This window comes from Lethenteron reissneri, chromosome 19 (genome assembly GCF_015708825.2).
Source record: "Lethenteron reissneri isolate LAM-NWPU_2019-01 chromosome 19, ASM1570882v1, whole genome shotgun sequence".
Taxonomy (NCBI): Eukaryota; Metazoa; Chordata; class Hyperoartia; order Petromyzontiformes; family Petromyzontidae; genus Lethenteron; species Lethenteron reissneri.
The window spans coordinates 1,870,668-2,014,846 of NC_083797.1; the positions used below are offsets into that span (position 1 = coordinate 1,870,668).

General features: G+C 50.5%; 3 protein-coding genes and 1 long non-coding RNA gene across 5 annotated transcripts; 3 read left to right on the forward strand and 1 right to left on the reverse strand.

Moving 5' to 3' along the window:
* Nucleotides 1-1,157: 1,157 nt before the first annotated feature.
* TYMS (thymidylate synthetase) lies at nucleotides 1,158-8,828 on the forward strand. Its single transcript, XM_061554106.1, has 7 exons — nucleotides 1,158-1,811; nucleotides 2,915-2,988; nucleotides 3,881-4,055; nucleotides 4,152-4,253; nucleotides 4,572-4,747; nucleotides 5,490-5,561; nucleotides 7,067-8,828. Exons 1-7 carry the CDS (start codon nucleotides 1,406-1,408, stop codon nucleotides 7,202-7,204), a joined length of 1,143 nt encoding a protein of 380 aa, XP_061410090.1. The 5' UTR covers nucleotides 1,158-1,405; the 3' UTR covers nucleotides 7,205-8,828.
* Nucleotides 8,829-9,910: 1,082 nt separating this feature from the next.
* MIB1 (MIB E3 ubiquitin protein ligase 1) lies at nucleotides 9,911-85,282 on the forward strand. 2 transcript variants are annotated; one of them, XM_061554048.1, is made up of 21 exons: nucleotides 9,911-10,522; nucleotides 15,683-15,854; nucleotides 17,579-17,708; nucleotides 19,400-19,522; nucleotides 23,400-23,466; nucleotides 24,078-24,282; nucleotides 25,896-26,088; nucleotides 27,821-27,965; nucleotides 30,956-31,089; nucleotides 37,675-37,785; nucleotides 42,444-42,641; nucleotides 47,376-47,527; nucleotides 69,110-69,242; nucleotides 69,735-69,821; nucleotides 70,437-70,565; nucleotides 73,772-73,953; nucleotides 74,545-74,740; nucleotides 75,809-75,887; nucleotides 76,807-76,935; nucleotides 77,850-77,953; nucleotides 80,493-85,282. In XM_061554048.1, exons 1-21 carry the CDS (start codon nucleotides 10,297-10,299, stop codon nucleotides 80,631-80,633), a joined length of 3,036 nt encoding a protein of 1,011 aa, XP_061410032.1. In that variant the 5' UTR covers nucleotides 9,911-10,296; the 3' UTR covers nucleotides 80,634-85,282. The 2 variants fall into 2 exon arrangements, with proteins under 2 accessions (XP_061410032.1, XP_061410033.1); XM_061554049.1 differs by having other exon boundaries at nucleotides 19,418-19,522.
* On the reverse strand, nucleotides 50,998-60,084 carry LOC133344144 (uncharacterized). Its single transcript, XR_009755316.1, has 4 exons — nucleotides 59,948-60,084; nucleotides 59,496-59,606; nucleotides 56,484-56,969; nucleotides 50,998-52,786 (listed from the first exon to the last, which is right to left on the reverse strand). It is a non-coding gene; the product is annotated as an uncharacterized LOC133344144 (long non-coding RNA).
* Nucleotides 85,283-87,667: 2,385 nt separating the features above from the next.
* Nucleotides 87,668-115,023, forward strand: LOC133344104 (scavenger receptor class A member 3-like). The gene is given in 11 exon segments (XM_061554077.1): nucleotides 87,668-87,870; nucleotides 99,127-99,177; nucleotides 99,787-99,918; nucleotides 105,098-105,156; nucleotides 105,158-105,203; nucleotides 107,216-107,464; nucleotides 108,352-108,629; nucleotides 109,555-109,677; nucleotides 111,375-111,464; nucleotides 112,218-112,521; nucleotides 113,001-115,023. Coding segments are annotated over 11 exon segments (2,058 nt in total). The 5' UTR covers nucleotides 87,668-87,863; the 3' UTR covers nucleotides 113,720-115,023.
* Nucleotides 115,024-144,179: the final 29,156 nt, after the last annotated feature.

Genomic DNA, 144,179 nt, shown 5'->3' on the forward strand with positions numbered 1-144,179 from the left:
TTGTATCGAATGACAGTATACCAGTGCAGGAACATCACATGAATGTTATAAATTCGCCGTTTGTATTAATTATTAGTTACGAGACTCACGCTTACGTAAACTTTAATACAAATAACAAAGACAGAGATCCCCCGAGTAGCCTTCAGACTGTTGGGGCAAGTGTTGTCAGCTAGCAGCACATATGAATGCTACCGGCTCTGTGGCACATACACAGAGGGGGGTGGGTGGCCAGCACCACGCCCGGCCGCCTTTGTCTCCCCAGTGCTAGAGATGTTGACTACACACCGCATCCGGTGCTCATTTGAGGCCGAGTCGATCTAGGGGAGGCCCAGGACCGGTTCAGATAGTGGTCACTGGTGGTGTTGGTGGCCGTGAGCGGGAATCGAACTCGGGTCGTCGGGTTCGTAGCGCTAACCGCTGCGCCACCGCTCCCCACAGTCAAAGATATACACAATCATCATCATCACTCGGGCGGGCGATACAACGAGTACCACTTTGTGACTAGGTAGTTCGTGTGTCCTTTGGAGAGAGAGAGGGGGGGGGGGTATTTTGGGAATTCAACAGAACGCTTAAATAAAAAAAAACGTTACAATAAAGTTAAGTATAACTTTTAAAATAAGGTTACAATAAGTTAAGTATAACTTTGAAAATAAAAAAGTTACAATAAGTATAACTTTGAAAATAAAAAGTTACAATAAGTATAACTTTGAAAATAAAAAGTTACAATAAGTATAACTTTGAAAATAAAAAGTTACAATAAGTATAACTTTGAAAATAAAAAGTTACAATAAATATAACTTTTAAAATAAAAAGTTACAATAAATATAACTTTTAAAATAAAAAGTTACAATAAGTATAACTTTTAAAATAAAAAGTTACAATAAGTATAACTTTTAAAATAAAAACGTTACAATAAGTATAACTTTTAAAATAAAAACGTTACAATAAGTATAACTTTTAAAATAAAAAGTTACAATAAGTATAACTTAAAAAAAGTTACAATAAGTATAACTTTTAAAATAAAAGTTACAATAAGTATAACTTTAAAAAAAAAGTTACAATAAGTTAAGTAAATAAAAACGTTACAATAAGTATAACTTTTAAAATAAAAACGGGACAATTACCCCACACACGAGACGTTAGAGGAAACACGTGCTCACTGACGTCACGTCCGGCATTAATTTGCGCGGGAATCGCGAGAAACCTTTTTTTGGGGGGTCGCAACTTTCCTTCCGTCCAACTCCGGACGAATTTACTTTTGTCAAATATAAAATACATATATACCCTTGTAAAAGTAAATCCACGCCGTTGTTAGTAATACACATCACGTACGCAACACGTTTGTGTGTGCGTGTTAAATCTTATTTTGTGTGTGTTGAGTCTTACGGAGCGCGAGAGGACGGCGATGGTGGTGGTGGAGGCGACGGATGGCGGCGGCGGCGGTGGTGAGAAGGTGGCAGAGAAGACGATGAATCTGGTGGAGCAGAACGGAGATCAGCAGCAGCAGAAGATGATGGAGGAGGTCCAGCAAGAGTTGACGGCGGACAAGAGGCCAAAGGTTGCCCAGAAGGTCCAAGCAGAGGACGAGGAGCAGCAGAAGACCGCGACGAAGGCGGTCGGCCACCGGCAGAAGCAGACCGACGACGTGGAGATGGATGATGAGGATGATGATGATGAGAAGCGTGGTCACGATGAACACGAGTACCTGGACCTCGTCCGCCAGGTGCTTAAGCGGGGCCGTCTCAAGGGAGACCGGACGGGAACTGGGACCAGGTCCATGTTCGGGATGCAGGCTCGCTACAGCCTCCGAGGTACAGAGGGCATCAGAATCTGTGTATTTATATCTCGGGAGGAATCCGATGAGCTGTAAAGCTCTTTGGAACAGGTGTCCGGTCGGGGCACGGGGTCAAAACTGTCACATCGACAAGCGAACACAAAACCGCGATAGGAGTGCAGAGTATAGGGAAGGTAAACAACTCGAAAAAATACAAATGAAACGAAATCTTACCATCTTCTTGGTTCTTTCGGTAAAGTCACGTAGAGGGGAAATAATAAAAATAGAACATAAAAAATTTCAATTTTTAGAATTTTAATAATAAAAATGCATTTTAATATTTTAATAATAAAATAATTATATTACATAATAAAATGTTATTTTTATTATTTCCCTTCTACGTGACTTTACCGAAAGAATCAAGAAGATGAATCCCTGCAGTCACGAAAGCTTTAAATCGAAAATTAAATCTTAACAGCTAAAGCGCATTGAGGCCCACTGGTGCCTTGCTATGTTCTGGAGATGTATGGCCCTTACTTAAGCCAGGTCATAATCCCAGCCCTTTGAGAATTGAGAGTACTGTATAGTTTTCAAGGGTGACCAGAGTCACTGAGAAATGTGGCATACAAATAATCTCATACAAATTTCCTAAATAAAATATATAACTATATAACATGGATGCCCTGTTTCAAATTCAAGTGAAGTACGTGTTGAAATGCGAATGTACTATATACATTCCCTAGCATTCATATTTTCTTACTATTGAATCAAATTTTTTTCGTAAAATAGTACCAAAGTAACATTGCAGTTAAAATGTAAGAATGTAGTTAATGCATAACCCATGAGTTAACCTTCACGATTGTACATTATTTTGGGAACTAGTCATGACTTTAAGGTAACGTTGCAGTTTACCACCTGAAAATAAATTTTACTCTCTGTCAAAATTGGAGGGTCAAGTACTCAAAAGATCCAAACTTTTATCTGGAGCGTTAATTGTGGAGCTTGAGATTTTCTGTTATACGATACATTGTTACATTTCGAGTGATAGAGCATTTTTTCTCTTTCATTGTCAGGTGGCCGGGTTGATGCATGGTGGTCTCCGCTTTACCTGTGCGTGGATGCATTTGTGGTTTTCTGCAGGGCAGTTTCCGCTGCTGACGACCAAACGCGTGTTCTGGAAGGGGGTGCTGGAGGAACTGCTGTGGTTTATAAAGGTATGCCCATCACAATTGTGTTGTGTTTGTTGTGTACTTGCCACATTAATGAGCAGATTTGGCACAATATAAATTATTAAACAGTGGAGGTATTAACGTCATTTACCAGTGATATCTAAACCGGTATCTGAATCCGTGCTGGGCTCCCTCCATCGCCGGTCCGTGCTGGCCAGTTTAGTGAAACTTTGATCAAACGATTGCCATAACTGACATGGTTTGATTAGGCCTTCATCCAGTCTCGTCGTATGTATGTATGTATGTTGACCTTCTTTCGCACCGTACGTAGCCAACCGTGCTAATCGGAGGTGCGGGAGAAGGACAACAAACTAAATGCAAAAAGTAGTTCATCATTCTTATAACATGACCTTTAACAATATTTACAACATTTATTTTTACAGGAAAGCCTCACTGAGCATCGAAGCATTTTTTGCAGGATGGTCTCGAATTGGGATGTTAAGACGAGTTACTTTTGAACTGGCATGTGGGTGGAGACCAAATAATCCAGAGAAAACGATTAAGTATGAGTAGATAATATGCAAAGGTTCATACAGGTGAATTCACAAACTCACTAGCTCTACTGTCATCTTCTTGCCAATTTGAGAGGTTTATAAATCTACATAAGCCACAAACCCTTGCTAAAAAAAGTACACAAAATCTTAGAAGTGTTCCCTCAATGGCTGTAACATTGCCAAAATAACCTTCACTTAATCTCCATTGGCAGTGAAAATTTACATGCACATATAAATACATATGCTTCATTTCATATTGTAATTCATATGCGTTCCGAGCTATGTTGAGCATTCCCTCGGGGTGATCATTCGCATACGGGGGAGCACTGCGGGATGATAACGAAGGTGCAGGAAATTTTAGCGGTCTTGGTGACATCCTCCAGGGGTCCACCAATGCCAAGGAGCTCTCCGCCAAGGGCGTCAAGATCTGGGACGCCAACGGCTCGCGGGCCTTCCTGGACCGGCAGGGCTTCCCCGAGCGCGAGGAGGGAGACCTGGGTCCTGTCTACGGCTTCCAGTGGCGCCACTTCGGCGCCGACTACACCGACATGCACGCTGGTGCGTGAGCGAGCACATGCAATGCAGGAACCAGATCGCCCACTCATTGAGACCTACTGCGGTTTTAATCCCTTCGGCAAATAATCATTTTTGCAGACTACACGAACCAAGGCCTGGACCAGCTTCAGCATGTCATCGACACTATCCGGACAAACCCTGATGACCGACGCATCATTATGTGTGCCTGGAACCCAAAAGGTGAACCTTCTTGAAACATTTTATTCATGGGATTATTTGTTAAAGCTTTTCTTAATATTACAGGTGGTTTGTTTTACCAGAAGTATTTTATTGAAGAGAAAACACCAGGGGAAGATACAGTGTACGGTCAGACGGGGTTGGGTAGTGGAACGCCTGGTGTTATTTTAATCGTGGGCAACTGTAAACTAGAGTCAAACCCAGGATCTTGGCACATCGTTCATTGGTCTCACCCCTGACCTGGCCACCTCTGTAACGTGTTGTTTCAGGTTATTTTTGTTGAATCGAATCTTGCAAATGCTTTCTTCTGCTTCCGTGTAGATGTGCCACTCATGGCGCTGCCTCCATGCCACGCACTGTGCCAATTCTACGTCGCGGATGGAGAGCTGTCATGCCAGCTGTACCAGCGATCGGCTGACCTGGGACTTGGGGTGCCCTTCAACATCGCCAGCTACGCACTGCTCACCTACATGATTGCACACATCACTGGTCTCAAGGTAATTCTCATTCTATATGGAAAAATCAGATGAATACATTAACAAACAATAACCTAATCAATACGTACTACCTGCAATGCCATATAGATCGGACACATGGACGTTAATTAATAAAATGGAAGGGTACGCAAATGAACTTGGAGAGGCACATGCCTGGAATTACACTGAAATTTAGAAAGAGGAACACATGGATGAGAGAACATGCACAGGCTAAAGACGTAATTACAAGTTGTTTTCTGTCCTGTAATACATCGAATCTTATGGGAATTTTGAAATATAATTTGGTATAAAGTTAAAATAATTTAGCTGCTCCTCACTCGTTGATGTTCTCAAAACGGTGTGCGACCAGAGGAGGCCAAAAGGCGTACAAATATATTATCAGAGTACGTTTTTTGTTGGAATTTTGACCACAAGTATTGTGGTTAATGCAGACATGATTCCTTGTAAAAGGTTTCAGTTTGCTGTTTTAACATCTTAACACCTGTTTTGTTGCCAGAAAAAAGGGGAAAACCTATTCTCACATTATGCATTCTACGTATTTCCCGCCCCCCCCCCATTCTATGTAGATAAACAATACGGATTACATATCCTGACTTGCATGTTTCAGATAAAATTTGTATAGTTATTTTTTATCTCTCCCAATCATCCCGCATAATTGAGCGTTGACTTGACATTTGAGTGGATTGTTTTGGCTTGCCTTGACCACACCACGTGTGTGTGCTTGCTGTGTACGTGCCTGCAGCCTGGAGACTTCGTCCACACCCTTGGAGATGCTCATGTCTACGTCAACCATGTAGAGCCGCTGAAAACACAGGTGAGGTGCTTGTGGATCGAGTCTACTGCACCTACGTGACTGATTCACATCGGTCATTCGATTGGGCGGCAGGGTGGCGCAGTGGTAACACCTCACAAAAAGAAGGACCTGCGTTTGTTTCCTGATAGGGTGCCTTTCTGTGTGTGGTTTGAATGTTCCCCTCTTCTGCATAGCTTTCCTCCCGGTTCTCCGTTTTCCTCCCATAGCTAAAAAAGAAACCCGTAACTGGTTATTGGCCGAACATCTCATTGCTGAAAAAATATCTGCAAATTACTGCAATGGGATACAGCATGTGAACATTTGGCAGGACCCCCCCCCCACCCCGTAAAAGAGTCAAATGAATAGAAATCAATACTCCCTTGCCACTCTGCCTCATATATACATTCCTAATTTGCATATGCATATTTAATTAGGAGTCTGGGATGCAGTAGTTCCTTGGGTCAAATTGTAAATTGAGCTGTATACGTCTCTTCTACACTCCCCTCAATAAGTGCTGGCAATACTTAAACCTTTTAATTGGTTGCCATTTGAGGTTGAAAGAGTTTATGCACGAGCTCTGACCATCCTTCTGTCCATCTGGCAGAAATTAAGATGATCCAATATGAATTAAACTGCATAAAGTTGCGTTGCTATTTGGGACTTTCCTGATAAAAAAAAATGCACTTGCAAATTAGCAAATATTCCTCTTTGCTCTGGTATGTTTTCCATTTTGAGTCACCTTTTAATCAATTTGGCCAATGTTCAATAGGTAAGTCCATAATAGCAACACAACTTGATGCTGCAGGCTTGTTCGTGTTAGATAATCTTCACAAGTTATAGTGGCCCTCTGTTACGGATGGATGGACGGACAGAGCTAATGCATAAAGGCTTTCAATCTTCATTGGAGAGGCTGGTGTGCCCCAGCTTGTGAGGTGAACATGCCTTTCCAGCCAGACGTGGGTCTCGCCACCTTTCACCCTACCCATCAGATACTTCCACCTGGTGTTGGTCTCACTGAATAGCAGTCTACTAATGTAATATAAACTTTTTACAATGTCAGCATTAAGTAGTCACCTTACAGGCTACTGCTGTATCCAGTAAACCCATTTTGACTGGAAGCGTCTGCTTTGATGAAAACAAATGTGGGGAGCGGTCATGTAGTAGTTAGCGTGCTGCGCTACAAACCCAGCAACTCGAGTTCGGTTTCCGCTCATGACCAACACCAGTGACGATTATCTGAACTGGTCTTGGGCCTCCCCTAAATCCACTCATTCTCAAATAAGTACTTGGTGCGGTGTTAAAAAATTGCCACTGGGGAGACAGTCTTTGTTGATAAATACACCATGGCCCAATCTTCAATTTCACCTCATTGACCAATGTGGTGAGGTATGGTCAAATAATCCCAACTGTATGTATTGTATGGGCAGCCCCTCATGTGTGTTAAGAATGTTGCTATAGTTGCTATAGTTTAATTGAATACCGTAGGAATGAAAATAACACATTGTGCCTCGCGATTGTCTTTGCAGCTGCAACGGGAGCCGCGCCCATTCCCGACGCTGCACATTCGCCGCACGGTGACGTCAATCGACGACTTCCGTTCCGACGACTTTGAGCTGCGAGACTACAACCCCCACGCAGCCATAAAAATGGACATGGCCGTTTAGAACGAGTGCTTAGCCATGACCGCCCCTTTTTGTGTCGTCTCCCTATTCCGTTGGTCTCTGCTTCACACCTGGTGATTCGACCAGACTCAAGTTCACTCTGCCCAGATCCTGCATGGCCATGCACCATTGCACATTAGCAATCCTTGAATGATAAGGCGGGGGCGGGGAAGCATTTTGTATTGTTCTGCCCTCCCAGTCCATTGAATAACATACAAATCAACATATTTGTCAGTGTCAAAGTACCGTGAAGGCGATTGCAAAATGGGTATCCTGGACACCGTTTTCAGGGATCATTTAGCAAATTATGTTTATATATATATAGAGTACATCCACCAAGGAGATGGAGCGATGAGATTGGTTCATGTGCAGGTGCTGGATGGATTGGATGTTGCATTGCAGGATCGTGAAAGGTGGCTGTGACTTGGGGAAGCCATTGTCCAGCAGGAGATTGATCATGCTTGATGGTGGTATAATATATTTATCCTCCTCAGGTTGTTATTCCAATCTTGGAAAGTGTTTATATTTGTGAGATTGTTTTGAACAATTGTTAAAATGGACATGATACCCATAATCGGGATCCAGGTGATAGCTATATTAACTACCTCCACTCTTTTGTGGAAACTTTACAGAAGGCTCTTGACAAAACAAACGATATTTCTTGTTGTAGCGTGGAGTCAACGGAACATTAGTTTGAGAACACAAGCTGACACTGCCACTTTTACATGCCATAAATCACATTTCTAAGCATTCCCCTCGGTCGAGTTTGATGATATGGAACAATGAGCTGTTTGGATCAACATTAGTTTTGGCCTGTCAACTTCTCCAGGATAGTGTTAATTATTTCTCATTGTTGCATGATGTACAGTTAATGTTGGGTGCGGTGATTATGCTTTGCCACATTTAAGTTAATCGAAATATTTAGAGTACAAGTGAGCTGCATACATTTTTTATTTTGTCATTCACACACGAAAACAAACGTGTAAACATCACTTTTATTTTTAGTTCATATTGCAATTGAACGATGAATATGTAGAGTACTGTCTTTATTTTCCATTTTATAAGGAAATAACAAAGGATGTTAGGTTTCTGTGGAGGTGTTTGCAGTTGTGATGTATAGCCCTCTGATGTATATTTCTCACACTCCGGGTGTGTGCAGAGAAACGTAGGACATCATGCCAGACAACACACGGGGCAACCCGAAAATACATTGGAGAGCCATGTGAAGCTTCTAATTATATTTCTTAGATATGAATGCGAATTGTATGCTTAAAGTATATAAAGCTATTTGGAGATTTTTACGTGTGAATTTAAAGGGTAACATTAAGTTTATACATTTCAGATGGGAATTCCACCCACATTTCATATGGACATTAGGGATTATTACATTTTTTGCATTTCATAGCTTTGGTGGATATTGCAAGTAAACGTAAAATTACATGTAGTTAAGATGATAATAACTTTTTAAAATAAGCCTACAGTAGCTTATGTTCAGATAAAAATTCAAACCATGTGAAGTGTGTTGTACAGTATTTCAGAGTTTAGATGGACATTAAAGTGGTTATTGTATATCACATTTCAAATGGAAAATGAATTCAAGGTGAATTAAACTTCTTTTGAAAACTCGCTTCAGGCACATTGGTGTGGTGAATTTTACTAACTTCCATTTTAAAAAAATCACTCTTATCCTGCTCTGGCATTCCTCTATTTCATAATTATGATCCTTTTAACCCTCAATGTCCTATCTGTACACACTGACTTGTGTTTTCCAGTTGTATCCCTTCAACTGCTTCAGCAACCGTACATAATAGATGCCGTTTCGGGCAATGGGCCTCAGCGTGAGTTGTTTTGCTCATTTGTGTTCAGCACCACTTGTTAGTCAATAATAATCTGTACTTATCAGTAAATATGATTTTGGTTGTCGAATCCAATTTTCCAAAAAATGTATTCTGTTACTGAACACCCTTGGTGAGAGTATCTCCTTACCCGACATTGTGATTTATAGTAAATTTAGGAAATGTCAGTGTTGCTGTTTCATCTGGAAATTGTTTTGACAATTTACATATATATTTTGAATGAGGCGTTGGTTTGGCAGAGCTTGGGTGACTGTTTCCACACAAAAACATTTTAATAGCTCACAAAAGCCAGTTGCAATAGTATTTAATGTCTTAGAAAATATGATGGTATGTGCCCAATAAACATTCAACTTTGGCCCATCGTAAGCACGTGGTTGGATCCATTGTCCCAACCTTGGCCCAAAGTTCCATGTTTACGTTGTAGTCAGTGGTAGATTGGCATCGCATGGTTGTGAGAGATGGAGAAAAGATGGGGCGAGCTTAACACAGTAGTGGCTAAACCATGGCCAACGATGAACACACTTATTTTGAAAAATCTCAGATATAACGGAAACAAGTATGGTTAAAAAAAATATCGCAGTGTATACATTGGAACTGTATTTCAGAATACAGGTAACTGAATTCAAATAATAAAGCCCCGATTTTATTCCTAATTCAAACGGCGCTTCGCACATTCAAAAAATGAAGCTTTAAATCAGTTTGAATTTCAAAGAGTTGGCATTGTCAGGGCCGTTTACATTTCCCAACACGGATAGGCGCCGCATTTGTCAGGATCCTTTACATTTCCCAGCGCGGATAGGCGCGACGCGCGAGCGGCCGTGAGGAGACCACGTGACCCCGCGTCAAACAAAGGCGCCGTGAGGAGGCGCGGGTCCAGCCGAGCTCGCTCGGCGCCCCCCTCCCTCCCTCCCTTTTAAAACAACAACAGCAGCAGCGCCGTCATCACCGTCATTATCAACGAGATCCTCCTGTCAATGCGCCACGAGTAAAGCCGTCGCCTCGTTGCTGCTTCGCTCCTCGTGGGGGTCGAGAAGAGGTCGCTAGTCCGGGACATCCCATCCACACCCCCCCCCCCGTCACTCGCAGCCCTACCGACTCGGACGCGCCTTCCTCGGTAGGGTCGCTAGCCGGGTCGGCGTCTCCCGCCGGGCCTGCGGCCTAGTGAGTGAGTGAGAGAGAGAGACGTCCCCTCTTCAGTCGAACTTGCTCGGCCACTCGCCGTAGCTCGCAAGTCCCCGCATGGCTTCCCGCAACAACCGCGTGGTGACCGAGGGTGTTGGGGCTCGCATCGTCCGCGGACCCGACTGGAAGTGGGGCAAGCAGGACGGAGGCGAAGGCCACGCCGGCACCGTGAGGAGCTTCGAGAGCCCCGAGGAGGTGGTGGTCGTGTGGGATAATGGCACCGCCGCCAACTACCGCTGCTCGGGCGCCTACGACCTCCGTATCCTGGACAGCGCGCCCACAGGTAAGCCTCGGCTACTCGCCCGCCTGGGCCGTGGGGGAAGGAGGGGGAGAGTGGAGGGGGGTGGTGTGAAGTGGCAAGGAGAGTTGTTGAGTGACTGGGTGAACGAGTGGGGGGGTAGAGTGGATGGCGGGTGAGTGGTAGGATGGGTGAGTGGTAGGATGGGTGAGTGGTGGGATGGGTGACCGGTGGGATGGGTGACCGGTGGGATGGATGAGTGGTGGGATGGGTGAGTGGTAGGATGGATGAGTGGTGGGATGGGTGAGTGGTAGGATGGGTGAGTGGTAGGATGGGTGAGTGGTAGGAGGGGTGAGTGGTAGGAGGGGTGAGTGGTGGGATGGGTGAGTGGTGGGATGGGTGAGTGGTGGGATGGGTGAGTGGTGGGATGGGTGAGTGGTGGGATGGGTGAGTGGTGGGATGGGTGAGTGGTGGGATGGGTGAGTGGTGGGATGGGTGAGTGGTAGGATGGGTGAGTGGTAGGGTGGGTGAGTGGTAGGGATGGGTGAGTGGTAGGGTGGGTGAGTGGTAGGGTGGGTGAGTGGCAGGGTGGGTGAGTGGCAGGGTGGGTGAGTGGTAGGGTGGGTGAGTGGTAGGATGGGTGAGTGGTAGGGTGGGTGAGTGGTAGGATGGGTGAGTGGCAGGGTGGGTGAGTGGTAGGGTGGGTGAGTGGTAGGATGGGTGAGTGGCAGGGTGGGTGAGTGGTAGGATGGGTGAGTGAGTGGTAGGATGGGTGAGTGAGTGGTAGGATGGGTGAGTGAGTGGTAGGATGGGTGAGTGAGTGGTAGGATGGTTGAGTGAGTGGTAGGATGGGTGAGTGAGTGGTAGGATGGGTGAGTGAGTGGTAGGATGGGTGAGTGAGTGGTAGGATGGGTGAGTGAGTGGTAGGATGGGTGAGTGAGTGGTAGGATGGGTGAGTGAGTGGTAGGATGGGTGAGTGAGTGGTAGGATGGGTGAGTGAGTGGTAGGATGGGTGAGTGAGTGGTAGGATGGGTGAGTGAGTGGTAGGATGGGTGAGTGAGTGGTAGGATGGGTGACCGGTAATCCTGGTAGGATGGGTGACCGGCTGGATTACAAATAGCCTTGAGTCACATGGGTAATGGGTCAGAGTTGGTAGTAGCAGCTACTTGTGTCACCCACGGGTACAGCGGGGGCATGGGGTATTATTATATTGGGTGACTGGTCCACTGGAGGCTCGGCTAGTTGACAACGAGGCTGTCTGTGTGACAGACAGCGTGATAGAGTTTGTGAATGGTTCAAGAGCTCTGTGGCAGCATGTCTGTGCGACGGGTTAACTGGTCGGCGTCTTCGCCGAGAGGCAGACTGTGTGATGATGATTGGTCGAGCAAGAGACAGACTTGGTGAAGAGTGAAGCGAATATGACCTCGGTGAGGCTGGGTTACAGGTGGACTGTGTAACTTCGTGTACATTGGGTGATGGGTAGAGTGAATGGATGATGAGTTCGGTGAGAGGCTGGGTCTCAAGTACACGGGGCGGCAAATAATGTGACTGGGAGCCGAGGGGGCAGGCACACTGGCGGGACTGGGTGACACTTGGAGTGGTTTTGGGTGAATTATGAACTCCTTGGGGGTGACATTCCAGCCAAAACTTTTATTTATTTATTATCTGAAGGAGTCTTTAGATTGCCCGTGTGGGTGTACAGTTTATATTGATCAGCATTGCTTTTGTTGTTGTCACAGTCGTGCCTCGGTTCTACGGGGCTTTGTGAATTTCCACGTTTTCCCGTGACCCACCTGAATGAGATTATCAGCAGGTCACCCACACGCAGACTCGCTTCATGAGTGGTTGCTCTGATGACATAACTCAAAGGTGGTCGGTTCCTCGTTTGAGACAACTTCAGGAGGCCTCTGTTGAGGTTTAAATGTTTATGCCCATTACATTATACAGTACGTGCATGTCCAGCCCTTTGTCAACCCACTGCTGGATGAGTGCCTTTTTATTCCGTGTGGGTAGTGGGAGTTGTTTGACCTCCAACACGCTGGTGAAGAGATGTGTGGCATAGAAGTAAAGTACAAACACGGAATGGGCTACAGCCTATACCAACCTGAAAAGCATTTCGATTATTCATAATACAGGTTTTTGGGTTGGATCGCCGTAAGTATAAATGTGTCGTAACCCTCCACCACCCGACACAGACAGGTTTGTCACGTAAACAACGCGACAATTAGTTTACCAATTCAGCCCACCGGTGTGCTGGAGAGTAAATCCACAACATTTACAATTTGAATTCCAGCACAGCGGTGTGCTTAGCTTCCTCAATCTGACATGCTGCGTAATTTGTTCATCGGTAATTCATTATACCAAAGTTTTTTTTCTGTATTTGTAAATGTTTGCCCAAAGTGAGCGGCGACTCTACTCGTGTGAAGGAAGTGTTGGGTCTTGAAGTGGTGTCTAATGTTTAGGAATATTTTTTTTTATAATTGATTTAATTTCTTAATTTGTCGATATTTTTAAGTTGCATGGAGTCACTGACCCTGGACGAGTAGGGGACGTCTGATAATTACAAATCAGTGGAATAATTGGGAATCAATTGTAAAAAACATGCTTCGTTTCTAGTATTCGTAAGCAGGCAGTGTGAACTTTAGAGATGCAACAAGATTTTGGAATGTAAACCCGTACACAACATGCGAAGAAGTGCTTGTCTCTCCACTGCACATGAGGCTAATATTAGGCCCATTTCCCCCGCTCTGTATCTTGTTGCAGTGTGTGTTGCAAGCGGTGTAAACCTCACGTGTTTCTTGCGATACGTTGGCACTGCTTAAGGTATCATCAGTAATTTCAATTCAAAATATGAGTTTAAATATAGGGAGACGTCAACAAATAATTTGCTCACGGAGGAACCAACCCCAAAAGCGTATGACCATATCGCCCAGAATTAACCCGATATCATGCAGATATCAGAAACTAAGCCAGGTTTGAGCCTGGATGGTGCTAGGATTGGCGAGCAACAAGAGCTTGATTATACGCTGCGGCGATATAAGGTGGGCAACAGAGGGTAGTGTTGCCACATCGGTTGTTGTACTGCACAGTACTTGCATACTCCCACATTCCCCCCCTCCAATCTTCAACGAATCTCCACTGATCAGCGTGGCGAAGTATGGTCATAACAACCCCCATGACCAGCAGCGGATTGACAAAATGGTTGAGAATGGCAACAGTTATATGCTGTTTTATGATTTTATTTAATTCTATCTCATTTGCACATTGTGAGCTGAAGCCTTTTAGCACGGCTACTCTACTTTGTTATCAGTGTAAATATGTATTCAAGCTCTCTTACAGAGCATCTCTTTTCATGGTGTGCTTGGGAGTCCAAGCGGCCCCATCTGGTGTCCACGCGGCACCATCTGGTGTCTACACAGCCCCATCTGGTATTGTCCGAGTGGAAAGGCTTGAGCCGAGCAGGTGCTAGAATTGGACATGGCGATGTCACGTAACATCCGATTTCCGAGCAGCCATTTGTTTACCCGCAAATGACTCGAGAAGACGCTATTTTAGGAGGTTTCTGCCACAGCGCATGGATTTATAGCGGTTATCTGTTTGCTGGTGAGTGTGTATTTCATATCGGAATCGCCTCCAGTGCTGTTGCTGCTGGCGGCAATAAAAGTTGTTTAAAAAGTAAAAAAAAGTATGCTGGGCATTGGGACATTATTCTCACCAATTCCATGAACGAGTGTTTGCCTTCATGTGGGAGGGAACCAGAGAAGTGGAGAAATCCCACTCCTCCTGCAAGGGGGTAACACTCAAAAGTCTCTGTTTGGGTTCGCAAACCCACTTGCTCTTCAGTTGACTTGGCAGACTATGACTGCTATTGACGTTGTTTGTATCGTGACGTGATCTTGTTTTCAACTACTTAATTACGTTGTAATTCTATTTATAATGTAGAATAAATGTATCCAGGAAAGGCGCGATTAGCTTCAAGACTCTTTTTCGGAGGGTCCTGCTATGGGGATGTTTTTTTTCCTCTCTGCTGCCAGTAAGAAGTGTTTTATAAATATGAATAAGAATTAGAATATGAATAAGAAGTGTTTTGTTTGTGGGAGGAAAGTAGAGTACCAAGAGAAAGGCCACCACACTCAAAACATCCACACAGACTGGCTCATGTATCCAACTACTCTCCTCTCTCTTTGGTTCTTTCGGTAAAGTCACGTAGGTGAAAATAAAAAATAAGAATAAAAATAAGTACATTTATCTTTATTTAATTTTTTTTAGTTTTTTATTTTCACCTACATGACTTTACCGAAAGAACCAAAGAGTATGGATCCTTGCAGTCACGAAAACTTAATCTAGAATTACTCTCCTGTCATCTAGCCTCCTCGCAGCCCAGCGGTGTTTGGAGTTTCACAAATCTCTGCATGACCCACCAACTCTTTCTATTATTACGACTACTACTTAGGCTTGTTTACACAGGAAAGCCTCACTGGAGTCTCGTGGCTCTTTTTCAGGAGGGTCCTGCCAGGCTTTCACGGTAGAGGTAATGATTGATGTGTAGATTCAAATTGAGTAAATTGCAGGTAATTTTTTGAAGTTTTGGCAAATTCTTACCGTGACGCTGGTACTTGGGAATGCCATCACACCGTACCTTACCTCCAAAGCGACAGATCACAGACATGCACCACCTCGCCTGACTCGTGTTGTACTCTGTCTTGTTTAGTTTCACTGATTGCGAGTTCTGTATCATGCTGTGAAATGCTTTGAAGTGTTTTAAAATCACAGGACATGAACATTCTTTTTATTATAATTATTGTTGCTGTTGCAGCATTTGCTGTGAGGTTTTTGACAGGGGGTTTGCCTGTCACGGAATAAATATCTTAATCGGTGAATATCATGGGCTACAATGTGTATCAGAAACATGGTAAGTGACAAATACATTTAAGGCTGAAAGTGCGCAAAGCAGAGTGGAGAGTTGCATGCTTGAAATGACACTCGGAGACAGGAAGAGAAACGCATTGATTGCAGCCCCAGCGGGTTCGGCAGGTTCACGAATCTTCCTGCGATCCACCAACCCTCACCTTCAAAGCACCACGGGTCATACAAACACCTGTGCCACCACCACCACCATGCCCGGCCCTGACGGCCAGCTCTGGTAGCTTTCCTCCTGTGATGGCTCTCGTGTCTCTCCCCTCTCCGCCCCATTTTCCCCGGCAGGAATTAAGCACGATGGCACCATGTGTGATACCTGCCGCCTGCAGCCCATCATCGGCATCCGCTGGAAGTGTGCCGAGTGCACCAACTACGACCTGTGCACGGCATGCTACCACGGGGACAAACACCACCTGCGTCACCGCTTCTACCGTATCACCACGCCCGGCAGCGAAAGGTTTGATTCAAGACACAGAATCAGAATCGGAAGTATTTATTTACAACGGAGGAATCTGATGAGTTATAAAGCTCTTTTTCAATAGGGGCGCGACGGGGGTAAACGATACCTCTTCTCCACTGTACAAGTGAGCTTCACCCGAGCCGTGCTGAGCGAGCCTGGTGCGGCTCGGGATGTGCCAAGTTGGTTTTTTCCACTGCAGAAGCCGAGCCGTGCCGCGTTGATGTCATACGCAATGAAGGAGTCGAGTGGCATGTAGATGATGGCGGTGTCACTTTGTCCCTCATAGTATACGGACTGTCATTAGATGCATGAAACAGGTAATTGGCTCCGCCCTTGGCCCTGCTTGGCCCTAAGTAAAATGTGTCCGTGAGGTTTGGTAAGCACGGCAAATGGCCAGTGGGAATCCACCCATGCCTTGATTGCCCTGTGTTGGCTCGATTCGGATGTGTTATATTGAAAAGGGGTATTGGGGAGCCTTCATTTTGTTAGGCCTATGCTATTCTAGGATCAATTTCTCACCGAATATGTTTCAGGTCCCTGCTAGACTGGAATAGACATGTGACTGGTAACCACTGCCATAACGAGAGGGTATATTGGTTGTGGTGTCCCGTGGATGGATATAGGTTCTGGGTTACGGACCCGGATATACCTGGCTGCAATTAACCACTGGACTTATGGGGAGGAATGCGCGCTCCCTGTCTCGTCAGCTCTTGAAATCTAAGCTGGGTTGAGCTCTTGGATGGGTGACCAAATCAGAATCATATATATTTATACTGGAGGAATCCGATGACCTATAAAGCTCTTTTTCACAGATTTCCAGTCGTGGCGGGTAATAACGTTACAACACCAAACAGTATAAAAACATGATAGTCGTACAAAAACATGACTGGCATGCACAGCAGGTGCTATAGGCTGTTGCAGGGCTTTCACCAACACGCACTGATAAGTGTGGTGAAGTATGGCCATATAGCCCCCTTGAACCTCGCTGTGTCGGGAAATCCCGCCTTTAGTAGTGTATTGACAAGTGGACAAGGTACATTTTTATTAGAGGGTTGTGACTGTACAAATAACCTGTCTTGGGCTTCTCTTAGGTTGACTTTGCCTTAATTGAGTACCTGGTGTTGTGGTATGTAAATATTCTCCCTGGGGACATACTGGGAGCCTCTTAGGCACCACAAAGTTGCTCTTCATAGGGGCTTGCTAGCAGAAGCCTTTTTGACTGCAGTAGCCAATGAAGCTGAAATAGGGGTATGTGTCTTTGTGTGCAATTATGTGTGCATGTAACATGGCAAAATGTATGACGTGGTATGCTCTGGAAATGCTTTATCTTGTTCTGGTATGGTGTGTGGTATGCGGTGTGCTCAGGTTTGGTGTATGGTGCCCAAATGCTTCGTGTCTGATGTACTGCGGCGTGTTGTGGCATTTCGTGTGCTGTGGGACATGTTGTGATGCAGTATCCTGTGGTGTGTAATGCGAGCTTGGGTGGTGTATGGGGGTAAGCGGTGACGTGCCTCTCCGTGCTGCGGCCCGTTGTGGTGCAACACGGCTCATCGTGACACGGCGTGGCGTGTTGTGACGTTCTGTGTTGTGACGCTGTGTGTTGTGACGCGTCGTGTTGTGACGTGCTGTGTCGTGACGCTCTCTGTTGTGACGCTGTGTGTTGTGACGCACTGCTCGTTTGTGACGCGCCAAACATTGTGACGCGCTGCGGTGCCCCGCAGGGTGCTGCTGGAGTCTCGACGCAAGTCCAAGAAGATCACGAGCCGCGGCATCTTCCCCGGTGCGCGCGTCGTGCGTGGGGTCGACTGGCAGTGGGAGGACCAGGATGGGGGGAACGGGCGCAGAGGAAAGGTGTGTACCGTGGTGTCATCCACGAAGCGGAGGAACTGCGCCAGCGTACCTCGGCATGTGACCAAAGCAGATTGTTGTTTTTTGACACTGATGTTTTTAATTTTACTTTACCGGAGCAATCACACTTTGTTTGAGTTCTGTAAGGATGGGTTTTTGGTTCAAGTTCCCTCCATCCTGTCCGATATTGTGCTTTACTATTTACCTTGTCAACTGGCCACCCCCATTCTTCCAATTATTAGCAGCACATCTTTCCTTTCTTGGTCTTTTCCCAAAATCCCTCAAGAGCTTACTTCAGCAAGCCTTCCCCTTTGACAATATTCTCGATGTAGAGATATGTTTCCGGCTTTCAGTTGGTTTATCTATAAAGAGTAGCCAGCACTTTCTGGCTGCTCTTTCTGTCTGTCCAACTAATTTTATCCATTCGACATTGAACACAGACACACCGAATTCTAGAACGTCCGGTGTTACCTATTTGTTTCTCGCCGTAAACATCCCTGCAAAATATAACACTCCACACCCGGGCCTTGACGAATCTCTTACACAGTTCCCCGCCCAGTCGTCTTATCCGCAGCAACTTTTGCTTTCTTACTCCACTGTTTCCATAGAAATCCTAGACGATATATTTTTTTTATCAGGTTGGGGGTTTCTTTGTAAATGCCTTTTTTGTCATCATTTGCTTATAGTTAAAAATGTGTTTATCCAGGAAAGCAAAACTGATTATCTTGACCTTTTCAGGAGGGTCCTGCAATGTGATGTTTTTTTGCCATTTCCATTAACAAAATGGACAATTACTTCTCAAGGACTATGTTGCACATAGAAGGAACGGATTTAAAAAAAACTCTCTCACTCGCCCATCTACACAGACGGGTTCCCGAAGCCGCTTACTGTGCTGCAATCTTGCTCCTTGCTGACCAGTGGGTTTGGAAGTTTCACAAATTTGTGTGATCCTCCAACCTTTACCGCCAAAGTGTCGCATCGCAGGCATGTGCTATCTCGTCGGGCCCTTTCTTTATTCTGTGTCTTGTTTTGTTTCATTCATTGCGGGTTGTGTGTCAAGTTGTGAAATACTTTCAGGTGGTTCTCTTTAAAAAAACCTAATGTCCATTCTACAAACATTATTGTTGTTGGAAGTCGTGTTGGCTGTTGGTGTGCGTTTAGGAGGTATGTAGTAGTCTTTGACAATCATAAACACGGACATCGACAAAGAAAATGGAACAAAAGTTGAAGATGCATGGGGAGGTGTGTGCTTTGGAATTACACTGAGAGACAGAAAGAGCAAAACACGGATTAATGACTATGCCCACATTAGAGACGTATATCCTGTTAAAAATGTAAGTTGGCGTGAATAGGACATGGTCGCGAGAATGAATGATGACCGGTGATTAACACTTAACGACTGCGTGACAGCCAAAGGAGGGAAGATGTCTAAGAGAGGGCATCTACCGTGGAGATAAAGTGACAAAATTGGCTTGTGTAGAAGAGTTATATTTATTAGATTGAAAATAATTTCTTTATAATTTTTTTTTAGTTTGTTGTCCTTCCCCCGCACCTCCGTTTAGCGCGTTTGGCTACGTACGGTGCGAAAGAAGTTCAACAAACATTGTCACATTGCAGAGTCATTGTGAGATACGGCGTCAGATTGGGGAACCCTCCTTCCACTGCTAGATAGGTTCTGGCTAAATATTACGAAGTTCGCCTCTTCCGCTCAGGTGACGGAGATACAGGACTGGAGCGCCGCGAGTCCACGCAGTGCCGCCTACGTGCTGTGGGACAATGGCGCCAAGAACCTGTACCGCGTGGGCTTCGAGGGCATGGTAAGGGGCATCTCCTCCTCTTCCTCCTCCTCCTCCTCGCTTTCTTCCTCTTCATTGTGAGCCAACGTATTCGCTCCCTCACTTGCTGTTTCTCGGAACAGATAGATAGGCAAGTGTAAGTGACTTACAAGTTCGGAATAGAGCGTGGCAGCATCGTATTGTAGATGTAATCAGCAATAGGGGGCTGTGATGGATTGGGACACCTGTGTAGTATGGGGGGTGAGGTCAGCGACTCGGAGAAGACCTCGAGCCCCTAGCAGATTGCGAAGTGTCACGACATCAGTAGTTTTGGCTGTGATTTAATATTAATTTTCTGTTACTGTATAAAATGATTCGATCGGTATTTTCCTGGAAAGTTTTGCTGCCGCCCTGCCACGAGTTGCTGCCGTTGCGTTTTGTGGTAAGAGTCGCGTCGAGTAAGTTCGCTCAACCAAAATTATTGTCGACGGGGACGCAACGGATCATTGCAGGTGGTTCTGGATCAGAGCCATGAAATAAGCGGCAAAAGAGAGCAGGTTTGGAGGCGTTTCGGAAAAACTGAATTTTGTGATGAAAAGTACCGTTTCAGCATGCCTAAAGGAGACAGTTTTTGAATCGGTTCATATTTCCTGCTCTGACACATGAATCAAAAACATGGGCAACGACAAAGAAAATGGAAAAAAAAGCTCTGAAGTGCACGAAGAAGCATGGAGAGGCACAGGCATGGAATTAGATTGAGAGCTGGGAAGAAGAAGAACACATTGATCAGAGAACAAGCGCACATTGGAGACATCACTTTGATGACTCTTAAGAAAATCAAATGCGCATGGGTAGGACACCTCACGAGAAGGTTTTTAATATCTAGTGGATGAGACCGCTGATGGAATGACGGCCGAAGGAGGGAACCCGTCCGGTACGATGACCGTAGCGCAGACTGAGAGATGGAAATTGGCTTGTGCTCCGGAGCGGGATGAGTTGTGTCAATCCACGACTGAGTGATGGCGACCAATGTGGCGAGGCCTTCATTCGGCTAGCAGTGGATATACAATGACAAATCGTCGCCTTGTTTCAATGGGCTCCTTTCTGGTAGTAAAACAAGTCGTTTAGATAAAGGCCAGCTGTGTTTCAAGGGAGGCGGCCTATTACATAAATGCAGCAAACTTGCAAAGCGCACCGCTTGGACAGAACAACGGGGAAAATACCGAATGAGGAGCTGCAATCCTCTCTCTGTGTCTGCTTCACTTTGCCCCGTTGTTCTTGCGAACTCCCCCAATGTTTCACACCGTGGGGTGCGCGCACTGTAAGTCTGACGCCCGTGGCTTCTCTCTACCCCCTTTTGTTTGCCAACGCCATGATGTTTGGCTGGAGGTCCAGGGCACGGGGCCGCTGCAAGCATTCGCGTGCCGCCTGCCGCCTCATTGTGCGCCGGCTTTGCAGTCGAAGTCCAACCCCGAGACTTTTTGAAGGGAGCCGTCGGGCTACCTTTTGTCTACCCACGAATTGATTATGTCCATCAGTCTGTCCGTTCGTCCATCTGTTCGCACGAGGGCGCTTAACGCTCTTGCACGAAAGCTACAAGGGCCCTAACCAATTGCCATGAAACTTACCGCGCAGCTCACCAGTGTTCACATCTGGGAATATTGGCAACTAAATATTTTTAGTTAAAGTTTATTTTAGTTTGGTGTATTCCTTTGGGAGACGAGATAGTAGCCACTAGACGAGAACAATGGCACAGTGGCAGCTGGCCGGGAACGCGCGCCTGAGAAGACGTCCACCACGGATTTGAAGCAAAGGAATTGTCTTGTGGTGCCAGAGCTGCATGGATTGGATTCCACACAGGACTACGAAAGATAGTGATGGCTTGGTGGGGGAGGGGGGGTGGTCTTCATCCAGCAGTGGATAAATCATTGCTGATGATTCTTACATCTAAAGTCTTCGGATTATAAAGCTATACAGCCTAGGGAATACCCTTACACAATGGAGACTCCATATATGGACTGGTTTGCCAGCTTGTTTTTTTTTATTGTGGTTGCAGTCACGGCAGGGCCCCATGAGACAAGCCTCTCTCGCGTTGACGATGAAAAGCCCTCGCCTCGGCTTTTGTTAAGTGGGCGGTCGTGAGTGGGGAGGGCACCGAGGGCCAGGCTGAGGTTTGGAACAGTTGGCCTGGCTGGGGGTGAGGGACGTAATTTATCATCTGCTGGCCGGCATCTGTGTGCATTTTCACGCGCCTGTGCATGCATGCATGTGAATGGAGAGGGGGTGCAGGGGTGCTATGGTGCAGTGATTCGCTCACCGTGCTACGAAACCCTGTGACCTAGTCTAATTCCTGCTCGTGGCTAACGTCAGTGACGAATATCGGAACCTGACTTGGGTCTCCCCGAGGTTGAATCTGCCTTTAATCATTATCTGATGCGGTGTGTAAAAAAAAATATCACTGGGGAGACTAAAGACGGCCGGGGGTATGCTGCTGGTCACAACCACCCCCTTGTGTGTCGTATTGGCCCTCATAGGTGTTCGCTAACGGCACTTTCCCCAACAGACTGTGTAGGCTACACGGGGAATCTTTGTCTTTGCCATGGAGAGGGTGTGGATGGGGGTAGGCGGAGGGCTCTTCGAGATCCGGCAAACAAAGGAAGAGCACAAAAGCCGGGCGCTGCTATTCCCTTTCCCAGATGGCTCTCACAATCGCTACCCAAATGTGAAGCCTGAACTGTGAAGTCATGGAAAGAATCATTCCACATGCAGTATCGCACTCCACATGTAGGTTTTCGCAGCCAATATGATTCATCATTGATTTTTGGGTAAGGTCACATAATGATCTGGCCAAAGTTATGACGTTAAATCCATACAAGAAGTCTGATCTTGACTTCTGGAATTTTTTCTCACTTCCCGGATATTGTCCTACTTGACGTAGTTTGAAACGAAACGTCGTATCCAATAGCGAAATTTGGTTGTCTGAGAATTGTTCTTCAACTTCCATGTGAACCTAAAGAGTAATAACCGCGTTAAACGCTTGTACACGTGACAATTACATTTGTTTGGCTGTCGGATGGAGACGGGTCTTAATGACACGAATTTGGCGTGATCGTTACGTGGCATAATAACGCAACGATCAATTGTGAATCGGTATAACACTCGTTGTGTGCTGTAGTGAAGGATCATGGGCAGCAAATGTGTAACCAACAGACAAGAAGTCCATATCAAATATATAATGAGCAGGCAGGAAGTCCGTTAGAATATGTAATAAACAGACAGGAAGTTTGTTTCTCGAACGTAAAATCAAACCTCATTTATTTTTCCACCGACCCTTGAACTTTCTGGACCGATGATTTCAGTGGAATTTGTTTATGCAGGCAAACGCAGGACCTGTTTTGACCTTCCAAGTTCCATCAGCAGTAAGCGATCGAACTTCCCGTCTGTTCCTTATTTTCAGCTTCTTCCGTTTGTTTAAAAAACACAATTGGAATTCATGCAGTGGCCAAACGTCTCGTGGCGCTGTACAGAAACGGTGGGCGCGTTTATTTCATCGACAGAGGCATTCTGTCAGAGGAAGACATTGAATTCTTGGACTTGAACAGGGGCAGTGTGTCGACAGTATATATGACTGTGGGAAGGGAGTTCCAGACTCTGTGGGCTATAGAAGAGAATGAGCAATCTCTCACCAAGCATAGGTTGACGAGACGTTTAGACCGAAAGCTTAGTTCGCTGGAGTAGAGAGTGTATGGAGAGGCGAAGAGTTAAGGTGATTAAGGGGGAGAGCTTAGTTCTTGGCAAGTCCATGGGCGATATCTGTGTCGGCACATAACGTTGCCCGCATGAAGAATGCGTGATGTGGTCATAGTGCAATCTGCTTGTGATTAAAGTGACACGTTCTGGCTTGTTGTTTGTTTTACAGTCGGATTTGAAATGCATCCAAGACGCAAAGGGTGGATCCTTTTACAGAGATCACTGCCCAGTGTTGGGTAAGTGCCGGTGGTAGGCCCATCACACACCACAGTCCTGAGCCGGCATTTATAATATTAACCAAAATAATCGTGCTCCATCGCAATTTCTCTACTACGGGATGAAGGCCTCCCCAAGTCGTTGCCGTCCCTCACGGTCACAGTGATTAAACTCTCCGTCTGGCTCCTGCACACGAGCTGGTGTCTTCGCTCCAGCTCCTTAACAGACGTCCTGCCGGGCATGTACTCTCCTTCGGCTGTCACGCTGTCGTTAATCTCGACCACCGGCCGTAGTCCCTTCTATGGACTTGGCCTATTCAGGCCCTCTTGCTATAATATTAATATCGACCTTAATAATTGCCCAGTGAAGTTTCATTGAGTTCAAGACTCTTTTTCAGGAGGGTCTTACTACATCGGAATATTTCTCCAATTCCATGAATCCGTGTTTGGTTTCATGTGCGAAGAAAGCGAAGGACCTGGAGAAATCCCACCATGCCTACTTAAGGATCGCATTCAGCTCTGCACAGATAGTTTTAGTATGCATATTGATTAGGTATACTGAATCCATCTGTCAACTGATCTCTGCATTTAGACGACGACGACGACGATGACGGCTGTACATTGATCCGCAGGCGAGTTGAACGGGAGCCGGAATCCCGGCGGGCTGCAGATCAGCGACTTGGTGAACATCGACCTGGAGCTGGAGATTGTGCAGTCGCTGCAGCACGGCCACGGCGGCTGGACGGACGGCATGTTCGAGACGCTCTCCACCACCGGCACCGTGTGCGGCATCGACGAGGACCACGACATCGTCGTGCAGTACCCCAGCGGCAACAGGTGCTCGCCGCGCAGAGAGATTCTTCCAGGCCACTGATTTGTTGAATAGCATGGAAAGTTATCAAGCAGCTTAGCAATGCCAGGGGCCTGATCTCTTTAGCTTTGCACAAAGGGTCCTACATTGGAAATGTTTGGCCAAATCCTTTTTGCGATGAGAGTTTTGCATCTGAGAATAAACCTGGAGAAATACCGATATGCGTAACAGGGGATGACACTCTACGGATTCAAACACTTAAGTTTCTGTTCCGTCTGCTTCGCAAACCCAGCTACTTTGGGAGTTTCCCATTAGTGTGTAACCCACCAGCTCTTGGTTCCAAATTGTTGATACACAGATAATGCCACTATGCCCAGCTCAAAGTAACCTCAGGGACTCTGCTGGTAGTGGCTAGTAAGCACCGGCATTTCGACAATGTGGCGATACTATGATATGTAGTACGTTGCAAGAGCTGCGATAATCATTTAGTTCATTTTGCTAAGTTTTATCATGTCACAATTGTCATTTGCTCGTGTTATTTTCTTTCATATTTTACTTCTTTACAAAATATTTTTGGAAATCTGAAAGCTCAATGTATAAAGTTGTCAAATAAGTAGCTATTACCTATTGCGATAGTGCTTTTAAAAATGTTTTCTTGGAGTAATTGATTGCACAATAGTCATATCGCCTCATCATTTTCGTAGCGCATCCAAATATATGTCTTTTTCATGTAACTAACGGGAAGTTTATTCTGTGTGTTATTGATTGTAAAGTTATGATGATGAGAAGGTTCATGGCAGGCTCATGTGTATGTAGAGTGTACTGCACCTGAAGAAATGTTAAGTAATTATTGTGAGTATTGGACGTACAGCGAAACGCAACAACGATGCGATAATCGTGGAAGATACGATCGCAAATTGACGGGCAACTGATATTGCGATATTTTGTCACATTGCTAAAATGTATTTCGTACATATGGTATCTCAAAAAATTATATCGGGGGATCATAGTAAGCACGTCGTGTTCCTGTCGCGCAAACGTGATTATGGTATTGATGTTTATTCACGTGAAAGTGACAGATATCTTCATTTACATCAAAATTACAAAAAACAATTTGCATTGCTCAATATGTCAAGGCAAGTGTTTCTGAGGTGGATGAGAAATAGGCTAAATCATTTATCAAATTGTGTTCATCTTCACTGTGTACACAGACTTCACAGCAATCAGTCAGAGAAAGACAGATTGCTGTGCGTAACTCTTGATAAGTGAATCAAACGCTTGGTCAATTGAGGTCTTCGTTTGATTAAATCACACCAAGCAGGAGAAATGGGTTCACCGCAGTTTGTCGATTGGCTGGTCGCGTGTGGCGGTGTAAAATGTGGGCATTCCCACATCTTCCCAAGTCCAAGACATCTGGTCGAAATGCCCTTTAGTAGAGGCTTTTCTGCCAGGAGTGGCGCAAGCATGCCATTGCAGGGCTGTACCTTTACCTTTCCCAGGAGTGGGACGATTCCTTACAACTGTTAGTTTTGAGGCCTCATCTTCCCAGCGCTAACCAACCTCTCTCTTGTGCAACCCCCTCCCACCCCTCTCTCTTATCATCCCCACGTGACCCCCCCCCCTCTTCCTGCTTGTGCAGGTGGACCTTCAACCCAGCGGTGCTGACCAAGGCCAACTATGTGCGCGGGCCGGAGGGCGCGAGCCACGGAGCCGAGGGCGGCTCCTCGGCCTCGCAGTTCACGGTGGGCGACGTGGTGCAGATCTGCGGGGACCTGGAGCGCGTGAAGCTGCTGCAGCGCGGACACGGGGAGTGGGCGGAGGCCATGCTGCCGGTAAAGGGCCGCGCGAGGGAGGATGCCGTGAGGGACGAGTTTGGAGTTTGGGCGCGTGTGGGTGGCGCGGTGGCGCCTCGTTCGCATTGCGTCCGACGTGCAGTCGTGTTGGCAGGGGGGTTCTCCTCGCACTGCGCTAATGAGCCCGCAAAACCCGGTTTGATTCCCGGCCGTGGCTATCGTGGCTGGCCAGTCACGATTCTGAACCGTCCTTTTGGTTCTTTCGGTAAAGTCACGTAGAAGGGAAATAAGAAAATATTTTTTATTATTATTGTATTTTTTATTATTTTATTTCCCTTCTACGTGACTTTACCGAAAGAACCAAGAAGATGAATCCCTGCATGCACGAAAGCTTTCAATCGAGATTTTGAACCGGTTTTGTCGTCTTGGGAGTACCCGGAGGAAACCAGTGCATATGCGGCGATGACACTCGTAGATCTGCGCAGACGTGTTCACGAACCCGTTTGTTGTACTGCCACCTCTTCCGGATACTTGGAGCCCAGCGTATATGGATAGCTGATGGACGAGGCTGCTCAGTGTTGCTTACTCGGCGATTTCGTCGCTGGACCTCAATTACTTTTTGGGTTTCCTTATTGGCAGAGTTTTGTCAAAGTGACGAATCTAGTGACTTTCTTGGAAGGAGGATATTATGCGGATTTGGAGTTATTCCAGGAATGTATAATACTAATAATTATAACAATTAAATTTGTATCGCGCACAAATTTCACGACAAACCCTTCGATCGTGAACAGGATCCTGTTTTTCACTTTACCGCGTGTGCAACTCGGTATATTGTCCGGTGACGTTTTTGACCTCTTAAGAAGGTCTCTCTTTTGACACCGAGCAAATTTTTTTGAGGTTCGTTTAGGGACATTCTGCTCGCGCTGCCCATCATCGCAAGCGGGCGGGCGGGAAGCCCGCGTGTCGAGTAGGCAGAGGTCGCCGTGGTATCTCGCTCGCCTCCGGCTGCGGCGTGAACTGCTCCGCTGAGCGGGGTCCCAGGGGTGGCGCGGTTTAGAGGGGAACGGTTTCCCGCGGGTAAAGATGAGCCTGCGGTAATGCTGACGCTATGTAATTACTTAATTCGAAGTGTTCTACAGATCGTGTTTCTGCACGCAATCTCACACGCGCACGAGCGCACACACAAAGACAAAGATTCACCATGTAGCCTTTAACGGACTGTTGGGACAAGTGCTCTTAGCGAACACCTTTGAAGGCCGGCACGGTACACTAGTGGGTGTGTGGTCAAAATTGCATGCTGCTGCCTGTGTCTCCCCAGTGCTGGTGGTTACCTACGACCCGGTACTCTTTTAAAACTTTGCCGTCCTGGGGAGGCCCAGAACCGGTTTAATCTCTCCCCGAACGTGTCCAGGCACACACACGCTCACACACACACATGCGCGTGTGTGTGTGAGCGCGTGCGGGGATGGGTAGTTTAGTGGGTAATGCGCTGAGCTATGAACTCTATCGATCATGGTTTGATTCCTGGCCTCGACGAACATTGGTGGGTGAGTGATATCTGAATCGGTGCAGCACCTCCTCTAGGTTGACTCGGCCTTAAAATAGTACTTAATGCATCGTGTCAAATCAACACTGGGGAGATTAAGTTGGCCGTGCGTGGTGATGGCCACGCCGTGCCGGTCTTCAAAGGTGCCCACTAGCAGCACTTATCCCAACAACGTGTGTCGGCTACATGGGTGATCTTTATCTTTGTGGTTTTGTTTGTGTGTAGACCCTCGGCAAGGTTGGGCGCGTGCAGCAGATTTACCATGACAACGACCTGAAGGTGGAGGTTTGCGGCACGTCCTGGACCTACAACCCGGCTGCGGTCACCAAAGTGTCGTCCGAGCTGCCTGGCACCAGCAACCCATCTGGAGGTACGGGCCCGGCATGACCACTTACATCAGATCACATCGCCCCAATGCCCCAATAGTGGCACTGGCTCCCATTCCCATCCTGGATTAATTTACAGATTGCACTCGCCTTCTTCAAGATCCTGAATGGACTTACAGCGGCCTACCTCTCCCTTCTCATCTCACTGTACTCCCCTCCACGCACTTTACTACTTCTCCCCTCTCATCTCACTCTACTCCCCTCCACGCACTCTCCTACCTCTCCCCTCTTATCTCACTCTACTCCCCTCCACGCACTCTCCTACCTCTCCCCTCTCATCTCACTCTACTCCCCTCCACGCACTCTCCTATCTCTCCCCTCTCATCTCACTCTACTCCCCTCCAAGCACTCTCCTGCCTCTCCCCTCTCATCCCACTCTACTCCCCTCCACGCACTCTCCTACCTCTCCCCTCTCATCTCACTCTACTCCCTCCACGCACTCTCCTACCTCTCCCCTCTCATCCCACTCTACTCCCCTCCACGCACTCTCCTACCTCTCCCCTCTCATCTCACTCTACTCCCCTCCACGCACTCCCCTACTTCTCCACTCTTATCTCACTCTACTCCCCTCCACGCACTCTCCCACCTCTCATTTCACTCTACTCCCCTCCACACACTCTCCTACCTCCATGCACTCTCTTATCTCTCCCCTCTCATCTCACTGTACTCCCCTCCACGCACTCTCCTACCTCTCCCCTCTCATCCCACTCTACTCCCCTCTAAGCAGTATCTTCCCTCTCTCCTCATTTCACTCTACTCCCCTCCACATACTCTGCTCCAGTACACCAGGCTTCAGGCAAACACAATTAAGGGCTTTAATGTCACTTTAATGTGTTTTTTTGTCATTATTTAAGCCTGAAACTTGTGAACTCCCTGTGAGAATTTATTATTTACAATAAATGCAGATTGTATGCAAATAGAAGTTACATCTCCACGTTGGACGTTAGTCACGAGCACCGGCCGTCATCCCTTCTGGCGATGGCTCCTGCCCAAGGCCGCTTTTCTTGATGGTCCCCGTGGTGTTCTCAACTCGTGCGCGTTTTCCCGATCCACGTGTTCCTCTTTCTCTCTCCCGCTGCACATGCCAGCCACCCGCCTGTTCACACTTCTTTGCGTGCTCTTTCAGCTTTTTGTCAATAATTGTGTTTTTCGAGTCGCACGTCGTCACAGCATGAAATATGCACTAATTGAAAACTTAATTCTTTGGGCACATTGCCAGGGACACTTTAATAACCCACTCTGTCTCATGATAATACATAATCAACGAACTGGCTAGCCAGTCCATTAAAGGGGCCTTCTGAGGTTGCCTGGTGGCTGAGGGCTGAGCTGTCACCGTTGGGTCCCATGCATGAATTACATACAACGTAAACGAACAGAAAACAATCAGTCCTTACGCAAACAATTCAGTAAAGTAATCGGAATCAGAATATTTATTTATACTGGAGGAATCCGATGAGCTGTGAAGTTATTTTTCACACATGTCTGGTGGGGGCAGGTCAAAACATTACAACAAACAATACACAAAGTATAGGAGAGGTAAACGAATCGCTTAAAAACATACAAATGAAACTCCGCTAATAAAAGTATCGAGGGCATCAGATTGGATTATCATCGACGAATCGATGCTGCATTAGATGCCTGGAATGGCAACCTCGAATCGTGGAACTTCATCTCACTCTCACTGGTTTGGGGGTGAATCGCCGTTGTGTCTGCTGCTCGTGGTTGTACCCACGCGACAGGAGCCCCACAAGCGCCTTTCCTTTACTTTGGGCCGGTGAAATATGCCTCGTGCGCGTCGACGGTTGTCACCGGACGCGACAGCCGGCTTAACCTCCACGCAAAGGCCGGCGCGTGTCGCACGCTGCAATGCAATGCGCGCCGCGCTCTCATCGCTGGCGTTGGCCGACACGTTGCGGGCACGGAGAATTAAACGCCACTTTTAATTAGCAAAGAAGGAACGGCGTGGCCGGGCCGGTGGATTTCACGACGATTGAAAGGTGGACCATCAATCATCGAATTGGGCCGCTCAGGCGTGGTTCGTTGCTCCAGAAAACGCTGGCCGATTCCTCTAGGTAATCAAAGTGGAGTTTAATTCATCTTGCAGACACGGGGGGGGGGGGGGGGGGGGGCATTTTTGACTCGCAAGGGCACGCGTGCCATTAGACGGGCCACCTGGCACCGGTGAGCACTCTAATGCAGTGCTTTTGCTTTTAGTAAAAATGTTTGGACGTTGCCGACAAAAACCTCCCTCGCCCCTCCTGTGTTCCCGGTGACAGGTAATTTAGTTCCTGTGTTGCGATGGTGATGCGAGCAGTTGCGCTGTAACGTTTGGTATAATTTTTCTTCGAGCGGGGGGTCATTTGTCAACAAGCAAATAGGCTTTAGTGGATCTTGTTTTCACTTAATACATTTTGCACAACTGCTTACTACACACGCAGTGTGCTCATAAATTAGCCTGTTAATGAATCGGGCTGTAAATTGGTAATTAAATAATTAAACGTGTTGTGAATGATTGTTGAAGCCATTTGCAGGGACGCATTTTTCTTTGAAGGTGAGACGTGTGCAACCGGCCAAGAGACCCTTGCGGCATGTGTGCGTGTGCATGTATGTGTGCACGCATGAATGTGTACGCATGTGCGTATGTGTGGGTGGGGTGGGAAGCGGTGGTGTCGCGGCTAGCACATGCTGCACTAGGAATCCGGTGACTCGAGTTGGATTCCCGCTCACGACCAACACCAGATTATCTGAATCGGTCCTGAGCCTCCCCTAGGTCGACTCAGCCTCAAATGAGTACTTGGTGTGGTATATAAACAACAGTATTCAGGAGACAAAGGTGGTCAAGTGGCTGGGCGTCGTACTTGCCACCCTCGTGTGCCGTGCTGGCCTTCATTGGCAATCGCCAACAACCCTTGCCCCAGCTGTCCGTTAAAAGCTACATGGGGGATCTTTGTCTGTGTGTACACGTACAATGCAGAGCGGCTGTCGCAGTTGCTCAAGAAGCTGTTTGAGACGCACGTGTCTGGAGACGTCAACGAGGAGCTGGTCAAGGCTTCGGCCAACGGCGACGTGACCAAGGTGGAGGAGATCCTGTCTCGACCCGACGCTGATGTAAGGCGCATATTCGCACGCGGGACTTTCTCACTCTCTCTCTCTCTCTGTGGATCAGTGTGGGCAAGGGGAGTCCCCCCCCTCCCCCCCCCCCCCCAGGGTAGGCTCCTGTAAGTGAGATTGCCGACGCATGGTTCAAAAAGAGTGGAGACCTGAGTTCGGCAGGCTTGATGGGACACGTGTGATACGAGGTGACGGATAGCAGCATACGCGGTCAGAATCCTAATGCAAACATGTAAACGGCAATGAGTGGTGTTCACGTGCAAGCCCTTTGTCAGTCCACTGCTAGATGAGGGCCTCCGTGGGTTGTGTGGGTTATTTGACCAAACCTCACCACGTAAGTCGGCGCGTGATGGGTGAAGGCGGACAGCATTGACGTGGTTGCACAGTACGGGAGGCTGAGTGGGAAGGCTCATTCCACAAGCCGCCCGCCCTTTGATGTGCCATCGCAAACACGTCGAGCGAGCAAGGTGTGCACTCGTCAGCTTTCTGCGTTCACATTTTAGTATTCACGTAATTAACACACCGGGCATTGAGGGTAAGCGCAAAGGCAAGGATGTTCAAAGCTGCTGAATTTTTCTTCCCGCCTCCGCCCCACCACCTCTGCGTCTCCTTAACTTCGTCCCCGGAAAACACCTCATTTTTGCTTGGATGTGCAATAGCTGTAAAATGGCATTCGCATTCATTATGAAGGGGGCGCGCGCGCTTACCCATGTAGGGACGCGACCGCACGTGTACGCGCTGTCGCGGCGCGCGCCCGCCGCTGTTCGATAATCGCGCTGATCGGGAGGATACGTGCGTAGCGCTGAGAGCGCGATTTTCTGAGCGGCTGTCCTCTGCTGGCATTTTAGAACTGACGACGGCTCCCGTAGGAATTTTTCTTATTTATATCGAAGTGCCGACTTTGTCCGAAGCGATCGGCGAGACCGGCGTGTTGACTCTTCTGAGAGAAATACGTTCGCTCTCCTTCAGCTGCCGCTGGATTTTTTGTTTTGATACGGCTGAGCGCAGCCCAAAAAGGCCAAAAATGTCTTGCGGGCAGCACTAAACAGCAATATTGAATGTGTAATAAACAATAGTTACTACGTTTCATGAATTGAGCGAGGTTATTATATTAGCTTGGGGGAAAGAGACGTTGGGAGGGAATTCCAAAGCTCAGCAGCGCTAGGGAAGAAGCAGAATGAGAAGTGAGGTGACCTGCAGTGTGGTGAGTGGGTTGGTGGGGTGAGCATGTGAATGGGTGGGTGCGTCACTGAGTGTGCTGTTGCGATCTGCAGTGCGGTGGCTGAACAGTGTGGTGGATGAAACGAAACGGTCAGTGTCTGATAGACTCGAGTCCTCAACGTGGCAGGAGGAATCACTGAGAAGTTCACGAGAACAGTCACCATGGTAGTAGCGATAAAAGAGTGCTAAGGAGGGGTGGTGAGAGTCGCTTGGCTTGGAGAAAGCTTGAGAGAAGTGCTCAATACCTGGGCTCATTTAGAAACACCCCGACGAAATTGTAATTGATCGCAAATCCGACGTGTGGAATACGAACAATGCGCCGGCTTTCAAACACATTTCACCTTCCGACAACGAGGATGGGAATTTAGAATGCGTCGTCTATTTTTTACTGTCATTTAAAGTTATTGGTTTACTTGCTAACGTGTTCGTGGTCACTCAAGCACTCGGTTACAGTTCCTTGACTAGTGAGGAGCGGATAATGACTAAACCGGCACACTTGAGACTGCTTTATTTTTTTCCTAGCACGATTAATCCACAACTGGGTAATCTCCTACGGATTACCGAGCATTGACTTCATTTCGATAGCAGCTTAGAGCTCCACATTTTCCCTTTGCCATCGGGTCCTTCGTGGGCACATAGCAGGAGTCGGTAAAGTGCAATTCATTTTTAGTCGTTTGTTCATCCACTGCTGGATGGAGGTCTCCTGATGCCGTGTCAGCCTTTGGGGGGGGGGGGGGTGTGGAGCGATTCGACCGTACTTCACGACGCTGGTCAGCGCAGATTGATGAAAAGGGGCACCCCAGGACCTCAGAGACCCCATGCTCATTTTTCCATGGAGACACAGTTTTATTTAATTTTTCCTATTTTAATGATCGTATATATCATTTACTGAAAATGATTTATTCACGGTTCAGCGATTTGTTTATCCGGCAAGTCCTGTGGCCGAAATCGCCACCGTTGCTGAAATAACCAGCAGAGGGCACACGGACCCCTCTCATTCCTTGAGGGTTTCTGCACTCAACAGCAAAAACTGCTTCTACAAAAAAATTAAGTGTGATTATGATCATCCGTATTGCGTTTTGGGTCGGGCCACGTGGTAGTTTTACGCCAACATTCTTTCAGCCTCGCTCCATTCCCGCGTCAATTTCCTGATGAATCTCAACTGCAGTTTTCACTGAAACGTAATCGTATGTTGACGCTAAATACACAGTCGTGAAAAGTCTTAAAATACCGGTGAGGAGTAACTCTCATCGGTCAGAACTTGATTGATACATTGACACGTATAAATAATATCTTTGTAAACGTGACAGTCTTGTCGGGTCGTGGACAGTGACCTGCGCAATAGACTTCCAGTTGGGGTTGACGAATGTTGTGCATATTCTTGAGTGAGTAATTTGCGGTGTAAATTTAGAATTTAACAAATTTGGACTTTGACACCACGGCACATTGGCCTACTCTCTTCAATGACATTATGGGATCTATAACGTTTACCGTGAAGCAGACAGAGCGTGTATTGTTACAGTTATTGCACCGTGCAATATTATTCGGTGCGTCTTTTGGATTTCGAACCGTGAACCTCTGCAACGAGCAGCTATGAACCCGGTGACCAGCGATTGATTCCTGGCCACGGCTACAATCAGTTCTTTCTGATATTCGAACCTGTTCTAGGTCAATTCAGCCTTAAAAGAGTAGCTGGTAGAATGTGTCAACATCAGCGTTGTGGAGACAAAGGTGGCTGGACGTGGTGCTGTATACACTTTTATGCCTCGTGGGGCGTGCTGTCCTTAGTAGGTGCTTACTAACAACTCCTTGCCCAAGAGTCTGTAAGAGGCTGCAGGGGGAATCTGTGGGTTGTGAAGGTGGAAGGGTTCTCATTAGGCATGAAACTATGCATTCGCTCATCCGTTTGTGCTTAGTTTGTTGTCCTTCCCCGCACCTCAGATTATCACGGTTGGCAACGTACAGTGCGAAAGAAGTTCAATGTACGTACATACATTTGTTGGTGATGCGCGCATGGGTCCATGCATTTAAGAATCTGTGGTCCGCAATTTGTGAAAATTATTCTCCAACGATCCGTTTACGTTGCACAATGGAGCAAGCAAAATTTACAAACGAGACGGCAAACGACACCAACATTTTTAACCGATTCTCACATCTGATCGCAACCTTGAATTGTGGTAACGAATCGAATCGCTTGTGGGGTTGGTGGGGGGTGTGAATGATGGCATGCCTGGCTCTCACACTTGCTTGCGGAGGTTAGGGGCGGGGCAATGGCTGGCAGGGATGCGTGGCGACGGGGGTGGTGCGGGCGGGGGTGGGTGGGTGGGTGGGCGGTGGATGGGTGGTGGCAGCGGCGCCGCACGGGGGCCGCGTGTCCTCATGGCCATGCCGATGATTTCCCAGGGGCCCGCGGGGGACTCTGTATTTAACACACTGTCACGGCGCTACGGGGACGGAGGAATGGAGGAGGAGGAGGGGCGGCGAGAGACTAGGAGGGAATATATCCACTTATATATTGCACACAAAAACCACACGGAAAGCAAAAGGAAAGTGAAAAAACTTTACAAGCTTTAGGTTTCCCTAAACCTTTCAGAAAAGCCATTTGTTTTGACGGTTAAATGAATAAGGACAGCAAATCCTCAACGCCCAACTCGCGGGCCACAGCCGGCAGATTAGGTCATTGCAAGGTGGCCTTGCGCCTGTGTTTTTTTTCTATCATTTTTATTTTTCCCCCTCTACTCCGCCCCCCCCTCGTGGGCCGCGTCTCGTGGGCCATGGGCAAAGATTGACGTCCGCGCCCCTCGGCAGCTCCCTGCTGAAAAGAAAACGCTCTTCGATGCTGACCCAGCGCACCCCACCCCCCTCCCCCCCACTGGTCGATCGTCTGCAAATTCGCAAATTCTCATCTTTACTTAAACTTATCAAGGGGTGGGAAAGCTCCCACCCCGTCGCAACCCGTCCCCTCCCCCGACTTCATTGAATATGACCCGCAGCTACACGTGACCGAGTGCTTCGAAAACAGCCGGCAAACGATATTAATCCGTCAATGCGAGCGTCTTAGCCGCGCTAATCGGATGCAGGAAGGGGATAGTTTTTACCTGGTAGCCACTCGGCGTTTCAAATTTCAGCGCGCCCATTCACGTCTGTCTCTGCAGGGAGGGGCTATTGCAGTGATAGCAATGACCGAGATGTCCTAAATACATGGATATATTTGGCCCTGGGTGAGAAAAAAGGTTTTCCTACCAATCGCAGTCGCATACGGAGCAGAGCTCCTGTCTGCTCAAGAAAGAGTGGGGGCAGCCCTCTGTTGAAGGCCAGGTGCTGGTGCTGGCAGCCCAGCGAGAGAACCAACAACCACTGTTGACCTCCAATTAAGTGGTGCTCGATTTATCTGATGGATGATGATGATGTTCAGCCGAGTCAACGCCTTACCGGCATTATCACTGGCAACTCGGGTTGTATAGTTCTAACGATGCATCGATTCATTACCATCCGTTCTTGAGCTCGCGATACATGCTTCGCGTGTATAGGAATGAACGGTTCATATTCGTTGTTTATTAACGGGTGCCCTTGACCCCCTCCAGCCACTTGAGGTGGCTGCTTTTATAGCAGCGCAAAAGAATAGAATCGACTCTTGCATACACACATCGCGTGCCTAGGTCTGTGACAAGTCATCAAATCACAAGCGGTTGGGTTGGGGGGGGGGGGAATTGTTGCAACCCAACTGGCGTCTGCTCCGATTGAGAGTCAAGCGCTCCGAGCTTGTCCCCCGTGTCTAACGCCGCATTTCATCGAACCACGGAAAAACTCGACGTGCGTGGTACTACGCGCTCATCCCCCCCGACGCCCCGGGTTTCTTGTGTTGAGACAATTTGAGCCGGCTGCCAATTTGGGCACGAGCCCGAATCTTCCCGGACGATGATGCTTCTCGGGCTGGCCAGATTTCCAGCGTCAGAATTGAGGCTGAGTAGAAAATATGTCAGCGTGCATGTCAGTCAAAACATTTTCATCGGTAGGCGTTGGGAATGTTTAATTTTCACAGTCAGGGTCGTGACCCGGGCCGACTGACGGCGATACTTTGAGTAACTCGGGAAAATTAAGATGCCACTTTTTTTTTTTTATAACAAAACCCGACTTATCCATCATGATGCCAAGTTGTGGGAGAAGTCCGGCCGTCTCGGCGCAGATCCAGGGGCCCGGCTATCCGTCGAGAGGGTTCGGAGTGTGAGCGACGTGGGAGACGGATCCGCAGCCGTAGCGGGGAACGCGCGCGCGGTGAGCGCGGGTGCCCGCAATCGATTGCGTTGAAACAACGCGAGCAGAGGGGGCCCCCACAGTGTTCCGCGGGGGTTAAAGGAAATAAATAAACAGATCACAGGAGGTGGGGGGGGGGGCAAGGCTTATGTTGCCAGCGCAGGTGCCAATACGCTGATCTCGTTTGATGAATGAGCGCCGCCGGTACGTAACGTGTCATTGGAAAGGTTACTTGCTTGGGGCACGGGTGGGGGGGGGTTCCGAGGTTGGTCGGACCGTGTTGCTAAATCGCTGCATGGCACGCAGCGGAGCGAAGCTACGGAGGAGAAAGGGAGTTTGCGCGCTGCTCTGTTGAGTCCCCGTACCAGAAGGGATGGAACTTGGCCTCCCAGCTGAAACTGCCGAGTGGCAGGGGCGAGCGCACGTGTGTTACCGCCCCCAAGAAAAGGGGTGATCTGAAAGGGAATTTTTTAAAATTATTATTTTGGGCCAAGCAGCCTTCATTTATCGATATTGTAAACCACCCCCCTCCCCCTCAAAAGAAACACTCCTCCCAAATATTTTTGAACGTGTATCACTGCCGCCTGGGTTTTTTGCAAAGTATATTTAATTGCTATTTTTGTTCCGGGTGTTCACACGTACACACTGATGAAGCGATTAGAAACGGCGCAATATAAAATATGTCTGTGGCGACAGACTCTTGAAAGCGTTCCAGCGGGGCTGAGGTCAGAGCTGAAAATTCCATACGCGGACGTGAAATACTGCGCGACTCGGCACGCGACAGATTTGCCTCTTGGCCACCGTAAACATCTGATAGTGGCGACAGTAACTTGCGAGCCTCTCAAACTTGTGCAGATTTTGCAGAATTTTTTTTTTGCATTTTTTCTTTTTACTACTTCCCTCCGCCTCCCCCAAGTCACCCGTGTTTATTTACTTATTTATAGCACGTTTCACCTGGAGGGTTTATATATATATAAAAAAATCAATAGATGCATCGTCCATCTTTTTTCAGGTGACTGACCAGGCGGGAGGTTTTGGGGCTCCGCGGGTTGTGTTCTGACCGCCGGCGCGTCGTTGTGTTGCGTGTCCCCCTTTTGCGTCTAACAGCAGGCCAACGGGCAGTTTGCGGGCCACACGGCGCTGCAGGCAGCCAGCCAGAACGGGCACGTGGACATCATCAAGGCTCTGCTCAAGTACAAGGTGGACCTGGAGGCCGAGGTGAGATCCGTGGGAACGTCGTGCCGCCCCTGCCTCACCGCACCGCGTCCTGCGTCACCGCACCTCACCCTGCCTCACTTCACCCTACCGCACCGCACACCCTTCCTCACCGCACCTTACCTGACCCTGCTTCACCGCACCTCGCTGAGAACTAAAGGAGATCGGTGTTGGACAGAAGGAGACCCGGGGCGCGTTCCCTCCGTTGCCCGGCACTCCGTCGTTAGTCTCGATCGCCGGCCATGCTGATGATGCTCGTAGGCTACCGGGAAGACAAAACTCCCCAAACGACAGGCAAAGTGTAATCGGTTATCCGAATCGAATCTCAACTTCGACTATAAATCCTGGCAATGAATCGAATCGTTACGGGGGGGTGGGGGGGTGGGAGGGTATACCGTAACACGCCCACCACGACGCCCCCACGGGGCCGCGTAACGGACACCGACGTCAAATCGCGGTCCCCTCCATCGCCGACCGAGACTCGCGCCGGCGGCTGGGGCGTGCGATAATCCCGTCGAGCGAAGCAATATACCGTTCCCGGATTCCTCCTTTCCCCCCCCCCCCCCCCCCGATTTTGTGTTCATTAATCAGTCCGTTTATCGGAGGCTGCGTGAGAGTCCATTTGATATTGCTGCAATATCTCTATTGCAAGGGAGCCCTGTTTGCGAGGAAATGCACGGACGGAACAATATGAAAGGACACGGGGCAGGCATGCAGCACTGCTGCCTTTGGGGCTCTACACGGTCTTGCGGCAATTATTTTTTTCTGGCAGATCTGATGCCCTGATGGGAAAGCCACTGGCTCTGCGACATTGCGTCAATTCCTGGATCAAAACTCGGTTCCGCATTGCCCCGTTTTCCCGTTTGCTTCATTGATGTTTCTTAGTAACCTAATTTATTTTGCCGTGTTGGTGACCCGGGTCATTTTCTTGGCAATGAGATATTCGTCGTTCCTTGACTTCTCACCTCGGTAAACAGAATTAACTTGATATTATTCACACGTGGCATCGCGAGCGTGAGAATCTTATTATTTACGATTTATTCCAAAATATAAGCGCGCAACGGACGCTATTTTGGTGTAATGGTGAGCAGTATAAATGGGTACATGACAGTTAGTTGAACAGCAGGTCGTGTTTAGTGGGGTAAAGTATGGGTAATCTTACCTTATTTTGATAACGTTTGGCTAGCGTGGAAGAGTAGACCAAAATACCCCCCGGAGGGGAGCCAGGAGTGACAAGAGCAAGCGATTGCTGAGCTGCACCTTTATATGTAGGGTAACTGAGCGAGGAGAAAACGTACAAACAAAACACAGACCGAAAATCCAAAACCTTACAAACAAACCAGATGAGATGTTAAATTACATATTTGACCGCAAATTCTTGACACGTCATCGAAATCGCCTGGTCGACTGATCGCCGCTTACCCAGCGGGCCGCACGTTCTGCACTTAGTCCTTGGTCGTCCGCTCCACTCCTCGCTTCGTTCCCTCTGCAATCGCCAGTTCGGTCGGCTGCACGCGCGCATCCGTCCAACAAAAGCGCTCGCCAAATCCGGAGCATGCGGCTGCATTGCAGCTGCCTGGTGTCCACGCACTTATACACACACGATTAGCCAGCGCGAATTAATCGCACTTCCCGTCGCCTCCGATTAGCTCGGCGGCCGTCATTCATTTGCCGAGGTCGCACCGAGGAGGAGCCTGAAATGAGTTGAAGGTAGCGGGAACCTTCAGCCGCTGAAACCCGCTTGCTTACGATGGTGCCCGGCCCCGCCGGTTTTCACCGCCGGCCCTCACCACAGGCCCTCACCGCCGTCGCTGTGGGGCTGTGTGAACGCCGCACGCCTTGCGCCGCTAAGGAGCGGTGTCAAATGATTTCGCCTACACGCCAGCGATTCTTACGTGAAGTGCCATGGGCCGTTAAACGCCTTCCCCGTGGACATCGCACGGCCGTGAGTGGAATGCTCGTGCAGTTTAGATTCCTTTTTTTTTTTCATAAAATATTTTTTAGTTTGATTTTGCTCATGCCTGCTCCGTCTCCTGCTTAACGTCGTTGGGTGACAGCTGATGCCACGTTGGCGGTGGGGTTCTCCAGGCTCCCGGAGAGGATCTGAGGCCAGAGGCGGTCATCGCTGGACAGGGAGTAATGATAAAACACACGCACGAGCAGAGCATTAGAGACGGATGGATGGAAAGTCGGACAGACAAACAGGCAAACAGTCAGGCTGACAGTTTGGTCGGTTGACTGATGCACAGACTGGAAAGACAGACAAACAGACTGAAAGAGAGGTAGACAGGTTGACAGAAAGGCAGATGCAATGATTGAATGACAGGAAATAGTCAGACAGAATTTCAAACGAGAGCCCTGGAAGGATCTTCCTCAGTGCTTGTGAAAATACACGCTCCTCGTGTATCTAACATTGTGTCTGATGAGCTCAAGACGTATAACATTTGAGAGTTGACGTTTCGTTGCAATTTCTCCTGTCACTTACACGATGAGTCACTGTGTTGCATTGTGCCTCATGCGTGTGATATTTAAGGAATGTTCTTTTTTTTAGAATAACAACGTTTGTCAATCCACTGCCCGATGAAGGTCTACCTTTTTCGTGTCAGCCATGGGGGTTGTTTTGACCATACTTCACCACGCTGGTCAGCACGGGTTGACAAAGTGGACCGGTTGAGATGTCATCCAACACCAAAGTTAGCTGTGGTCGGGGATCAACTCGCGTCACGGGCTTCCGAGCGCCGTACGCCAACCACTGCACCACAGCTCCCACTTAGCAGCTTAGTAGTCTGTGTAATTAAAGTCATTAAAGGGTTGTAATTGGGATTTTGTGTAATGTAGCAGCGTGGTTCGTTTTTGCAGATCTCCGTGGTTCACGAGCACACGACAGACACTGCCGTCTGCTGACTTGATAACAGCGCGTATCATTCATATGGAACTCTATTAAAGCGCTGTCGGTTCGATGTTAGCATTACACCACAAGTTCTCATAATAATGACTCTAGGCAGCTGGACTCTACATTACCCTGATGTGTGTTTTCGTCATTATTAAGCGCGAGGGAGCCATCGCCCGCCTCGGAGCGCGTTAAATTCTGAATGGCGCTGTCGTAGCAGCGTGTCTCCCCTCCCCTACCCTGCCACCGTTCCCCGCCCCCCCATCTCCTTCACGGGAGAAAATCGCTGATGGAGAAGAAGGAGAAGAAGGAGAGAGGGGGACGAGGCGCTAAATTTGCCCTTGCGAAGGCGTCAGAAGCCCGGGACGCCGGTCGCCCGCTAACACCGCTGTGCGACGCGGCTCGGGGAGGACGGCTCCCCGTGACACCGCTGTGGCCATTATGCTAATGATCTGCTATTACAGCCGTATTAAGGCACGCGGCCTCTCAACGTCAGCAAATTATGCCGGGAATTACGGGGAAGGCCCGGCCGCCCGATCCGGCCGCCCGCCCCGGCGCCCTGATTAACGTGAGTGATGGGATTACCCGCACGGACGGGAGCGGAGTTTGGCTAATGAACAATGAAGGTTCCGCATTTCGGGGGGAAGCTGATTTCTCATGGGGCGCACCGTGATGTACGACTCGGAGCCGGCCCCACCGCCGCACGTGCGTGAGCGCGCGCTTGCTTGCCTGTGGGCCGTATTTAATTAATGTTGGCGGCCGTTAAAAATGAAATCCAACCTCCTCCTCGTTCACAGTCGTTGGGATTCTGTGAATGACCGCGCCGGGGCGAGTTTTTTTTTAAGGCGGCTACTTATTGCCGTGCCTGGGAATCGTCGTGTGCGTTCGTCCGTCCGTCTGTCCCATCAGTAAGTCCATCTGAGGAAACTTTCTATGTCTTCATTGAATTGCCACACGACTTGGCACACGCGGCTTAGCAATTCAAGTGCCCCCAGATCGATTTCGTTTTTGGGTGAGAATGCTAACATGATAATTGCTCAAGTGTGTTTATAATTATTATTACAGTAAACTAAAATGAAGCATGGCGCACGGAGAGCAAGAAGAACCAACAGAGTCAACCGCGAGAGATTAAAAAGTTCCGATGGCTATTTTGACACCCAGCTTCGCGTTATGGCGAAAAACCTCCGAAAAAGCACGGTTGATGAAAAAGAAGTTCAACATACGTACGTGTTCACAACCAAAGGTCAAAAGATCATCACCGCTTATGTCGTTGATGGCATCAGTGACTCAAGTCCACCTAATGGAGTTGTTATTATTATGATCACTCGCCAGGCAGCGTAAACCCGTCATCGTGTTTCAGAATGACCCATGGGAAGTGGATATCACAGAGCTACATCTTAAGATCCCGAATTCCTTGTCACACTTAGTAATATTTGTCACGTGAACAGTCAAACCAATATGTTACATTTTCACAGCAGAAATTTTTGGAAAATTAAGTCCTGAACCAAATTTTATTTGGTGGCTTTTTCACGTGAGATCAAGGTGACCCGCCACACTTCAGAACTCTGTTCAATCGCGGGCTTATAAAACCCTGGACTTGAACCCAAGTTCCCAGCAGTGCCGGCGGCTTCAGACCTCTTTGAGATGGCGGAGTTATTATTTATTTTTGGTTAACGCCACCGGCGCTTCACGTGCGCGCCGCCGGTTTACGTCACCTGACCGCGGATTGGCGCCTCTCTCGTCCGCGGCTCCCTTATCCTGGCGCGGGCAGGATAAAGACGGGGACCGCGCCGTCCACCACGCGGCCTTCGGGGACGAGGGCGCCGTCATGGAGGCGCTGCAGCGCGGCGGCGCCGACCTCAACGCTCGCAACAAGCGGCGTCAGACACCGCTGCACATCGCCGTCAACAAGGGCCATCTGCAGGTGGTGAAGACACTGCTCGACCTCGACAGCCACCCCAGCCTGCAGGTGAGGCCCCGCTGTTGACTGCCTCGCCTGGTGTGCAGGAGTTCATGGGTTCGATCCAGACCCTGTGACGCCTGCTGTACATTTGGAGTTTGCGCATCTCTCCCTCTCTCCCCGTTTTCCCGTGGCTTTTTCTCCAGGTCCTCGGGTTTTACCCTCCGCTTTTAGAAACGCGCGGTTTAGAGTATTCAGATGCTCTACATTTCCACGTGGTATGGCCACTTCGTTGAGCTGTGATTTGTGGCCAGGTCACTTCTGCAAAAGAGCTATATAGCTCAGTGGGCCTTACATGGTAAATTAAAGATAGTTTATCGTTAAAAATAGTTTATGGTTCTCATCCCCGCTGACTTGCCCGCTCACCAATTTATCTGTTCTCCGCCTCGTTCGCCCGCTCACCCACTTCTCTGCCACTTCACCGAATCTCCCGTTTGTTCATCCTCTGCTTGTTTACCTGCTTTATTTACATGCTGTGTCATCCGCTTACCCCCTTATTTGCCCACTTGCTGGTTCATTCATTGTGCTCTCTTTTACCCGATCACTCAGTTTATTCGCCTCCTCGCTGATTTGTCTCCCTGCTCATCGTTGGGCTTGTTCTCCTGCTGCCTCACGTGCTGCTCACTTGCCCACTCGCTCATCCAATCACCCAGCGTGGCCATGCTTGTTTTGTACATGGCAGATTTCTTATTTGCTACGACGCTCACCAGCGATCCAGCGCTTTGGAGGCGAGGGATCCTGGATCTCGCAGATTTGGGAAACTCCCCAACCGTTTGGGCTGCTAGGTGGCAGTAACAGTGATTGCGGTTTGTGATCCTGTCTGTGCGGACGTTTGTGTAATTATCTCTTAGTATTCTTGCGCTTTCGTTGGATACCTAGTTTCCATTCCACATCACAGAGGAAATCGCCAAACATCCATTCCACAGTAAGGTTTTCTCTGGATAAATAAATGCTTCTATACAGGTCCCACCAGCCACAGTAAAAACTCTAATAATAATGCTCACAATGCCCTTTAATTAACCAGGTAAGCCTCGCAGAGTCTCAACAATCGAAGCTCAACACTGACAACATCTGGCATTCCCAGTAAATCTCTGTAAGCACGAGCCAAGCAAAACCCTGCCTAGCTTCTGACGTGCCGAATCGCGTGGCCGTAAGCAAACTGTGACCTCTTCTGCGGGGTGGCCGATCGCGGTGGCGGCGGTGGCTCTGATGGAGTGTACGGCCGCTCGCTCTCACTTCCACTGTGGTGAGAAGCTAGCCACCTCGAGCCCATGCGGTTGTCCTGCGTTATTTGTGGTGCATGAGAGCGCTCGGGAGAAGAGTGGCGGTGCTCGTTTCGCGGGGGGCGATCCGTTAAATTGGCTGTGAGTGGCGTGAACAACAGCCGTTGGCTGGTGTCGTGGCCGTGAAGTCCCGATAGGTCGGAGCGTTTGCTTTGACGTTCCCCAACGCAGAACGACGGATTTGCGGTGTCCATTTCTTCGCGGTTGGTGCAAGCAGATCTTGCATGCTGAAGATTCTGCAGTTGCGATAATTATCATTGCCCGACGCAGATCGTCGTCGTCCATCCGCCCGTTCGGGATTGATACCAGAGGTGCAACGATTCACGGCCCTCGCACTACGATTCAGAAATTGACTATTTTCTAATTGGTATGCTTCATGTAGCAACCTCTTAATCAGCTGCAGGGATCACGTAAACCCATTGCATACAACTAGGGATCGTAATAAATAATCTGATTCTTACAGGCCTGATTTTACACGTGAGTTTAATAATCCATAATAATGCATGATTTGATGCGTCATTATTACACTCTGTAGTCGATGAAACAATGACCGCTTTGCAGGAAGTTGATGGACGTTTCATCCTCGCCATGGGAATGTGGAATTCCACCACTGTTTCAGAGCCAGCGCTTGAGACAAAGTGCCCTTACTGCTGCTCGTCTGAGCGGGATTGGTTCAAACTCTGACGTGAACACTTTTTTTCCGCTAAATCTCACTGCGGGAGAATAAACGCCACCGTCATCCCCCGTGGCTCCCACTGCTGGCGATGTCGTGCCGCGTCTTGTCTCGACGCAGCCAACGGGGCAGGGACGAGGGGAGGGGGATGTAGGGAATGGGGCCTTCTGGAGCGACCGGCTCAACACACCGGCTTTATTTTTCACGTCGAGCTCAACGGTCTGAACTGCGCCTTGATCAGGGGCAAATTGGAGCCAGGGGCCTGCGAATTTGGGCCATTCACAAACCCTCCAGGGCTGCTTGAGTGGCATTGCCCGCCCCCCCTTCCGCCAGCCACGAGGTTGAACCCCCCTCGCCCGCTCCCATCGCCCCGACAACCCTCGTTTGCAGCTGGCTGGAGCGCTGCACGGGGCTAGCCTGGCGTGCCGCCCTGCTGCTAAAGCAGGATTATGGATCGCACGCAATATGCTAAATATAACGCTTTCGCAATATGTGTTCATTTTGACGAATGGCGGCATCAGACGGGGGAAGAGGGATCTGTTTTTGCGGCAGATGAAAAAGCAGTAATCCATATCCCCGGCCTGATATTGTTTACGGACACGGCACTTCATCTCACGCTGCATCTGATGAATACCGAAGGCACGAATATGCTGCCGTGGGGAATGCAGATTGCGGCTAGTGCCTTTCAGCACAAACTAGGACATCATTTTCACGAGCGAGGCATCATTTTTAGTTGTCTGTTTATGATTTTTTTCCTCCCCCCTTCCCTTCGCGTTGGATTATCGCCGCTCTTATTTCACCATCGGCGTTTTAATAATAATAATTATTTACAACCTCATGTCAGTCCACTGCTGGGCGAAGGGGCCACCCTGCTCGCCATGCGTGTCGGTCGTGGGGGTTGTTTGATCATACTTCACCGTGCTGAGCAGTGCCAGTTGCCAGAGGCTGGGTTAGGCAAGCAATGCGCCACTATCGCTTTGGAGGAATTTAGATGAAATGAATATGCAATTCGATGAACACGAGCTCTTACCTTGTAGATATTGCCGTGGGCCATGTGATCTTTCGTTTTTCGCTTCATTAAAGGGAAAAAAAAATTACCTTAATCTCTAATCGTGCACTCACAGGGACTGCAGTTGGTAAAGGGGTTAACTCAGGCCCGGTTCACGTATCAATTGTCACCGATGTTAGCAGCGGCCAGGAGTCAAACTCGGGTCATCAGGTTCGTAGCTCGGCAGGCAAACCACTGTGGCACAGCTGTTGTTGCTTCGGGGCCTGTTTAATTCTGCATTCAAGTGAACGAAGTGCAATGGGCTGCATCGTTTTATTGTTTTTCTCTTCGTGTTGTTTCCAGTTGTAACATTTTCCCCGTTTACCGTAGTGGCCAATTTGTGACGACGTTAACGTCACTTGCACGAGATGTGACCATATTTCGGTTTAAAAAAAACAAACTATTTTAGTTGTTTAGTTTGGCATTCACAGCGAGGAAATGGTACAGGTGAAAACGACGACACACAGGACGACACGAAGCGCTCAAAGAGACACAACCAAGTGCTTCACATGCGCGCCGTGGTCTTATTGGATCGGCCAACATCCGAAAATCGAGATAAACAACATTATCCAGCAGTCAGAGCTTCGAAGCCATTATCTCACAACGACAATCTTGCGCCTTGCTAAAAAACGAAAGGGGATCTTTCGACCCGTGTCAGAAAAGCCACCCTAATTGAATCCCTGTAAAACCAAAAGATCGGACGAATCTACCTACTCTCCTTTCAAAACGGAGACACGGCAGGGGAATCGGGGAGAGGAAGTAACCTGCCGATTTTACACCGGCACGTGATAGTCGCCCGCGTGCCATCACATTTGTAGATTACGCGCTCACGTAACGTGGTATTTCCGACTTGCGGTGCACCCGTTGTCCAGACAATGATTCCACTTCCCACAGCAATCTGTCATGCGAGGAATATTTAGAGGTTTACCTCTTGGGCAGCCGATATCATCCGGTTGTGAATGTGTCTCCAGTACGGAATTTGCGGTCATGGTGGTATAAATAAGCCTTGGTGGTGTTATGCATGTTGGTGGTAGCGATCGGATTCAGGTTTTATTTCAGCTGATAAGGCCCATTGAACTAACCATCAATTTTCCAAAGACGATTCGATTGCCATGGCCATGGTGATGATGTTGGTGATCGTGTTGGTGGTGGCCATGGTAGTGACTGTTCTGCTGATCTGGTGGCATCGGTTACATTGGTGGTGTGGTATGGTGATTGTGGGGTCCATCTTGCCGATGATAATTGTGGTGATATCATTTTCAGTAGTACCCATGTTGACGTTGCTGTGACTGCTTTGATAGTGAGCTTGTTGCTGATGGTAGCAATGGTGCTGCCAATGGTGGTGGATTCCATTTCGATAATGGCTTTGGTAGCAATAATGGTGGTGGTAGTAGTGGTGTTGACAATGCCTGTGTTGGCATTGGCAGCGTTAGTGAGAGTTGGTGGTGGTAGCGGTAGCAATGGTGGTGTGGTGCTCATTAGTGGTGCTAATTGTTTAATTTGTGGTAGTTCAGGTGGTGGTGCTGGTGGCAGAGGTGTTCTTTTTGTCATCGTGGTGGTGGCAACGAGGCCGTTTTGTGGTGTTGGCAGCGGTGCCATTTGTGGTTGTCGTGGTAGTGCCGTTTCTGTTGATGGTGTCCATCGTGGTGGTGGCAGTCATCGTGGTGGCGGTGGTTGCGTCTGTTGTGGTTGTGGTGGCGGTGCTGATGGGAGCTCGCGCCGTCCGTCCGTCCGTGCAGGACTCTGAGGGCGACACTCCGCTGCACGACGCCATCAGCAAGAAGCGGGATGACATGCTGTCCGTCCTCATCGACGCCGGTGCGGACGTGTCGCTCACCAACAACAACGGCTTCAACGCGCTGCACCACGCCTCGCTGCGCGGGAACCCCAGGTCGGTTGCACACACGAACGCCGCTACCACCGTCAAGTGGGCCGTTGCGATTTGTTTTTAAATGTCTTTTTCTCAACTTTATTCCAGTCTTCTTCTTCACGATCAATGGGCAGATAGCTCGTCGGTGTCCACTGCACATTTTATCATTTGTTTCCACTTTGCTCTTCCGGCCACCAAGCACAGCATCGTTGACGGTCGCAGGTATTTCTAAGAGTTGTCGGTAACCTTGGGAGTTCCAATGTCTTCTGAGGGACCACAGCCACGTAAACGAGGAAGCAGTCCTTCCAGTCCAGCGTGGGTTCTCTAGGTGTTCTGCTGCCTTGTCACAATCGTGAAGCTCATCTGAGATTCATGACCGAGTTGCTGAATCGTGCTCCGTCGGTAACCCCCGCCGCTTTCAGTCTCTCTCGTTTGTTCGTTTATTTGTAAAGAAAAATTCGTCGACCCCCAACTTCCCCCCCACCAACGAAATTCTCCTTACCCGCACGCTCCAAGCCATAAAGTCGACAGTTAATGAATGATTATTGGTATTAGAAAATTCCTTTAAATGACCTCTGCTCCACGCATTAAGGGGGAAGCACTCCCCCCCCCCCCCCCCGCCCACTTGCCCTGCCACACAGAGAGAGCAATCTTTGTCGCATGACAGTCGAGCCGATATTTCTTTCAACAACGATGGGCACTGCACCGTCTCCTGCTCGAGCGGGGACACACACTTTGGCTTGACTTTCCGCATTATTGAACTAAGCACAGCTCGTAAAAATACATACGCATCAAGGTCCCACATCCGGCCCTTTGGCACTATATCACACGCCTCGGAGACAGAGTGCCTCTGTAGTAGAATCGCTTATTAGACACTAGTTCTTTATTATGCGCCGCGTGAGACGCAAGGGCGATTGGCCGCCCGCTTGGATCCACACTGGAATTTTCCCCCTTTTCACGTTGCAAAGTTTACTTCTCCACGTGTGACATCCGTAGACCTTCCTCCACCTTCACGTGACAGTCGGTCTGATTCCCAAGAATTCTAGTGGTTTGTTTTGCTCAAGTGTGCCGCAAATAAAAACAAAAATCTCCACCAATTAAATATTCTGCCGCTATCGTGAGTTACGGTTCCATCATTCTCCCGAAGGGCTACCATTAGTTGAGAAGCGGCGTGTGTGCGAGATGGCAAGTCCAGGGTGTGTGCCTTGCTTAACGTGGCAATGCACATCCTGTGGACGTCTCTCTCAGAGAGACGAGCACGGAGCATATCCATAAAGCGAAACGATTGGAAGCCGTGCAGCCGTTTCAATAATGCGTCGCCGCTTCTTGGATCGTCACGCGCGCGGGCACTTGCGCCGCTCAAGTGACGGTGCTTCAAAAGCGGCCGACTGCAGTGGCCTTGCTCGGCGGGTCCCGCGACTTTTGCCCGTGGTTTTTGGTCGGTCGTTTTGGTCTGTCGTTAACTAATAACCGTGCATGTGTATGGCACACGTAGTTGTCGTCGTCATCATCGTTATTATTATTCGCCATTTTACATGAACTGCTGGGTGAAAGCCCTCTCAAACTCTCGCCTTTGTTCACGGTCTTGCAATTCAATGATCTGTCTAACACCCGCACGTCGTGAGCTAAGTCCATCGCTCCACCCCCCGTGGTGAACTGCCTGACGGCAGTGTCCTCTTGGGCGCATCTTCTTTTTCGGCTGCCACTCTGTTGTTAGTCTCGACCGCCGGCCATCGTTCCTCCGAGCGACGAGGTGCCCAAACCCATTTACTTTTCTAAAGAGCCGTCGTGACGTCTCTTATCTCATGCTACGCAATCGTATAAGTGTATTGATTCAACCGCCCCACCAGCGATTTGATTAATTATCGTTTTTCAGGGTCACGGTCCGATTCAAGAATCGGTTCTCTTTGTAACCTTGATGGTGAATGTAGCGACCACTCGTGGGCTGCATTGGTGCTGTGAGCCCATTACATTCAACATGTGTGAATCCTTCTTAACCGCGTGATTCATGTGCGAATCTCAGGATTAAGAGCCGTATTAATTGATTAATGACTCCATTCGTTCATTCCCACTGTCATATGTTTGACTTTATTCTCAATTACTCTTCGTACATCGTCAAACACGAACACGCTTCTGTACGTGCAGTACGTGCATTACATATATGTCCGTTTTATTTGTAACTTAACATTTCCCGGATGCTTTTCGACTGGAGTCGGCACATGACCAATATCCACAGCCATAGCCAGATGTATACTCGATGTGGTGTGCCGGGTTGCGGACAGATTTAACCGGGCAGCCCTACTTCTGCCACATGCTTTAAAGCCGGCACATTTCTCTCAAAGAAACACACTAAAAAGTGCATTCTAATTTTTCGACTTAACAAAGCAAATATTTTGACATTCCCCGATTCAAATTCTCAGTGGGGAGGCGCCCTTGTTTTACGAGATGCTGGGTGAATTACCGATATCACCGTGCCTGCGCTGCCGCCACCCTTAGTATGCAACTTGCGATCGCCGCCGGAGTACCCGGCCTGCAGCCTCATTATCATTACGCGCAATGCTCTCCGCGCCACCAACGAGTGATCTGCATAGTTTATTATGGGTCGCCCGGTGCACGCGGTGGCGGCGATGGTGGCGTCTCCAAGCTTGGTTCCTCCGCTTTAATCAGCCTCGTTAAAAAGCGCTTATGCTGCTGCGGTGTCCGTTCCACTACCCCCCTCCCCACCCACTCCGCACCCCGCGCGCCACTCCCCCCGCCGTCCTGGCACGGGGTGGATGGTGGGGAGTTGGGTGTGGGTGGTGGAGCGAGGCTCGCAACAACGAGCTTGGCTAAGAGGCAGCAAGTTTGCAGCGTGGCGGGGAGTGCGAAGTGGTGTATCTGCCAGTCATCTCAGTTCAGTCGATTCCAAACACCTGGGTCTATAACCGTGGACCTCCTTTGCCCGGGAGCCTTCTACACTTATTCACACGGTCTCAAAGTGAACCGAGCTCGTGACAAATGCTGCGGTGATGTCACCGCCACTGAATTGCCGTGGTGGGTCGTCGTCCGTCACTTTTACGCGAGTCCACCACAGTAAAGACATTGGGTCGGCGATATAAATGGCGGCACAGTGCTTGCAGTTTATTTGCGGCAGGTTTAATGTTGAGCCGTCTTGCTCCAGCCTCCTCCCTCTCTCCCTTCCCATCTCGCTCTACTTCCTGAGTCGGACTCTCCGCTCAAACAGCCAAGGCCTCTTGGCAAAACTTCAGTCAACCTACAAAGCTATGGAAGGTCACTCCTTCACCTCTGCTACCTCCTAATTCCGAGAATTTCCTCCCACTAGTCTGCCGACTCCACACTGCTGACTCGTCCCTCCTTTGGATTGAAGATCTTCCATTTCTCCCCTGTCTTTGGCGAGCGACTTCTCCAATGACACCCCCCCCCACCCTTCGTTCCCCCACGTTTCCACTGCCACATCCTCCCCACTCACCCCCCCACGGACCGTCCTTCCGATCACCTGCTCCTTTCCCCAAACGCGTATCTCCCGCTGTGTGCGTCGTTTAGAAATTACGTCCCATTTAGCAGCAGCGGCGGCGGCGGCAGTCTGGTAATCCAAAGTGTGTTGAATAACAGAGCCCGGGCTGAGCGGTGCGCAATCACTTTTCAGAGGCAGCCTGAGGCTAGGTTTAGAATCAATCAGCTCCCACGGTGGACCACACTTGCGGGAATCGCCTTCAATGCATTGTCAAGGTCCCCGCATTCCGTCCGTACGTTAAACTGCTAAATTCTGTCCGGGAGTTATTATTTCCAGTGGTTAGTTTTGTGTTGGTTCTATTTTTTTTATCCTATCCACCCCCCAACCCCCAGCCCAGAAAAGTGTGCACGATCCTTTCCTGTATTGCGCTACCGTTTGCGGATTGTGCACTGTGTGAATATTGATCAGCGGACCCGGCAGTGATGGATCGTCCCATGCTGAGATTCAGCAGATTTCTTTTTCGAGACGCAAGTTTGTTAATCTCACGCAAACACGAGCACGCAGCGTGTGCAGTCGGCCGCCGCTGCCGCCACGCGCACCGTGTGGACGCACGGCGCAGGGACATCGTGCGCAAGGCACGGAGCGGACACCGGCGGCGGACCAGTCAGTCCGCCAAGGTCACAAACAGTTTTTCCCACGAGCGCTTCCCTAAGTTGCCTGCATCGTTGTCAGTTTCGCCCGAAAACACCGCGACTTTCAGAGGACACAAATGCCATTGTGGAATGCTCTGTTTATTGTAATTTCTCGTATTTATTTACATTATTGCTTTTAGTTCATTTTCTACTTGCACGGGAAAAAAAGGGGGACTTTTGTTAGATGCAAGTGTCGGTCGCCAATTATTGTTTTTGCACGGGTAACCTCGCGGTTTTTGGCTTCTTAACTTCCGTCAAACTCCTGTCGCTGCTGTCGCGGCACCGTGAACGAGGCGGGTAGCAGCTGTAAGGCAGAGGGGGGAGAGAGCCTTGTCTTAACAGCCTTTCTCGCTCCACGCTGGAGGAGAGGCACGATGATGGGGGCACGTTGGATGCCGTCGCTTGGCGCTCGAAATCGCAGGTGTCCTTTGGGACTCCGCTCCGTGGATTCTCCTGTCGCTGGAATATTCTCTGCCTTGCTCGGGGCCACGGGAAGAAGCGGGGCAGGGGGGAGGGGAGCACATGGTTGTCCTCATTGGGCACAACAGCAGCCATGCCAACTGTGCCTTCTGTCGGAACGTGGGTCAAAAAGGAAGCAAGTTACGTGAAGCGCACACCTGATTTTAAATGGAGGCGTATTTAAAGAAATTGCACAAAGGGACTTGTCGGTCCTGTACGTGACAACGCTGCAACGGGTGCCGATGGTGTCATCTGCTGATGGAGGCAAGGAGAAGCCACCCGAAAGTTCCTTCCAGTATGTGGCATTGTAGGGAGCTTGAGCTATGGGCTGCCCTTGGGCAAAGCACTGAATCGATGAAGGAACAGAATAAGAAGAAGACATTAATATTATTAGTTTTTGCCGAAACACATTCCAGTTGTGCTATTAGTGTTACGTCATGAAATGGAGACATGTTGATTTGTATCTCTTGCTGCGAGCGGCGTCGCGTCACCTTGTGTCGGCATGGTCGCGGACGTCGACGCCGTAAATCTCCCGAAGTCCCTTCCATCACTTCCATCGTCATTGGTCATGATCTAGCCACTGCTGGATGGAGGCCTCTCCAAGTCCTTGCCGTTGAACTCGGCTCGATGTAGGCCTCCTTTAGCCACACCGTATTTCACATGTGTAATATAGCCCTGCAAACATGTAGAGAAAATATCGTAAATATTATCAGAGCTGTAATAAGGTATTTAATAGGATAATTTTTTTCATGCACTCTTTGATTACCGGTTGAGAAACCATCCACTCGCTACATCTTAGAAATGCGGTTTATTTACAGGCGTCTGATCCCCACATTCAAATACACAATTCTACCAACCCACTTGCTGTACTGCCATCGCCGCTTAGCCACTCCACCGCAGAGTTTGGGCATTTCATAAGCGTTCACAATCCACCCACTCTTGCCTCCAAAGCAATGGATCACATCCGTGCGTCGCCGCCACGGCCCGTCAAGGGAACGTGCACTTGCTGCCACTGGCTCAGGGTCGCCAGTGGAGAGAAATGGGCGCCGTGTGTACGTGTGGCCCCTCTCCTCTGAATATTCGCCGGCACCGCGACCGTCCGTAACGATTTCCGTGGCGATCCCTTCCGCCGTGGCGCGTAGCTGGCTGGCGAGGTGGCCGCGTCATCAAGGTGTCTCTCCGCCGCCGATACAGTTCGGTTTTCTCTTACTGTCGACGCCGATACCACCCACCATACCCACCCCGGTTGCGATCACGGTGTAGGGTGTGGCCTCTGCAGCTGGTTGAAGGGGACCAAATCCCATCTGCAAACGATTTGGTTCCGTTTTACCAGCTGCAGCGGCACCGGCTGCTTTAGATGAAGACGGCCGCCGCCCCTCGCGGGAGACGCTCCCCTCTCCGGGACCATCCGTCCGTACATCTGCCGGCCGTCCTTCTGTCGCGTCCATTTGTCCCTCAGTCTGTCCATCCCTCCGCCCGCCCTTCCCGGGCCAATTAAAACGCCGCTGTAGGTGTGCCGAGTTCCGCACCGAGCCCGCGGGGCGGCTTGTTACGTAACCCCTGCATGTATTGGGATTTGCGTTTTAGGTTTTTTTTCTCAGCACCAGCTGTTGTGTTTTGAAAACATTGGTTGTAGAGGCAGCATTGACGGCGGCGGCGAGAGCGATCACCCGATGAATCACGGGGCCCTGTCACTGAACCCTCAAGGACACCTGAGTGAGTCTGATGGAAGCTTTTCCAATTCCTGGATACGGTTGATTTGTTTTCCTCCTCCTAACACACTTTAGGACATGGGGAGAAAAGCACTTTAGAAAATAAGGCCTCCTGGTCCATCCATATGTAACCCAGCTGGAAATCCCTTAAATATGCGTACGGGGTTTTCCAATACCGTGAAAGGACCTATGGAGTGGATGCTGCGGTGTGTGTAAGGTGCGAGAGGTTGACCCTCGGAGTCCCAATTCACACACACACACTCTCCTGCGAGCTCTCGAAGAGCCGGCCCCGCTATCGTATCGCTCGAGACATGTTCCCACGCACGAATCGTCTCGTGCTCCCCCATCCCCAACGGATGGAGTATAATGTGGCAACCTCCACTCAACAATGAAGAGGGACACGGGCCGTTTCCGCCCCGGAGGCATGGGCTGTTGCGAGTGGATCGGAATCAGAATATTTACCTATCATGGCTGGAATCCCATGAGCCTATGAAGCTGTTTTTCACAGATGTCCAGTTGGGGTTGGTCAGAACGTTACGGCAACAAACAATACAAAGGAGTGCAAAGTATAGGAAAATAGTAACAATTCACTTTAAAAGATGCAAAGAAAACTAAACAATTTGTTATCTTACCAGCTAAAGCCCACTGAGGTATTAGCTTATTTTTCTGAAGCGACCTGGCTATCACAAATAATCGCTCAACAAAGTGGCTTATCAGGTGTTATCGTAGTTCAATCGACTCGTCGTCGGCACGCACGCACGCCTGCCGTCTTGCTTTGAGGAGACGACAGGAGTCGGGACGCGGGAACGGAGCGACCGCCAGTGCCCATGCCTGGCTCCCTGGCAGAGCGAGCGGGCGAGCGGGCGGGCACACGAGCGGAGGACACGTTCCCCTGGTCCCCGTTGCCCGGCTGTGTGCGCTTGACGGGCATCGCAGCAACACGGCGAATGGCGGTGGCCTCCAGGGCCAGCCGCCCCGAGCTCCACTGTACCCGAGACATTTAGCCCAAAAGTTTACTGCGGGAAAATGAGGCTTAATTCTTGTTTATTATCCAACGATCGCGTCTAACAGTTGACAAATGTAAAAGTATAACAAGCGACTGTAACTTAATAGGGTTTGTGAACGTAACTCTGGTTGCAATGCTGTACTATATTGCTTGAAGTGTATCGGACGGGAGTCCGATAAAAAAAAAAAATATCTGGCCTCGATTTCAAACGCTGCGCTCTGTCTTCTTTGCCGAGTGCCAACGCAGCGTAATTGACCGTTGTTAATTCGGACGACGAATCATCGGAATCTGTTCCGGCCGCCCTGTCCTACGAGAGGGCGAGATCGGAACTAAACCGCAGTCTCAGCCGGAGAATTGCCGGTGCGTGCCGCGATAATTAAAACCGTTAAATAAACAAGATATCGCCGTTATGGCGAGACGCTTTGGAAATTGCCTTAATTAATTGTGCGACGTGGCTTTTGAGTGGCCGCGTGTGCGCAGCTTTGGAGAACGGCAAGCGCAGCACAAAATTATGACGGAACGCTTTCGCGGGGGGGCACACACGCACGGGCGCGCGTTTTATTTTTGTGCGTCCCTCAGGATTTGCCGGAATGCACCACCGAAACGAGTAACGCCGAACGCTGTCGCGCCGTTTTCCAACAAGCGAGAGCCGGCCTGTAAATTGACGGCGATAAATGGCCCACGGAAAATGGCTCGGCGGCGAAATTGAGCAACGGCGTTTGGCCGCGTTAACTAAACGACAAAAGCAAAGCATGGAACGCGCGGCCCTCACCGTTTTCAATCGTGGGGTTGGCGTGCGCCGGTTTTTTTCCTCGACGTGTAAAGAGTATGTCAGCGTTGTTTAAAGGGGCCGCCACTCTGCGCGCAAGCGCGGCCCGCCGAGTTTTATACCAGAGGCGTGCGGTGACGAAACGCGCTGCAGAGGGGGAGACGGTGCTGCGCGGGAACGGCAATTACCGTAATTGGCTCCTGAGGGCTGGGGGCTGCTCTCTCGTGATTAGACGGCGGAGATCCTGGCACTTTTCCTCACGCTACTTTGTTAATCCCTTTCGTTTTTTTTTCTCTCGCTCCACCAAGCGAGAGCCGGCAGCGCTTGCTCATGTGCCAAAGCAATAAACGGTTTTGTGCCGCAATTTTCGAATGACCGTAATGTTTCAAACCGCGGAGTGATATTTGTGCGTGCCTTCGCGAAAATTTTTGAAAATGTATTTAAAGTGTGCACCCATAACGTCACGAGAAAGAGATTAAGAGTTAATTCAATTACCCGTGGTGAGCGGCGAGCGCGCTATTTTGTCCTGATTCACTGGAAGTTGTCGCTGCGTGTATTGGACAGCGTCGCCACGGTCTTCCCCGTCCCTGCAGTGGGCCACGAGTTGTACGTGGACATAGAGTCAGCACCACGGGTCTTCTCTCCCAAACATCTTTTAGATGAGAATGTGCTGCTGATTCCCACCCAGAACCCATACTTCTTTACATTCCACGATCCCAGCTTGCGCACGTGGCTCTATAAAGAAGTACGTGCTCTGGCTGGGATTTATTCTCCGTAACTTTGACACTTTCTAAATTCCGACGGTTCATAAATCTCCCCGCCCCCAGCCAAAGTCGGACAGGATGCCATGAATACAATTTGTGAATAGAGAGCAACCGTACCTACCTGCACGTTGAGTCACAGGCCGCTCCCCCTTCTCCTTTCGCGACGACGGCGACGGCAGGAAGTGAATCTTTTCTTTCATTCCCATTCGGTGCTCCTTAATCACTTCGGGAAAAGCACAGTCTGTTCGGCGGGCAAAATTATAATCCCTTATACAGTCTTCGTTCGTGCCTTCGGGTTCGCCGGCCTTCTGCGCGCAGGAGAGGCCGGGTTTGGTGCATCGGTTGCTCCTCGGGGTGGCTGTGCCCGCGAGCGTGCGGCGGAAGCATTTGAGAATTCTCACTCCGTCCCGGCCATCGCTCGCTCGCTCGCTCGCTCGCTGTGTCGCACCGCTCCGTCCGCGTAATCGATGACCCGCCCCTCGTGACGCGCCTCGTCGTTTGCGCACATGCATGCGACCTTGCGCCGCCGGTCCTCCGTCCATCCGTGCGTCCCCCTTCCCCCCCCACCGCCTCCCTCCTTCCCTCGAGGCTGCAAAATGCGCGTGCGCTAGTGGTACACGAGCGCGCGCACACACGTGGACACACACGTGACACATATATTCTTGGGTGCACTTACCACACACAGGATCACGTGAACATTAACACGTGCACGCAGGCGCACACACCATATCAATGTATTTATGGGTACATGGCACACGTGAACACGAACATATGTGCACACGCCACATATGCACATGCATTATACACACATTCATTGGTTTACACACCATACAGGCTCGCATCAGCATTAACACATGGGCATACAAAGACAAAGATCCCCCCTAAAGGCACAACATCCTGTTGGGGCAAGTGCTGTTAGCGAGTACCTATGAAGGCCGGCACGGCACACGAGGGGGTGGGTGGCCAGCACCACGTCCGGCCGCCTTTGTCTCCTTAGTGGCGAAGTTTACACACCGCACCATGTACTCATTCGAGGCTGAGTCGACCTAGGGGAAGTCCAGAACCGTTTCAGATAATCGTCACCGGTGTTGGCCATGGGTGGTAATTGGGTCGTCGGGTTCGTACTGCAGCTCGCTAACTGCTACACTCCTGTTCTCTACAAAGACACGGACACGTGCACACGGACACGCGCACACACATTGATGGACACGCACACAGGCACACACGTACCACAGAGCTTCAGTTGAAGCCACAAGGGTGCCTTGCCGACGTGCACACGAATCACATTTGCAATAGCGCTCTTCTCTGCGTTTTTTTGTTTCTTACGCAGCACGTCTTTTACAAAGCGGCCACGGCGTGGAAACTGCGTTAGCGAGTCGTCCCGCCGCTGGGGCGACCGCTTCACTCCCCGGGGGCCTCCCCTCGGGCGCCATGCAAACATGCCCTCGGGGCACCTGCCCACCTCGGCCTTGCACACGGCGGATCGGTGCGACAGCTCGCGTGCGTGGCCAGGGGTGTGCGGTGTGTCGAGCCACGTGTGTGTGTGTGTGTGAACGAGTGGAAGGAGTTTGTGGTGGGGGAGGAGGGAGAGGGGGGTTGGTGGTGGGGGAGGGCGGTTTTTGGGAAAGAAACGCCATTGAGCGAGTCCGTCACGTCCGTTGGTGATTTTCTGCTGCGCGCCCTCCGTTTTAAATGCGCGCGTGTACCTGCGAGACTACGATCCCCGCCGCATGCATTATGAGCGCTTCTTGGAAGATGTAATGGGGGGGGAGATCCCTCTGGAAAAATAAAGGCATGCTGTCGTGCAGCAATTACTGCTCCCCGCCGTTCCTCCGGCGGTGATGTCGAAGGCTCCGTGCACCTGTCCTGAACTTGCACGGCACTCTTGATTCACACGTGCATAGCGGCTGTGTCTGTGTGCGTGCGTGCAAGCGTACTCGGTCACACGTACGCGATCCCAGGTCGAGGAGCCATGTGTTCCAAAGGGTTTTGGCGCATTGGAGATAAACGGCGAGCTCCTTGTTCAGTTACACACAAGGCAGCTGACATAGGGGGAGTTGCGCTACGAACCCGGGGGACTTGAGTTTGATTCCCAGCTGATGTCCCGCGGGAGAGTGCTATCTGAACTAAGCCTCGGCTTCCCCTAGGTCAACTCAACCTTAAACGAGCACCAGGTGCGGTGTGTTAAATGTCAATACTGGGGGGGGGGGGGGGGATAAAGGCGGCCGAGTGTTTTGCTGGCCACTCACCACCCCTTCGTGCGCCGCGCCGGCATTAATAGGTGAGCTTGCATACAAATGTGCCTCAGTTATTGACTTGAAACGGTATAGTCTTGAGTAGTGCTGCTCTTGTTTGGCACAGGAATGACTCGCCGTGGCAAAGCGAGCAAGGGAGGTGAATGTGAAAGTTGCCGCACACCCTCGTACGTCTTTAATGTGGGCACGTGGCACAGCGGCCGGCCTGCTCGTTAGGGTTATGCTGCAGTGTCTTCACTATTCTCGCAGCAGGGCAAGCACTTCAAAAATGTCATTGCACATTTCTGGGTGGAGTTGAGCTCTGAGCTGCCAAATGCTTGCCATGTGGCGCTTGGGTGGCAAGTGAGCTGGTCACTCGGCTTTTCAGGCACCCCTATGTACGAATGCTCGGACAGTCTTGTGTGAATTAATGCACGTGGTTAGGCATCCCATGTATAAACATCTAGATGGATACTGTTTGAGAGCCTGTATGTACATGTAACCACCCTGTCTGTGGCTGGAATTAGAAGCAGTGGAGAAGAAGTAATGTTTTTCCTTTCCTTAAGAAGGCCAGTTGGGTTGGGACGTCCTTCAGAAAAGAAAAAAAAACCCACCGTTCTGTTTCATTTATTTTTAAATTTATAAATTGGCGCGTGCGAGCGTGAGCGCGGATATTGTAAACGTGCGCATATACTGCAGCGTGTAATTTCCGAAAGTGCATTTAAATTACCGGTACAGTTCATCGGTTTTAATTACGAGTCTGAGTACGTTTTACGTCGCCACTGCCGCCACCGCGGCCGCTTTGCAGCTTTAATGTGCTGAGACAGCAACTAGGCAAAGCTAAGCCAGTCAATCACGGAGCCGCTCAATCATAAAACAGCCGAATTTTGCTCCCTTACGTTTCGCCGCGATGCGAGGAGGCCGCCGCCTCCGCTCCTCGCTTGCTCGCGACCGTTGCCGTGGCTGTTGCTTCTGTCGTTCTCTGGTGCCGCGTCGGCGACCGATCCGCTCTGGGGCCGGCCGGTAGCGGAGGAGGGGGGGGGGGCAGTGCAACAAAAAATATAAAATTGCGGGGTTTTACATTTCTTTCATTCGACGAAAAACAAACGAATGCTGCACGACGTCGCGTCGATTGTACTCCGTGTTGTTAAAACATAAAAACGGCAGTGCCGCAGAGGGTTCAAGGATTGTCAAGATTGTTTTTAAACAAATCCATTATTGTGAAACGTACAAACGCGCACACGCAGAGACGGACACGCGCGGCACACCACACCGAGAACCGGAACACTCTGCCCTACTTGCCAAGTGCACCGTATCATCTCGCGGCGTTAGCAGCAGCAGCAGCACCCACCTGAATTGCGGCACTGCCACGGCCCCCAAGGAGCGCCGCTCACGAGTTGGCGGCGGCGGCGGCGTTTAAATGAAGGCCGAGCGCCGTTGCTCCCCGGTAAATCCCCATCAGGTAAAATCCCACCGCTTCTGTTGCCCTTGAACGATGAAATCTGCCGGAGAGGCAACGGGCTGGGCCATTTTAACCCTAAACCCCCCCCCCCCGCCCGCCCCCGTCTCTTCCCCTCGCCCGTCCCCCGTCGTCCCCCTCCCCACTTCGCCCCGCACAAGTAGCGGACGCACGCAAACGCACGGTCCCACCAACCTGACCGGCATGATTAAACCAGGCCTGCCTCTTTCACAGGTGGCGTTTTATGGCCGGCGTTAAATTGAGTGATGAGTGAGATGTCGATAAAAAGAGAGCCACTGGGTTTGGCACCCCGTCCTGCCGCTTTGTTTAGCGAGCGGTTCTTATTTTATTCGCGGGTTTTGTTTGTTTTCGCTCTGAATACAGTAGTCCAATTGTGATCAACTGTTTAAAAAAATGCAATTTCGAACAAAGTCGTCTAAAGATTCGACCACCCAGCCCCCCAAATTTCTCCAAGTCGATGACTTGTCATGATTTGTGGTCACCATTTGGTTCCAGATTCTATTTTTTTTTTCGTCACGTTTCTTCCGTCTCGTTCGTATTGTTTCTCCCTGAATACTTCTTTACGTCCGCGCCGTTAACACAAGTGTAACATTAACATCTCAATTTGCATGACATGTGCAGAATAGATTCTCGCACGCGCGATTCTATACCTCTGTCGTTTGCGTATCAATCTATTTCAATCTCCGAATCATCCCGTCGTTACCTCGCCCGCTAAAAAAATTGTCGCAAAGTAGAACGGCATGAAAATGGGACTGCGGTTTGATCGGAGCTGGCTTATTTCATCCTCCCCAAGACCCTGTACGCGCACGCACGTGGTCCTTGATGCCACCTTGTCCTGCCACGGAGGTGCAGGGGTGGAGGGGGGGGTGGCGGGGGATGTGGGGGGGGTGGCAGCGTAACGCCCCGGGGCCCCCCACGATCGGCGGCACCGCCGCCGCTGCGACACCACGGGGGGGACGTGGTCAGCGCGGCGGCATCCGCATTGCGCCGCGGAGAGAGGGAGAGACCGACAGTCACGGCTGCTGAGCCCACTCGAGGGTTAATGCATCGGAGAAAGGGGAGTGGGAGAGATTGATGGATTGATGGCTGCTTTGGCTTAACCTAGCCGTCTCCCCGGCCCCCAGCCTCCGGTGATGCGCCGCTCGTTAGATGCCCGTATGGTTCCGCTGGGTTCCGGTGACCGGGCGTGAGCGAGGGGTCAGCACCCAGGGCAGCAGTAAAAAGAGCCAGAGCCGTGGGACCTGATGAGGCGTTGGGAGATTCAGAGAGCCTTTGGCCCATTAGCAGGATTACAGGAGGAGAGAGAGAGAGAATGCGTAGGACCTTAATCCTTCAGTGGCATAGTCGTAGTGAAAACAAGCTAAATATAAAACAAATAAATCTGTTTTTAAGTAAGTTATTGTTTGCCCAGGAATAAATTACTAACGCTGTACACTTTTGGGAGCATTATGTTATTTTGCTAAAGTGCATTTCTCTTGAGCCTCACTGCCCTGGCCTGTGCTTGTGCATGTGACTTTCACTTTCATTTTGTTTTTTAATATGTCTTTTCACGGACCAATGTAACTAAATTGAAAAGCAACTCCCGGCCCTCGCGATGTCCAGAAATGTAATTAGGAGAGACCATCCATCCTGGAAGAACCGCACACACGTGTGCTTGTTGTGTATAATAGAATACGCCAGCGCGCCATGCGCGGTGTGTCCGTGTATGTCTATGTACATGCGTACGTACGTGCGGTCGCGCGTGCACCTCTGTGTGTGTGTGTGTATATATATACGTGCGTTGCACAGATTATTAATATATATAAAACAACAAAAAAATTTGGGTGTAAGCACTTGCTTACTCGGCCGCTGCGTGCATAATTCATGAGCGGAAATGTGACGGGCGACGCGAGGCTGTGGCAGCGGCGGCGGGCGGGCGGCCGGTGTCCGCGAGCACGTGATGATGTGGCAGTAACTTCAGGAAAATGTGTCGCTCGCTCACTCCGTGATTTATGGTCTGTCTCCCGTAGTGTCGGCCAGGGGGGGATGAGGGTAAGTGAGGCGCACCCCAGGGACCACTTTACGCTGCTCCCAGCTGCGGCCGGGTTGGGTGGTGGGTGGGTGCGGTGGAAGGTTTCGTTTTAATGTAGACATTTCTTTTGGGGGGTGAATTTTCTTTTTATGTTTACATCTTTGTTGGGGGGCGGGGGGGGGGGGGGTGAGCACGGACGCGCTCTGTATGCGCGCGAGTGTTTTTTTTTACGCCGTAGTTTATCGTTTTTTGTTGGTGGGACGTAGCCGATACGGGCAAATATTAAAATGCCCTCTGGCCTGCATCTGCCGAGCCTCTCGGTGACGTGTGGCGGCACGGCGGAGTAAGAGGCGGGCGTGCCGCCGCCGCCGGGATGTTCAACTCCCCCGTTGACGGATCGTCTCCGCGCCACAGCAACACCCCCCCGTGCAGCAAATTACATTACGTTATAAATTTACATGAAGTGTGCGTGTAATAAGCTCCCGGACGCGGTTATTGGAATGATATCAGTGTCTCTGCCAGCGCCATATTTTGTTTGTTTCTTTGGGTTTTTTTAAAATATATTTTTTGACGCTCGCACGCACGCACGCACGCACGCACGCACGAGCCACTCGGGTGCCGGTGGATTTTTGGCCGATAACCGGTGACTGTTATCTTTCACCCTCTACACTGAGTGATGGTGCGGTGACCTTGACTCGACTGGGTTATAAAATTTCGCACATTCTGTGTAAAGCTCGCGTTGGTATATTTATTATCTCACGGCGGTGCAGGTTTTTTTCTTGCAACTTTCAGCCGCCTATCTTGTTAAGCGTCTGCTTTTGTGACTGCAATGAGATGCCGTAAACCCCATCGTGGAGCCGGCAATTCTAAACGCGGATTTTTTTTCGTGCTTTTTCCTGTGGATCTCGTCTTTTACGTACGTTTTCTTTTTTGTTTACCGGTAATTGTGTGTATAAAACACTTTTTCTTTTTTACACGGCGATTGCATTAAATAGGGGTGTAGATTGCAGCTATCAGAAAGAATAAAATAGGTTTTAAACCCAAGCACTGTGCACTCAAGCATGGGGGATTAATTAGACCCTCCATCGTATTTATTGGACTTAACCCCGTTCTAACTCACCCCCCGTTGCAGATCTAGCCCATAAACGTCGCGTGGCGGCCGCCGCTGTTGAGTTCCCCTCCCGCCGCGATGACGGCGGTGGTTTCTCTTGTGCGTTTTTTTTCCCTTCCGTTTTTTCCCCCGATTGATTCCTGCCTTCCGTTGCAATCCCTCCATCATCTTTCCCGTCCTCACCATCTCCCCCCCCCCCCCCCCCCAGGTCTTTTTTAAAACTTACGAGGTTAATTGCCGCGACTCTTCCGTTTCGACGCCAGATCGATCGGTTCGCCTGGCTCGGGAGTGATTGAGCGTTGCGTGCAGCTTTCCGTGAGTTTTTAAAGAAAGCGCCCCCCTCTCTCCCCCTCCGCCGTTCCACTATTGTCCCGCTCTCTGTGCCCTCCTCCCGCTCGCGCCTCCTGCGCACCTACCCCCACCCCTCCACCTCGACGCTCCCCCCACACTCCGCTCCCAGCGTCCTTTGGGGCCGGTGGCGAGGGGTCGCCAGGGTTGCGGTGAAATTTTGGTCGCTGAAAACGAATTTAACGCTGACAGGAATCGAGGGAAACTTGCATGGGGCATCATCGATTATAACCATACGATCGTCGTCGGTGCAGTTGGGTGTCGTCGTTACAGCCAAAGGGGGGGTGAGACATTTGGTAATTGAATTGGTTATGCAAACAAAGGTTCTCGGGTTTATTAATTACTCTATTGATTGGCGAAATGCACAAAGGATAAACACGTGGCAGGGGACTAGGTGGTTAATGTGGCTTCTGGGCATCGGGTTTAGATTCTTCCACCGGCTCTTATTTTGTTGTGATTGCGTGCGTGCCACATTCGCATTGCGCGGAGTCCACGCACGTGCGCAGAATGGATGTAGCCATTCGGCCCCCTCTCCCGACGACTCGGTGAGTTGTCACGGTGTGAATCCAGGAATCTGTTAACCTCTTCGCATTGTCGTAATGGATGTAGCGGCCTCTCGTGGCTGCAGGGATCATCCTGGCCCTTTACATTCAACAGATACGAATAGAAAACGTCGATTCCCTACGCACACTAATTGACGATTGTATTGTTTCGGCCGAGTTGCACCACTAAGTAGCATGGAACTGCGTAAGTTGTAGGAGCATTACCCAACTTTATTCTGTCGTATATGCTGATCAGTCCAATTCCCTTTAAATATTATATATAATTTCTAATATAATGAAGCCGTTAATCCTGCACAGGTTTAGCTGCTATCAGTCCACTGCTGGAGGTGGGCCTCCAGACACCGTGTCCAGTCATGGCGGGTTTTGTGACCATACGTAACCATGATGGCCATTGCTAGTTGGTTAAAGATCTGATTATTGCTCGCCGCTGATGTTAGCCACGATGGAAAATCAAACTCCGGTCGCCAGGTTAACGGAGCAGTGCCCATACCTCTGGCCCACCGCACTGCTGAACCTCCTGTCGAGCTTTGGTGTTTGTAAAAAAAAAACGCCGCTGCATTGTGCATTAATTTAATAAGTAATTTAATGAATGAATCAATCCACAAAAATGACTTCTTGTGATAGACATCTCTTCTGGGAAGCCTTTGTGTTTGGCCTCAAAACAAACAAAGCCATTGCAGCATTAAATGCAGCAAAGGTTTCTTGTCCTGCGCGGAATTTTCTCGTGACATTAACTGAAGGGTGATACAGATATATTGAGGGGACCCAGGCAGATTGCATTTGTATTAACTGCAAAGGTAATGACTGTGGTGACCCGAAATGGCCCTGCGTCTGCAACTAAGTCATCCGCCCGAACATTTGTTGTTTACCGTGGCATGTCATCTTTCTGAAATGTGCCGTGAATATGTAACCGGGCGCTCCAAAAGTAATGCCATCGTAAAAAACATGCACGCCACCCCCGAGTTACAACCACCAACAACACCAAGGCCACCGCCACCACCACCATCGTCACTGCCACCGCCGCCACCACCATCACTGTAACCGCCGCCACCATCCCGATTGTGACCGCTACAGCCACCACCGCCAGCCACTACCATTACCATCACTGCCGCCCACCATCGCCGCTGCCACCGCGATATTTCGGCCACGTGCCGGCAGTCGCCCCTGGCGCAATTGGAAAGCAAGCAGAGGTGACACGCGCTGAGCTGAGCTGAGCTGCACGCACTGAGGGCCGTTGGTACGGGTGTTACCGAGGTGTAACGATAAATCGATCATCATTGATCAATATAAATTCTTATGCTCGTTATACAGTGCCACCGAATAGCGGGTGGAGTTAGTGATCAATGTTTAAATTTGTTTTTATGTATGTGGGGTGGGGTGGTGGCATGCGTGGTTGGCGAACTGTGCTCTGAATCCAGACGGCTAGCATCAGTGGCAAGAGATGTTTGAACCGGTCCTGTGCTCCACCCTTGAGCAGTTCGCACTGATCAGCATGGAGAAATATAGTACAGGTAGTCCTCGTCTTATGACGGAGATGCGTTACGACGACCCCATCGTAAGTCGAAAATATCGTAAATCAAAGATGGCCTAGCCTACCCAGGAGTCTTAAAGAATGGTGATAATTTAGCAAAACAGAGCAATTTATCGTGGTAACCTTAAAATGAAATCGCTAAAGCTACGTATCATACACGCATTGAACGTATCGTAACGTATCATATTGTACTGTACTCGCCAAGATTCTGTCCTGTCGTCTGCATACTTGAACGATGTTAGGTTGTTGATGGCAATTTTGTCGAATCGCTATCGCCATCGTAAGATCGAAATATTGTAAGTTAGACCATCGTAACTCGGGGACTACCTGTGTATATATATGGTATATACACAATAACTATCAGAATCTTTATTTAGACTGGAGGAATCCGATGAGTTATGAAGCTCTTTGTCACAGATGTCCAGTAGGGGCGGGTCAGCAAGTTACAACAACAAGCGGTACAAAAGAAACGATAGGAGTGCAAAATGGAGAGTTAAGCGAGTCACGAAAAAACAAGTTTACATAAATTCCTGCCGATTTTTCAACACCAAAATGCAAGCAAGGGGAATGCAGTAAAACGGCAACAAAAAGAGTCCCTAGACCAGGCCAAAACAACAACAACACACAGTCCCTCAATACAATTGCACATTAAAATAGACCTATCGGTACACGGGCGGCAGGGATCAAATTCGCAAATCACATTTGCGAATGTGACTGTACCCGTCGCCAATCTTCAACAGCATCCTGTGACGGACATGGCCTGTGAAGGGCTTCATCCAGCAATGGGTTGACAAAGGGCTGTCGGTTTTTGTTACGTTATATTATTTAATACGCTTAATGTGGCTCCATGCCTCGAGTGGAATCAATGATTTGTATTGTTTATTATTTTATATTTCTCTTTCATGAAGTTTTGTCACCCGCATTAGCATACATGTAACATTAGCATTTAATTTGCACATCATTTACACGAACCATAATCAGAAGGGCAATTCGATGGATTTGCCATGAGCATAAGAATCAGTTTCAATATAAACCAAGGCATTATTACGCGCGGAATCACTAGACCCTGAGATTTGAGCTCAACGACACTGAAAATTGCACTTACCCGCTCATGTCAGTGTATAGAGGGTAGCAACTGCTGATGCTGATCCTGCTAGTGATGATGATGCTGCTGCTGCTGGTGATGCTGCTGCTGCTGGTGATTATGATAATGATGCTGGTGGTGATGCTGCTGCTGATGAAGCTGGTGATGCTGCCGTTGTTGCTGTTGATGGCGATGCTGCTGACGATAATGATTATAAAATAACCATGCTCCCCTTCATCTCCCCCCCACCCCCCTTTCCACCGGACGCGGCTCGACACCGCTCCTCCATTCCGGCAGCAGCAGCAGCAGCGTAATCCAATAAACCAGGGATCGAATTACAGGTCGTGGCTCGCTGTGCTGCCGCGCCGGGCACGAGGGAGCACGCCGTTTTACTTTTCTTTGCGGGATTTTTCCTGTTCCGCCGCCTCTGCCCTCGAATTTTGCCAGAATTGACATCTTCCGAACGAGGGCTCAGCAGTGCCCGCTTGGCTGTTTCGCTGGGGGACGATGGGGTGGGGTGGCTTCTGACTCATTGGAAAGTGGAAACAAAGCGGTTCGCTTGCGTAAGATCCGTTCTAATGCGCATCTTCAATGTTTTGTTGATCGTCGTCATCGATATTATCATCCTGTTATGATCTCGCCAATGTTGGTGAAGGATTCCTTGTACCGCGTCGGTCACGGGGAGGTGGGAGGTCGTGTGAACCATACTTCACCACCCTGGTCGGTTTGGATTGGTATAGCTCGGGGACAGTAACCATGACGGTTCATGTATCGCTCGTCACGGATTTTAGTCAAGGGACGGGACTCGAATCCAGGTTTTCCGTTTCGTAGCCCGGTGCTGTAGCTCGCTCTGCCAAATTTGATTGTTACCGATGCTTAATGCTCTCATACTGTTGGAGGTTTGTACGCGGTTGTCATTGACCTTTTATACTCTTGTGTGTAATGCAAAAGTTTTATTTTTTCTCCTCTGGTCTCTCTCGTTATGTGCGTCTCGATGGGCCCTTGCCTGTTTACAAACGGCGAATACGAATTGCAGTAATGCTTGCGTATACATTACACCCGGAACATCTTGGAGCGCAGTTTTTTTTTATCTTTGGGGGGGAACCCCGTAATGATAGCTTGTCTCAGCGAAAGTAGGGGAAAAAAAACCAGAAACGGTCTTAGTGGACTCTCGCCCGCTTATAAATAAAGGAGGGACAGTTGGTCTCGGTGGGGTAGTTAGGATGTGAAAGCTAGGGGATGGCTAGCCTCCATGGGCTCCCTTACCCCTTTCTGAATACGGTGGCACATGGATGAATGAGTGAAGAGTGGAGTCTCCCCCAGGGTTGGAGGGGATCCGTGTCGTCTGCGACGCGTTGACAGTGACGCCGGAAACGCATCCATCAGGGTGGAGGGGCGAGCTGCCGTCGGTGAGAAACGCGGAGCCACCGCTTCTGCCGACGGCGTCGCTCCCCATCGCTGCTTTATTGTCGCATCGCAAATGCCGCCGTGCATTGAAAGCTGGGTGGGGGTAGCCCATTGCGATGCGCAACGGGCTATAAATTACCTTGATCTGGTCTGCCAAAACATCGAGTCTTTCCCGTGAAAAATGACGCCGCGATACATTTTTCTCAAACTTTATATATATTTTTTAAACCAATGACGAGGTGTGTGGACACGTCCCGCCAGGAATTCGTGTGCACACCTATCCATTGTAGGATTTTAAAACACGTCACGTTTCACTGTTGTAAATGCTAGAGTGAACAAGCAGTGGAACTGAGTCCATCCTGTGTGCCTTCCCCCTTCTCCACCGACCTGCACTGGCCGGCGTGACGACGTGGGGCCAAACAACCCCGACAGTGATAATTGTTTTTTTACCCTTCTATCTGGCAACAAAACTGACACCTTTTTTTACAAGGAGTCATGTTTGCATAGACCACAATACCTGCAGTCATAATGCAAACAAAAAACATAACTCTGATAATGTATGCACTGTTCTTGAAGTTGATTGGTCCACACCCGAGACAGCTTTCCTTAGAGCCTAGTCTCACATGGGTTGGACCAGATGGGTTGGACCAGATGTAAATGCTTACCCTGAGCTCTCATACTCTGATGGTGCATTGTCTTTGAGTTGTGCGCCTTTTGGCGTCATCTGGTCCAACCCATGTGAGACTAGGCTCTAAGGAAAGCTGTCTCAGGTGTGGACCAATCAACTTCAAGGACAGTGCATACATTATCAGAGTTATGTTTTTTGTTTGCATTATGACTGCAGGTATTGTGGTCTATGCAAACATGACTCCTTGTAAAAAAGGTGTCAGTTTTGTTGCCAAATAGAAGGGTAAAAAAACAACCCCGACAATGTAATAGAAATAACGTGTGTGTGTGCGTGCGTGTGTGTCCATGCAGCGCAGTGCGGGTGCTGCTCTCGAAGCTGCCGCGTCCGTGGATCGTGGACGAGAAGAAGGACGACGGCTACACGGCGTTGCACCTCGCCTCGCTCAACAACCACGTGGAGGTGGCCGAGCTGCTCATCCACCAGGTGAGAGAGGGCCGCCCCCCCCCACACACCCCACCTTCCACCTCCCCCCACCTCCCCTCCCCCGACTTCACCGAATATGACCCGCAGCTACACCTGACCTAGCGCTTCGAAAACAGCTGCCAGACGATACTCGTCTTAGCCGCACTAATCGGATACTAGAGGGTGATAGTTTTTACCTGGTAGCGACTCCGCGTTTCTAATTGTAGCGCGCCCATTCACTTCTGTCGACGCAGGGGGGGCTATTGCAGTGATAGAAATGACCGAGATGTGTTCAATACATGGACCCCCCCCCCCCCCCGCCGAGAGGATGGGCCACACGGAAATGGATTGGGGAGGTTGCCGCATAAACCAGATTTTACTTGATGACGGTCGTCTCTCTGGCCGGCTGAGCCCAGCTGACGGCCGCGCGCTTAACCTCTGCAGGATTGCGCCACGCAGCACGCGACCCCTGTTGTTTTTTGCGCTTGACGCCGAGTGCTGTTGTGCTTTCAGGGCAGCGCCAACCTGGACATCCAGAACCAGAACCAGCAGACGGCGCTGCACCTGGCGGTGGAGCGAGAGCACACGCAGGTGGTGCGGGTGAGTCGAACAACAACGACGACGACGAACGGCCGCCGGCCGCCACCAAGTGACCGTGGCATCACCACGGCGCTTGTGCGGTGACTGAGGTGTCACCAGCTGTGCTAGTTGCTGGGCTATGGGGAGCGGAGAAATTCTGTTGGTCAGGGGCGCCCCCCACTTCAGAATCGGGCCATCCATGCTACGCCGCTGGAACAGGAGTCCGCGTGTCGTCAGTTGCTCGGTGTTCTCGTGTGAATTCTTGTGAATTTGTGCACGCGTGTGCATGTGTTCCTAGTTTTTCCATGTGATCACGTGCGTTTGTGTGTGTGCGTGTGTTCAGCTGTGGTAGTGGGGAGCGGCGGTGTAGTGCACTACGTATGAACCCGGTGACCAGAGTTCGATTCCCCGATAACGATCCATAACAGTAGCAAATACTTGAACTGGTCCTGTGCCTCGCTTCGGTTAACTCACCCATAAAAGAGCACCACTAGGGAGACAAAGGTGGCCGGGCGTGGTGTTGGCCACCCACCCTCCTCGTGTGACGTTTCAGCCTCAATAGGTGCTCGCAAACGACACTCGCCCAACCCGAACGGTGTGTTGAAGGCTACGCGCGGCATCTGTGTCTTTGCTCAGCTGCTGGTGCGTGCTGGGGCCAAGCTGAATGCGCAGGACAAGGATGGGGACACACCGCTGCACGAGGCCCTACGCCACCACACCCTGTCGCAGCTGCGTCAGCTGCAGGACATGCAAGAAGTGGGCAAGGTCAGTGTCACCCCGCCGTCATCACTGCTGCCGACGACGATGTCGCCACACTGCTCTAGCACCGTTTTACTCCCTGCTTTTCTCAATTTGAATCTCGTCCGGGCCTAAGGTGCGAGGTGGCCAGAAGATGGCGAGTGACATTTGTGGCTTCTTAAATGCATCTGTGCGGAGGGTTTGAGTGCCAGCTACTCGCACATGACAGTGTTATCCAGATATTGCAGTCTGCCCCCACATTATTATTATTATGATCTCACGAACTCCGCTCATTTTTTATTTGCACGTAGCTTACGCCACTGTTAACGTCGCTGACGCTGCCTATTTACCTCTTTCACGCCAATTGTCATCCTCGCCAGTCCTTGCAGTTCCTTTAGGCTCCTCATTACAATTCTCGTGTATGTTGCTGCGCCACAATCACTGGCAGTGCCTTGGTCTTTACAACTCGGCCTTAATCTGTCGTGCGCGCGTGAGCGTGTGTGTGTGTGAGCGTGTGTGTGTGAGCGTGTGAGCGTGTGTGCGTGTGAGCGTGTGAGCGTGTGTGCGTGTGTGCGTGTGAGCGTGTGAGCGTGTGAGCGTGTGAGCGTGTGAGCGTGTGAGCGCGTGAGCATGTGTGTGTGTCGGCATGTGTTGCTTTTCGTCCGCTCAGCGGCTTTGCTCCCAGTTGGAACTATTATTCACTCGCCTCTCATCTGTGCCATCCTGAGGATTCCCTTCCCCGCAGATGTGTGACTCGTTAACCTTCACGCTGGCAGTGAGAGTGCTCTCTGAGAGTGCATAGGCACTCAAAATTCTTATTCTTTTTACATTTCACCAGGTTTTAGATTCCCCCCCCCCCCACCGCCGGCCCCACCCCGCCACCACGACGAGTGAACGTGTACTGCCAGAAACGTTCATGCGTGCATTTCTCACAGTTGTTTCCCTCTTCCAAAGGCCTCGCTCTCGCCAGCAAGATTACAATTGAAGAAGCATCTGTCCCATAATCTGATGCGGCACCCCCCCCCCCCCCCCCCAAAAAAAAATATTGAACGTTTTAAGCAGCAGTAGTTTCTGACGAAGTTAGATTTGGTTAATAAATAACAATAGTAATGCTACATGACCGTGTGGTGGTGAGGTGTTGCTTGAGGCTGCATGTAGCTTAATCTCGAAGGCTCGCGTTTCATCGCGGGCACGGAGAACAGATCGTGGCGGCACCTGCCGTGTACACCTCGGGTTTAACGCGAGCGAGCGAGGGAGGGAGGGAGAGAGAGGGGTGGAGGCAATGGGTAAAGCTGTACTGACAGAGTTGTCGCGCACTGTTGACAGCTCCCGCTGCGCCAACGTGCACACACAAACACCTCCCTTACGCGCGGCGACAAAAATCCGATGGAGAGTTAAAAACCACCCAGGGAGTTAACGCGAGTATCAGGCAACAAGTGAGGCTTCGCCGGGAGGGATGAGGAGCGAGAGAGAGAGCGAGCGAGCTGCGCTGAATCCGTTCAAGGACGAGAACCATCGCCCTGCGCGTGCTGCGGTCGGCGGCGGTGACTCGGCGTGCACGCGGCGCGGTATCGGTGACTCACGCGCCGTGACACGGTCTGGCCCCGTGCTCCCGGAACCGTTTATGGGCTCGGCTGTGCGCGGTGGCGACTGGAGGTCGAGGGGGTCCGTCGCGGTGGTGTCGGCTTGGCGGGTGACTTCCCCCGCTTGTCACATCCAGTTTACGTCCGGTGGGCGATCGATGAAGCCGAACGTGCTTTTGGCCCCTGACCCTGCACCCTCTCCCCGTCCCCTCCCCGTCCGCGGCTCCCTCCCTCCCCTTTACCCCTCCCTCCCTCCCCTCCGTCGCCTCCCTTCCCCCCACCTATCCTCCTGTGCATTTTCTAGTTGCTGGCAGCACATATCTGCAGAGTGCCTGCCTTGCAATCATGGCTGTTGTTTTCTACACGCTAAGCAGTGTCTCACTGCACAAGTGTATCTCCTCTGCCAGCCTTGGGCCAGTGATTGAATTTCCACATTGCTATGGTGGGTGGTCCAGTGTCATCAACTACTGTTGATTTCATAGAAGGGATGCAAGTTGTCATATTTATTTTGGCAAATATTTAGATTTGTATTAAAATATGTCTCCCACAAAAAAGGAGTGGCCCTTGGGTCTAGGAATTGCAGCAAATCTACAGATTTCTAGTGGCCGCTGCAGCTTCCAGCGCGGAATCGATCTTTGGGCGCTTGCATGATGCGATGTGGCCAAACACGGCACTCCCGTGCAAAATATGAACTTGACCCTTTGCGTGGAGTCTTCAAGACAAGATTCCTGCGGGTCCACGACAGCTGCTGCCCTCTCCCCGTGGCCTCTCTACATGTCACCGAATTAGTTTATTTTATATCAAATGCTTTGCCGTCTGCGGGGTGCCCTAAATTAACGATTTCCTGTAGAGTCCTGGTAAGCAAAATAGAGTTCACACCACAGGCTCTGGTGACACCTCCGCATGTTGGTCTCTATTGCGTCACGATGCTGCCCTCTACGGACCGTGGCCGAGCTCGCACGGAGCAAACGGCAAGGCTCGTTGATCGAAATGGACCGCGACGTTGCCAGGAGAGTGTGGGTTTCGCGTGAGGAAGCTGCTGAGAAGTTACGTAATGGGTTTTCCAGGGTATCCATTTGAGGCACGATTGGCTGGAATAAAGCCGTGCATAGCGCACCGTCCTTTGTTCAAGCCTGCTTTACAGTCTCGTGGAGTGTTGTGGTGGTGGCGGCGCAGCGAGGTCGCGCACTGCGCTGTGAACCCCCGTGGCACGAGATCCAGTCCCGACCGTGGCGATCGTCAGTGGAGAGTGATCACTGAGCGAGTCCTGGCCTCGTCTTCGCCAAACTGCAGTGTCGCGTAAACCCCCATTCGCTGGCATGCTGTGGAAAGGCCTTCATCCTAGATGGACAAGCTAATTTCTTTAGAACTGCTTTTTGTGTTTAGTTTGTCGTCCTTCCCGCGCACCAATTACATTTATAAATAAAGTAATTTATGCTTTTAAATTGAGCCCTTTATATATATCCACCATTGGATGTATGTTGAACTTCTTTCGCGCCGTACGTAGCCAACCACGCTAATCTACTGGAGGCCCATCCGAAAGCGGTGGCATGAGCAAGCAATTGCAGGGCTGCACGCCTTACCTATGTTGAGGACGCACTGTAAGTCCACCGCCACGTGTGTGTCCCCCCCCCCTCCCCACCACTACAGCTGCTGATGGGACTCGGGAACCAGGGCGCGGAGAAGAAGAACTCGGCCTCCATCGCTTGCTTCCTGTCCGCAAACGGCGCTGACCTGTCCCTGCGAAACAAGAAGGGGCAGTCGCCCCTCGACCTTTGCCCCGACCCCAACCTCTGCAAGGCGCTGTCCAAGTGTCACCGTGAGAAGAACAGGTGAGCAGTTGGCCGGTCCACGTTACCCACGGCTCGCGACTACAGGGCAGGTTTGAGTCACGGTCATATCGTGTGATAAGATCAGATGTGTGAACTTCTTTGGTTTAAACGGGCACTCATACTCCACTGGGCTGGCGAGATTAGTTGGGCCGGGGCGGATACGTGACGGTTGGATATACGACGTTCTGCTGTGTTTGTATCGGCATGTTGCCGTGCTGTGATGATTATCGCACTGGATTCGATCTTCCGGCGCGGCAGTTGAAACACATGGGGGGGGGGGGCTTGTGTCTTAAATTCCTCCCCTGCTTCTCAGCGGACTGCTTGGTGGACAGCCAGTCAATCCATCGGCAGGTCTCACGTGTGTTTGAGAAAATCGTGGGTACTCTCTCCACCTCCTCCAAAACGTCCAGCCGGCGTGCAAGATGAGGCAAAATTCCTGCATCGGTGCTCTTGAGAGCCACCTCTAGCGGAAGGCCCTTCCGCTGAACCGGCGGGCGCAAGCAAGCGATTTCAGGGCCTGCGCCTTTTACCTTTTCTGTACATTTTCCGCGTCGTCGCTGTGACTCGTAACCGACAACTCCGCCGGTGCAGCCCGCAGGCGTCGTGCCGCAGCCCCTCGGGCGGGGGGGAGAGCGGCGGGGAGTCGCACGAGGAGTGCATGGTGTGCTCCGACCTCAAGCGCGACACGCTCTTCGGGCCGTGCGGCCACATCGCCACGTGCTCGCTTTGCTCGCCGCGCGTCAAGAAGTGCCTCGTGTGCAAGGAGCCCGTGCAGTCGCGCACCAAGGTGGGGTGGGTCGGTGGGTCGGCGGGTTGGCGGGTCGGCGGGTCGGCGGGTCGGAGGGTCGGCGGGTCGGCGGGTCGTTGGGTCGTTGGGTCGGTGGGTCGGCGGGTCGGCGGGTCGTTGGGTCATTGGGTTGGCGGGTCGGTCCGGTCCAAGGGAGCAGTGCACCGCCACCACCAGAGGATCGGTCACCCAGGTCACTCGTGCAAAATTAGATTTGTCCCCGAGTCTGTTCAAGGAGTTCTCTCTTTGCTTGGTTCAACAAAAAACCACCTTGAAACTTGACACGGCACCAGCAGGCGGTGAGGGGGGGGTCCCAATGACTTGGCTGAAAAGGAAACACCGTGGCCCAAAACAGAGGGAACCACATTAATTTCCCGACTCAGTCTTATCCTACATCGCATGCTAATCAGTTAATTAAGCAATTCATGAATTAGTACATTCGTACATAGTTTAGTTTTCTAATTCATTCATGAACGGCTTAATTAATTTGTGATTATAGGATGAGATGGAGTCGAGGCATCCCTGTGGTGCCCTCTCCAGTGTGCCACGATTGCTTTCTTATTTTCAGTTCCGTCATTGGTTCAGTTTTGTTCATTGCGTTCAAGTTGCAAAAGTCACAAGTCAAGTTTCAGTGTCGTTTCGCTTAGCCAGGTGAGAACACACACGAGACCAGGATGAGTCTCATTCTGCAAGAGTCACCCGATACCATCCGAATGATAATGCGAAGATCCATGTGGAAAATGTTTGTCTGTCAGCCACGGCACTTGTGTTGGACAGAGCCGAGTGAGGCCTCATGTTTTCACCACGAGGTGCCAGGGATGTGTATGGTATTGACGATGATGATGTACGGTACACCTAGGGATTTTGATCTTCAGTGGAAACAACAAATGTGTGGATTGTTTCGCCGCCTGCCGCATAAAACGTCGTGTCGCACCCAATAGAAAAGGGTGGACCGGCCAGTGCGAGGTTGGTGACTCGCGAGGCTTCGGGTCCTGCATCCGCTGCAATTTGATTCACGATCGTGGCTTATAATAGAATCATCCCGTCCGTGTGCGTGCGTGCGTTTAGATCGAGGAGTGCGTCGTGTGCTCGGACAAGCGGGCCGCCGTTCTCTTCCAGCCATGCGGTCACATGTGCGCCTGCGACAGTGAGTATCTCCTCTCGGCCGCTCCCGTGAACGCAGCCAGCGGAGGGGGGGGGGGTAACGCCCGTCGCTCACGATGGTCGCGACGTGGATCCGGCCGCACCGCCCGCTCGTGTGCCCGCTGCACTTTCGATAGTTGCTCCCTAGCACAACGTAACGTTACCTCCAAGAGCCGACGAGACTGTGTGGGTGATCTTTGTCTGCGTGCATACTCAGCGGTTCGCACTCTATTGACTTGGATCAAGGAGGCCTGACTAGGGTGGCCATGATCCGGCGATACGACGATGAATCGTCCGATTTAATAAACTCCGAGTGTTTGTCAATAACACTATGTGTGTGTAGCCTTGAAAGGTTTACCCTGGTTTTCCAAACTCAGTGTGACCACGCAGGCTGGGATACCTTTTAGAGCGGAGAGGCAGTGTTCGGACCGTGATATCCCCTCCACTATTCCAAATTCCTTTGTTTTGTATTGTAAACCGCATTCACTCTCCGCTGACCCACGTTTGGAACCACATTTTCACCCACACCCTATCCCTAATCCAAACTTTTTGCCTTTCTTCCCGATCCGTATCGTGACCTGCACCTTAACCACCCTCTTGACTCGCATGAACCCACACCATCTCCCTGCCTTTCTCTACGACCCACACCATGCCCTCACCCACATGTCAACCCACACCCGGACTCGCACCGTATTGCTCATATTTTCAGTGACCCCACACCTTTACCCACACCGCGCCCATACTGGGCGTCTGTGAAAAAGAGCTTTGTAGTTCATCGGATTCCTCCTGCCTCAACAAAGATTCTGACATTGTGGAACCCACACCTTCTCACTCTGACGTTCTCTGTGACCCTACACGCCGACTCGCACCCTAACCCCGGACACCCGCCGCCTGTGCCTTGCCGCGTCCGTGCCTGCGCGCAGACTGCGCAAGCCTCATGAAGAAGTGCGTGCAGTGCCGCTCCACGGTCGACGTCCGCGTGCCGTTCAGCGTGTGCTGCGGCAGCAAGGCGAGCGACGAGGAGGAGGAAGAGGATGAGGACGACCCCTACAGTAAAATCCTCCCGCCACCTCACCCGGGCACACACGCACGCGCTCGCCCAGATTCCCTCGCCCGCGTACGCCTCTGTTGACTGGTTGGCACGAGTGTCGTTCGAGGGCACCTGTTGAGGCCAGCACGGCGGCGCAAGGCGGGGTGGGGGGCCGCGGTAAACGTTCTTGGAACGTTGAGCCAAAGTTGGTCCAACCGTTCCAACCACGTGCCAATGTTTGCCCAGCGTTGCCTGTTTGTACTGCGGTGCAGCCAATAACGTGCCTGGCTGCCCTCCTCGTCTGGCCTGCGCTGATGTTTACGCACCGCAGAAGGCGCTCATTTGAGTTGAGTTCACCGCGGGGAGACCCTGAACTAGTTCAGATGTCACTGGCCACTGTGACTGAGAATGGAACCCAGACAAAGTTTTCAGAGTGCAGTGCAATAACCACTGCTCTACTCACGTACGCACACATGCTTCACGTACACACACATATAGGTACGAGCACACACACACATGTACGCAACCCATTCGGGCACATACATTTAAAGAATGAGTTGAACTCATTCTTTGAGATTCCAGTGGGGATAGACAGGACATGGGATGTCAAATGGGTTGCATCCTGAAACAAAGAGGGCAACAGTGCCACCTTGTGGCAGAGAATGGCCCAGAAAGAAGCACTCAAAGAATGACCTCTCAAGTTCCTTCATCCATAGGAGAACACCTCTCTATTAAACTGAAATTGTTAATTCTCAGAACGGGGAAAAAGCAAGAACCAACTTTACTGGGGCAGCTTTTTTGGTGCCTTCATTGGCGACCACGTGGAACTATCGGCACGCTGCACTTGAGGGAACCGCTGCAAAACAAACGAGCTTGGTAATGGCTTTGCTTTGTGGGTAATCGTGCGGTTGTACTCGCGTGTGTGCGGCAACGCAGGTGGCATGGGAAACATGCAGCCGCTGCAGAAGGACAAGGACAACACGAACATGAACGCTGACATCCACAAGCTGCAGCAGCAGCTGCAGGACATCAAGGAGCAGGTAGGTTTACTCACCGGCACCGCTCCTGCGATAATCCTGCACCTCTCCTGCACCGGTCCTGCACCGCTCCTGCGCAATTCCTGCATCTGTCCTGCAGCCGTGCGGAGCACACGCCAGTCTGTTACGGCTGCGGCAAACACTGTAATCTCAACACAAAGCGACTGTGCGGATTGGACGAGTGGCCAGAAAGAGAAAAAGAGACGGCAAGAGACGTAGACAGACATGCGGAGAAGAAAAAATAAGATGGAAGAATATATATAAAGACGTATATAGGAATACAGTTGGACAGATGGACGCAGTGTGAGAGAGACACACACAGAGACACACACACAGAGACACACACACAGAGATTCTAGATTTGAAGCTTTCGTGACTGCAATGATTCATATTCTTAGGTTTTTTTCCGGTAAAGTCACGTAGGTAAAACATCAAAATTAATAAAAATAAAATAAAATAAAGATCACGACGTTTGCCTCCGAAACGTCGTGATCTTTATTTTATTTTATTTTTATTAATTTTGATGTTTTACCTACGTGACTTTACCGAAAAAAATCTAAGAACACACACAGAGACACACACACAGAGACACACACACAGAGACACACACACAGAGACACACAGAGACACACAGAGACACACAGAGACACACACAGAGACACACACAGAGACACACACAGAGACACACACAGAGACACACACAGAGACACACAGAGAGACACACAGAGAGACACACACAGAGACACACACAGAGACACACACAGAGACACACACAGAGACACACACAGAGACACACACAGAGACAGGCACATAGAGAAACGGGCACACACAGACATGGAGAGAGACAAAGAGTGGGAGGCTAACAACTGAAGGTCCCCAAAGAAGCAAGTGCCTTGTGCACACGCACATGTTGGTACGCACATATTGGCTCCACTGGGCCAGAGGAGAGAAACAGTGTCATGTGACTGTGAACAATCTCAGACTTTGTCACCACTGATGTTCGCCGTGGGTGGGAATCGAACCCGGATTTCTGGGTGGAGTGCAGTGCGCTAACCACTGTCACTGTGACCTCCCCCGATAAGATTAGTGTTGAAGTGAAGATGTGCACATTCAGGTTATCGATTTTTTTTTGTCATCGACTTGAATTACTTTCAGCTCGGTTTTGTCAAGTCTTCTTTTTTTTGTGATCTCCATAGCCAAGGTTATTGTGCAATCTGTCTTTGTTACATTTGCACACTTCATGCTCCTCTCTGTGTCAGCTCTCCCCACTCACCGTCTCACACCCACCATTCCAGCTCACATCTTCCATCACGCACATCAGTCTGTGCGTGATGGCGGAGGGTCGCTCTCACTGCTTTTGTGCACTCGCCGCCGCAAAGGCCAAACTTTTCTACCAGGCCTGTACTTTAACCTCCCGGCCATGAATTACATCCATATCAGAAACCGTCACTGTAGATTCACCTGGTAGAGAGAGATGTAGTATTTTATCTTGGAGATGCATACGTACGTACTCGCGTAAGCAGGCTACGCTCCGTTCTGTCTAACATGAGTATTGAGCTGCTGTTAATGTGAAAAGTTGGGAAGTCACGCGTTCACGTGGATTCATTTAGCAGCTTTCCAAAATGCGTTTGTCTTCGAAAATGTTTTAATTACCAGTACGAAAGAGGAAGGGTGGCCGTCAGGGCAGATCTGCGTTGGATGTTGACAGTCACGTTAGCTCCGCTTTGCTTTTAGAAGATTTGAGCGGCTCGTTCATCAGTTTGGCCCACGTTCAACAGAGGAAGCCCCTAATGGCAACGCAACTTGACGCCGTTGGGTCCGACAGTGAAGTGTGATGCGCATCATTACGGCACACTGAAAGGGCAAGCATCGTCATGGCACTATTGACAGCACTGAACTCTCACTCGCTTGTGTTTGTTGTGTTGTCGATGCAGTGATGTCACTATAAATGAACGCTAATGACCGTTAGCTTCACTTGAATTTTTTTTTTACGGACCTTCAAACTCATATTGGATGGCGCTAAGCACAGATTCAGTACAAATCCACAATATTAGGGCTGCTTATCTTTTTTGGTTTGCGTCATAATTTAAAAGTTACAAAGCCTACACTGTACATCATCTGGATGCATGTTTGTATTTTGATGTTTTATACACAAACACACACAGTGCCTAAGCTGGGTTGAGCCTGGTTAGTTCTTGGATGGGTGACCACCAGGTTGTCATAGATGGTCGTGGGACTACGTTGCGGGCAGCAGAGGGCAGTGTGTAAAACTCCAGTGTTGTATTGTACTTTGCTCCAACGTCTATGCTCTCCGCTTTCACCAATGGGAACTGACCAACGTGATGGCGAACGGTCAAATAACTCACAGAGTGTGGGTAGGCCCTCGTTCAATTGTAGTTTGACAAAAGGGCTGTACGTGCGTGCGGGCATACATACACAATATATACAGAAATCAAAATGCGTTGTGTTCTTCCCTTTTCCTCTTTGCAATCTACCCCCCCCCCACCCTCCGTTCCATCCCCACCCGCCCTCGGACACGCAGACCATGTGTCCCGTGTGCCTGGACCGCCTGAAGAACATGATCTTCCTGTGCGGGCACGGCACGTGCCAGCTCTGTGGGGACCGCATGAGCGAGTGTCCCATCTGCCGCAAGAGCATCGAGCGCCGGGTGCTGCTCTACTGAGGACGCTCGCCCGCTTGCCCGTACGCTTGCCCGCTCGTCCGTACGTACGCTCGCCCGTTCGCTCGCTAGCCCGTCTGTCGATACAAACCCGTACGTCTACACCAAGCGCACGCAACACCTCGCTCTTTGAAAACCCCCCCCCCCTCCACCACCCCGCACCCACTCCCCCTCCTTCAGAAGCACGTGCGCGATTGCTGACCTTGTGGCCGGACAGGCCCGAGTGGGCGCTCTGTGCTTGGGCGGTGGTGCCAGCCGTGCGGTGATGCCACGTGTGAGCTGTGCCTTACGCGCTCACTCGCTGCCTAGGGCGCGCGGTTCACGTCAAACGAGGACCTCGTTGATCGTGAACGTAGATTCCTCCCGAAGAGAGAATAGAGCGTCGTGAAAATTCCCAGTAGGGGGTGGCTGGTGGCTCCCGCCCGCTCGTTGGCACACAGGCGCGTAGCGAGCCGCGTAGCGAGCGTCCCCATCGAGGCTGTGGGAGTGGCAATGGGGGGGTGTTAATCCCATGGTATTCAGCCTTGCTGGGATCACCTGTTACAAATGTACACCAAGTGCCGCATCCCCCCCCCCCCTGCCTGCAATCAATCTTAGCGTTGGGTGGCGTACAGGCACGGTGTCCACTTCTGAGGGTCCCTCAGAGTCCAGAGTAGGTGAGGATGTCAGATGCAATAGAAATGGCGGGGTGGGGTGGGGCGGAACGGAGTAGATAGTGTTTCCGGGTGAAGCGGAGTTTGTGTCACAAACCTGAGAGCCTCGTCCCAAGCACTGATCACCGCACAAATAAATCTCTCCGTAACAGGAGTCTGTATGTGCTTCTGTTTCAAGTTATGTTCGCGTTGGGTTCACGACCAGAATCAGAAGCCCTATCTCGACTGGATGAATTCGAAAAGCTATGAAGCTCTTTTTCGTAGTTGTCCAGTCCAGGCAGGTCAACAAGTGACACCAACACACAATACAAACAAGATGGAGTAAAGGTAAGCAAGTTGCTATAAATAAAGTATGCAAGTACAAATTGCCGATTTGTCAACACCAAATGCAAGCTTGGGCAAGGCAGCAAAACAACAACAACAAAACATTGTCCCAGACCCCACCAAGACAACAACACAACCCATGTAACCCTAAACGGGATTCCTACATTTCTTATTTTCATACCTTGGCCTTGAATGATAGGAGTTGCCCTGTAATTTACTGGAGCCACAATAAACGTTGTGCATTGTCGCCTTTCGCAATGTCCTGAGTAGGTGGTGCGGATTCTTGTAGAGTTGTTTGGGGAGCTCAAGTGAAAGCCACCGCCTGGGTTAGACGCAAGAGCAGTAAAGATGCCCGTTAGGTAATGGAGACAACAGGATACTTGCTTCTTATACATCGCAGCCTCGTTCCGATGTCTGGCCAGAAGATACCTTCGCAATTGTCAGTAGCACAACTTGTAGCGTGATGCAAACTTCGCTTGCGGCAAAACAATGGGAGCCGTCGGTGGACGAACACGTTGGGTGAAATGTGGCAGGTTGGGCTCTGTCCTGGGGGTGAGTGTCTTCTCTGTGTGTCTCGATGACAGTGTTGGTCCACCAAAGTCCATGCCGGCGCTCAAGTTACTGCAGACTTTGATGGCCGTGTTTGTTCTGCGTGGAAATAAATATTCCAACTCGGATCAACGGGCCTGAGAAAGTAAACATGTATTTTAACAATAGAACCAGCAAGTTAATCCACGTGCATACATACTGAGCGGCAACCTTCTGGCTAAAAGCCACTGCCTGGTTTTGTACCTATGCATTTGACCAACTCGTGATGGTGCACAGCTAAAGACGCCATACCATTGCCGCATCTCACAGCACAGTGCATCTTCTACCATCCCCTGTTTCGCAACACCCAGAAGGACCTCCACTTTTCATCCCTCCGCACCCACGTTGCTCTGTGGTGCGACTCGTTTTGTAGCTTCCCACAATTTCACACGTTTGCTCAAGAGCCAAAAACACGATTATCAGGACAAAGACGGGTTCTTGAAGCTTGTTGGCATTTTCAATCTGCACCCCGGCAATAGGCTTTGGGGACGTTCGACATCGCACGCAGAGCTGCTGTCCAGTTGAAGCTTCACTTCTTCGAAGCCTCGTCCCCTTTCGCATCCACCGTCATGGTCACCAAGCCACCGCTTTCCAGATAACCCCGCCGGACCAATAGGTTCAGTGTTGAACGTTGCGTTCTCAAAGTTCTTAGCTTCGATAAAGTAAACATGTCTGCTTCCTCTGCCAGCCTTGATTGCACACGGAGGCAAAACTATAGTTTTTTACTTATTTCCCAAGCGATTAACACTTTTTACCAAGTCTATCTCTTCCCACGATATCTGCTGAGAATAATTGCGGACTTGCGTTTTCATTGCTGCTGCACGACTTGTTACTATACTCTTTAACAATCATGCTTCTTGTTCAACATTGTCCAACATTTGCAAACTGTTAATTTGAAACATCAGTTCTAAACATACCAACAGTTTCCGTTTTCTACAAAATGTCTTGCCCTTGAACGTGTATTCCCAAAATCAAGCGGTCGCAAATGGGGTTCATCTGCACGTACTCCGTAATCGCAACAGACGGCCGCTCGTAGCGGCATTATTGAATACCAATCTACTCTTTCTGCGGGAGCTTCATTGCTTGCCTCGAAAGTATCTCTCCTGGCAAGATATTTTGCCAGCATGCGTTATTACTCGGTCATGCGGCAATACCTTACGCATGTTCTCGGTTCATCTTCGGATAAGCTTCGAACTGTCACAGACTTTACTTTCATACAGTTTCTGGTTACTATCAACCGAGCCCATCTTTGCTACGAGAGGGTTTGTTGCCTGATGAAGACAGATTGGGACGGGAGGTCAAAGGGCAAGAGGGCAACAAAAAAAAACACGTGAACAGTGATGCAACGCGCCCCGTAAGAAAAGTCTCCGACATTGTGTGCACAGAGACATGCACACCATTTATTTTTTAAGCCTCATGTAGCACGTTGTATAGCTAAACGTTATGTTTAAAGCGTTCGTGCATTCGCGTAGTTAAGCTTGTGTGACGCGTTAATTTAAGTGTTATCTCTCCCCCTTAAGACCTGTGTTACATTTAAACAGTTCAGTTATTGATTGTGTAAAGGTTGTTTCGACTGCTGTAATGCATTTGTAACCATACTGATGATGCTAATGATGATGAAATGTGAAAACGGTTCCCCTAAGGTCTGTTTGTGTGAGGCCTTTTGCATCGTGCGCGGAATAAGTGCCCATCACAAAGATTCCGCTTCAAAAACACAAACTGGGCTACTGGGCATCTGTCTGATCAGCTGGTGCTGCAGTTAGACTGGCCACATACTTGGTGCATCCTAAATCTCAACTTCATTGCTAGCTATTGAAGTATTTACGTTGCGCTAAGGATGTGATGGCCCAAATACTGGACCAACCGAATGCGGCAAATGGTTGGTTGCCCGATGGCCAGATTCAACTGAATGCTAAGGTGGGGTGGGTTGGCTCCTTGCCCGAGCCCAGTATTTCCAATGCTCCAGTCCATGTGACCACCCCATGAAAGTTCTCTTTCTAGTCTGTTCCATGTGCTGTCGCGTGCTCTGTATCGTGGTGGGACGCAGGCATACACGCACACGCAAATCCTAACAAAAATGATTATACTTTGGTATATATTGAGAGATTGTGTGTACGTCTCTATTTTGATTGGAATCGTTGCTGTCAATTTCCCGTGAGACGTGTTTATCAACCATCAGTCACGTGCAGCGTGAAATGTACCCAATTTGTATTTGAACAGCATTGGCTTTACACGCAAAGTGGTGGGTCGCGAGAGCTTAAAACTCTGGAAACATTATCCTAGCCCCTTTACACTGCTATTGGGTGTTTGCATGGATGAGTACAACTGTTTTGAGGCTATGAACACCCGCAGCCCGGACTCGTATATTCACAGCTTTATACACAACGCCACAATCTATGGAACGTTGTAGTTTGCAGCTTTGTCCATATCGGCCTCTTAAACCCAGTGTCAGTACGGCTTTCATTTATATAATGGGATGGACATCATAGCCTACCCTTCTGCTGAAACTCAAGACGAGCAAAAGAGATGGAGGAGCATTGCTACCCCAACAACAACAACAGAGTACAACTGCTGCCACCAGGGGCTCGTGGCAATGCAGGGTGAGCGCTGTAGCCTTAGAGTGGGTCCGCACTTGATCACTAAACGCAAGTAACTTAATGTAATGGGCAATTATGGGCCACTGATAAGTTACGTACCGCTCTTATTCACTTGGGTGAACATTGGAACGTTAAGTGAACCAGTGGCTAATCGGGATCAGGGTAATCGGAGGGTGAAGCCAAGGGTTTTTGAAGCAATTGTACAAACCACGTGGCATACCATGTGACCATAGCATGTACGTGCCACTGTTACCATGCGAACACGTTTCGCATGAAGGCAACGTGAAGTTCATTTAACGTTTGTCAAAGATCCAGTGTGAACCCACTCTGAGTAAACATCCTAGGCATACGTTATCAGATGGCTTTTAGGAACCGGTGTGATGATGCGAGACGTTTGATTATGTTCAGACTCGGTCGCGTCTTCAATGCTTGTGCGAACCCCTAACGGAACACGTATTCTCTATAATGTAATAAAATACGTTATCATTGAGATGCCGCCCCCGTGTCTTCGCTTGGGATGAAGAGGAATGCCCACTGCACCTGTGTCGTCACCTTCATCTCCCCGTGTGTTGGCGTTCGAAAGTGCTTTAAAAGTAAAATTTCCATGAGCTTATATACATCGTAGGACCACGAATTTCAGTGCGAATGCAAAGTCTGGTGCTACTTGTTTGTTCCACTGTTACATTTAGTTCCACGGATTAGCTGCACCCACACGTTATTTATTTGTCTACATTAAATAGTAACTGGCAAGCTTTTAACGTGAACTCTAACCAACAGACACAATGAACTGTAATGGTTCTAAAAGTGGAATTAATTTAATGGACTGCTGCCTGTTTATTAACGATATTCTCGATTCTTAAGAACCGAAGAGTGTATTGTGGTGTTGTCATTGCCTATAACATGATTGTTGTTCAAGCTGTCCTGCAGTAACAATTAGTCCCCTCACAAAACGATTCCAATACCGTCATCATCATCAATGTCACGAACAACCACTTCCACTATTACACATGACCAGCGGTTTATTGTGGTGACGTCCACAACAAGCAATCACGTGGCATCCCATGTGACCTGGGTGTGGTGCTCAAGGCCCGGGCCGGCCCTAAACTGCCACGGCGAGGTGGTGCCACGGACGGTACCGATGTGGGGGGGGGGGGGGGGATTCTTGCAGGTTCGTCCCGGTCTCATCCCATGGGCCATGCGAATAGCGAGCCGGAGGACTTGGTGTGGCCAAATCAGTCATCTGGAGGGAGGGGGGTGAATAATCTAAAGAGCGAATTGTCTTCTCATCGTCAAAATTCAAATGTCGGGAAGTCTCAAGACTCGGACTTTTCAGAATATGAATATTTATCCTGGAGGAATCCGATGAGCTAGAAAGCGCCTTTTCACAGATGTCCAGTAGGGGCAGGTAAGAACGTTACAATAAATATACAAAGAACACGATGGTCGTGAAAAGTAGAGGAAGTGCAAACAAATCGGCCAAACATAATGAGCTGGTGAGGCCGAATGAGCTCAGCTGTTTTACGAGGACGACCACAGACCAAGACCGCTGGCAAGTGGCGGCAGTGAGAGGAACATTGCTGAGATGTCAATGTGCCAACTTACGAGCGAAAACGAAACGTGTTGACACGAAAGCCATGCCAAATACGCAGACTCCGCGGTGCTGTTCCGATTGCCCCGGATGCCCCTGGGGCTCTGTGTGGTTTCTTTTCCCCGTTTCCCTGCCCTGGTCACCCTCACCACCTGCAAACCCACCGTGGGTCCTGTCGAGGTCCGAGAGGACCTCTTTTCAACACCTCTTAAAGCAGTCCAGCCCAGCCGAGCTCTTGAGCGCACAGCCACTCCTTAGCGCAGCACGACAGCAAACGAAGACTCACCAACTTTTGCGAAATACACTTTAAGTATAACACCTAAAAAAAACACAACAACCACATTGACCAACTCACACGCGTCTCACATGAGACGTCGCCCAACTCCGCCGATCGTTTATTTTTTTCCACGTGGCGTCAGGTCGCAAGCAGTGCCGGATTCAACACATTCCTGCGGAGGGAGATGGTAGGAACGTTGGGTTGCTCCGTCAATGGCCAGGGTCAACGGCGGCGTGGTGTATTCCGCAAATATGCCCGACTGTGAGGGCGGGCATAAGCCGGCGTGAGTAGGTTAAACGTTGAGTTTTATAAGGGCACCACGGGGTTACCAGCCCCTCTCCACCCAGCTCCTCCCCACCCTCCCCACCCAGCCCCTCCCCACCCTCCCCTCTCTCTGGGTGGAGAGGGGCTGGGTGGGGAGGGTGGGGAGGGGATGGGTGGGGAGGGTGGGGCTGGGTGGGGGTGGGAGGGGTGGGGCTGGGTGGAGAGGGGCTGGTCACCCCGTGGTGCCCTTATAAAACTCAATGTTTAACCTACTCACGCCGGCATGTGCCCGCCCTCACAGTCGGGCATATTTGCGGAATACACCACGCCGCCGTTGACCCTGCAGGCCATTGACCGAGCAACCCAACGTTCCTACCATCTCCCTCCGCAGGAATGTGTTTTTATTGTCTTTGCATTTTATGTCAGTGTACAATATTTTAATAGCCTCCCCCCACCCCCACTTGAGTGGAGGTGCTATCACATTTAAAATAAAGACGGTTAATAAATGAACGTGATTCTGATGTTCGCTGTCACTGGTTGGGATGCGACGTGAGGGTGGCGGGGCGAGGTGGCAACGCGTGGGAACTTGCCACCAGAGGGCGTCCTCGAGCAGCGGGCCCGGACCGCACCGCGTGTCTCGACAGCCCCGCGGGGCTCCGGACAAACACCCGGGGAAGTTGGGGAGTGGGGGGGGCTAAATAAATAATTAACGAGAGGGTGGTGGGTGGGGGGAGTTGTTACGGAGAGAAAGGAAAGAAGGTGGAGACACTCTCTGCCGATCTGCTTCGGCCGGCGTGGGGTGCTTAGAGGGTGCTTAGGGTGGTCGTGGTGCTGGTGGTCGTGGTGCTTAGAGGGTGCTTAGGGTGGTCGTGGTTTGCGTTCGGCTTGGGATGCTGTCTGGATCACAGGGCGAGCTCTGAGTCGCCGAGGGCAAGCACAGCCATGCAAGGTGAAGTACCACTCGGGCCAATCAGCACGTCCACGCGAGTTTTTATATCGCCACCCTTTACGCACGCACGCACACGCACACACACGCGCGTCCACACCGCGTATAGACACAGATCACTCGAGGGTGTTGGTCTTCACGACCTGTTGGCGCAAATTGCTGTTAGCGAGCAGCACCTTGCAGATGGGGTGGTGTGTGGACGAACGCCACGCACGGCCGCCTTTGTCTCTCCCCCCCAGCTATACATTTTTTTAAGGCTGAGTCGACCTAGTGAAAGCGCAGGAACGGTTCGCATGTTCGCCACCGAACGCTGCCCGCGACCGGGATTCGAACGGCGTCCGCTGGGTTCAGTGGCGCAGTGGTCAGCGCTAACCACTGCGCCACCGCTCCCCACGATCACACACGCGAGCCGTATGTATGCAGGTCTTGCACACACACACACAGTGGTGTGTGTGTGTGGGTGCACACACACGTAGGGTGCAATATGCACATGGTCAGAGTTTCACGCGCACAAACTCAGGAACGTGTGCATGAACACGACTACGTACACATGGATGCACACACACGCGCAGGTCACTACACACGTGTACACAACACGCACACGTGTACACAACATACATGTGTTGTATTGCTCGGACAATCTGTACGTGCGGCAAACCGATAACCGGTTCCCCCCCCCCCCCCTTGTTCTCCAAACCGGTTACCGGTAATGCAAGAAAAGCTGATTTTAACACGGCTCATGGCTCACGCACAACACACACACCAACACACACAACAACACACAACAACAACACACACAATACACACAACAACACACACAACAATAACACAACAACGATACACACAACACAACAACAACACACAAACTCGACGTCAGCTTGTATGAAAGTGTAGCAATGCACTTTATTAAAAGCCTTTACTACTCAACAGGCTCTGTACGTGTGCACGTGTGTAGCCGCCCCACCACCCCCTGGTCAACAGCACTCGGCTGAAGGCTACCCCCACCCCTCCCCTAGGTCGACTCAGCCTCAAATGAGTACCTGGCGCGGTGTGTAAAGCGTCGCCACTTTGGGGAGACAAAGGCGGCTGGGCCGTGGTGCTGGCCACCTCACCCCAATGCCGCGTGTCGTGCCGGCCTTCCACAGGCTACTGCACTCGCGAACAGCACTTGCCCCCAAAAGTCCGCTAAGGCTACACGGGGGATCTTTGTCTTGTTGGGTAATCGTTGGCACTCATAGGGACAACGTTGTTGTTCTTGCATGATTTAAGTTACTCGTAAGAAACAACAACAACAACTGAACAAAAAACAAGTTACCCCGTTTCACGTGTCGTGTGATTCATGCTTTAGTTATTTTGGGGTTAGATCGTTCCGGTAAACAAAATGTGTTCGTTTTGTTGCACTAGAAAGCGTTCACCAGCCGACAGAGCCGATCAAAGCAAGTCGCCACTTGTGGGCACACACTCCGGTCGATTTGGGGGGTTGAAACAAATCCGGAGGACGAACGTCGACATTTCAAAGCGAAGTTTGAGACTGAGTGGACAAATAAGAGCAGTTTTTACCCTTTCTGGCATTAAAACGGGTGAGATGTTAAGAGGTTCAAACAGCAAATAATTTATTTTGCAAGGAATAAAGTTCTGCATTAACCACACGCAGTACCTGTGGTGAACACGCAAACAAACATGCTCTGATAATTTGATATGGATCGATTACGTGTGATCAATGCAGACTTTGTCTTATTTTTTTTTATAACACTTTGATAAGTTTGTACGACAGACCCAACTTGTTTTGTTTGGCTGTGTCGGGTGGTGAACGGTTTATAGTTTTTTTTTTTTAAAGAAGACATTATAGACTCCATGATCTTCCCCAGAATAAACGAATGATGGATCGTAATATTTGGTCGTGAAAACTTACGCGTGAAAGCTTTAAGCTCGCGCGTATGATGTTCGCGATAGGCTCAGGAGGGATTTTTTCACCATCGGAATCTTTGCTTCGTCTGCCGGAGGAATCCGACGAGCTACGGAGCCCAGTGTGGGCGAGTCGTGGTGCGCAAAGCCACGGGAGAGAGAGATAGACAGGGCTTCAGGGGAGAGACACGGAGAGAGGATTTCGTGGTGTCCACCACACACACGCACTGTGGGGAGAGGTGGTGTAGCGGTTAACGCGCTCACGGCCAGCACCGGCGACGATTATCTGAACCGGTCCTGGGCCTCCCCTAGGTCGACTCAGCCTCAAATCCGTATCTGGTGCGGTGTGTAAACTTCGCCACTGGGGAGACAAAGGCGGTCGGGCGTGGTGCCGGCCACCCACCCCCCTCGTGTACCGTTCCGGCTTTCATAGGTGCTCGCTCACAGCACTTGCCCCTACAGTCTGTTAAGGCTATACGGGGGATCTTTGTCTTTTGTGGTGAACACATGTGGAACACACGTGCGCGTTACGCGCATCGCGTAGAATGCTTGGCGATGATGTCAGCGCTTGCACGTTGTGTGTGTGTGTCCACGTGCATGTTTGTATGTATGTACTTTGAACTTCTTTCGCACCGTACGTAGCCAACCGTGTTTATTTAGGCCCATCGTGTACGCCCAACGGCCCGTTTTTGTCTGTCCAATCCACTGCTGGATGAGGGCCATTGAGGGATATTTTAGTTGACCATATACTTCACCACGCTTAGATGGTCAGTGTGGTGGTGGTGTGGGGCGAATGCAGTACTGTACAACAATGTTTTTGCTGCACCATCCTTTGCTACCCACAAAGCCTTTTGCACAAGGCGGTCACCCACCCAGGCTTTTTTACCTGCTTAGCTTGCGAGATCTGATGAGATGAGGCGCATCCTGGATGGTCTGCTCATAGTCACTGTAATACTATTACTGTCATGTATGTTGTATGTACGTTGAACTTCTTTCACGCCGTACGTAGCCAGCCGTGCAAATCGGAGGTGTGGAAGGACAGCAAATCTTCTTGGTTCTTTCGGTAAAGTCACGTAGAAGGGAAATAATAAAATAATAAAAATAAAACATAATAAAGTAATATAATAAAATAATAAAATAAAATAAAAATGTATTTCCCTGTATTTCCCTTCTACGTGACTTTACCGAAAGAACCAAGAAGATGAATCCCTGCAGTCACGAAAGCTTTAAATCGAAAAGGACAGCAAACTTTAACACACAAAAAAAACTGTTCTAAAGAAATTAGTTTGACTCGGCAGTGCATTTAAGACACAGTGGTCGTGGATTGCTGGCTGTGTATTTATGCAGGATAAACACAACCCTCCCCGAGTCTCAATGCTCTGTGAGCAGGAGGGTCCTGCAACATTGGAATTGTTTGGCCACATCCCAGTGAATGGGTGGTTCGTTCGGCCTTGAATGTGGGAGGACACGGGAGAGCGCAGAAGGGATGAACAGTCGAGGACAGCTCGGATGGATTCAGGAATGCACGGCCCTACTGCTGTCCGCCGGCCATCTCGTTCGTCCGCACACGCTATTGCATATCGACCGTGATGTCCCAGCTCTCTGCTGCACTGTGTATATTCAAGTGTCTAAATTGTGTTATGCGATGGCACGTGTACGCATAACATATGCTATCTGTGTGCGAATCGTACATATGGCGTGCGTGTGCACTGCGCGTGCAATGTTTGAGAACAATAACCAAAAATATTCCACCATAAAGCCTTTAACCGGCTGTTGGGGCATGTGCTGTTAGCGAGCACCTATTGAGGCCGGCACGGCCACGCCTGGCTACCTTTGTCTCCCCCAGCGCAGATGTTTACACACCGCACCACGGTATTCATTTAAGGCTGAGTCGACCTAGGGAGACCCAAGACCAGTTCGGATATTCGTCACCGGTGTTGGCCGTGAGAGGGAATCGAATTTGGGTGGCCGGGTTCGTAGCGCAGCGTAGCGCTAACCGCTCCACAACCGATAATGCACACTCCGACATACATTGACAGTGTAAGTTTACACAAAGCAAATTATGTTTACACATTACGAGAGGAATTAAAAACTCTGACTTTGTGAGTGAATGCGGACCCCTAACATCAGCACTATTTATTATACAACGCGGTATCCTGTTTGTGTAATTAGGACAAGCAGCTGTTTCAATATCACAAATGCAACTTATAAACACTTGGCAACATTATTTCCGCACATTTTTTTTGTTACAAACCTACATTTTTTTTGCACGATAGCAACATTGTAGCAAGCTCGAATTGATGACCAGGGTTCCATTTTCGTCGAATGAGAAACTTAAACCGCAAGCGACTCAATCGGGGACGCCTGTATACACCCAGGTTCAAGCATCGATTCCCTCCACACTAGCAGCAGAGTCATTGCACCCCCACAGGTCACTCTTGCCAATGAGGTTCATCCTGGTCTCTTGAGGTCTCACCTGGTTAAGCAAAATACTACTTCTAATGAATGGAGATGGAGCGATGACATCGGCTCATGCTGCGGGGTTCTTGACGCACCGCTGCATTCGCAGAACTGTTCGAGATGGCGACGGCTCGGGTAGATCATGGCCGATGACGATCACGACAATGATTGGCGCAAGGAAGCGCTGCAAATGCAGAGAGCGCCTTCGGGGAAGCGGGCGCTGTGCATCAGCGCGCGGGCGTCATTGTCAACACAGCCTCGTGCGGCGTCACGTGGCCGGAGTGAGTCGGGCACTGGACACATTCTCAAACGTCGGCACGTGGCGACGCACAGCGCTTGGACGCTCCCAGCAAATGAGTCCTCACCCACCCCCCCTCTTCCTCCGCGGGACCGGGTGGCGCAAACGCGTTCCGGTTCGTGGCACGGGGAGAAGCTGGGTAGCCGCGGTGGCGAGGAGATGTTAACTCCCTCGCCTGGTATGCAGGAGAGGTGGTGGGGTTCGATGCCGACAACTGACGTTTGTGTATTTGGAGTCTGCGTGTCTCTCTTCTCGCGGTCGCCAGGATTTTTCTCATCGGGGTTTTCCCCTCCACGTTTAGCCTCAACATCACGCGTTTAGAGTATTTGGATGCTTACTCTTTGGTTCTTTCGATACCAAAGCGTATGGATCCCTGCAGTCACGAAAACTTCAAATCTAGAATATTTGGATGTTGTAAATTTCGACGTGATGAAAAAAGCCAATTCGTTGAGCTATCATTTGTGATAACCGCGTCGCTTCTGAACAAGAGCTGTATAGCCCAGAGGGCCTTCTTACCGGGCAAAATAAAAAAAAACATTGTTTACAGAGTTTTGTTTTGAAATCTGCACCGCACAAGCAGGGCGACAGAAATGGAGAGCGGGAGGAATGGAGCGCTGCCTTGTTGACAGCGTGACCCCTGGGCAACGGCTCAGTGGGGGGTGGGGGGGGGGTGCTGGCTGGACATGCCATGTGGTGTGCATTCTTTTTTTTCCTCTTTAAATTTTAAGGCAAGGACGGCGGGCGGGAGTTTCCGGATCACTGAGATTTTGTTAAAACTCCCAAAACCCCGTGGGGGATTGGTCCCAGTTTGGCCGGGAAGATGGCAGTGCTTGATGTGTGTAAATTAACCCCAGGCCACGAGGTAGGCAGCACTGACAAGTGGGCACACGAACCCATCCGTTTTCTCCGGATACGGAGAGTTTCCTCCCGCGTTCAAATCGTTCTTAAGAGAGGAATTGGCCAAACAACGTCGTGGTGGCAGGGCCCTGCTGAGCACGAGCGTTTTACACTCGGCGACCCCTTCACGGGCAGCTGCGCCGTGGGGATTGTGGGGACTCCCCGTGGCACCCAGAGGCGGATATTGAAGCCTCCCAAGGTGGGGTAGGGGGGAGGTGGGCGGGGGAGGTGGGCAGAGGAGGAGGGGGTCATCACCCCCCCCCCCCACCAACTCCTTAGATCTTCTTGGTTCTTTCGGTAAAGTCACGTATAATGGAAATAATAAATAAGAAAAATAAAATAATTTTATTATGTTTTATTATTATTATTTTATTATTTCCATTCTACGTGACTTTACCGAAAGAACCAATAAGATGAATCCCTGCAGTCACGAAAGCTTTAAATCGAAACTCCTTAGATCCCACAGCTGACGGGGAGCAGCAGCAGCAGACGTCGTGTGTGGCCAGAGAGAGATGACTTCTCCATCGGCGGCCACAAACAAACTCGCCACGGCTGGAGTAGCCAGCCCTGGAGCGCTCGGCCCGCGCTGGAGGTGGTGCCACCCGGTGCACCCGGATTTCTCGCCCCGGTCCCTGCGAGCCTTGCTCTGCGAACGCACGTGCACATCCTGGAATGAGGAATGAATTTTTCTTGGCGCCACGGAGACAGTGACATGAACCATGTGCACAGCGCGAGCGTTGGATGGGGAGGACGGAAAGAACCCTGTAGCGATACGAATGCCCGCTGTTTACCGAAGGAAGCCTTACATTTGAGTCTCAAGACTCGTTTGCTTTCGAAGGGAGGTCCTGCTACATTGAGGTATTTGACCAATTCCATTAATGAGCGTCTGGCTTTACGTGGGAGGAAACCGGAGTAGCTGGGGGAGAGTCACGCGCGCGAGCCGGGAACATTGTTCCAAGTTCCGCACAGATTGAAACATTCCACTCGCTGTGTGAGCATCTCCCCGGCCACCGCGCAGTGGAAGCCTCAGCGCTATCCCTCTGGTTCTAGATTGGAAGCTTTCGTGACTGCAAGGATTCATACTCTTAGGTTTTTTCGGTAAAGTCACGTAGGTAAAAAATAAAATTTAAATTAATTAAAGTAAAATAAAAAAATAAAAAATCACGACGTTTCGGAGGCAACACAAGCTTCCGTCTTCAGGTGGAACCGTCACAGCACGATTGCTGCATGAAGTCGTGATTTTTAATTTTTGTTATTTTACTTTTATTAATTTTAATTTTATTTTTTACCTACGTGACTTTACCGACAAAACCTAAGAGTTTGTATCCGTCTGGCTCCCAAGGAGTCGCGTGCTACCCAGGCGCCACCTTTGCTTACTTAGCTTTGGGTGCAGCTGGGATGGTTTGATCGTAAGGGTCGTGCAAAAACGTAATAATAGGTCGGGAACATTATGATTCATTGAGTCATAGATTAATAAGCTCGTTACGCGTGCATTTTAAGAATCGATTATTTCTGATTCGCGTTTATTGCATGTGGTTTATGGATACTGGCCGTGTGACGGTGCAGTCAGTTAGTAAAATATAATGAATCCCTTCGCTCACGATACTTTCAGCTGGTTGTGCTGTGAGAATCGATGATGTTCAATGCGTTTGTGGAGAATATAAATAACAAAATAAACGTTTTTTTACAAATCCCATCAGCCACACGACCATCTGGGAGCACTCATTCAGCAGATTTGGGTTCAACGTTTCAAACTCTGGACCGGTTGTTGTCATCCATTGTCTTATCGTCTGGGTCAGACTTGCTTGAACTAATTCTGCAGGTGAAGTGCCAGATGTTTATAGGCAAGGGCCCTCTCGATTAAACATTGGTCCTAGTTTGTTACGTAAATTTAACCGTGATCAATGATTCGAATCGGTAACTTTAGATTGTCGAAAGATCGGCGCTTGCTGAACAACCCTGCTCCTAGGGCCCAGTGTGCTGCTTGTGTTGGCCAGCCGAGCGGAGCTCGGGCACATCCAAGTGACCTCATTCTTTGTCCATAAACCTCGCAAGCACTGGGGACTCGTTTGAGTTCCTGCCGATCTGTGGGAGGAGGAGGAGGTAGGAGGAGGAGGAGATGTGGCCGTGGGGAGATGTGGGAATGAGGTGGGTGGGAGGAGAACTTCACGGCTTGCTTCCCCTTGCCGAGGGGCCCCTTGCTGGCAACGGTGGATTAAAGATTCCCAGTCGATGGGACGGCACTGCGCGGTGTCTCTTAGCTACGCACAGCCGGTCCGTCCCGACGACGAGGAGGTGGAGGAGGTGGAATACGTTCCGTGGTTCACACTCCGCGCACCGATGCGCGTGCGTGCGTGTCCTCCGTCAAAGGAACGATTCGCCGTCGCGAAAAATAGAAATGGGAATCGGCTGTGACGGCTGGCGCGTGGGGTTTGTGCGTGTGTGTAATGTTATTATTGTTAATAATATTTTAATGATAATTTTATAAAGCGCCTCCCACATTGAAATATCTCCAAACGCGCCGTAAGTAACTACGCACAAGTCTAGATACAATCCAATCGGAAATCATGTAAGAGCTCGTAACAATAGTCATAATACTGACAACTACACTCGCAATAGAGACAGACTGCAGACAAACTATGACAAAAGCTCGTAACAATGACTAGCAACCCAGTATTGGTAAAGTGCAATCAAACTACAGGAACAGCCAAAGAATAACAAAGAGGTTTTCACGCCAGAATTGGTGCCGCTCCAATTCGCACGGATGGCTCCGTGCGACGTGCAGGAAGTTCCACGTGGCCACACACGTCAACGTCACAATTGCCGACCACAGGTCCGGATTAGCGTTCGACGTTCCGCGAGGAGTCTGTGCAAGGAGTCACTCAAGGCTATGAAGTGTTCGACCGGCTGGGCGCTTGGCTCGCCACGCGCCCAGCCGCACGTCCAGCAAGGCGGGCGGCCCGCGTCCCCTGCCCGGCCGCTCTTTAATAGACGGGAGCAGACGAGGTGAGCGTGGGGACACGGTGACGGGCTGCCAAGGTCTACCCCCTCCTGCCCGCCACCCACCCACCCCCCCTCCATCTGTGCGCCTTGCAAAAGCAGAGCTGCTGCTGCTGCTGCGTCAGCATTTCAGTAGCGTCATCATTGTTGTTTTTGAACGGGGGGTGGGGGGGAATGCACGTGAGATGTTTTCACCCCACGAAATAAACAGCGCGACATTGTCCATAAACAGAGATGAATAGAGAGGCGTGTGGCTGGGGACAGCCTCCACCACCCCCCCCCCTTGCTCCCCAGCGTTGTTGAAGTCACGGCGTGCCGACTTTTTTCCCAGACGCCTGCCGCTCGCTCTCGAGCGCTGTGCTGCTTGGTCCTCGCTCACGCCGTCTCGAGCGCTGCGCTGTGGGGTCCTCACTCACTCACGCCGCTCGCAACTTTGATCGGCACCGTCAATCTCGCGTCCCTCTCCGCCCCACCCCTCCACCAAGCATAATTCTAGTCCTCGCTCCGTTCATACGGTATAAACAAAAATTACACATCACGGAAACAATTTCACTCTTCGCATTGTGTCGGGCCGTCCACTCGTTTTGCGCCAGCGTCATGGACCCCACGTTGGCGCTATCGTACGTGTCCTCAACTCCGGGTGGTATACTTAGCTGTAATTCACAGCCGCGGGTGGGTGAGGGCCCCCCCACGCTGTGTCGGTCGTGGGGGCCTTGGGGGGAGGGAGGTTTGTTTGTGCCATACTTCACCACGCTGGTCAATGCGGGTTGGTGAAGGTGACGGGGGTCTGCCATCGGTTGGGGGAGATCAGATCGCACTCGCCACTGATGTCGCCCCACCGTCAGGAATTCTGAATTCAAGTTGCCAAGTTCATAGCAGAAGTGCGCTAACCACTGTGCCACCACCCCCCCCCCCCAACAAAACACTTATGTAGGGTACATACATGTTTATTACGGAGCATATTTAAAACTCCACACGGGATATGGGTCCCAGACGGTACGATAATCGTTGATAAGATTTTAAGGTAAAAAAAAAGTTCATTAAATAGATTTGCTTTAATTGTACGTTTGTTTGTTTTATTGTGCTTTCTTAAAGATATGTAATGTTGTTGTTGTTGTAGCCCGGGTGGAAGAGGGGTGGTGGTGTGGTCCTTGCCCAATCCTGGCAGAGCCTGGCTCCAAAACTCAACAAGCAAAATAAACAAAGCGGCTCACGCGTTCACGTGAAGGGTGAATTCATCGCATCTCAGCGGTGTTTGTAGTTGCCATCGTGAGCCACTGTCGGGTACACGATGGATCTCCCACCACCTCAAGCTGTCTGGCCGCCTTGCCGTGCCTTAGCAGGGTCAACGTTCACCATTCGAGTGCTTGACACAGATTTCGAGAGCGTTGGTTTGCCACCGATCTGCGGATTTCACCGATTGACGTCCATAAATGACGTCACGCGATTTTGGACGATTTTTGACCCCCCCCCCCTCGTCACACGGCGTCACAAAAAGTCAGATCCCCCCTCAAATATGACGTCACAAAGCTCTGCCCCCCCCCAAAACCATATTTCCATTATGAAAATAAAACATGCTTCAAATCGCTTTAAATTATCGTCATTGTAGTGCGTATTTAATGTGGCGCTGCACTCTGATGTTGGAGGAGTGTTGTTATGACAATTATTGTTATAACAATTCTATATTTATTTAAAGTTGCGCATTTTGATGTGACGTCACATTTCTCAACCCCCCCCCCTCGTCAAACATCGTCACAAATGTCTGACCCCCCATCCCTAAGTGCGTGACTTCATTTATGGACGGCCCCAAATGCATTATCGGTGTTCGTCACGCGATAAAGATCGCCACGAGCGAATGCAATTAATCACAACAGAAGAGGCATTTAATAGGCAGGCAATAGGCTGGCGATGCCGAACAGGCCAGCGGGGTGAGTTGATCATCAGAATGGGCAAAAAGTTGTACGTGCTCGAATACGGCCCACCTGACGAAGGACTAGATTTGAAGCTTTCGTGTCTGCAAGGATTCATATGCTTGGGTTTTTTCGGTAAAGTCACATAGGTAAACAAGTTTAAATTAAAATTAATAAAAGTTAAATAAAATAAGAATCACAGCACGCTCGCTGTATTACTTGATACAGCTATCGTGCTGTGACGGTTCCACCTGAAGACGGAGGCTTGTGTTGCCTCCGAAACGTCGTGATTTTTATTTCATTTTTATTTCACTTTTATTAATTTTAATTAAAAAATTTACCTACGTGACTTTACCGAAAAAACCCAAAAATATGACGAAGGACTCTTTGAGTTTGACCGCAGCGTTGTGGGTGGAGGGGCCAAAATGTGTGACCTCGAAGGCGTGGGGGTCACCGTGCATTGTGGTCCGTCGGGCGGCGTGAGCGGCGGAGCGGTTCACTGACGAGGCCTTGCACAATGGCATGTCGGATGCGTTCAAGTTGACGATGCACACGCGCATTGAATGGCGCGCGCGCGATGGACCAATTATTTTTAATTCCCGCAGACTGTATGCAAGCGATGTGCTCATGTTACGTTTGTGTTGATGGAGCGTAAAAACCCGGGCGTGAGAGAGATGGACGAGAGAGGAAAATGAACCGAGTCTTGAATTTGAATCGCCACGCCGATGGGGTATGGGCGCTCTCTAACGGGATTTTTTCTCCCCCCCGCGCGTGTGTGTGCGCTTGCAGATGACGTGGGCGAAGGGGAAGAGATGCAAACCTATCCCTGGAAACACCTGGGTGAGTGGACTTACCGCAGAGCGTTTATACTGAATCGGCGGCATAGCCATCGAGTGTGCAGGCGGTGCGACTGCACGGGGCACCACGAAGATGGGGGGGGGGGGAGGAAGTAGGGGGGTAATTGGGCAGGGGGCCCCGCTTATAAAAACTATTACAACTAATTTTACTTTACCAGGTAAGGCCCACTGAGCTATATAGCTCTTTTTTAGAAGCGACCTGGCCACAAATGATAGCTCAACGAAGTTGGAGGGAAAAACCGGAAGACCCGGATAAAAATCCACACGACAACGGGGAGACGGAACTTGCAAACTCCAAATATACAGCAGCAGGTGTCAGGGTCGGGATTGGACCCACGACCTCCTGCACACCAGGCAAGGGGCTTCACATTTCGCTACCGTGCTGAGATGTTAACTACCTCGCCAATTCGCAACCATTCACTCACTCACGCTCTCTCACCACACTCTCCCGCTCACACTCGCTCGCCACGCTCTCCCGCTCACACTCGCTCACCACACTCTCCCACTCACACTCGCTCACCACACTCTCCCACTCACACTTGCTAACCACACTCTCCCACTCACACTCGCTCACCACACTCTCCTCTCTCAGATGCTGCTGCAGAGACGCGAGCCTCGGGCTGCCCTGGCTGCCGATCTCAGAAGTTGCTGCGAGCCTCCATCTCCGCCCTCTACCCGGTGGCCGCTGCACTGGCGGTGGCCGTCGCCGCCCTCGCCTGTATCGGTACGGGCGGCGCCGATGCCACGCTCCACCATCCGCTGCTGTGCATGAAGGCCGCCCCACGTCCCCGCTGACGACGCCTCGCGCTCTCGCGGTGCCATAACCTCGCTCGCCGCTGACCTCGTCGGGGGCGGACAGTGAACGCGCAACTTTGGGCAAACTTTGCCACGTGTTTGGAACCGTTGGGCCAAGTTGGCTCAATGTTCCATGTTTGTTGGGGTGGTGGGTGGTGGGGGGGGGGGGGGGGCTGGGGAGGGGGAGTGACCCAGGGCCAGTTCTGGTATCACTCGCGACCGATATTCTGTAACGATGGAAGAGAAAACAGCGGTGGAAATGGCCGAGGATTCATCTCTCTCTCTGTCGAGTGGGGGGCGTGGGGGGTCTCGGAGTATCGTGCGTCGAGAGTAACTCCGAGCCACTGGGAGCCTTTAGCCAAACTTGGTGGAATGTAGCCATAAAACATTGGCGCAGATACCCCCTCCATAGGCTGAGGCTGACAAATGAAATATTTTTGTGTTTGTTTAATAATCTGTGTGGGGAGCACGTGGGTGTGTTTTACGTTCACCGTTGAACTTGCGCGTTTTTGCGCTTCCACGTCTGCGGCGCGTTCACCAAACCACCGCGCACCTCGCCAGCGTGGTGAACTGCGGTCAAATAAGCGCCCCCATCCCATGACCCCGCCACTCGCCGTCGGTAGGGGGCCGTCTCCCAGCAATGCATCGACAAATGGCCGTACGTTGCGCACAAAGACAAAAATCCCCCGTATTGCCTTACCAGAATTTAGGGGCAAGTGCTGTTAGCGAGCACCTTTAAAGGCCGGCACGGCAAACGAGGGAGTGGGTGGTCAGCACCATGCCCGGCCGCCTTTGTCTCCCTAGTGGCGATGTCTACTACACACCGCACCAGGTACTCATTTTAGGCTGAGCCGATCTAGGGGAGGCCCAGGACCGGTTCAGATAATCGTCACCGGTGTTGGCTGTAAGCAGGAATCGAACCCGGGTCGCCAGATTCGTAGCGCAGCGCGCTAACCACTGCACCACCGCTCGCGCGCGTGTGTGTACGTAGTTTGCCTTAATATTTTAACGGTGTTTACGTTAAGATTTTAATCATTTAATCATAAGCGGCTAGGAAGCATTACGCGAGGTTTATATAGATATATAGAACAACAAAAATGCAGTGAGTGGAGGTGAACTAAGTGGCGAGGACTGAGACGAAATGAATATGCGCTTAGCTCGGACCTGATAATCGGGTCAGGGGACAGTCAATGATGTTGGAGCGGTTGAGTATTCCAGCGATGCGGTTAGCGATAGGGAGGGGATCAGGGATGCGTCCTGAACCATCTCCTCTGATAGCTGTAATCATAACAGAGCGGCCCGCTGTACCGGTGGGGGTAGCCCCCCACCCCTCCCCTGGGGGTTTATGTCCTGGGGTTTATTTACTTTCATCTCTGATAACCTCTTCTGCTGTTGCACACACGTCTCATTTACAGTGCTCCTCTCTCTTAACAACCCCCCTCGCCCTCCACAGAGACGAATATGTAAGAGAGTTTAAAAAAGTCGGTGAGACATCTGTTTTTAATTTGGCAAGAGAATCTCTCATCGCCGATTCTCACACAGGCGCAGAGGTCCATCTCTCGGCGCGTCGGCACCTCCACCCAGCTCGTGGATACGGAGCCAGAGAGAGCGCCGCCCGAGGCTGCAGCGGTGTTCACGTCAATACTAATAACACTAACCATCGTCTCGAGTCGTACAGGGCGTGTGTTTCTACTGTTGGGAACCATTCTAGGGCAGCGGTCCACAACCTGTTTGGCACCAGGGACCCGTTTCGTGGAAGACAATTTTTTCACGGACCGGGGGGAGGGGGGGGGTCATCATTGGGTCTTTCCCCCGTTTCAAAGAAGCTCTCCAGCGACGTTTGTTTTTTACTCATTGTGGCTACTAGGGGTTAGCAGCTTGTGGGCTTACCAACACCTTGACTGAGATAAGTGTGCAGTGCGGGAAAGAGGCGCGGATGGAAGTGGTGAATAATAAAATAATGGGGGGGGGGGCACGCGGACTCACCGCTCACCACTATGCGGTGTGTAGAGTGTGTACACACGCGGACTCACCGCTCTCACCTCCTGCTGCTGTGCGGCCCGGTTCCTAACAGGCCGCGGACCGCTACCGGTCCGCGGCCTGTTAGGAACCGGGGCTGGGGACCCCCCTGGTTTACGGCATCCCGGGGGGTGATAGGTGAGTGGAGTTCCCTAGTACAGGCGTCCTTAAGAGGATTATTGCACAATTAACCAACGAGCTATTTGATGGTTGTGATCGAAAGAGCAGCGCAAGTAGAATGTGTGACGGCAAGCGGCACCGGAAAAAAAGGTTCGGTACAGGCACAGGTCATCCGTACGCGACGAAAACACGTGCGACTCGAAAAGGACGGAGCAAAAGGCGTGGCAGCAGAGAGGCTCAAGGAAGAAGTCAGTTAGAGATGCAAGTACTCATTTAATACTATTGGTTCTTTCGGTAAAGTTACGTAGAAGGGAGATAATACAAGAATAAAAATATAAAACAATAAAAATTCTCACGACGTTTCGACTGCAACACAAGCAATCATCATCAGGTGTGAAATCCACAGCAAGATTTTTTTTTATTCACTTTTTTCAAATTTTCTTGCTGTGGATTTCACTTTTTTCTAATTTTCTTGCCGTGGATTTCACACCTGATGATGATTGCTTGTGTTGCAGTCGAAACGTCGTGAGAATTTTTTTTGTTTTATATTTATATTATGTTATTATCTCCCTTCTACGTGACTTTACCGAAAGAACCAAGACTATGAATCCATGCAGCCAGGAAAGCTTTAAATCAAAATTTTATAATTTAATACTTTAATAATAATAAGTTACACTTAGAGCGTTTCAACCAGAGGTCACACGGCGCTGCACAGAGCTAAAATCAAGCAAATAAATAACAATTATAAAACCTAATATAAGCACGCACGCTCACGATTTAACCACGGGTACAAATACCCCCCCTCCCCCACACACTCCCAAAGCACAGAACCAAATGAATCAGGAGAAACGGCCTTTTAGTAAAAAAAATGTCTTATGGCGGGATTTCAATAAACCGAGGAACTCAGCAGATCGAATATTCAATGGAAGGTAATTCCACAGCTTGGGGGCGGGGGAGCTCTGGAAAAGGCCAGGCGGGTCACCCATTGAACGGAAGTCAGCTCCGTGTTCTTTGGTTTAACTTTGCGAACGCCGAGATTCGAAGGATGCCTTTAAGCTGCGAGCTTCGGGCAATAACACTGAACCCCTCTGCGTGTCGTAAAGGCGTCTTAGTCTGGCTGCGGGCATTTCCCTCCCCCCCCCCACAAAAAGTTTGCTTTGCATAATGAGACCTCCTTTGCCAGTAGCAAAATATAATAATGGGGTTTTTATCCTTTTATCTGACACAAAACTGACACCCGTACAAAGGTGACAGTTTTGTGCCAGATAAAAGGGTAATTAAACCTATTATTAATAAAGTTTGCTTTGGCCCGTTAATGTTAAAGGTAAATTATCCACGGTTAGGGGCCGTCCATAAATGACGTCACGAACCTGGGGGGGGGGGGGAGGGTCAGACATTAGTGACGATGTGTGACGAGGGAGGGGGGGAGTTTGAGAAATGTGACGTCGCATCAAAATGCGCAATTTTAAATAAATGTAGACAACATGTTCGACTTAATTAAATAGAATTTTTAATAAATGTTTTCTCCTACAACATCAGAGTGCAGCGCCACATTAAATACGCACTACTATGACAATAGTTTAAAGCGATTTGAAGCATGTTTTTTTGGGGGGGGGGGGGGGGCAGAGCTTTGTGACGTCATATTTGAGGGGGGTTTGACTTTTTGTGACGCCGTGTGACGAGGGGGGGGGTCAAAAATCGTCGAAAATCACGTGACGTCATTTATGGACGGCCCCTTACGGATAAACGTGGCTTTGATTGGTGGAACGAGTCCAACGGTTTGACGCGCCCGGGATAATGAAGACGCATGCAGCACGTGCATGGAATGCGTCGGTTTGGTTTGAGTTCGTTTGACTTTGCGGTGTTTTAAAAAAAAACGTTTCTTTCCTCGTCAGGCAAAGAGAATTGAAAAAAACCGTACGGAACATTTTGCCTGTATCGTAGTCCTAATTGGTTGATGGTTTTGTTGTTTTGATGTAAAGCTTTCGTGACTGCAGGGATTCATATTCGTGGTTCTTTCGGTAAAGTCACGTAGAAGGGAAAGAAAAAAATAAAAAACCATAAAACAATAAAATTATCACGACATTTCGACTGCAACACAAGCAATCATCATCAGGTGTGATGCTCATCATCAGATTTGATGATTGCTTGTGTTGCAGTCGAAACGTCGTGAGAATGTTATTGTTTTGTATTTTTATTATTTTATTGTTTCCCTTCTGCGTGACTTTACCGAAAGAACCAAGAATGTATAGGTTTTGTTGTTGTTGCTGCAAAAAGTAGAAAAAAGCCACTTTATCATATCAGCAATGAGCGATATGTCGCAAAAGGCCTGTGTTGTTGCAGTAATTGACCTCCCGTGTGGTGACTAGTCTTGTCGACGTCCTCATGTACACAGAGAATGTATAAAACATAAATATATATACTAGCTTTACTACAGGATTCTTGTCCTGGATTAATACACGTTCTACGCGGAGGGTGTGGGGGGGTGCGTGACGTCAGCAGGCACACTGCGTGACGCTGCCGCATGCGGGTGACATCACAGATGTGACGTCACCGATCACTTGCCGTGCAAAATATATCCATTATTGCGCCCTCGCCCCCCCCAAATACAAAAGCCTATTTTTATACTTTTTGCATTGTGTACAGACTGGAAGCTACCCACATGCTAAATTTCAAGTTTGTTGCATGTCGGGAAGTATGCTAAACATTTCGAACAGACACACATAATCACAAATTTTCCCTTAAATATATATAGATGTACCACTGCTATATGTCCAATGTTGTGATGTCGTGACTTGTGTTGCGTGTAAACGTTTCCGACACTGGGAGACAAAGGAGGCCGGGCGTGGCGCTGGCCAGGCATCACCATGTCACGCGACACAGTGCTTCGACTCGCAAGCAGCACTTGCCCCAACAGCCTGCGGAAGGAGGCTACATGGGGCACTTTTGTCTTTGCGCGTGGGTTGCAGTGCTGCGCAGGGCGGACGGCGCCGCCACCGTCTTGCAGGCGGCGCGGGATGAGTCGAGGGGGCAGGCTGGAGGGAGTGGAGCTGAGCCTCGGTCAACTCGGAGCAGGTGAAGCGCTGTCCCCTCGTGGCGTTCTAGGATTTGAAGCTTTCGTGACTGCAAGGATTCGTACTCTTAGTTCTTTCGGTAAAGTCACGTAGGTAAAAAATGAAATTAAAATTATGAAAATAAAATAAAAATCGCGACGTTTCGGAGGCAACACAAGTCTCCGTCATCAGGTAGGGACCGTCACAGCCAGATTTGCGTGCCAAAGCGCCGAGAAGCTGCCCCTTGATGATCGCTCGCACCCCCCCCCAACTCCCCTGTGCGTCGCTTTCAGACGCGCTAGCGCAGAGCGACGTTCCCCACGGTGTGTGAGCGCACGTTCTGAGCAGCGCGCAACGTGTGCGGACGGAGCAAACCGTCGGCAGTTCCCGAAGAAATGCGTTGTGTCTTCTTGGTTCTTTCGGTAAAGTAATAAATAAAACATAATAAAATACGATTCTCACTGAGAATTGTATTTTATTATGTTGTATTTTTATTCTCACTGAGAATTGTATTTTATTATGTTTTATTTTTATTATTTTTTTATTTCCCTTCCACGTGACTTTACCGAAAGAACCAAGAAGACGAATCCCTGCAGTCACGAAAGCTTTAAATCGAAATGCATTGCGGCCCTCTTGTTGGAGGTCACCATCGAAGTGCGTTTTGAGTGAGATGTGACCCGGCTGACAGCGGCAGCAGCATCAGCATTGCACAGACAGACAACCGGGGCACCGGCTTAGTCATTATTAGGACTCGTCAATGCGGCGTAGACGCCAATGTTCGCTCCTGAAAAGTCTGCTTCTGGGAACCACGCATGGATGCGGCAATACTCCCCGCTTAAGTAGCCGCTCGCCGTTGGTTTAGCCGCTCGCCGATGCCATTGGTGAAGGCAGAATGCCACGACCACGACGCCAGGTCCCGTGGCTCCACCAGCGCGTTGGGAGGCGAGGTTTTGGTGGGGCTCACACCGAGGGTTTGTCAAACCCGTGCACCCCTGCCAGGGTGCGTTAAAATCGCTAGAACGCTCGGCAACATTCGCATTGACACGACAGACAGTTATTTTCTTCGACAGCGGGCTGCCGGATTAACACCTCGAGACAACGCGAGTGCAAGATGTGTTCACGATGTTAAGAATGTGGAGCAGCGTCACCAGTCGTTCACGTAAATTGCTTCTCTCGCAATCGCCGAGGGACCACGGACGCAGCCGGGCGGTGCGATCTCACTCCCCCCCCCCCCCGTTCTCCGGTTTCTTCCTAGAGCTAAAAGCCCGCGGTGCGATTGGCGATGGCACAAACGTCCCAATGTAGCAGGACCCTCTGGAATAATCATAATAATACTTTAATTTTATATAGCAGCGTCATTCAGGCCAACAGCATCCCACAACGCCGTGCAGTAATGATACATTAGGAGCAAAATCCCATTTAAGCGGTTGGCTACGTACGGTGGGAAAGACGGCCAACACACACGCATACACACACCGAGCATATGAAAACCCTACGACTGCCCAGCACCGAAACAAAAAGCACACAGACAACAAAAGAAGAACCGAGTCAATAAGGCGACAACAAGGGAAGAGTCTATATCGTTACTCAGTGTTGCTACCCCGAGTAAAAATATAACATCTATAAATTATCATATAGAAGGGAAATAATAAAATAATACCAATAAAACATAATAAAATACAATTCTCACGACGTTTCGGCCACAACGCAAGCAGCCGTCCTCAGGTGAAGAACAGGGCTGTCGAGGAGACAGAGTCTGAATGAGAGAGTCGACAGACCTGTTCCTCACCTGAGGACGGCTGCTTGCGTTGTGGCCGAAACATCGTGATAATTATTTAATGTTTTATTTTTATTATTTTATTATTTCCCTTCTACGTGACTTTACCAAAAGAACCAAGAAGACGAATCCCTGCCAGTCACGAAAGTTTTAAATCGAAATTTTAATCATCACAATTCATATTCGTGAGCACGATGTGATTCATTTCTCACGCGACGTCGTGTCCCCCCCCCCCCCCCCCCCCGGCCTGCCCCCAGGCTGGGACACGGGGGCAGAGATCTCGGACGTGCGTGCCCAGCTGGGCGTCGTGGCGCGCCACCTGCGCCGCTACAAGCTGGCGGCGAGGGAGCGCGCCGAGCAGCACGACAGCTTGGACCGTCTGGTGAAGCTGAGCACCGCGCTCGCCTCCTCGGTGTACGACGCCAGCGCCTCGGTGCGGGTGCTGCACGCCGCCGCGCTCCGCGCCGCCGTCAACGCCTCGCGGACCGACCCCACGCTCACGCAAAGTACGATTGCGCCGCGCGGTGCCGGCTCGCGGAGAGATGTTGATTGCCTCGCCTGGTACGCAGGAGGCCGTGGGTTAGATCCCGACCCCCTGACGCCTCCTGTATATTTGGAGTTTGTGGTGTCTCTCCCTCTGTCTCTCTCTATCCCTGCGCTCGTGTGGATTTTTCTCCGGGTCCTCCAGATTTTCCCTCCCCATTTCAAGAGAGGACCGTGTGGTGAGCGAGTGTGTGCAAGATTAGTGGTGAGATGGCGAGATAGTTAGCAACTCGCCACCGTGGCGAGATGTTAACTACTTCGTCTGGTGTGTAAGAAGTCGTCGGTTAGATCCCGACCCTGACGCCTGCTGCAACATTTGGAGTTTGCGTGTTCTCCCAGTGGACGCATGGATTTTTGTTGTTGTTGTCTACGCACGGTGCGAAAGAAGTTCAACATACATATATATGTTGCTCCACATCTAGAATAAACACGCGCTGCCTGCTATACATTTCCACACGATAAGCCACTTCCTTGACCTGTCATTTGTGACCAGGTCACTTCTGAAAAAGAGCGATATAGCAGCTCGGTGGGGCCTTCTTACCTGGTAAAAATTAACATAGTTGAAAGTTTAGTTCCACCACCATCGCTCGCGTTCTGCTGGATCTGGCTTAGATTCTAGGATGGCGAGAGCAGCAGCAGCAACAACAGCAGCAGCAACAACAGCAGCAGCAACAACAGCAACAACAGCCGGAGCGTGAACCCAGAAAGTGGGATCGGCTCTCGAGTCGGCGGGCGCGGTGACATCGTTGTGACCCTTTGACCCCCGGAGCGGCGGTTTCCAAGACGGCCACGGACCTTGTCGCGACGCGCCTCGCTCCCCCCTTCCTGTGTCTGCCCCGTGGGCCGTGAGGGGTGGAGGTGTCGCTGCGCAGCGCCGTGCGGGAGGAGCTCGAGCCGGCGGTGGACGAGGAGGCGCGGGGAGCGCGCGCCCTGGAGGCGCGGCTGGCGCTGTGGCTGGCCGGCCCGCGCGCCTTCCTCGCCGAGACGCTGCAGCGCGGCGAGCACCGGGCCACGACGCTGGACCTGGCGCTGGACGCGACGCTGCAGCACGCGGAGCGCTTCGGCGGGGAGGAGGGGGAGCGGCTGCTGCGCGAGGAGATCGACCAGCTGGGCCGAGCCGCCGCGCAGGTCGTGAGAGCGAGCGAGCGCGTGAAGGAGCGGGCGATTTACACCTCCCCTGCCCCCCCACTTCGCCCCCCACAATATTGTCAGATCAGCCTTTCGTCTCCCGTAACGTGGCTAAATTATCGCAGTCTGCGTTTTTTTTTCTCCCTCATGGATCGGCCGACAACACCTTTGTACATAGAGGACCACAGAGTTTTGTGGGGGAATCTGGCACCCGCTCGTCTGTGGTTCCTCTTGGCGACTCCGAGTCATCCCCTCTCTCTCTACGAGAGCGAGCGAATTGCTGCCCGGTGAAGCTTTGCAAATTTAATGTTTTTATTTTATTAATATTATTATCATCATTCAAAATAGTTTCTTCCACCTCGTCGTAGCCGCTCACGCTGAGGTCTCTGGCGGAGAGTCGTGTTCATCTTCACGATTCAAGATCCTTCCTCCACTAGCAAACCAAAAAAGAATACACGCAAAATTAACGCCGGCCGTAGAGCAATACGTGCAACGGTCCGGGCCCTCGATTGAACGTATGTCTGTCTGTACACCATGTTGAACTTCTTTCGCACCGTAATGCAACCAACCATGCTTATCAGAGGTGCTGGGGAAGGACAATCAACTAAACACAAAGGCCATGCCGGTGGTGCCCGAACGTTCGATGTTCACTCGGCAGGCGCGTACGTAGAAGGTCGGGTTTGGCCGCGGTGGCCATTACGGTCCTTTGCCTAGAGGCCCATCCCAGGGGTCGGCAACCAAAATAACAAGAAGAGACATTTTTGTCGAATTCGATAAAAATGTACGTTGCGAATGGACGTCGTGTGTGCGAGGTGAACGTTGTTTGAGTTGAACGTCGTGTGAACGGACGTCGTCTGAACGTACGTTGTGCCAATTCACCGCCGCGTTTTCCCGCGGCGGTGAAACGCGGCCGGTGGCGCTGCAGGCGTCGGCGAGCGCCAGGGAGCACATCGCCGAGCTCCAAGCGGCCGCGGCCGAGATGCTGGAGCTGACGGAGCGAGCGGTCAACTTGTCGGCGGCCGTGAGCGCACAGGACGATGCGCTGCAGGTGAGGCTCGTGACCTACGTGCCAGGGGAGTCGATCGGTACGCTCGCCATACTTGCAATGGATCGACCATTTGCGGGTTCGCGGTGCGGTGCGATCGGTGGCTGTGGTGGGATCGTGCGTGCGGTCGGAGGGGGTGGCCTAAAGCAACGGTCACGAATGATTCTCATTGTGCTTGTGCTGAATCCATGTGTTCAGTTTACCAGGTAAGGCCCACGGAGCGACCTGGCCACAAATGATAGCTCAACCAAGTGGCTTATCATATGGAGATTCATAGCAGCCAAATACTCTAAACGCATGTTTCTAAATGTGGAGGGAAAAGCCGGAGGACCCGGAGAAAAATCCACGCGACCACGGGGAGAACGTGCAAACTCCAAATATACAGGCGTCAGCGTTAGGACAGAAACCACGACCTCCTGCATAGCAGGCGAGGGAGTTAACATCTTGCCACCACGGCCACCACGGCAAAATGTTAAAGGGAGGGTAACACGGCGTCGCGCATATAAACGTCTCTTTTGGAAAGATCCCTAAAAATAGAATAAAAAAACAGGAAAATCCTACATCCAAATCGCAATGATTGGGCATCGCATTCTCAAAGCTCAGTGACTTAAGGTAACCCTGACTTGTGCTCAGCTGGTCTCTGAGGGGGTGCCCTGAAAATTGTTGGTAGTCCAAGTAAATTTGAATAAATATAGATGTTTTTTTTTCCCACGCTGCACAGACGCGTGCTGTGCCAGGCAGTCCCAGTTAGGGAAAGTGCTCTACTGAGGCATCGAGTTAGTTGCCAACTGTGAGGTGGAATAACCAGGACATATCGTGGGAGAAGTAGACCTCACAATACCAGAAGTGGCGAGTTCTACACGTGAATACATCGTCCTGAGTTGTGTGTAATTATTTCCATAATACTGGTAGGAACCTCCTGGTTCCACCAGTCCACAGGGGTTTATTGTGTCCGTCCATCGTGCAGGGAGGGGCTGGGTGGGGAGGGGCTGGGTGGGGAGGGTGGGGCTGGGTGGGGGGTGGGAGGGGTGGGGCTGGGTGGAGAGGGGCTGGTCACCCCGTGGTGCCCTTATAAAACTCAACGTTTAACCTACTGACGCCGGCTTGTGCCCGCCCTCACAGTCGGGCATTTTTGCGGAATACACCACGCCGCCTTTGACCCTGGCCATTGACCGAGCAACCCAACATTCCTACCAGCTCCCTCCGCAGGAATGTGTTTACGTAATTAACAAAAACCGGGAAAACACAAACAGATATCCCAGGATGATGGCCACCTCAACAAGAGGACGATCCTGAGAAAACCAGGATGGGTGGAAACCCTCGTGTTATGCCTGAGCAGCCTGTGAATTTCAAGGTCATGTTGGCGAGATGTTAATTACCTCGCCTCGTATACAGGAGGTTGTGGGATCGATTCTGACCATGACGCCTGTTGTATATTTGGAGTTTGCGTGTCTTTCTCCCCGTGGTGGCGTGGAATTTTCTCTGGGTCCTCCGGTTTTTCCCTCCACATTTAGAATCAACATCGCGCGTTCAGAATATCTGGCTGCTATAAATGTCCACGTGACGATGAGCCGCTTCGTCGAGCTCTCATTTATGGCCACGTCACTTGTGAAAAATAACTATATCGCAGCTCAATGGGCCTTACCTGGTAAAAATGAAAAAATAGGCTTTTAATAGGTTTACATTCCCCGTGTGCGCAGGACTTGGCAGAGCAGCTACGCTACGTGGAGAAGCAGATGGAGGTGAAGACGGAGAGCGTCCACTCGCGTCTTGAGATTCAGGACTTGGAGGTGAGTGAGGCCAACCACCGAGCTGGGGACGCGGCAAAGCCTCTCGCCTGGGTTGTCGGCAACCTGCGGCTCCGGATCCGCATGCGGCGGATCGTTAAGGAACTGCTCCATCGTGCTATTCACGTGCATCGCGGCCCTTTAAATTTTTTCTACCGAATTCGAAATTTTTTTTATCTACTTGTTATTTCGGTTGCCGATTCCAGTCTCATCGGTCCACCCGCCCCACCGCCGGCGACGTGGTGAATCGTTCAGATTTGGGCTCGCGATTCCAGCAAAAAATAATCGTGTAATTTCCTTTGTCTCGCTTGTATTGTCTCTCTTACTTGTACTGTCCGTCTGGAGGTTGCGGCAATCGCACGCTCGCTGCATGAAGGGAATAGAGGAGCTGCGTGAACTTCGCAGTAAAATTGGATTCGGTTTGCACCGAGTGGGCAACTCCACTCGATCCCGTAAATCGTATCGTGCGAATGAAATGCGTGTCATATGTACGTTGAACTTCTTTCGCACCGTACGTAGCCAACCTTGCTAATCAGAGGTGCAGAGAAAGGACACATATACAAACATATACACGATAAATACAATTAATGTTCAGGTGTAATTGTCAGGCTGCTTGCCCTCGTCCGCGATTCCATTACCGCGGAACTGACCGTGCACGGGCGAATGTTATTCAAAGGCAACGCGCGGAGGTAACGCTACCGCCCCCCGTCTTTCTCTCTTTCCCTCCCCCTCCAAACGCGCGCACGCGCACGCCAGGTGCAGAACGTGCGCATCAGCATGAACGGCACAGAGCAGCACCTCGCCAGCCTGGCCCTGTACCTGAGCGAGGTGGTGAGCGGCGCGTCCGAACCATCGGGCGTCACATGGGCCGACATGGCGCGCATCTCCCACGCCGCCACCCTGGTGGGCTTCAACCTGCGGGTGATGCGGGCGCGCCAGATCTTGCTGTCCGACCGGCTGCACACGGAGGCGTCCAATTTGTCGGCGGCGATGAGTGAGCTGAGGCTGCTGGACCAGGACAAGGAGGTCATCGCGCACGGCATCACGGTCACCGTGCAAGGTCAGAGGTCGGCGCATCGCGAGCGCTTTCGGATGCGCTTCTGCAGCCGTCTGGAATGCTCTTCCTGCCGGTATTAGGAATCCACTGGAGCTACGCACTTTTGCATCATCTCAATTGATAAACTCACTTCTTGAGAAGTGAGTTTTGTGTTTAGCTCCTTGTCCTTCCCCCTCACAGTTGGCTACATACGGTGTGAAAGAAGCTCTACATACACAGGTCGTTCCATCGATCTTAAATTCTAGAACAAGAAAAAAAAATGCCGCCTTTCCCATGTTTTGTCTTTCGACGTGTAAGTCTAAGTTTTTTCATTACATATCTGCTGTACATTAGACTCGTTAGATGATCATATTAGATTATAACAATAGTACCAGATTAGTCTCGCACACAACTGTCCGCACACACCGTCTGTACGTAGACATAACGTGGATACGACTGTAATTGTGGGCGTGCATGTCTCCTCTCTCTCTCTCTCCACCAAGGCTTGCCAGGGCCCCATGGCAAGGTTGGGGACACGGGCCCCTCGGGGGCATTGGGCCACCAGGGCCAGAAGGGCGACGTCGGAGACCTGGGCGCCGCAGGACGCCCCGGGCAGAAAGGCGTCTCGGGATTGCCTGGCCACGAGGGGGTGCAGGGCCTGACAGGCCCGAGAGGAACCCCCGGCAAAAGGGGCGAGAAGGGGGACCCGGGAATTGTCGGCTTCGTGGGGCCCGAGGGAGCCAAGGGGCTCAAGGGAGAGGAGGGTCTCTTTGGCGATCCGGGCCCACCCGGCCCGGCCGGCATTCACGGCCCCGAGGGTCCCCCGGGCTTTGTCGGGCCGCCGGGCCCCGCGGGAGAGATGGGAATGCTCGGCCAGAAGGGCGACGTGGGCCCTCCCGGCATAGCCGGCCCTCTCGGTGCGCCGGGCTGGCCTGGCCCGCCCGGCGACCCGGGACCCTCCGAGCCGGAATTTGAAGACGCGTCGGAAACCGCCGAGGACGCGTGGGATGGCACCGACTCTCCGCCAGGGACAGTTGGCCCCGATTTGCCGGCAACGACGGCGACGGGGGCACGGGCCTACGATCAGAGCCCGTCTGGCGGCGAGGAGGCGTCTGCTCCGACGCCGGAACCGCTCGCGACCCCGCCGGATCCGCTCGCGACCCCGCCGGATCCGCTCGCGACCCCGCCGGAGGAGGCCTCGATGGTCGGCGATACGCCCTAGCGGCGCCACCCACCCACGGTCCGCATCGCCGCATTTGGCGTTTTTTTCCGTACGAACGGCGCATTCGCCCGATGATCGGCAAACACGTCCGCTGTGTGACGTAGGGAGTGCCGCTTTGCATTAGAACCGAGACGTTGCTGTGCGCGTGAATGCGCGTGCCGCATGCGTGTGTACCGCACGCGTGTGTACCCAACGTGAGCTGGAGAGCTCTCGTGTGCGTGTGTGTGCGTGCGCGCAAGCCGTTCGCTACGAAGTGACGTGTTTTGCCACCGTGGCGCTTGTGCCAGGCTGAGTGCGGTTCGAGGAAGTCGCGCGACGTGTCGAAAGCTCCCTGGGACAGGAGGTCACGGAGAGAGACCCAAGCGTTGTGGGTCAACTTCCCGGGATGACCGACGGCTGGATGGCACCACCTGTGGTCGCCACTGTTACGCTTCGCGCGGAAAGCTCGCGTGCATGCGCGCGAGGTCCTATGTGGCGTGGGATGTGTTGCCAACCGTCGTAACGACTTACTTTCAACACGGCCGATTGGCAAATGTGATGAGGTTTATAATCGAGGTTTTTTGGGTTAGAACGCGCAAATATATAAATGTGTCATTAAACCCGCCACCACCCTACACAGCCAATTACCAATTCGATACTAGTACACCACACCGGTGTGTTGGAGAGCCAAGCCACAACATTTACAATCTGAGTACGATGCATTTATATATTTACGCGATCTAACCTGCATTGTGGAGGATAATGTTCGCGGAAGCCTCCTGCGTGTGAAAGTGGTAAGGTTTTTAGTTGGTGGGTCACCGACATTGGCAATCGGCGAAAACCTTCCCGAGAGGAGGACAGCACGCATGCCGATTTGTCCATTTGTTCCTGACGTGTCGAGCCATTTAGATTTTTGTTTATCTTTTGGAGACGAATTCTGTGGCGCACACCCGTTCCTGACACAGGCCGGGCTTAGAATAAGACAATGAATGATTATTCGTGCGACCGTGCAGATATTTTTTGACCCTATGTACACACGTTTCTCAATAGCTTAGTTATTTACGTATTACAAAAAAAATTATATAAGTTATATACATGAAAATGATATACGTGTGTGTATATTTATGAGATGTTATCCTTCAGAGTGCGGTTCGCGTGCACTTTATTTGCGGTCACTTTGGCAGCTGCCGCCCCTCTCAATTGCTCCCCGCTCGGGAAATCGGTGTGCGCTTCGATAATTATCACGGCTCATATCAGTTCCTAGGATCAAGATGTACATGTATATAATAATAATGATAATAAACACAATTTATAATGCACACATACTTCGCGCATCGGAGGCAGTGTTCGATCGAGAATTGGAATGGCGCGGAACCAGAGCTCAAATCCTCTCGTACGCCAGGATGAACAGGCGAGGGCCTGGGCAGGCCAGGACCTTGGCAGGCGAAGGCCTTGAGCTGCTGCTTGAAGGTGGACGATTGGATGATGCTGCTGCTGCGTGCGTGTGTGTGTGCAGTGGGTCAGAGTTCAAGATTGCTGTCGGTGCAGCTACGGTGAAACGCGGCTAAGCCAGTTTTCTGGGCACGATGAGCAGATCGTTAGATCCGCTCTGTAGGACGCGGTCCTTTGCTGTGGTCAGTTGAGTGACAAGGTTGGAGAGGTCCGTGGCGAGGCTTGGAGAGAACCAAAGAGGGCTTGGTGGCACAGTGTATCGTTCCTGGGCTCTCTCCTTGAGTCGATGGGGAGCCAGTGCAAGGTTTTTAGCGTGGCCGTAGAAGCCGTATGGCCGTGCATTGACGCCGATGACAGCTGTAGTTTGCCGAGGTGTTTTCTTGAAATGCGAGTAAGGTCGGCGTTGCACTAATGAAGACGAAAGCTGACAAGTGCTGTGAGCCGGAGAGTTTCTGCAGTGGCCGGAGCGAACATTGGGCCGACGTGCCACGAGGCACATCGAGTCGGTCCCTGTGTCGAACCACGTTCCCGAATGTTAGACGGTCGATCGGTTCGCCCGGTGGGTGGGGGGGGGGGGCATTCGCTACAGCCGTAGCGTTTGGGGTCGTTCACGCCTGGGATCTTTCCCAGAACGCTCTTGCCAACTGCTTCGATGTTGAAAAGAGGGTTCTGTGCTTTGTATTTTTTACAAGTTTTTTTTTTGCCATCCCTTGTAGAAAGAGGACGTTCACGATGCAGATATTATTGTTGTTGGCACGGGGTGGTTCTCACGGGACCTGGGTTTTTTTTCTCTTTCCGTGAATCGCGGCCGTTTACTTTGTTTTGTTTCCCCGTTGGCCTCCCACGCATCGCGTCTGGTGCCGATCTAAACCCACGATGCTCCACCCACGATGCTCAACCCACGATGCTCCACCCACGATGCTCCACCCACGATGCTCCACCCAAAGATGCTCCACCCACGATGCTCCACCCACGATGCTCCACCCACGATGCTCCACCCAAAGATGCTCCACCCACGATGCTCCACCCACGATGCTCCACTCACGATGCTACACCCACGATGATCAACCAACGATGTTCCACCCACGATGTTCAACCCAAAAATGCTCCACCCACGATGCTCCACCCACGATGCTCCACTCACGATGCTACACCCACGATGCTCCACCCACGATGCTCCACCCACACACTGGCACATGCAGCAGCCACAATGCAATTCGGATGAGAATCAAAAAGTGTATTTTTACCGGGGGAATCCGATGAGCCATCAAGTTATTTTTCACAGACAGCCAGTAAATTGTCAAGAGTGACCGGGAGAAGACGGCCTCTTTTGGCTGCCACGGTCACCCAGCGCACGCCGCCGTAGGCGTCATGGTGCTCTCACGCTTGGACGTGCGGTGGGGGGTGACGAGCGGTGGGTAGTCGCACATCTTCCAGTGTGGAAGAGTATGCCATGTAGTAGAGTGGCGGCTGTCGAGCTGAGGCGTCCCATCCCATCCAGCAGTGGCACGAGCAAGGCGTCTGCAGGGCTGCGCATTCACCTTTTCTCTGCGCATGGTCAACGGGGAGTCTCTAGGCCGGCGACCGACCGACTCCTTTAGTTGGTGCGTGCTCGGGCTGTGTGTGTGTGTCACGTGGTGTGCCTCGAGATCGCTCTCTCTCTCTGCTCCCACGGTCCCTGTGGAGTCTAACCTCCCCCCCCCCATGCGCCCCCATCCCTGAGCGGGGGTTGTGGGGGGGGCATACCGGGGGGGGGGTGCAGGGGGGGGGGCGTTGTCACGCTGACTGGACGAACCGACCGACCGATCCCGCTTTGGAGCTAATCGCTAACAGCTGCGCCGCTTAATGATCGGTCCCCTCCCCCGTGGCACGCGGCAGGTAACTCGCATTCACAACAACAGCAGCGGGTGATGATGATGATGGTGATTATGATAACAATGCCCATTTGTTAACCCCCTCTAAGAGCCTCGCTGTGAGTTTCAAGGTTGAATTTTTTAGGGAGGGTCGTTCCTTGTTAAGATGTTCAGCAAATTCCGCGTTTAAAGAGGGCTTTGCTTCGTGTTTTTGGGTGGAAACACCGGGAGGGAAACCCATCAGACGGATTGGGAGCGTGACGCTCAAAGCCAACTAAACTATGTTTTTATTTTAGCAGGTAAGGCCCGCTTGGAGCTATGTAGTATCTCTTCTTCAGAAGCGACTTGCCTATCCCAAATGATAGCTCAACGAAGTGGCTGTGTGGAAATGTAGAGCTGCCAAATACTCCGAACGCGTGATGATGTTGCTTCTAAACGTGGAGGGGAAAAACCCGGAGGGCCCGGAGAAAAACCCACGCGACCACGGGGATCGAGACACCGCATCCTCCACATGTACAGATGGATTCAAGAATCCACTGTTGTGCTTTTGTAGCCGGATCTCCCTTGGAAAATGTGACAGAGTTACGGCTCACGCAAGCCTACGACAAACACCTGGTCATTCCCAGGCATCCGTCACATCCAATTGGTGATCATGCCCGAAGATACTTCGATATGCCGAGGTCTTGATGTGGTCGCTCACGTTCTGGGTAATTCGGTGACAGCTCTGGATGAGTTAATGAAATATTTTTGCATCTATTTAAAAAATGAAGATCCCTCGAAATGTCAGATCCGTAATTAAATCAGCCATATGTCGCGTATGCTGTACATGTACATGTGCGGAATTGTGCAATATAAAAACACGTGTGGCTGACTCGCTACAAATCCCAACGTGCCATCTGTCCGCACCCTAATTACGCACGAGACGCTATGCAGCTCAAATACAATGAGGTCGGCCCTGCAGCAACACACACACAAACATTAAAACCACTTACAGATGTGTTCGCGGGCACGCTATGCACCAGGGAGAAGATGCCATAGAATCCTAAAAAACATATTGAGCAATGGATTGATGGTCCTTTGACAATCCACTGCTGGATGAAATCCTTCCCCACGCCATGTCAGTCATGGGGTGGGGGAGTTGTTTGACCATGTATGTGCTCACACACACGCGCACACACACACGCACACACACACACGCACACGCCGAGCAAAGCGCTGCACCTTTCGAAGGGAGTCGAATCCTGACAAGCCTTGGCTGAGAGAAAGAGAGAAAGAGAAAAAATGGCACACTCACGCCCCCAATCAGTCGTATCCACGTTATGTCTACGTGCAGACAGTGTATGCGGAAAAGTTGCGTGCAGGACTGATCTGGTACGATTGTAATCGTCCAATATAATCGAACGAGCAGATATGGAATTTAAATAAACTTCTACTTTACACGTCGAAAGACAAAACGTGGGTAAGGCGCCATTTTTTTAATTTTGTTCTACAATTAAACATCGATGAATCGACCGAACGTCCGATCGACCTACGTATATAGAACTTCTTTCACGCCGTACGTCGCCAAGTGTGGAGGGGGAAGGAGAACGAACTAAACACACTCGCGCGTCTTGCGTCTTGTTCGCTGGACGTCGTCAATCGGGGCACGTGGCAGCGCCAGCAACGCGCTGGGTCCTCATCCTCCTCCTCCTCGGGGGTTTCTTGGCAATGAGCTGGAATTTGTAACTCCACTCCACCACTCCCCACCACCACCACCCCCCACTGGCCAAGATCGCGTTTTTCTATTTTGCCAAAACCTAAATTGGAAATGGCTCCTCTTTCAAGCTCTTCCCGAGGCCGTGTGCGTGCGCGTGTGTACGACGCGCCTAAGGGGTGGGGGGGGGGAGTGTGGTGATGGTGGTGGCGGTGAGGATGATGGTGAAGGATGATGATGAGCGATGATGTTCGTCTCTCTTCAGTGCGAGAGAGTTGAGGGGACCTGCAGCAGCAGTGGCGATGGTGGTGGAGGAGTGGGGAGCGGTGGTGCAGCGGTTAGCGTGGCTGCGCTCCGAACCCGGCGACCCGAGTTCGATTTCCGCTCACGGCCAACAACATCGGTGGCTTTTATCGGAACCCGGTCCTGGCCCTACCCCTACGTCGACTCAGCCTCAAATGAGTACCTGGTGCGGTGTGTTAAAATCATCGGCACTGGGAAGAGAAAGGCGGTCGGGCGTGGTGCTGGTCACCTACTCCCTCATAGATGCGAGCTAACAGCACTTGCCCCAACAGTCTGGGAAGGCTATAGGGGGAATCTTTGTCTTTGGAGCAGGAGGAGGCCAGCGAAGCGTAACAGTAACGTGCACGGCCGTACAACGTCGTCTATATCCGGACTCGCTGGAGACTGTGGGCGGATACGTGAAAAGGTCGGATATACGAACATTCTTTAGCAAATGTTAGTTACACCACCACCGTCGCCGCCACGCACGGACGCGTCGGTGACTGGATTTCAAATAGAGCGAGAAGTGTTTTAAATGTTCCCCTGGCATTGCTTCGCAAGCGAGCGAATGTCCACGCGGGAACAGAGGACGCAACATTGCCGGGTGCGGAACGCGCCCTTGACTTGCGAGACGGAAGATCACAGCCACGGCGCGGACACAGATGCCCAGTCAGGGCGGATACGTGGCGGTCAGTGGGTCACGTCCTCGTTCAACGCGGTAGATGCGTTCCCGAAAAGTGTCGAGACACGATTTACGCCCACAGAGTAAGTTGGCCGGGAGGTACGCCCCAGCGTCACTGTGTCACTCCGCGCTCACTGTAAACGCTGTGCCGCTCAGCCACGCAGCTCAAGAAAGCAGTCCGTCCTCGACCGCCCCGAAACCGCGTTGTAGCGGTGCGCCTACCGCGTTGTGACGAGCGCGCCGTTCCGCGTTGCGCCAAAAGTTTTCCCGAAAGGAAGAACCGCCTTATAGCGAAAACGCGTTGTGTGAACACGCGTTAAGCGAGGACTTACCTACAGGTAGGGCTGGTGGATGGGGGAGGGGGTGCCTTACTTGAGCTTATGGCGGTTCCCCGGGGTACCATAGTAGCCCGGCTCTCGCATGATGTCCGTGATGCAGTCACTGTTAGTCTGTTGATTGTCGGCGATGCGGCAATCGACTCCTCATCTCGACGAGCTGTACACGATGCACCACTACGGTGCGTACCGCGAGCGTTCAGGGTTTCGGCGCAATCGTCCTCGCTGCGTTTCGACATCGCGGAGTGGCACTGATATCGGATTGATTGGTACCCCAGTCGCGGAGTTAAGTAACACCCCCGGAAAAAAATCGTGTTCCAGAAATAAAATATTGAATTGCCTCGGCCCATTTTGTATTATTTGGTATCCCGGGTACCGCCGTAAGGCTCATGCGTCCGTGCACACGTGTGTGTGGCGAATGCGCTAAAGTGTCAACGGCAGTGGCGTTCACCGTCACTCAACCTCTGCGCAACGGCGGCCACGATCGTCGTGGATGTATGCGGTCAAGCGTCGGCGGAGTCACCGAGGAGGCTTCGTTGTGAATTCGACAGGAGGAGGGTGATGGGTGGATGGAGGAGGAAGGAAGGGAGAGAAAAAAAATGACCCAGAATGTTTTACGACTTTAAAAAGCCGCAGTTTGCGTGGGTTTGACAGGACATGGGGAGTACAATTGTGAACATGTGAAAGGAGGTCAAAAGGTTTTTTTTTTAATGGGATATCACATGTCGCTGAGAGAGGTCTTCGCTTAACATCCAATGCCTTGGTTGTCATGTTTGTTGAGTGCTAAGAATACGGGGGCTTCAAAAAAAGGCATTCTTGGATGGTATTTCGATTGTTAGGGAGGAGGCTACGGTGATAGAATGCGAATCGTTATTTCGACTGCAGCAGCCAGAGGAATCCGATGAGCTGTGACGCTCTTTCTCACAGAAGTCCAGTGTGGGCGGGTCAGCAGAGACAGGTTATCAATCCGTCCACAGTAATTTTCGTTTGAAGACAATGCTCACCATTAGAGTATATCATCAAAAAACGATTCCCACAACCACCAATAATGCGTCCAATTTCGCTCGATCTCTTTGAGTTTGCATCTAAATAGGTCTCTGTGTGTCCCCCCTATGGGTTTACTGTGGTCCATAGTTCGAGTTGCATAGCCACAGTCACTCAGCTGTCTTGTGTTTAATGTATCTCTCTGCGTGTCTCGACGTATCGCTATACATCTCTCTGACTATGTTTCTATATGGGTATCTGTGGGTCTCGTAGTACAGTATCTCTATGGGTTCATATTCTTAGGTTTATTCGGTAAAGTCACGTAGATAAAAGCTTCAAATCTAGAATCTCTATGGGTGTATGCTGAACCTCTTTCGCACCGTACGTAGCCAACCGTGCTAATCGGAGGTGAAAATATACTATATATATTACTATATATATTAATGCTATATATGTTCATACATTCCTATATATGGCCCACAGTTTGGGTTGCATGGCCACGGTACCACGCCCGTGGTTTGTCTTTAATGCTCCATTGATGAAGGACATGCGCGCGTCACACAGGGGGTGGTCATCACGTGAGAACGGCGGGCTGCCCGCGTCACGACGCAGAGCGGCAACATCGATGCCCTGCACCGGGGATTGGCGGGGAGCAGAGACGTCCCTAGGGTACCGCGAATCGGGGCGATCGCCCCGGGCCCCGCGGTTTGTGGGGGGGGGGGGGCGCACGGGGTGAGTTCCCCACCCCCTCCCCACCGCTCCCGTCTGGGCGGCCCTGAGAGTCAGGAGACACGCGTAAAATGTCGTTTGCGTGTATCAACATCTCTCCACAATCATTTGAGTGCGATTACGCGAATCGCCCTGTGAAACTGTCGCGAACAAAGAGGCGCTCGGGCGATCACCGGACACGACGCTCCGCAACTGCCCCGTGCCTCGCGGGTCGTGTCGGTGACATCGTCACGTCCGTAACGCCGCGCGGAATAACCTCACGGCCGCCTCGATTCGTTCTCAGCGTTGCCCGACTGCCAAGCGGCGCAACCGATCCCGGCACGCACGACTCTGTGTTTTGTAGCCTATAGATGCGTCCCGTCGCTCGCCCTAAAGCTTTCGGACCGCTCGCCCTTCTCCATCCCTCCTCCTCCTCGCCGGGTCCGTCTGCGGCGCAGATGGAATTCATCTCGTAAGTCTGAGCATGATGCTGCTCCGTGACTCGTAGCGTCGCGCCCGCGGCGTTCGGTTCCACTCCAGTGCCGGCCGCTGTGCCGGGCCCCCCCCCCTCCCCCTTGAACCAAGTCGGCCACTCAGCCCAACTCCCAGGGGCGTCGCTAAGGTTTTGTAAAAGTCTGAGTGCCAGGGATGTGTCAATTTGTGGCTGGCAGCGGGCTTGCGAAAAACGCAGCGGCTTGATTGCAATCGATCGCTTACATTTTTTGTTCTTATAACGGGGTGGGGAGGCTTTATTATATTTATTAATCCGGGTGCTATGGTGCCTCATCTGTTTGTATAAAATCCCAACTGCTCACTCCCACCACGCTCCCTTTCCTCCTCTCGCTCTCTCTCTCTCCCCTCCGCCGACCCAATCCCCAGTGCAAGTCAGTGGGACCGGACCCGTGGCATGTGGAATTAATTACTTCGCCCCGAGGCCGACACAACACGCGCAGCGCGTGGGGGTGGGGGGGGGGGCGGTGTTGGTGCCATGCCGGCCGGGCCGAACCCGGCAACAGAAGCACGTGTTCGTGCATACGTGAGGATACCAGTGCACGTGAGGATATCAATCAGTGCAAACAATACGCCACAGGGATGGCCTTCATTTACCAAAGGAAAGACCCCGATGGTCTCGAGATATACTTGTTTTCCTCTATATAGGATCATGCATTTCGCACGTTTGGAAAATTATATGAATGAGTGGCACGTTGGTGAAAAATATGGAGTGCCGGCAGATAACCCACGCAATCTAAGCTCTGCACAAATGGATTCAAGAGTCAATGTCTCTGCTGCCATCTCATGGCCACCTCGCATCCCAGGCCTACAACTCCTGGCGTTCCTAGGAAGTCGCTTGTCCTCGAGCTAACTAACCAGGCTCAACCCCCCTCCCCCCTCGCTTAGCTTCCGAGATCGGGCCCATTCAGGGTTGATGTGCTCAAAACGCAAAGCAAGCTCATCGCTTGTCCTTGCTTGGATTTCCATTGCCAACCGAGCAGCGACCACCGCCGCCACCATCGCGACAGCTCGAGAGGACACGACAGTACAGGACACATCATCGCGACGGACAGCTTTGGCACCACGGGCCCCTTGTCCCATCCCCTCCCCTCCCCCCATCGCCGTGTAACAGAGGAGCAGACCCAACGTGATGCGTGCGCGCGCGCGCGCCAGCCACTTACACAGCCATGCACGGCTTGTGCCGTGCCGTGTTTAATGGAGCAATTACGCTGCGTGAATATCAGCGGTGGAGCCATGCGAGAAGAGGGGAAGAGGGGGAGGGGTGGGGGGGGAGCCCACGGTGGAGAAAGTGGGTCGCTCGGTGGTTGCTGGGTTAACGATGGCAAAATAAAACACGCCACGTTGTCACCCACACCCTCCCATACCCCATTCACGAAGCACATGGTACATTCCGCAGGGCACAGCCCATTGCTGACGCTCGCATGCGGTGGGAGAGTTTATTTAAAAGCAGGTGAGAAATCACTGAGGACTGAAAAATCTCTCTTTTTTTTAAAGGAAGCATTTGGGTTCAGGAAAAATACGAGAGAGCACGTGCTAGAAAAGACGGTGAACACAACATGGGCAGTGGCAATGGGACCCCCTCCCCCACCCAACCTCCTTGAGACCCCAACAATTGGTATTCATATTTACCAAAAAAAAATTAATTGACGTAAAAAATATATTTTAATATATAATATATTTTAATATATAATACTAGCTGTACTACCCGGCTTCGCCCGGTACTTGGATCCACCACGCCCGGCCGCCTTTGTCTCCCAAGTGCCGATGTTAATACGCCACACCAGTTACTCGTTTGAGGCTGAGTCGACCTAGGGGAGGTTCAAATAATCGTCACCGGTGGTGGCCATGAGCGGGAATCGAACTCGGTTCGCCGGGTTGGTAGCGCAGCGTAGCGTTAAGCACTACACCCACCGCTCCTCACACACCACACACGCACAGACACACACACAGACACACGCAGACAAACACAGACAGACACAGACAGACACACACACACACAGACACACAGACAGCACGCTAAGCACTACACTACCGCTCCCCACACACCACACACGCACACACACAGACACACACACAGACACACACACAGACACAGACAGCACGCTAAGCACTACACTACCGTTCCCCCTACACAACACACGCGCGCGCGTCCATAGGTACACATACACGCGCTTGCTGCAGACACACACGACTTTCAGGGTGCGTAAGGCAGTAAACGACTGAAATAATAAAGCGGCAATGCTGTGCGTGGAACGCCTTAGACCAGCAACACATTTGTGTAATGCGAGCGTAAACACACAAACACATACAAACACATACACACACATACATACACACACATACACACAAACACATACACACACATACACACACATACAAACACACAGACATACACATACACACAAACACACACATACATGCACACAAACACATACACAATACACACACACATACATGCAGACACACAGACAGACACGTAACACACATACATACACACACATACATACACAGAAACACATACACACACATACATAGACACACACATACATACACACAAACACATGCACACACGTACATACACACATACATAGAGACACGCAGACATACACATAAAGACATAAAAAAAACCCACATACATACACACACACATACACACAAACACATACATACACATACATACACACATACATAGAGACACACAGACATACACATAAACACAAACACACATACACATGACCCGGCTTCGCCCGGGACTTGGATCCACGATGCCCCGCCGCCTTTGTCTCCCCAGTGACGATGTTCACACACGACAGCAGTTACGCTTTTGAGGCTGAGTGGACCTAGGGGAGGGCCAGGTCCGTTTCAAATAATCGTCAGCGGTGGTGGGCGTGAGTTGGAATCGAACTGGGGTCGCTCAAGCAGCTTAATGACTGTTTGTACAAAGAACATATAAAGAATCGATTATAATAACCAGGCAAGAGTCCACATTATAGACTGCCAGTACACGCACTCAGCTTCATAAGCAGGCTAGAGTGTACATGATAGAGTGGCAGTACGCTCACCGAGCTTAATAAGCAGGCTACAGTGTACATGATAGACTGGCAGTACGCTCACCCAGCTTAATGAGTATTTGTACAGTGAACATTAAAGTAATCGATTGTTGGCGCGTTGGGTTTAAAAGTAATATTAATAGCACACATTGTGGTGGGGGTGTAGTGAAGAGTAGGAAAAACTTTGATGAATTTACCTCAGAGTGGCGTGGTGGGTGTCGAGGCCTAGTAGCGTGCAAAGCCTGCGGCCTCGCCTAAAATTGTCGGCTTGGAAAAGGCAGGGTACGGGTGGCGTTCCTTCCCCCCCCCCCCCCCTAGCGCTCCAACAATACTGTGTAATGGCTATTATTTAATTAAATACGGAGCTTATGAAAGTGGCGAAGGCGTGGCTAGCCGTTGGCAGGGGCAACCGCCGTCCAATGAAACTGCAGCCCTTGGCGAAGGCGTGGCTAGCCATTGCCAGGTCCAATGAAAGCGGCGAAGGCGTGGCTAGCCGTTGCCAGGGGCAACCGCCGTCCAATGAAAGTGCGTATGGGCCAAAGTCCACACACACACACAGACAGACAGACATGAACGATTTTATATATATAGATACTTTAATATATTAAATATATTTCAATGTAGAGCTATATTTAAAGATAATGGAATGTTCAGGACTGCTTTCCCTGCCATTGGGAGATTTCTAGATCTGCCTCTGGCAGAGAGGGTTTAAATATGAAGTTAATCTAAAATAAAATTAAAATAAACCCTGGCAGAGAAGGCCAAATGAAGGGATAATACCCTTGGGACAAAGCTGAGGAATATCAAGGCACCCTCTTAATTTGTAAGGCATTTCAAATGTGCCATTATAAGGGATGAGAAGTGCGTGTATTTATAGATGTAATGTTTTACATGTGTTTGTATCCGTGTCATCATGTCTATGCTTTGTACGTGATGACACGGGAGAGTGGTGGCGCTGTGCTGAGCGTGTACTGCGCTAACCACAGCGTTCGATTCCCGATCACGGCCAACATTGTTGATATCTGAACCGGTCCCTTGGCCTTCCCTGGGTCGACTCGGCCTAAAAAATGAGTACCTGGTGCGGTTGTTTAAACATCATCGACTGTTGGGACACAAAGGCGACCAGGGCCTGGTACTGGCCACCCACCCCCTCGTGCGTCGCGTTGACCTTCAGATGCCTTGCTCGCCAACAGCTCTTGTGCCAACAGTCTGTTAAAAGCCTCCACGGGGTGACGTGTCTCTCTGTTCAATAGATACACAACCACAATACAAATGGAGGTGTGAACCAACATAGGTTTGGAGCTAATATTCTTAGGTTTTTTCGGTAAAGTCACGTAGGTAAAAAAATAAAATTAATAAAAGTAAAATAAAAATAAAATAAAAATCACGACGTGTCGGAGGCAATACAAGCTTCCGTCTTCAGGTGGAACCGTCACAGCCACGATAGCTGTATCAAGTGAGAGAAATTCCAAGAAAACAGTCCTTGTATATATACTGGTTGAGGGTGGGAGGAGCCAAGGTAGGCCCTGGATATTATTTTTGTGAGGTTCGGTGCGGCTTTACCGAAAAAACCTAACAATATGAATCCTTGCAGTCACGAAAGCTTCAAGCCGAGAAGTTTGGAGCTAAGTTTACGATGGAGTTGTTCAGTTTCTGACCGTGGAGTTTTAAAATCGTGAATCTTCAGGTTCTCGAGCAAGGAAAGGGCTTGCGTGCTGCAATCCTCACGTCTCCCAGGGTCAACATTCCCACGTCTGCATCTGTGAGACACAGACGAAGTCGTTGCACACTGCACCGCGCGCCTCATTATTGCTAAACAATAAGCCACGGCCAAACGCAGCGGTGAGTGATGTCTGAACTTATCATGGCACCAACCCAACCTGCACTCCGATCGTGTTTTTGTATTCTTTGTTGCTGTAACTTTCTCACCCGCCCCTAACGGAACATCTGTGAAAACGAGCTGTATGCTCATCGGGTTGTTCCAGTATAAATAAATGCAGTGTTCTGATTCTGTGCTGAAATATGGTCAAACAACCCCCACGGCAGGCCAGCAGTGAATTCACAAAAAAAGGGCTGAAGACATTACGAACACAAATCGGCAAACTTGTGAAGCCGGTACCATGGTAGGTTTGTGAGAGCTGGCACCCGATAGACCACACCGTAGGCCTTACAAAGTACTTGACCTGACTGGCTTCACTTAATGGTTACGAATTAAAGCAGATGGCAGTGCTCCCCACCAGCGTGCTGAAGTTTTGTCAAATGACCCCCCGCGACCTACACAGACGGCACGGCGAGGCCCTCGTCCACCGACGGATTGACGTGCACACGATGAACACGTGGACGCTCAACTCTGCACGTGTATACGAAACACCGCACTTAACGCGCGTTCATTTGGCGCGTGCTTTATTCCCGCACGTACACACCACGCCGTATTAGGTTTGTAATGCAGCAATGTACTTTTTACTTATATTTTTTAGAGCAGACATGGAGAAAAATAAGTATATAAAAACACACGTGTCTTGAATAGCTTTCTTCACACGCTACATTAAGTTTACTGGAGCAGTTACACCTGATGACGGAGGCTTGTGTTGCTTCCGAAACGTCGTGATTTAATTGAGTTATTTTCATTTATTATTATTTTATTTTATTCTTATTCTTTTTTCACCTACGTGACTTTACCGAAAGAACCTAAGAGTATGAATCCTTGCAGTCATGAATGCTTCAAATCTAGAATTAGGAGAAAAATAAAACCCCTCTGTCTGCGGCAGAGCCTCCGACATGACACGAATGTTCCAAATAAAAAGAGTCGGCTGATTGATTGATCGCTGACCTCACATCGTGGGGCTGGGGCTGCATCCCCTGGCCTCGCTCGCCACGACCCCCGAGAGAGACGCTCACGTTGCGTTCTCAACCTCTGGGAGATGCGGCAGCAGCGGCAGACATCTGGCTTGAATTTCAACCACTTTTACCTTACAGCCAAGTCACCCGGGGATATGCCCAATCTCATTAGAGCTTGGAAGCTAAGCGGATTGCGGCCTGTGTTCGCCGTTTGGCTTGGGAGACCTCTTTAACAATGGCATGCGTTTAAGTGGGTTTGTGCCGCCTCGGATTTGGCAGAATAGCAATGGATTCTTGAATCTATCTGTGCGGAACGTTTGAGTGTCGCCCCGCATCAATTGCGTGGGGGGGGGGTTCTTTTTTTCTCTCTCCAAGGTTTCAGTGGATAAAATCACTTCTGACGATGACGACTATGAGCCGTACTATGTTTTAATCCATTGAAAATGGTGTTAACTTCGTTTGTTATTTAGTACAGTCGAATTTATATTGTATAATGTGCAAGTGTGATAAGGTACATGATGGGATATACCTTAACGTGTATTTGATTCCACTTTAAATCGCATTGCGACACTCATTTCTCCCTGTGCCAGAATATTTTTCAGTGTGCACTGAATGTCATTTTAATATAACTGCAATGTAATCGGCAGCACATCGAAAATTCTGCACTGCAATATCTATTTTAATCTAATCCTGACAATACATATCTGGATATGTATATAATTCACTTGCAACCAAAAACGATTGCATGGCCCAAAACATGATTTAATTACTTTTCCACATTTGATACATAAACAGATGATGCTGACTTGCTGAGTACATTGTTGCGTCATTTTGTATGTTTTATAGACTGGCTAGAAATATTGAATTTGGCCAATAAAGCGGTGAGGTTTTGCTTTCATGGTGTTTTTGCTTGTTTACAGTCAATCCACTCCTGAATTAAGAGCCCCCCTCCCGCCCACCCCATGACGTATCGGCCATGAGGACTGTTTGACCATACTTCACCAGGCTGATCAGTGTTGCGTTGGTGAAGGAGGCCCAGGACTGGTGCAGATGCTATCAGTTGCCGCTGACTTGAGCTTTGACTTGGCAATCGAACTCATATCATCGAGATCATAGCCCATCGCTCTAAGCCCAGTACCACCACTCGAAGTCTCTGCTTGCAAGGAGAAAAATCATAAACCAATATCCAATACTTTTGGGCCCTCAGAATGTTGGTTGTTTACACTTGAAAGGCCGGGTCAGTCTAACGTTCTGCACTGCTTTAAGTCTTCTCTTATGCGTCCGTTTATTTTCTACCCTTCCTCTCGACCCGGAGGTTTGGCCGTGAGACGCAGCATCCTACGCCGCAGGGCTCTGCTTTCGGCTGCTCTTGCCACGCGTCGTCCCGCACACTGAGACCCGTCCGAGCGACAGCGTCGACAGTCCGCGAGCCCTTCTGGCTGGGAGGACCTCTGCCTTCTTGCTTTCTTTCCTGTGCTGCAATGCAACTTTACAAAAACACCGGCCATCACCCATTCACCGTCGAAGCACGCGGAACATCCTCCTCCCGTGACGCGAAAAACGCCGATAGGTGGACAAAAAACCCGCGCAAGCGTTACCGCAACAGCGAGGTGTGTAATCCTGGCAGTGGTTGTCTCAGACGCTCTTCTCCAAAGCCAAGAAAGACTACTGTTGGCACATCCCAGCTTAAATAGTCGCTCCAAGCCTGGAGTGTGTCATTCAGACGCTGTCTTCTCGACAGACCTGCTCTCCACCTGAGGACGGCTGCTTGCGTTGTGGCCGAAACGTCGTGAGAATTATTTTATTATGTTTTATTTGTATTATTTTATTATTTCCATTCTACGTGACTTTACCGAAAGAACCAAAGAGTTATTTCTGCAGTCACGAAAGCTTCAAATCAATTTTTTTTGCCACAAGCTCCAGATATCTCTTCGCATATTCTTCGCCGAACGGCAACCGACCAGCGCCGTGAAGTATGATCGGACTTGCTCTCCCCGCATGAGCCGACGGGGCCATGGCAGAGTCCTTCCTCGACCACTCCATCCTCCCATCCACTCCCTCCAAACGCGGCATCTCTGACGCCACTCGTTCTTGGATCCGTTCCTACCTCGCTTCCCGTTCATCGACCGACCGCCTCTTTCAACCGACCCCTCTTCCTCCACCACCCCCCTCAAGGCCGCTGTCCACCAGGTCTCGGTATTTGATCCCATTCCGTTCTCCGTATGCAACATCTCCCCTACAGCCTATCCGCTCTTCCTTCGATATCGCCTATCACCTCTTCGCCGACGACACTCACTCACATGTTCTTCTCCTTCAAATCATTCGCCCCACCCACCCCCCCCCGGATCTTTCTCTCCGCATCTCGTACTGCGCGACAGCCCGAAATCCTTCCAAAACCATTTTTTCTTTTCTTTCCATCCTCTCGCTCACCCCCTCCTGCACCCTCCAGTTATTCCTCCCACCCCCTCGCCCCCTTCAGCCTCTTCCCAAACTCTACCGCTCTGACTCTCGGCGTCACCTTCGATTCCACCATCTCCTTCACCCCCCACTCACGCGCCGTTGCCATCCGTACGGCATCAGGAAAGTCCTCCCACTCGTCACTGCCACCGCTGTCAGACTCCTCGTACGCCACCCCCCCCACCCCCATTTGTCTTCACTCATCTGGATTACTGCGACTCACTCCTGGTCGGCCTCTCTGCTGACGCCTTCGCCTCTCTCCAACACACACAACACGCACGTCTCGCTGCTCGCCTCTCCTTCAACAACTTCACCGGCTTCCTTGTCTATCACCGCTGCCTTTTTAAACACCTCGCCCTCGAGTATTTACAGCTTTGCGCGGTCTTGCTCCGCCCTGCATCCTCTCTTCTCTCATCTCTCTTTTTTTACGATCAGTGGAAACAAGAAGATGCTCGGTGTAGTCGGCATTTTGCTTCGTTCATCATTTCGTAATTTTTTTAAAAAATAATAACTTTGCTTTATGTAAACCCCCACCTCTCGCTCACTCTCTCGCTCACTCTCTCGCTCATTCGCTCGCTCTCTCTCTCTCACGTATTCTTCGAACGCTGGGGAGCCGGAAAGGCCCCTTGCACCAGCGTGGACGGCACCCTCGTGTTCACTTTCTGAAACGCTCGCTCGTCACCGTGGCGTGCGCGATGACACCACAACCACGTGACTTTTTTCTTTTGTGTTGTGTGCGGTGCTTTCAGCACCACAGCACGTAGATTTGTAACGATATGTAACGTTTGTTTTCTTTCGTTTGCTGGTGACTGGTTTTCATATTGGAATCGCCTCCGGTGCTTTTGCTGCTGGCGGCAATAAAAGTTGTTTAAAAGTAAAAAAAAAAGTCTCTCGCTCACTCTCTCGCTCTCTCTCTCGCTCTCTCTCGTTCTGTCCCTTCACGCTCCCTTCGATCTCAATATCCCCCTTTCCTCACCGTCCCTTCACCTCCTTGCGCCCAGTCTCGCTTCCGTTCTTTCTTGCTTCTTGCCCCGTTGCACCCGGGAATAAACTCCCACTCCACATCAGACTCTCACCCTCGCCTTTGCACCGTCCCCTCGGTCCTCAGCTCCTTCCTCTTCCTCTTGGTTCTTTCGGTAAAGTCACGTAGAAGGGAAGTAATAAAATAATAAAAATTAAACACAATAAAATACAATTCTCACGACGTTCCGGCCACAACGCAAGCAACCGTCCTCAGGTGAAGAACAGGTCTGTCGGAAAGACAGCGTCTGAATGAAACGTCGTGAGAATTGTATTTTATTATGTTTTATTTTTATTATTTTATTATTTCCCTTCTACGTGACTTTACCGAAAGAACCAAAAAGATGAATCCCTGCAGTCACGAAAGCTTTAAATCGAAATGTCACCTCCTTCCTCTTCTCTACCGCTTATTCTCCTCCACTGCCTCCACCCCTTACCGGTTCCTTCCCCTACCTCGAACCCACTCCCTGTCCCCCGGCCCTCTTCCTCCTACGACCCTAATTCCTGCACCGCTTTCTCTATGTGCACCTAACCACATCTCTCCCCCCGGCTCTACGCTGTGCTCCTCGATCGGCTCAACTATCCGGCCACCAGACCTCTGCCTTCACCACCCCTCCACCTACCCTCATGCGTGCCCAATTCACCACTTCGCACACGTGCCCCATACCCCCACTGCCTCTCATCCACGTTGCACCCATCAGACAGCATCGCTCGCCATCACGTTCCATCTTATTCCACCTTATCTACCCCAGGAACATCAGTTCCATTCCCAGCCCCCTGTCCCTCCATCCATTCCGTCACCCCCTTCATTGACCGCCGTCGGCTTGCATTATAAAGCGGCCCTGAAACGGCCGCTTTATAATAATGGCCTGGAAAGCGCGCTTTATAAATCCCAAACAGAATGGAGTAGAATCGAGTAGCGGATTGACGCGGTTGCGACAGCTGTTTTCGCCGCTGCCTTTCGGTGCCGTGATTCATTTCACCGTCGGCGCATAAAATATTCACGTTTCTTTGCATCATTCAAACAAAATGGAGCCTCCCCACCACCGACATGTTGCTAATTTACTGGCGGTCATAGATTGCTTCTTGCTGATGAGCGGAGTCTGCTGCCAGAAACGACCTCCCGCCCTCCACCTCCAGACGGGAAGGCTCGGGGAGGGGGTGGGTGGAGGTTGACGGGGGGAGGTGACGAGGTCATCCCCCTCGGATCTGGACCCACGGAATCTACAAGTGATGCGGTCCTAAGTGCCGACAGTTAATATTGTATGGAGGCAAACTTGGTTGGATCTAATGAGATTTCCAAACCAAACACGCTGTGACCCCCCCTCCCCTCCTCCCCCCTTCGCGGCGTGACGCTGCGAGCTGGGCTGTCTCTCTGCTCGTCTCCGATGGGGCTCATTGGGCACGGCGTGGTGGCTGCATGATGGGCCTGGCTTTGGGCTGGGTTTCGGTTGATCAGTTTCATTTATTTGGTATAGCCCTGTGAGCCATTCGGCTCTTGAATCGGGTGCAACCGCAACAAACCAAAAAACAAAAACATAAACAATAAAATATCTTAAAGTGACTATGTGACTATGCGCAAACAGAAAAATCCAGGAAAAAACTGCAAAATCTTCTAGAAAAAACCCCACCATACACCAATGCTGTGCAAAAATCTCAGTGGGATGCAAGTCAACAACAACAACCATAAGACAACTTAGATTAAAGCCATCATTCTAACTCCGTACTACAACAAACAAACATGGCCAAACCAAAAAACGTTTTCGAAATCATCAAAATAAAGCCTTAAGCAATGTAACAGTGATCATAGGAACTGTGGCCGGGTGGGTCTACCTTGCCCGCCACTGGAGACAATCGAGAAGTGGGTGGAAATAAAACGAAAGAATACTGCGTACTTACTTGCACTTAAACATTTTTTGTAAGCTGCGTATTCTAATTTGTAAGAGCACGCTCTCTAATCTAGAAGGAAACTAGCGATTTAGTGGTGGTGCTGCTGCGGCTACGTTGGCAGTGGTACAAACGCACAAATAACAATAACAACAAACTCAACACATTCGGCAGTATCCTTAAAAGGACACATTTTAAAAATATATAATAGGCGACGTTTCGGGCAATAATTCTTCTTCATATTATAATGCTATGAAGAAGGATCATTGCCCGAAACGTCGTATGCTATATATATATTCATATATATATTTACGCCTTTTGGCGTCCTCTGGTCTAACACCGTTTTGAGACTAGCCCCTCCCTGCACGACGGACGGACGGACACAATAATCCCCTGTGGGCTGGTGGAACCAGGTGGTTCCTACCAGTAAAACGACATTCATAATTACGGTGTCCAAACTCCGCCCGTGGCCTCTGCGCGCGTTCCTCAGCACGTAGCGTGGAGCCATCGAGCGGCATCTCATATGTTTTATTGGGAGGGTTCGTCGCTAAGGGGGGGGGGGGGGGTGGTTGGTTTGCAAGAATTTACTCTCCCGCCGAGTACCACTAAATTATTCAACTGCAGCCCCTAGCGCCGGGGGGGGGGGGGTGGGTTCCTGGCATTCTCGGGGGGCGATCGTATGGAGGAGTTGGTGGGATTCTCGCGAGCAATATAATTTCCTTGGCTCGGCTTGGCCGTTACGGTAGACTTGGTTTATATATATAGGTCACTGGAGGATTCCTCGGCGGGTTTCTTACATTAACAACAACAAACCACTCTTCCACCAGGTGCCTGCCAGCTGAGAGAGGCAGCTGCTCTTCGTACTTTTTTCCAGCATCGTTAACAGTGTCGGCGATGGTCCCTTTGCATCTGGTGTAGATTCGATTTGAATAAAAAAACGACACGTGGACAGAGACATTCCCCTTCAAGGCCTCGTTTGACTGCAGGGGCAACGCTCCGTCGGTCGGTCGAGATCGAGACGACGTCACGACCAATACGACCACCACTACGACCACCACCACAACAAACAACACGACCACCACAACCACCGCGACCACAACCACCACCAATACGACCACCACCACGACCACCACCACGACCACAACCACTACGACCACCACCAACCACGACCACCACCACGACCATCATCACAACCACCGCGACCACTACCACCACCAATACGACCACCACCACGACCACGACCACCACCACGACCACCACTACCACAACCACTACCACGACCCCAACCACTACGACCACCACCAACCACGACCACCACCACTGCCACCACCACTACGACCACCACCAACCACGACCACCACCACTGCCACCACCACACCTCATCCCCAACGTTTTCTTATCTCCGCTAAATCCGACGCAGCGGCTGCACGGTAGAGAAACGCAGCGACCTCCAAGATCATAACGCCGCGGTGGTGAGATGCTAACGACCTCGCCTGGTCTGCAGGAGGTCGTGGGTTCAATCGCGACCCTGACGCCTGCTGTATATTTGGAGTCTGTGTATCTCTCTCCCCATGGTGGCGTGGTTTTTTTCGCCGGGTCCTCCGTTTGTTCCCTCCACATTTAGAATCAGCGTGCGCTTAAGCGTAGTTGGCCGCTAAACATTTCCACTTGATGACAAGCCACTTCACTGGGCAATCATTTGTGATGGCCAAATAGCTTCTGAAGCAATATATCTACGTAACTCAGTGGGCTTTAACTGGTAAAATGAAAAAAATGTTAATAGTTGATATAGTTTATCTGGCCTGACAGCCTCCCACCATCTGGTCGTGGGTCTTCCCCGAGGTCGCCAGATTCGTGGAGGCTGCTGCAACTCCTGTCTCCATGATAGCCCCACTCCTCTACCCCGCACACGTGCTTTATTCAGCCCAACACGTGTTCGGCGTTTTTGCCTGATCATATCTACAAGCTCGATGGCAGTCTATGCCATGTTCTATTCCGAATCTCCGGCCGCCACTTTTGTCTCACTCTTGCTAATGGTCACGCATCGTAAGGCTGAGAGTTTTACGAGGCTGAATCCACCCAGGGGGAGGGCCAGCGTAGGGTTAGATACCACGTGCCACTTGTGTTAGCCACAAACGAGAGTTGAACTCATGTGACTAGGATCGCAGAGGAGTGAGGCAGACTGCTCCACTGCCGCTTCCCAGTGGCACCGACGACGATTCCGCTTCAATCGCACCTAACAGACTCTTTGGGGGCAAGTGCGGTTCGCAAGTGACACGTAGAATAGGATCAATGACACACAACAACAAAAACAAAGACCCCCCACTCCCCCCGTATAGCCTTAACGAGGTTTTGGGGTAAGTGCTGTTAGCGAGCACCTATCAAAGCCAACACGGCACACGAGGGGGTGGGTGAACAGCACCACACCCGACCGCCTTTGTCTCCCCAGTGGCGATGTTTACACACCGCGCCAGGTACTTATTTGAGGCTGAGTCCACCTAGGGGAGGCCCATCACCGGTTCAGATATTCGCCACCGATGTTGCCGGGTTCGTAGCGCAGCGCGCTAACCACTACACTACCGCTCCCCACTCACAAACACACAGACTCAGACATACACGCACACGAACCCAAACACTCACGCATATTTATTTTCACACAACCAACCACACATACACACACGATCACCCACGCATGCTCTCGCACGCACGCACGAGCAAACACCCACACGTGCTCGCACACCCACTCACACACACACACCCAACTACTCACTCTCTCTGACACACACTCACTCACACACACCCAAACATTCGCTAACAACACAAACACACCACCACTCACTCACTCTCACACACACACCCACTCACGCACCCACTCACACACACCCAAACATTCACCAACACACAAACACCACCACTCACTCTCTCAGACACACACACACACATCCACTCACGCACCCACTCACACACACCCAAACATTCACCAACACACAAACACCACCACTCACTCACTCTCACACACACACTCAAACTCACCCACTCACACCACTGACTACTGCTGGGCTCTAACGAGACACTGGAAACCGCCCTGTCAGTGGCCCGGTCTGGCGTCGATGTGCAGCTCCTGTTAGTGTTGGAAGGGGCTACACGGGCGGAGGTGCAGGCAGGCAAGGGAGGGGGGTGAAGGAGAGGAAGCCGGAGATGGTGGTGGGGGGGGGGCAGAGAGGTGTTTGTTATTCTCAAGCCATGGCCAAGCCAGCCTTGGTGCAGCTGCTGGTGTTCATCAAGACGGCGTCTCTGTTTTACTTTCCACATTCACACTATTTGCTTTTTTTCGTCAACCTCAAACCCCCCACCCACCCACCCCCCCACCTAAACATGTCAATGTCACCGTCCAACGTTCTCTGAAGATGCGGCCTCTTCTTGTCCACGCAAGCCTAGCGCCGTGCGAGGCTATCCGCAGCGAAAAACATTCGCTCCGTGAAACTGCCCAACGTCTAAGGGGCCGTTCATAAATGACGTCACGCGATTTTGGACGATTTTTGACCCCCCCCCCCCTCGTCACACGGCGTCACAAAAAGTCAGACCCCCCCCTCAAATATGACGTCACAAAGCTCTGCCCCCCCTCCTCCCCCAAAACCATATTTCAATTTTGAAGATAAAACGTGCTTCAAATCGCTTTAAACTATTGTCATTGTAGTGCGTATTTAATGCGGCGCTGCACTCTGATGTTGTAGGAGTGTTGTTATAACAATCAGTGTTGTTATAACAATTCCATATTTATTTAAAGTTGCGCATTTTGATATGACGTCACATTTCTCACCCCCCCCCCCTTCGTCACACATAGTCACAAATGTTTGATCCCCCCCCCCAATAGGTGCGTGACGTCATTTATGGACGGACCCTAAGTCAGCCCTCTCGGTGCCATCTCCGCCACACCGGGCACCCCCCGCACTGCCGTGCCTTCAGACGCGCTTCTGCGGCCGTCTGGAACTTTCCTTGCCGTACGATATGAGGACAGCCACAGGGAGCTAAGCAGGTTTAAAGCATCTCGATTGGAAACGTATTTCTTTAGCACTTATCTTTGTTTTTAGTTTGTTTATCCCGCCCGCCCGCACGCCCGCACTTCCGATTAGCACAGTTGTGCTACGTACGGTGCGAAAGAAGTTAAACATACAGTCCATCACCTTTGACTCATCGGTTAAAATGAATTGGCACCCAAGCGATGCAAGAATTGCATTGTGTGTGCGTGTGAGATGATTGATATATATATCAAAGGGAAAATTGTGAATATGTGTCTGTTCGAAATGTTTAGGATACTTCCCGACATGCAATAAACTTGAAATTTGGCATGTGGGTAGCTTGCAGACTGTACACCTTGCAAAAAGTATAAAAATAGACTTTTGTATTTTGGGGGGGGGGGGGGGGCAATAATGGATATATTTTGCACGGCAAGTGATCGGTGACGTCACATCTGTGATGTCACCCGCATGCGGCAGCGTCACGCAGTGTGCCTGCTGACGTCACGCATCCCCCCCCCACCCCCCGTGTATTAATCCAGGACAAGAATCCAAGTCCCGGGCGAAGCCGGGTAGTAAAGCTAGTGGAAATATAAAATAAAGACCAGTTATTCTCATATCCACCAACGGATGAAGGTATCCCCCATGCCATGTCAGGCATGAACATATTTTTAACCATACTTCACCACGCTTGTCAGTGCGGGTTAGTGAAGGAGGGGGGGGGGGCGTTTTTCTGTGAGCGGAAATCGACTTTGAGTCGCAGGGTTCATAGGGCAGCCCCCAAACTCCGGTACCACCGTTCCACCACCTAGAATGCGTATTGTCTTTATATAAATGTGGTTTTCATATTGCAAACGTTACATCGGGGCTAACTGGATGGAGATGAGAGTGAACAAGACGGAATGTATGGAATTGGATGATACAAGCGAAACAGGGTGACCCCCCACCACCCCTCCCCCCCCAAATCGTGACAATTCATCAAATCCTGGAGGTAAGAGGAGTGGTGTCAAGAATCATCGCTCGTTCAGCCGCAACCAACTGCTCACGAGGAGGGTACTCTACACAACATGCTAGTCGTGACATGCTAATCACATGTACACTGTACATTTACATGCACATTTCTACATTTACATGCAGTCCTCGATGTGACGACGTGCTGCGAGCTTACATTGACATTTACTTGATACAGCTATCGTGCTGTGACGGTTCCACCTGAAGACGGAAGCTTGTGTTGCCTCCGAAACGTCGTGATTTTTATTTTATTTTTATTTTACTTTTATTAATTTAGATGTTTTACCTACGTGACTTTACCGAAAAAACCTAATAATATACTTACATTGACATGCTAATCACATGTATACTGTACATTCACATGCACATTTCTCACTTTAACATCACTAGCCCAGCCCACTACGTCCATCTCTCACCTTGACAAGCAGCCTGCATCAGCAGATTCTTACTTTGAGTTTTTTCGGTAAAGTCACGTCGGTAAAAAAATAAAATAAATTAAATCACGACGTTTCGGAGGCATCAAAGCCTCCGTCTCTTAGAGCTCTCTTCACTTGATGCAGTCATTTTGCTGTGACAGTTCCACCTGAAGACGGAAGCTTGTGTTGCCTCCGAAACGTCGTGATTTAATTTATTTTATTTTATTTTTTACCTACGTGACTTTACAGAAAAAAGCTAAAGTATGATGGATCCTTGCAGTCACGAAAACTTCAAATCTAGTTTCCCTCCTCTTTTCTTCCGCCTGATGATGGTTGCTTGCGTTGCGATCGAAACGTCGTGGTTTATTGATGTTTCTACCGACGTGACTTTACCGAAATAACCAAAGAGTTAAATTTTGATTTAAAGCTTTCGTGACTGCAGGGATTCATATTATTGGTTCTTTCGGTAAAGTCACGTAGAAGGGAAATAATAAAATAAGTTCTCTTTTTCAAAGTTCCCTAAAATTTTAATCAAAAAAACAAGAAAATCCTACATCCACAGCGAGAGAGAGAGACACGCAAACTCCAAATACACAACAAGCGTCAGGGTTGGGATGGAACCCACGACCTCCTGCACACCAGGCGAGGCAGTTAACATATCCTAGCTACCCACCGTGTTAAGTGGCGGTGGAGTTGACGGGTTCTGTGCACAGGAAGCTGGAGAGGGCTCGGGGGCTCAGGGGGTGGGTAGCCCAAGGGTCATTAAAACGACTGTAGCAACAACGGACACAGGGATTGGGTAAAGTGGATGCCGCCTGCTTGGAATTACACCGAGAGACGGGGAGACGAACACATGGATCAGAGAACAAATGCCAATTGGAGGCATGATTATTTGACTGTTGAGAAAAGTAAGCGGCCTTGCTTTTTGTGTTGAGTTTATTGACCCCCCCCTGCACCTCCGATTAGCACGGCCGGCTACGTACGGTGTGAAAGAAGTTCCACATACTTGCACGGCGCACGTGTACAAACCGGGCAGTCGTAACGGAGCGATCGCCACTGGACGTGAGGCGGTGGTGCTGGGAGGGGCCCCCCACCCCCCTGAGACAAGACCCCCCCCCCGCCGCTCCTCTTCCTCCTTGTTTGTTACCGCCTCAAAGCTCCATCCTCCTGTGATTGATTACTCGCCCCCCCCCCCAAACCCACACCCCCCCCTCTGCTCCCCCTCAATATCTTTGCGGCGATTTAAAAAAAAAACGCCTCCCCGCCAACTTGCCAGATGTGCGCCCCTCGCCAGAAAAACAAAACAACGCGCAGACTCGAATTCTATTTTATTTTACTTCAAAGACGCCTTGCCCCCCCCATGCCCCCCCTGTCCCCCTGCCCCCCCCCTGTCCCCCTGCCCCCCCCCCCTGCCGCCCCCCTGCCCCCCCTGCCCCCCCTGCCCCCACGCCGTGCTTTCTTTCATTTTAAACTCAAACGGACGCACAAAACGCCCCCTTGGGTGGAGGGGAATGTTGTTTGGGACACAGCGATGGACGTCAGCCACGGGGACGCGCAGACGGCAGGTTTATAAGACGTCGTCTTGATAAAACTCCGTCTTTATAAGACTCCGTCTTCATAAGACTCCGCCTTCATAAGACGACTATCAGCTCAGGGGGATTGCGGCAATCGGTCACGTGTCCCCCGACTGTTAAAAACATAAATCTCGTGGTGGTCCATAATATAGGGTTTGGGGGGGGGGTGAGATCGCGTTAATATATAAATGTTGTGTCGTTAAACCCGTCACCACCCGACGCAGCCAACTAGTAAGGGTCGTCAAGGGGGGGTGGGTTGGGGTGGGTACTCCTCCACTCCTTGCTCCCTCGCCCCCTCGCTCCTCACGCTCCTGAGCAGAGACCATCGCCCCAACTCCGCTCATCCTCGCAGCGGCCGCCGCTGATTTTGGCCGCTCGCCATCGACCAAAGGCGGCGGCGCTTCCAGACGCGCTTCTGCGGCCGTCTGGAACGCTCCTTCCCTTCCGATATGTGGAAGCTACTGGGAGCTGTGCAGTTTTAAATCATCATCGTCGTCATCGTCTAGATTGTAAACTCATTTCTTTAGAACAAATTTTTTTGTGTTCAGTTCGTTGTTGTCCTTCCCCCGCAACTCCAATTAGTGCGGCTGGCTTCGTACGGCGTGAAAAAAGTTCAACAAACAAACATACGAGGGGAAGCAGTCGCATATGCACGCTCGATAAGTAACATAACCACGGTTGTTTAGCATAGGCTCACAATTCCAAGTGACCAGCAACAAACAGCACGATTGAAGTTGTAATCGATACGAGTCGAACACGTTTATTGAACTGAGCGTGGTTATTATTTTAAGAGCATGGTGGGGGAGGGGGGGCTGGGGGTTGGGGGTAAGGAGGCGACGGGAGGAGGGAATTCCAAAGTGGAGCAGTGCGAGAGAAGAAGCAGAGAGAGAGAGAAGTGAAGTGACATCCCTTGTGTTGCTTGAGCACAAGCAATTGATGTAGTGTAATATAACAAACAAAAATATACTATTTTTCGATGTAAAGCTTTCGTGACTGCAGGGATTCATATTCTTGGTTCTTTCGGTAAAGTCACGTAGAAGGGAAGTAATAAAATTATAAAAATAAAACAATAAAATAATTCTCACGACGTTTCGGCCACAACGCAAGCAGCCGTCCTCAGGTGAAGACCCGACAGACCTGGACGAAGTGGGCTTATCGTGTGGACATTCATAGCAGCCAAATACTCTCAGCTGCGGGTTTTCTAAACGTGGAGGGAAAAGCCGGAGGACCCGGAGAAAATCCATTCCACCGCAGGGAGAGAGAGAGACGCACACACTTCAAAGTCCTGGACACGGGCGAAGGAACAATTTGGTGAAGTTCACGAGGATACGGGTGACGATGGCAAGGTAGCGATGGAAACGCGACTGGTCCGGCCCTCGAGTGGCAGACTAAAGATGAGCAGAGTACGAAATCCAATTCAATATGACTCCACACTCATACACATACACACGCGCGCGCGCGGGCACGCATCCGGAACATTCTGTGCAGAAGGAGCAATCACATCAAAGTGTCTGCCCACTCGCGCCTTTGGTCTCAAATGGTTTCGGGGTAAAGTGTTTCACAGACTACGATTTGCAGGATACGCTCTTAAAATGTAGGGCGAAAGTTTTAGAGTTAGAGGTGGGATTTTGCGGGGAATTGGTGGGTTGCATGGAAGAGTTCAGTGATATTCGAGGCTCTTTAAAAAAAGAAGAGGATTTTACATTACTTTTTTGCCCAATCCCTTGTGTGTGTGTATTTTGACGAGTTTGTTGGAGTGCCTAAATAAAACTCACCGAGGGGAAAACGACGGGACACACGGGTTCATGGAATCACTTGATGCACTGCCAGGGGATACACAGACTCTTACCTCCAAGGCGCTGAATTACTGGCGCGCCCCATCTCGCCCGACGAGTGATTTCATCTTGTAATGCATCGCACAGTCTCTTGCTCATTATGGAAAAATAAAAAATGAATCAGAGAAGTGAGGAACCACAGACAAGCGGTGAAGGCAGCTACATGATGAGCCGTATTTCCCACCCCTCCAAGCTATGTGATCCTTTATATATTAAGATGTTATCGGCCAACGAATGCCTATTTATACATGCGGGAGGAAACCGGAGCACCCGGAGAAAACCCTGCACGTGCGAGGGGGAAACGCTCAATCCCCATACAGATGGAGTCCACGTTTTTCTTTTCCGCATGCCCCTGTGGTTGTGTCGGATGATGGGGTAATGATTTGGGGTTTCAATGCCAATGGTTTATATTTATTTATTTAGGTTCGAAATAAGTTGTAGGCGTTTGCTCTGAGGTTCGAATTCATTTCAGCAAGCGGCGATGACTTTTTTTTGGTTCACCGCTGCCACCTGACGCCAAAGGTAGGAATGAATTTGTGAGCACAAGCGCACAGGAAATTATATTGTATAAGCTTAACAGTGACATCCTCGTCATCTGTATGTGAACGGATTTAGACAGCTTTATTGCTGGGTATATGGAGTTTCAAAGATGCAGTCACAACTAAGTGCTGTAGATCATGTATTTACGGAAACTGTAACCTGTGCTATGTACACTCACCCACGCCTTGTCGCACACACACAAAAAGACACAAAGACAAAGATCCCTCGTGTCGCCGAAACAGACTGTAGGGGCAAGTGCTGTTAGCGAGCACCTATGAAGACCGGCACAACACACAAAGGGGTGGGTGGCCAGCACCACGCCCGGCCGCCTTTGTCTCCCCAGCGGCGATGTTTTACACCGCACCAGGTACTCATTTGAGGCGCAGGACGGATTCAAATATTCGTCACTGGTGTCGGCCCTGAGCGGGAATTGAACTCGGGATACCGAGTTCGTAGCACAGCGCGCAAACCACTACACTACCCCACACTTAACGAAGTATTACATTTTATAACACGCTTATTGATGTCCATTTCGTCTTTAGCTTTGCTTGTTTACTGGTGTATCACCAACTGAATCAGAACATCAACAAACCGATGTGCACATCGCCTTCACGAGTGAAACATTTAAGGCAAGCCACCCTCGTGCCACTGTGGCCATGCAACGCAAACTAAACACAAAATAGGAATCTACTTTAGTGATTTTACACGAAATCTCTCCTGAAGCCCTCTCATCGTGGCAAGCAGACCGAGACATTCGCATGCAGCTCCTGGACATATTGCCATACGTAAGATTGGAATGTGATTTTTTTCCGTACAGACATTGTGATGGGGTTAAAGCCATAAACTCGCCACTCCGCTTAAGGACCTGAATTCCCTTGATTCAAACCCAGCACCACCACGCTGCCAAGCTCAACGCTCCAATATCTGAGTGACCCGCTGTTTCATTATTTGCTTTTAATTTACTAGATACATAAACTATTTCAGAGACATCTTAACCTGCCAGCGTGCTTGGCTTGTATTTTATAAAGCTTGCACGTAAAATGTCAACAATGAGTTGGCTGATGAGAAATGGCATTTGCGTATTACCTGCGTAAAATCTCCTGCGTTTTCATAAATTCACTCAATTTATAAATTGATTCACATTGACGCAGTACCCTTAGAGGCAATCATTTTCTTAGTCATCCTTTATTTAATATGCACGCCTGGTTTAACACAGATGAATCTAGTTGCTTGCAACATGTTGTTCCCAAAAAGTTGGATTAATGAGTATATAATTTGAACGTGTCAAAATATATCCTCAAATATACAGATATTGGCCAACGAGTTTATTACCAG

What these genes read in the sequence shown, in the direction of transcription:
- TYMS (XM_061554106.1), top strand. Translation starts at nt 1,406, where the DNA reads ATGGTGGTGGTGGAGGCGACGGATGGCGGCGGCGGCGGTGGTGAGAAG. An exon ending in GGCTCGCTACAGCCTCCGAG is followed by an intron (nt 1,812 to 2,914) that starts GTACAGAGGGCA and finishes GGTTTTCTGCAG; the next exon opens with GGCAGTTTCCGCTGCTGACG. An exon ending in AACTGCTGTGGTTTATAAAG is followed by an intron (nt 2,989 to 3,880) that starts GTATGCCCATCA and finishes GACATCCTCCAG; the next exon opens with GGGTCCACCAATGCCAAGGA.
- MIB1 (XM_061554048.1), top strand. Translation starts at nt 10,297, where the DNA reads ATGGCTTCCCGCAACAACCGCGTGGTGACCGAGGGTGTTGGGGCTCGC. An exon ending in AGGTGGACCTGGAGGCCGAG is followed by an intron (nt 37,786 to 42,443) that starts GTGAGATCCGTG and finishes TGGCGCGGGCAG; the next exon opens with GATAAAGACGGGGACCGCGC. An exon ending in TCACATGTGCGCCTGCGACA is followed by an intron (nt 75,888 to 76,806) that starts GTGAGTATCTCC and finishes GCCTGCGCGCAG; the next exon opens with ACTGCGCAAGCCTCATGAAG.